This window comes from Panicum virgatum, chromosome 1K (assembly GCF_016808335.1).
Source record: "Panicum virgatum strain AP13 chromosome 1K, P.virgatum_v5, whole genome shotgun sequence".
Lineage (NCBI taxonomy): Eukaryota > Viridiplantae > Streptophyta > Magnoliopsida > Poales > Poaceae > Panicum > Panicum virgatum.
The window spans coordinates 2172764-2316246 of record NC_053136.1 but is presented as its reverse complement, the minus strand read 5'-3'; the positions used below and the strand labels follow the sequence as shown (position 1 = coordinate 2316246).

The window sequence follows — 143483 nt, the reverse complement described above, 5'->3', positions numbered from 1 at the left end:
CGAAGGAGCGGATCTATCATTTGGAGTAGCGGAAGCTTTATTATTAATCTCTGTATAATATTTGTTGAGCGTGAGAGAGGAGACATTATCAAGCTTTCAATTTTCCTTTTAGTTACGGGAACACGGATATGCTACTAGTACTATGTTTGAATGCAGTTTTAAGACAGAAATGTTTAAACACGTAGTGTATCAAGATGAACGCTATGTCTAGATATATAGCAAAAACTATATATAATTAGATTTGCTAAATTGACCTACGATTGGGAACAGAGAGAGTATGCTACTTCTCGCCTTGCTTCTGAGAAAATAAGCAAAGCTAGGGATTGTAGTGTGCAGCGAGCAAGGCTTTGATTAGTTTCTGGTCATTTGTCATGGATATCTGACTGGCCTGCACATAGGAGCAGGCCCGGTCCTGAGACTTTTGTGGCCCGGGGCGAAATTAAAATAAGAGGCCCTGTAACAATAATATTACTAAGTAGCAAATATATCTATGTGTTGCTACGGCTGAAGATTAATACATACATTATTATTTGTTGTTTGTTTTAGAAATAGAAGAGATAACAATTGACGGGCTAATAAATCATTGCTTATCTTAGAAATAGTAGAGATAGAGATTAATAATAGTAGTGCTTATTTCAACTTTTTCCTTTTTGCACGCTCTAACACATACATTCTATCAACATGACAGTTCTAAAATTTTTGAAAATACAATTAGTAATTTACTAAACGTAAATGCCATACATGATCAACTCCACAAAACTAGTAAATTATCAAGTCAAAACCGCTTGGTTAAATTAATGCCCCTGATAGAGATATGGACAATGGATTCTCAAGTCTAAACTCTGAAGATTGTACAGATGGAAAATAGCGCATCAAGCAATAAGACATACTGATGAATTTTGAATTTCACATATCAGACATAGAGGCAATTTCCATTGCCTTTACTTGTTCGGCAGTCGATCGTCGTCGAGCTCTCGGAGACAAGGAGAAAATGGAGTTGCCGTCGTTTGTTTGGATTGGATGTGATGAGTCACGAGGGAGTCAGGAGATTAGATTTGATACGGCAATAAATCTAAGGGATTAAAGGAGTTCACCCAGTCACGCACTTGTGTTGTGGATGAACGTGTAGGCCTGCTGCCCCGTGCTATCCGGATGCTGCTGTGCTAGCCCAAACTCCAAACTACAGCTTGAGCCTATACTACACACCTACAGTCTGCCATTCTCTATACGTGGGGAGGGGCCCTTGGTTTTGGGGGCCCGGGGCGGCTGCACAGCTCGACCCCCCTCAGGGCCGGGCCTGCATAGGAGTACATGGAATTCACGTATGTATGCCAGCGACAGTGGTCTACTCCCTCTGTTCTAAATTGTAGACCATTTTGATAATATTTCTCTAGATGCATATTAAAAATTATGTGTCTAGATTTGTCGAAACGACCTATAATTTAAAATTCTTTCATCTTTATTAAGATATGTCTAAATCTTCCATTTTCATCGAAAAAAATAGAATTTGGACTTTGTTATTATTAGGACATACTCCCTCCGTTCCAAATTATAAGTCATTCCAAGAATTTTGGAGAGTCAAACTATCTCAAAGTTTGACCAAAATTATAGAGAGAAATATAAAGATTTATGACATCAAATATGTGCACTATGAAAATATAGCTAACAAAAAATCTAATGATACTTAATTGGTATCATAAATATTATTATCTTGTCATATAAATTTGGTCTAACTTAAAAATTTTTGACTCTCCGAGATTTTTGAAATGACTTATAATTTAGAATGGAAGGAGTATTATATAGCCGTCTGGTGCGAACACCGAACATCATGTCCAAATCGTGATGCATGCAAATATGCGCCGGCAGAAACTACCAGGAACTTGCTTGCGTCCTGGGAAAAACCTACTAGCGTCTAGCGGAGATGGGCGCGAAAGTTTTCCAGAATTGTGCGCAGGAAAAGATATGCATGCAACGACTTGCATGCATTGGCTTTTTCTCCAAGTGGAAATATTCCGGCAACAAAGAAAGTATGTCGAATTTGCATTGGTGAGTACTGAGTAGTGGTGTCCCGTCCCTGTCTTGTCGTCTCTAGTCTGGACCAGTGACAGCGAGCTCCATTGATACGCGTGTGTGCTAGTCCAAATAAAAAGAGGTGGTTACTTCAATTTCTTCACACACTTATAATTTCAAGTGTTCGATCAGTTTCTTCTCCTTTTTGTACAACCCGTTAATGGACTCCAACGTCGATGTCAGAGACGAAAGGCACCTGCATAGCATAGCAGCTGAAGCAGAAAATCTTCGCACAGACCTAGATAGCTAGGAACTTCTCGGAACATTATCGATCTCTCTTTCTTTATATCGTTCATGGCCATTTGGCCACTACGAAAAATTGTACAATTAATGCCAGGGCGGACCTAGAACAAATGTTTGACCAGCACGCAGGCACGCCACATATTATATCTTTACATGCATGCATGGGAAAGAAAAAAGCTACCAATAAGCTAGCGAGGCATCTGCATGCATGCACATATCTTGATACACATGCATCCGACGCCAATGAAGTGGCAAGGGAATTTGGGCAGATGCTAGATTGCTAGTTGCGTGGCGCTGGTGAGTACGTTGTGTTAGTCAAACATTAACTTAGAACATTCTAACAGCATCATTTAGTCTACACAATAGATCACATTGACTTCACTAATGCGGATTAACATAATGATTCGGTCTTGTACCGGCGGCTGTGGTCGTCGGTGCAGTAGTGATGTCGTTGACGACGAGAGCGGAGTCGGGGACGTAGCGTAGTCGTTCCTTGAGGGATCTCTCGGATAGCAGCGTCCTTCAGGGCGCCACCGGCACTGCCCCGGACGTGGTGCTCGTGCTTCCGAGCCTTCCAGCGTGCTTAGCGATCGGTTAGGGTGGACTATGTGAGAATCACAAGAGTTTGGAATAGGGAAACCCTATGGGGTTGACCCTCTACTTATAGTCACGCTGTAGGCCCGGGGCCGAGCTCAATGGGCTTAGGGTTTTGCCTCCCGATCACGGCAAAACCGGACTCGGGATTTGTTTCCCGAGTCTGAGATCTGGGGAATGGATAACCCCTCTGATTGCGTTGGTTATAGGTTGACCGAGGTCAAATTAACAAATCCAACATTCTCCTTCTTGACCGAAGGTCAACAACTTAAACTTAAACTAACGACTATTCGGTCACTGACTTAATCTAAACTAAACTAACGTCCCTCCTCAGTAAATCAGTAAGTACCAGACCAATGCGTCATCAGCAGCACAACGGCATACTGGGACAACATTACCCAAAGTCTCACTGAGAAACCTTGTCAGAACTCTTATTCTTAATTGGGGAAATTTAGTGGCCCTGAACCAGGACTTGATCCAGGCTACCCGGCCACCAGACCCATGCCTAGGACATGCTTCTGAAAGAGGATTGGTGGTAGGCCTTTTGTGAGAGGATCCGCAATATTTTCTTTAGTACTTATATACTTAATCGTAAGTGTATTGTCCCGATTTCTGTTTTTCACGACACGATATTTAAGATCTATGTGCTTAGAAGCACCACTTAGTTTATCATTTGCGCAAAAGAAAACTGCAGACTGATTGTCGCAGTACATTGTGATAGGTCTCGAGATGCTATCAACAAGTCTTAATGCCGGTATAAAGTTCTTAAGCCACACTGCCTGTCCCGTGGCATTATAACATGACACAAATTTAGCTTGCATTGTAGATGCAGCCATTTCACCTTGCTTACAACTTCTCCATGATATCGCTCCCCCTGCTAGTGTATAAATATAACCGGAAGTAGACTTCCTGTCATCTTCATCACCAGCAAAGTCAGCGTCGGTGTAACATTCAACCTCAAGGTTATCTGATCTCTTATATATTAACATATGATGTTTTGTGCCTTGACAATATCTTAATGCCTTCTTAACGCCTACCTAGTGAGCCCATCCTGGATTAGACTGATATCTGCTAAGTACTCCGGCTGTAAATGCTAAGTCTGGACGTGTACAGACCTGCGCATACATCAAGCTTCCAACAGCTGATGCATATGGAATATTACTCATCTTACTTCTTTCAAAATCATTCTTAGGGCATTGACTTCCATTTAGCTTATCGCCCTTCTGCAACGGAACATGTGACATATTGCACTTATCAAGATTATATCTCTTAAGCATTTTCTCAATATAAGCTTTCTGAAATAATCCTAGTACGCCTTGGGCTCTGTCTCGGTGTATCTCAATGCCAAGTACATACGAGGCTTCACCAAAATCCTTCATATCAAAATGAGATGAGAGGAAATTCTTAGTCTCATGCGACATGTTCTTATCATTGCAGGCTAATAGTATGTCATCCACATACAGTACTAGAATGATTAGTTTTTCACCCTTGGCTTTAATGCAGATGCATCTATCTGCATCATTTTCCACAAATCCGAATTTCTTAATAACTTCATCAAATTTGAGGTTCCACTGTCTGGACGCTTGCTTAAATCCATAAATGGATTTTTTTAATCTGCATCCCATGTGTTCTTTATCTTTAATGGCAAAACCTTCCGGTTGCGCCATATAAATTGTCTCATCTAAGTCTCCATTTAGGAACACAGTCTTAACATCCATCTGATGTAACTCCATATCAAAATGAGCTACAAGTGCCATGACAACTCTGAATGAATCTTTGGTGGACACAGGAGAGAAGGTTTCGTTATAATCGATCCCTTCTTTCTGTGTAAACCCTTTAGCTACGAGCCTTGCCTTGAATCTTTCGATCTTCCCTTTGGAATCACATTTGGTTTTGTAGACCCACTCACAGCCTACTGTTTTGACTCCATCAGGAATTTCTATTAAATCCCAGACCTGATTAGAACTCATAGACTTTAGTTCCTCTTCCATGGCTTCAATCCATTTAGTGGAATTCTCACTTTCAACTGCCTCTCTGAATGTGGCAGGGTCATTAATCTTCCCAACATCATACAAATCTTCGCTTAAGTATGTCTCATAGCAGTCAGGAAGAGCTGGTTTCCTCGGCCGAGTTGACCTTCTTAATGGTTGTTGTTCAACTGGCTGAGGAGCGGGATGAGGCTGCACCACTGGCGCGATTGGCTCCTGCACCTCTGGGGGTGGCGCCTGAGCCTCTGGAGGTGGCGCCTGCTCCCCCGCAGCTGCCATGGTGCTGCTCATCTGAGGAATAACTGGTGGTACAAACTGATATACCATTATAGGCTCTGGAACTACTGGATCGGGAAGCTCAACCCGCAGTCCTTCGAGACTGATATCCCTCTTTGGAAACTCTTCATTAATTCCCAAATCTTCTAAGAATTCAGCCTGTCTGGTCTCAATGAACTTAGTGGAGCGACCAGGACAGTAGAATTGGTACCCTTTAGACTTATCAGGATAACCAATAAAGTGATAGTTCACAGTCTTAGAATCTAATTTCTTGTGATGTGGATCAAATAACTTAGCCTCAGCAGGACAGCCCCATACTTTTAGATAATTCAGAGACGGTTTCCTCCCAGTCCATAATTCAAATGGCGTCTTGGGAACTGACTTAGATGGAACCCGATTAAGTATATGAGCTGCTGTTTTTAATGCTTCCATCCACAACTCCACAGGCAAGCTAGAATAACTGATCATGCTCCGTACCATATCCATTAGCGTACGGTTGCGACATTCAGCAACTCCATTTTCCTGTGGTTCTCCCGGCATGGAGTATTGTGCTTTTATGCCATTTTCTTCTAAGTACTTGGCGAATGGTCCCTTAATCTGACCATATTGTCCAAGTTTACCATAATATTATCCACCCCTATCTGGTCTTACAATTTTAATGGAAGTGCTGTGCTATTTCTCAACTTCTTGTTTATAGACTTTAAAATTTTCTAGCGCATCTGAACGCTTACGAATGGGGTAGATATGTCCATAGCGAGAATAATCATCAGTAAACGTTATAAAAGAATCATAGCCATCTATTGATGTCACTGAGAGCGGACCACAGATATCTGTGTGAATTAATTCTAACACGCCCAAACTTCTAGTAGCACCTTTCTTAATAGTATTAGCGTATTTTCCCTTAATGCAGTCAATGCAGCGGTCTGAATCGGAGAAGTCTAACTTATCAAGTATTTCATCTTTAATGAGACGTTCCATTCCCCCCTCGAAATGTGGCCTAAACGACAATGCCACAATTTCGAAGATGTCTCATTAAATCGCTTACGCTTATTCGAAATATTACTAACATTCATTACAGAATCATCCTCAAGAGAGAGCATATAAAGTTTGCCTTGCCTGACAGCAAGACCCACATTTATTGAATTAAACTTTATCACACACTGATTGTTACCAAACTCACAAATATGACCCGAATCATCTAATGCTGAAACAGAAATTAAGTTTCTCTTTAAACTAGGAGCATAAAGGACATCATCTAAATTAAGCTGGAAGCCGCCCGACAACTCTAAGTGGAAGCTCCCAACGCCTTTAACTTCAATTGAAGTCCCATCAACCACTCTTAGGCTTCGCTCCCACCTTCTTATAGTTCGGATCGTACGAAATACCTGTAATGAATTAGAGATGTGCACAGTGGCACCTGAGTCAATCCACCAAGTATTAGGAGAAAAATCCGCTAAGAATACCTCATCAATGAACGAAACAACATCACACTTACCTTGTTCTTTCAGCCATTCCTTGAAGCCAGGACAGGCTTTCTGAAGATGCTTGGGCGAGTCACAGAAAGAGCACAACATCTTGCTGCCCTTAGTCTGATGGCGCTTGAACTTGTTGTTGTTGTTCTTGGACCCAAAGTTCTTGTTCCCAGTCTTCTTATACTTCTTTTGGCCTTGCTTGCTGCTACCTGACTCATGCTGATTCTTAGGAGTGCCTGAAATGCTGAGGTTGCCAATCATGTTCACAACATCCTTCATCTTTTCAGTCTTACGCCTTTCTTCTTCTTCAACACAGTAGCTGATCAACTCACTGATAGACCAAACAGTCTTGGTGTTGTAATTAATCTTAAAAGCAGCATACTGTGGAGGCAGTGATGTCATGATGAAATGCACAAGAAAAGCCTCAGAGATCTCCATCTGCATTTTCTTAAGCCTGTTAGCCATATCACACATATTGAGGATGTGCTCCCTTATGCCAGACTGACCATTGTACTGAGAACCCACCAACTTCATGATGAGTGTACTAGCATAAGTCTTAGATGAGCTCTTAAAGTTCTCCTCAATCTTGGCCAGATACTCCTTAGCATTCAGATCAACCCCCTGAGCATTCTTAGTGGGGATGGCGCCCTTGATGCCAGCACTGATGGTCTGCATCATAACCATGAGAGCCATGAGATCAGATCTGTCCCACTTCTCATTTGGAGATGTACTAGCTCCAGCAGCAGGCGCAGCAGGCTTATCCTCCCTCAGAGCAATATCAATATCATTCCAAGCCAAGCATGTGATGACCTTGCCCTTCCACTCATGAAAGTTTGCACCATTGAGCGGTTCAATGTTGTTCAGATAGGAGGCCACAACATTGACATTAGTAGCTGAAAATAAGATCAATTAAACTTAACTTAGTAAGCATATACAATGAAATGCAAATTAAAAGCATGATAATAACCCTGCGCTGGTCTGATTAAAAGCATGCAATTAAATTTCAAAGTGCATCACCGTTGGGGAAAGCAATCGAAATTCATCTTAATACTCATGATTAAAACAACATTGGTCAGAAATAATCACAAGTTTACTGAAGTGTCCCCTCATGAGAGAAGACTTAAATGTGATATAATATCAGTCCCAGGAGGCTGATAACACATTTATTACATCAGATGGTACAACATCGTACAACTCTACGCGGTAATGGGTAGTGAAGCGCCACTATCGCGAGGATAACAACTAAAACCCACACAATGACATTAACTACGAAGAGGTCATCAGAGTCTTGCGCCATACGGAGCTTCCTGCGGGTGACCCTATCCACAGGCAAGGTTGGGTGCAGGACAGAACCCCTACTCAACGTCATCGGGAACGAAGTCTGGATCTTCCTCTGTAAAAATTAAGAATGGGGTGAGTACAAACGTACTCAGCAAGTCCAACCACACCCACAGAGGGGGTATAAACAGAATTATAATGCACCGGGTAAATCAAGAATAAGGCCAGGGTTTAATTTGCGGAAAGCTAATTTTTATGCAGGGTTTATTTGAAAGAAAGGGGTTTTCTAAAGCAATTATCTTGCACTGAGTAAACCGTAGGGTTGATCCACACAGGATCCCCATTTTAAGTTTCTACCGGACTTCTCGTCCATTGTAGCACACGGCACATCCGCCAGACACTTTTCCAAAACAACTCACGCCAACCCATCTATTCCCAGAAGAAACACTAGTTGTGTGACCAAACCATAACTCGCCTAGTACCGTGGGCATGGCTATTCGAATAGATTTTAACACTGAAGAGGTGTGTAACTTTACCCACAAGCGGGGTACCACAACACGATCACCTTAGTGTCGGTGCAGATCCCAACAAAGTCATTACCCACCTTAGCTAGACCTGACTAGCCACCACGGGATCCACCAAGGGGCCATTGACCTAACTCCGGGGTTTAACCGGGGCATAAGTCACACAGAGCTTATCCCTTCTCCTTGATCACCCGTTGCTCTCAGCTCTCCTGATGGTTGTCAGACTATCTAGTGGGGTTTATGCTAAGCCGTTGCCACATACAACGGTCGAGTGGTTTGCACGATAGTGGAGTTAGGCAAGATGACACATCAACTCGGTCCTTAATTGTGACAAGATGGATATCTCCCAACCTTGCTCAACCACACAAGTACGAGCACACCTTTTGGCAATTCACACATAAGTGCCATCCATCTCATCTGAACTCATCGTTCTTTTAGTTTCCAAAAATTCCACATTTTTCCCCTCCCCACACACTCACACATTTTCCTTTTATAAAACAAGTCGTACCATGTTCAAGGTCCTAAGCGTTCTAGCAGCGATTAACATCCAAATAGAATAAATCGTATTTAGACATTAATCTAGGTGGTCAATGAATGGTTATCACAAATCAAGGGGTGGCTATTCAACCATATTTTCAGCAAAACATATGCAGTTTTGTAAAACAGGCCAATAGGTTGTGTTTATAAAAACTGGGACAAAACATGCATCAAAGGGCGGGATTGAACTTTACGTCTTCAAAGCCTTCCGGGAAGTCCTGATCGAGGTATTGTCCTTCGGATTCGGGGTCACAGAACTGGTCCTCGTTCACTTGCTCGCGGTACTGCTCGTCGACGGGTTCTCCTTCGTACACACCGCGATCTACGACGCACACAAGCAAGCACACAATCAAGAAAAAGAAGTAAAGATTTTATTGCCGAGCTCAAGTCGGAAACAATTAAGATATGGGAATAGGAGTAATGATGTGGTAAAATTTCAGGTCGATCGGAGGATTTTTGGCGCATGAAATGACGAGCTAAAGAGGGGTTCAGGGGTTAAACCGGGTTCAGGGGACTTCTTTGTAAATAGTTTTGGAAAGGGAAGGACTTGATTGTAATTTCTAGAAATACACGGGTCACTTTGAAAAGGGGCAGGTGTATAATAAGAATTATGTTTATACGGTGGAGGGTTTATTTGTGAATAGGTAAAATAGGAAGGTCTCTTTTGTAAAAGTACTAGAGAGGTGGGAGGGTTCTTAATAGAATAGAGAAAAAGGCAGGGGGTTTTGTGGCAAAAAGCTACCTTCTTCCTCCTCCCTCCACAGGAAACAGAGGAAGGGAGGGGTGGTTGCCGGCGGCGCCTGGCAGGCGGCCCTGGGCCACGGTGGCGGCTGGGAGGAGGGGGAAAAGGGGTAGGGAGGTGTGGGGGTTCGATTTGCCCCTTCGATTTCAGGGAAGGAGGCCCGCAGGGAGGGGAGCCATGGCGGCGGGCGGCGGCCGGCTCTGGCCGGTGCGGCGGCGGCGCTGCAGGGTCTGGCGGTGGCCGGGGCTAGGGGAAAAGGGGCCGCAGGGCAAGAGGATCCTATCCCCCTACTCACCTTGGGTTGGGATGAAGCGAGGCGGCTTGTCCTCAAAGGCCGGCGGCGGCGGACAGAGGCGCTAGCGGCGGCGGTGATGCACGGCTCAGGAGGGAGCGCGTGGGGGCTGGGCGGCTTGTGGAGCTCAAGGGCGACGCGGAGGGCCTCTTTATAGGCGAGGAAAGGCGGTGGAGTGGTCGGCGTGCAGTGGAGGCCGGCGAGCAGCGCGGCGAGCCTTAATGGCGCTCGATGTCGCGGCACGGCGGCGCGGGCGGCGAGGCCGGCATCCGGGTGACGGGACGGCTCGGGGCGGCACGAGTGACGAGACAAGCAGGGAGGGATGGTGGCGCGTAGCAGTGGCGAAGTGATGGCGCGGCCGAGGTAGGGCCCGGCCGGCGAAAGGGGCACGGCGGCATCGAGCTGCTCTGCTCGGGCAGCGCGCGTCCACGAGAACGCGGCAGAGGAGAGGGAGGAAGGAGAGAGAGGAAAAAGAAAAAGAAAAGGGAGAAGGAGAAAAAGGGAAAAATAAAAAAAGAAAAAGGGAGAGAGTGGCGGCAGAAATCGCGGTGGCGACCGCGGCTGGACGCGCACGCGTGCCGGTCGGGCGTGATGCACAGAACGAGGGAGAACAGGGAGATAGGACAGCGATTGGATTCGGATGTCGGAACAGGGATTTGATGGACAAGGTTCCGGGGAATTTGGGGAGCTCAACGACGAACCAAAATTTTGAAATGATTTCGATTAATTTCTTTAGGTGAAATTTTGGGATGCTACAAATCTATCCCACTTAAAATGAATCTCGTCCTCGAGATTCGGCTGGCTCCTAAACTGATGGGGAAATTCTTTCTTCAGAGCATCTTCACGCTCCCATGTAGCTTCTCCTACTCCGTGTCTGCTCCATTGAACTCTGCAAATCCGTACTTCGGAATTTCTTATCCTCCTAGTGACAGTGTCCATGATCTTGATTGGTATTTCCTGGTATCGTAGGTCTGGCTACAGATCTATCGCTTCTACTGGCACGTGTTCTGTCTCGGGTACCCTCAAACACCTTCTTAGTTGCGAGACATGAAACACTGGGTGTATATCTGACAATTCTTCTGGTAGCTCCAAACGGTATGCTACGACTCCAACTTTCTTCAGAACTTGGTACGGTCCAATGTACCGAAGGGCCAACTTTCCTTGTACTTGAAATCTTTGAGTTCCCCGAATAGGTGAAACCTTAAGGTAGACGAACTCTCCCGGGTTGAAGCTTATTTCTCGTCTCTTTTTGTCTGCGTAGCTCTTCTGTCGAGACTGGGCGGCTTTCAGCTTTTCTCTAATCTCGGCCACTCTTTCTTCTGCTTCCTTTATGAGTGCGGGTCCAACTAGGGCATGTTCTCCAACTTCTAACCACATCAGGGGAGTTCTGCATTTTCGTCCATAAAGAGCCTCGAATGGTGACATGCCCAGACTTGCTTGATAACTGTTGGTATATGAAAATTCCGCATATGGCAAACTCTGCTCCCAATCCTTGCCATAGGTAAGTGTAAGCATCTAGGCCCTCTAGGTTTGTTTCGGTGATTAATGACAACCATTATTGTGACTAATGAGTTTGTGCAGCTTAATGAATCATTACCACTCATTTTGTCATATGTCAAAAGAGGCCCCTCAATTTCGTTATTCAAAAAGGCGATCTCGGTATTCAACTCAAATATATGTCAAGACTAAGGATCTTTCTAGTCCTAAGTGTCATAAGGCTGAGAAGGACACTTAGGTTAGTATAGCTTTTATAGTTTTGTAGTGATCGCAGTATTAAGAGGGGTTAAGGTCAAGTAACTTGAGCATGGGCATGGTCATTTGAAAATGGATGCACACTATGGTCACTCAGGTTCCTAGAAGTTCAAATAATTGGTTTTCAACTTATATCTCAAGAATATTTGGATTTCACTCAAGACTCAAATCAGAAAAGGCAAAATCAGAAAAAAGTCTATACACCGGTTTAACCGACGCTTCCATTTTTCTATACGTCGGTTAAACGCAGTCAGCAGAGTCTGGACAGGTTCTATACACCGGTTAAACTGATGATGTTTGAATTAACGTCGGTGCATTAGTCCAGAGTTGGTTTTTTTAGGGTATTTCAAATTCTATACACCGGTTAAACCGACGGTGTTTGAAATGAAATGTCGGTGCAATTTACCAGTGAGATGGTTTTTCTAGGGATTTCAGAAGTTGTACTCACCGGTTAAACCGACGATGGATTTGAGTTAACGTCGGTGCAGTTGTCCAGAGACTTGGTTTTTCAGTTGATCAGTGGACAACTACACTCACCGGTTAAACTGATGATACGTCGGTTAATCTGTCCAAGTTGTAACGGCTAGTTTTAAGAATGGGCAATTTACATTCATCGGTTAAACCGACGCTGACTATTGGAGGTACGTCGGATTAACCGACGCTAAGCAGTTTTCTGTCAGCTTTTCTCCAACGGCTCTATTCGTGTGAGCTGCCTATATATACACCTTCAATGGGTCATTTTGCACCCTCTTGACACCAGGCAACATTTCATACACTCATATATTGTTGAGAGCCACCTTGAGCTTCATCATTCACACATCTGTTCATTCAATCATTTAAGAAGCAAGACTAAGGACTTGAGTAGAGAGAAGCTTGTGTGCATCCGTTCTTGGTGATCGGTTCTTGCTCAAGTGAAGACCCTAGCTTGTTACTCTTGGTGATTGGCAGCACCTAGGCGATCTTGGTGATTGAAGGTGTTTCTTCCGGAGCTTGCCAAGGATTGTGGGAGCCCGAAGAAGGTTGTACGTGGCTTGAGCTCCACCACGCCGGGATGGTGAACGGAGACTCTTAGTGAGTGTCACAACGTGGATTAGGGGTGTGTGCCAACACATCGACACCACGGGAAAAAATCCGGTTGTCTCTTGCCCACTCTTTCATTTCAAGCACTTACTTTCATGTAATTATTCAAGTGCTTGACCTTAGGGATCATAACTTAGCTCTACCTTGCTTAGTTTCTTATCTTGTTGTATCTTTGCTAGCTTGTGTAGTTTGCTTTGTTAGTCGGTTGGTGAATTGAGCCTTTCTAGCATTGCATAGGCTAAGGTTGTTTTAATTGTTTTATAACTTTGAAAAAGGCCCAATTCACCCCCCCTCTTGGTCCATCGATCCTTACAATTGGTATCAGAGCCTCGTTGCTCATTTGGATCATTAGGCTTCACCGCCTAGAGCTATGGCCAAGATGGGAGGTTCGCCGCCTCACTTCGAGGGCAAGAACTTTGCCTATTGGAAAGTTCGTATGGCCGCATACCTTGATGCGATTGCCCCCGAAGTGTGGTTGGCAACACAGACCGGGTTCACCGGAACTCCCACCTCGGAGTAATTAAAATGGAATGCTAAAGCTAGAAATGCAATTTTCGAAGCCATTAGTGAGGAAGTCTTTGCTAGAGTAAATGGCATGGACTTAGCAAGTGATATATGGAAAGAGCTAATTGAAATTCATGAAGGCTCTACAAAAGTCCGTGAAAAAAAAATATCACTTGTTTAGAGCTAAGTATGATTCCTTTAAGATGCTAGCTCATGAAAATTGCAATGATATGTATTCTCGCTTGAATGTCATTGTCAAGGACATTAATGCTCTTGAAGTTTCTAAAATTAACAGTGGCTCCATCAACCGCAAGATTCGCATGCTCCTTCCGAAGCCCAAGTACAACATCATCAATGATATGCTTCAAAAGGAGAATCTTGATACAATGGAAGTGGGAGAGCTTGTGGGCGAAATTCGCGCTCATGAAATGGGTATCCTTGGTATGTCCGAAGAGCCAACTACAAGCAAGTCAATTGCTCTCAAAACCAAGGCAAACAAGCCCTGCAAGCTCAAGATGGTCAAGCAAGAATCAAGCTCAAGCAATGAAGAAGAAGATCATCATGAAAGCTCATCCGATGATGAAGATGGAGAACTTGCTCTCATGATGAGAAAGTTCACACGCTTGAGCGACAAGATAAATAAGAAGGGTTACAACTTTGACCCAAAAAGAAGAATGTTCCGGCCAAGGGAAGATATCAAGCACAAAATATGCTACAATTGCGGAGAAAAAGGTCACATAGCTCCCAAGAATGGTGTTGTAGTAACTCTTGAAGAAGACAAGTCATTGGTGTTCACGGGGTTTAGGCATGGCAATATTCACTTGGTGGATTTCTCTTCAAAGCAAACAAGCACCATGACATGCCTCTTCACCAAGTCGTCTCTTGGGTGGCTTTGGCATAGAAGAATTGATCATATTGGCATGAGCAACCTCAAGAAAGCCCACAAGAGAGGGATGATCACCGGCTTGAAGGACGTCACATTTGACAAGAACAAGCTATATAAAGCATGTCAAGCCGGGAAGCAAGTTGCAACACATCATCCCATCAAGACGATGTTATCTACCTCCAAGCCGCTCGAGCTACTACACATGGATCTCTTTGGTCCAACTACATACAAGAGCATTGGTGGTAACCTCTATTGCCTAGTAATCGTTGATGATTTTTCACGTTATACTTGGGTCATGTTTCTAGGCGATAAGGGTGAAACTCTGGAAGTCTTCAAGACATTTGCAAGGAGAGCTCAAAGGGAGTACAACTCCCCAATTGTGAAGATCCGGAGTGACAACGACATCGAGTTCAAAAATATGAAGATTGAAGAATGGTGCGATGAAGAGGGCATCAAGCATGAGTTCTCCGCCACCTACACGCCTCAACAAAATGGAGTGGTGGAAAGAAAGAACAAGACACTCATCACTCTAGCAAGAGCAATGTTGGATGATTATGGCACGTCCGAAAAGTTTTGGACGGAAGCAATCAATACGGCGTGTCATGCATCCAACCGAGTGTATCCTCACCGACTCCTCAAGAAAACTTCATATGAGCTCATTACCGGGAAGAAACCAAATATATCCTACTTTCAAGTCTTTGGTTGCAAATGCTTCATCTATAAGAAGAAAAGGCTCGGTAAGTTTGAAAGTAGATGTGATAAGGGTTTCTTTCTTGGTTATGCATCAAACTCCAAAGCTTATAGAGTATTCAGTCAAACCTCCGGGTTAGTTGAAGAAACATGTGATGTGGAGTTTGATGAATCTAATGGCTCCCAAGAGGAGGTTGTTGGCTATGACAATGTAGGTGATGAGGAGATTGATGAAGCTTTGAAGAAGATGTCCATTGGGGATATCAAGCCGGATGAGGTGCAAGAAGGCAATGATCAAGGGGGAGGACCTTCCTCATCTACACCAATCACCTCTACGGCACCCCAAGTGGATGAAGATCAAGAAAAAGATGATCCACAACCTCAAGAAAATGTGCCAACGCCAACACCCCAAGTCCAAGAACAAGAAGAGCAAAATGTTCCACCACAAGCACAAGTCACTCATGATCCACCCCAACAAGCATCCACGCATGTACCGCTAGTGAAGCATGGTCGCATCTCCAAGGATCATCCAATTGGTCAAATAATTGGTAGTCCTTCCAAGGGAGTAAGAACTCGCTCTAAGCATGCTTCATTTTGCGAATATTACTCGTTTGTTTCTTGTATTGAACCCACTAGCATAGAGGAAGCACTTGAGGACTCGGATTGGGTGATGGCCATGCAAAAAGAATTGAACAACTTCACCCGCAATGAAGTTTGAGTCCTCGAAGCTCCTCCGAAAGACAAGAACATCATCGGCACTAAGTGGGTCTTTCGAAACAAGAAAGATGAACATGCAGTGGTGATACGCAACAAAGCAAGACTTGTGGCAAAAGGGTTTTCTCAAGTCGAAGGTTTGGATTTTGGTGAAACTTTTGCTCCGGTCGCAAGACTTGAAGCTATCTGCATCCTTCTTGCTTACTCTTCACATCACAATATCAAGTTATATCAAATGGATGTGAAAAGTGCATTCTTAAATGGCGTAATTAACAAACTTATTTATGTTGAGCAACCTCCCGGGTTTGAAGATCCGAGGAATCCTAACCATGTTTATAGGTTGCACAAGGCACTCTATGGGCTTAAACAAGCTCCAAGGGCTTGGTATGAGAGGCTTCGTGACTTCCTAATCATGCAAGGCTTCAAGATCGGGAGGGTGGACACCACTTTGTTCACAAAAGACGTCAACGAGGATCTTTTCATTTGTCAAATTTATGTTGACGATATTATCTTTGGCTCAACTAATGATTCACTAAGCCATGAGTTTGCTACCATGATGTCTAGGGAATTCGAGATGTCCATGATCGGCGAGTTGACCTTCTTCCTTAGTTTTCAAGTCAAACAATTGAAGGAACATTCATCCATCAAGAAAAGTATACTAAAGATATCTTGAAGAAGTTCAAGATGGATGAGTGCAAGCCGATCAAGACACCCATGGCAACCAATGGGCATCTCGACTTGGATGTGGACGGTAAACCGTTTGATCAATCCCTCTATCGTTCTATGATAGGGTCTTTGCTTTACCTTACCGCATCTAGGCCCGATATAATGTTTAGTGTGTGCTTGTGTGCCCGCTTTCAAGCAAACCCAAAGGAATCACACCTCTCGGCTGTGAACAGGATCCTTCGGTATCTCAAGCACACCCCTAGCATAGGCTTGTGGTACCCCAAAGGCGCTAGCTTAGATCTCTTGGGATACTCGGATTCGGATTTTCCCGGAAGCCGTGTGGATCGCAAGAGTAGCTCCGGGGGTTGCCACTTGCTTGGGCGTTCTCTAGTTTCTTGGTCGAGTAAGAAGCAAAATTCCGTGGCTTTGTCCACCGCGGAAGCGGAATATATAGCGGCTGGTGCATGTTGTGCCCAAATCCTATATATGAAGCAAACCCTTTTGGACTTTGGTGTGAAACTAGATAGGATCCCACTCCTTTGTGACAATGAAAGTGCCGTAAAAATTGCCAAAAATCCGGTTCAACACTCTCGCACAAAGCAAATTGATATTCGCCATCACTTCTTGCGTGATCACGAAGCTAAGGGAGACATATCTCTTCAAGGTGTGAGATCCGAGGAGCAATTGGCGGATATTTTCACAAAACCTTTAGACGAGAGTACTTTTGTAAGGCTAAGGAATGAGCTTAATGTGTTAGATGCGGCAAACATCATGTAAGTTGTCATGTCATATAGAAAAATGCATACATATAGGACACTTGTCTAACCATGGTAAGATAGTGATGAGCAAGGGTTTAGCTAGAGGTGGTGGTCTACTTGTTTTCCTCTAGGCTTGTAGAAAGTCTCATCATGAAGAAGCTTCCTGTGGGTTCAAACTTGACAAGTAGATCTTAATTTCTTGTTATGCATTTCTTGTCATATAGATGTGCACTTCATGTTTACTCTTCTTTTCACATGTGGTTGTAGTTTACATTATCATTGCATGCGTAAGGGTCACAAAGGAGATCACTTGATGAAAATGAGACTTGTTTCATATACAAGACCTTAATTCATGAAAAGTGAAAAGAGCAAAGTGTTAGGTACGTTATTGCCTAGTGAGTCATATCATGATGAGTTTGATGCTATCTTCAATATTCCTATGACAAGGCTCATACATTTTATTTGGCGCTTTGTCTCGCTTTGCGGCTTTTCCTTGTATTCGAAAAGAAAAATTATTAAGCAAGTGTGCTATCCTAAATATTTTGAGGGGTAAAGTCGCCTATGCAAGTCCATTAACTTGAGTTTAGTTGAATTTTATAAGTTTATTGGACTTAGTATAGAAGAGTGAGCTGAGTGAGGGGTTTTTGGGTTCACCGGTTAAACCGACGCCTAATGGATCTATACCCATCGGTTTAACCGGCGTTACTAAGTTTATGTCTCAGCTCAGACAAACCAGACGTTCAACCGGCGTATACAATTTTCGGAGCATCAGATCAACCGGTGAACGTAACTCAGATCTGACCCAACAATCCACCGATGTAAGCAGCGTTCAACCGGTGAGTTAAAAATGTGTATCGTCGGTTCAACCGGCGTTCAGATGAGTTCTTGCTGTAGTCTCGGGTGAACTGAACCGATGCAATCGACCGACGTTCTAAACCTAGGCATCGGTTTAACTGGCGTTAAGGAAAATCGTGGGCCCACCTGTCATATATGTGTCTTGCTCGTGCCGCCGCCCTCTCTTCCTTCTCTGTTTCGAGCGATTCCTCCCGACTCGCAACCGCCGCCGAATCGCACCCGAGCCACCACCACCGCGTCCGCACGCCGCCGTCACCGATCCATGCCGCCAGCGCCCGCACTTCCACGCTCCACGTCGGGACCACATCACAGCCGGCCCGCACCGCCGCCCACGCAGCTTGCGCCCGCATCCCTCGACGCCGACATCGCTGCCGCCACGCGCCGCCGTCTAACTCCACGCCACCGCGCGCCACCCACGCACGCCCACGCCGCAGCGCAGCCTACGCCGCCCACCTGCACTCGCCCGCGCTGCCCTCACACCCAGTGCTCACAGGGTGTTCGAGTTTTTGCCCGAGCCGCTTTTTGCACTGCTTTCACGCCGCGTTCGCGTTCCCGCACTCTCGCGCCATGATCTAGCCACCGCCAGTTGAGATGGGTCGCGAGAAGAGGAAGGGGAAGGAGGTTGTTGTCGAGAAGCCTGTCCGCAAGTGGACTCGCGCAGAGAGAGAGGCCGAGAGGGCCGAGATGGTGGCCAAGGCCGCCGAGGAACAGGCGTCAGGCCGTGCTCGTCCGTTCGCGATCAGGGAGCAGCCAGCCAGGGGCAGTGGCAGAGGTCGAGGTATGGGCAGAGTCTGAGGTGCCTGGGCCACCAGAGCCACGATTGAGGCAGCAGCAGGGTCAGATCACTCAGATACAGCTGCAGATTCAGATGCAGATTCAGAGGCAGAGTAGTCTGAGCAGTCTCAGGGGCAGAGCACACAGGGGCACCGACTCTACGACGTTCTGGCCGCACTCGGCAGACGTCCCCAGCAGGAGAGTCTTCGCCTGCGACCGAGCATCGGATTGGACCGAGGACGCGAGGAGGTCACCATCCACAGGAGCCTCGCAGGTCCACAGCAGCAGCAGGAGCTCGTAGAGCCGAGGCCTAGAGGCCGAGCGCGCAGTGTTCCGTATGGACACTGTTGTGCGTCTGGAGCCAGGTGTGCTGCTCCAGAACTTGACCAAGGCCAATGCGGCGAAGGTCAAGAGGCTCAGGTGGAGTGTTGGAGAGGAGGACTGGTTCCCCGTGACCCATGACAGTAGGGTCTACCGTAGATTCTGGACACTTCTTCAGGCCAGCTTCTACGAGACCTACCAGAGGCGAGGGCACAGGATCTTTCCGCACAGGGTGCTAGATTGGGTCTCACTGAGGACAGCTGCAGGGGGAGCAGATGTCAGAGAGCATTTTGCTCACTTCAGAGGCTTGCCCAGGTTACTTCAGATAGAGCAGAACAGGTATATCAAGGATTGGGTCAGAGTGTTTTATGCCACAGCCTGGATCGCTCCCGAGCGCAGAGCCGTACACTTCGTGTTTGGAGGCCAGGTCTTTGGTCTGTCGAGGGCGACGATTGCAGGGATTCTCGGAGTCGATCTGGTCGATGTCTCCCTGCACGAGATGGTATACAGAGACGCAGATCCACCGCGCAGAGCCATGATTGGCGGGATTGCACCTTCTCACGAGGCGATCTCTCAGTGCTTCCGCCAGCCGTTTCCAGCGTCGTATGCCGGAGTCCCCAGCCTGCTAACCCCAGAGGCGTATACAGTTCACATGGCCCTCCGGAGGACTCTGTTACCGAGGAGTGGCTACCCAGAGGGGTTCACTGGCTTGCAGCAGCTGTTACTACTTCACATCCTCACTCACGAGCCGTTTGATATAGTTGACTTCATTTTGGCTGAGATCGAGGATGTGATCACTGATGGGATGGGTGTCGTACGTCAGTTTCCTTATGCTCACTGGATCAGTTATATATGCTCGATGATTGTGCCAGCTGAGTCACCCGTCAGTGCAGTATACCGTCAGGATGAGGCTCCCCGGTTTCCAGTTTACCATTCGACAGCTCCCCAGGAACGGAGGAGGGGCAGACAGGCCGAGAGAGCTTCTATGGCACAGCTATCACCAGAGGCACAGGCCCGAGTAGCACAGGAGGACGAGGCACTTCTGGCAGCAGAGGCACAGCTTCCCGGAGGAGATGATGAGATACACTGGTCTGAGCTTGAGTCAGACTCCTCCGAGGACGTCGAGTACTTTCCTGCAGTCCCAACTAGTCATGACCACGAGGCAGGAGGGTCCCGAGAGCTAGCTCCAGAGTCACCAGCAGCTGCTACTGTTACAGAGTCTCAGGTGACTCAGCCGTCCGAGCTTACCTCTCTCCTACAGCAGCTTGTCACTCAGCAGAGAGAGGATCGGATAGCACAGGAGGAGGCCAGGAGAGCCCATGAGGCTCAGCTTGCAGCGATACAGAGGGAGGCCGCTCGAGAGCATGCTGCAGCAGAGGAGCGTTTTGTCGGGCTCATTGACCAAGTATCATAGAGGATAGACGCTCAGTTCCAGCAGATGCAGCAGGGCATGATGGGGATGTTCGGGATGATTACACAGCTTTACACTCACACCGGACTCACCCCGCAGCAGCCAGGACAGCCAGGCCTTCAGGGTGTTGGAGCACCTCAGCTTGCAGTCACTCCAGCTCCAGCCCCTACTGCAGCTCCAGCTACTACGGCGACACCGGAGACCACGTTCTCGATGTCAGCACTCCTTGGGTCTGCCGGTCGTCCGCTCTTCTCACCACTGCCAGCGACTACACTCTTCCAGGACTCTCTGTCGGCAGTTCAGTCAGTCGCCCTCCCCGTTATACCTCAGACACTACCTTCAGGGGGAGGAGAAAAGGAGTCTATAGTTCCACAGTCGACACAGCCGGCAGCTTCAGCACTCACTACTTCATATGCGGACACTTCTTCTGCTGAGCCAGTTACCACATCTACAGACCCTCTTCCAGGCAGTGCTAGCACGAGAGCCTCCACGACAGTTACACCCCCAGTCAGCTCCGACCAGCAGCTCCCGTCCGTCACCGAGGGTTCGCCGTCCGACGACGACGACGACGACCCGGACCGCTTCCTCGCCGTACCGCCACCAGGGTTTAATTATCCGACCGGTGACCAGTAACCGCCGGCCTCCGGTTCCGGTATACCGGTCCGGTTTGGCCGGTTACCGGTCGGAACCGGTCAAATCCAAATTTGAATTCAAACTTCCCAGTTCAACCGGTTCGTACCGGTATACCGGCCGGTTTGACTGGTAACCGGTCAAATTTAATTTTTTTTCTTTTTTGGTTTAAATTCAAATGCCCGCAAAGTATACTAAATAAATGTTTGTATAATATATTTTAGTCTAAATGAACCCTCCAACCCTCTTTTGTACTACTTTTATATTGTATTTGTATACTTTTGTATGCACGTTTTTTTTTTGTTTAACTTCAAATCCCCGCAAACTATACTAAATAAACGAATTTTTGAGAAAATTTGACACCATTAGATTCATCGCACCTTGAAATATTTTTAGGAATTTTTTGGGAATTTTTCATTTTTTTGAATTCAAATTTAAATTTTGAATATGGACCGGTTTCATACCGGACCAAACCGGAACCGGTCCGGACCGGTTTGACCGGTAACCGGTCAAACCGGACCGGTTACCGACGGTTTGGTTAACCCTGACCGCGACAGCCGGACCAGTAGCTCGCCTTTTTGGTGCTTTGTTGCCAAAGGGGGAGAGAGTCAGGGGGAGTTGGAGTCAGGGGGAGGGTAGAGTTAGAGAGAGCTCGTATCTACAGGACTTTGATATTTTATCTCATTTGATGTTAGTTCATGGATATGTACATTTGACGCTTGAGTATGCTGTGTTTTGAGACATATCTATGGATTTCGTTTGAGAGAGTCAGGGGGAGTTGGAGTTAGGCCCTCTAAGTTTGTTTCGGTGATTAATGACAACAATTATTGTGACTAATGAGTTTGTGCAGCTTAATGAATCATTACCGCTCATTTGGTCATATGTCAAAAGAGGCCCCTCAATTTCGTTATTCAAAAAGGTCATCTCGGTATTCAACTCAAATATATGTCAAGACTAAGGATCTTTCTAGTCATAAGTGTCATAAGGCTGAGAAGGACACTTAGGTTAGTATAGGTTTTATAATTTTGTAGTGATCGCACTATTAAGAGGGGTTAAGGTCAAGTAACTTGAGCATGGACATGGTCATTTGAAAATGGATGCACACTATGGTCACTCAGGTTCCTAGAAGTTCAAATAAGTGGTTTTCAACTTATATCTCAAGAATATTTGGATTTCACTCAAGACTCAAATCAGAAAAGGCAAAATCAGAAAAAGTCTATACACCGGTCTAACCGACGCTTCCATTTTTCTATACGTCGGTTAAACGCAGTCAGCAGAGTCTGGACAGGTTCTACACACCGGTTAAACTGATGATGTTTGAATTAACGTCGGTGCATTAGTCCAGAGTTGGTTTTTCCAGGGTATTTCAAGTTCTATACACCGGTTAAACCGACGGTGTTTGAAATGAAACGTCGGTGCAATTTACCAGTGAGATGGTTTTTCCAGGGATTTCAGAAGTTGTACTCACCGGTTAAACCGATGATACGTCGGTTAATCTGCCCAAGTTGTAACGGCTAGTTTTCAGAATGGGCAGTTTACATTCATCGGTTAAACCGACGCTGACTATTGGAGGTATGTTGGATTAACCGACGCTAAGCAGTTTTCTGGCAGCTTTTCTGCAACGGCTCTATTCGTGTGAGCTGCCTATATATACCCCTGCAATGGGTCATTTTGCACCCTCTTGACACCAGGCAACATTTCATACACTCATATATTGTTGAGAGCCACCTTGAGCTTCATCATTCACACATCTGTTCATTCAATCATTCAAGAAGCAAGACTAAGGACTTGAGTAGAGAGAAGCTTGTTTGCATCCGTTCTTGGTGATCGGTTCTTGCTCAAGTGAAGACCCTAGCTTGTTACTCTTGGTGATTGGCAGCACCTAGGCGATCTTGGTGATTGAAGGTGTTTCTTCCGGAGCTTGCCAAGGATTGTGGGAGCCCGAAGAAGGTTGTACGTGGCTTGAGCTCCACCACGCCGGGATGGTGAACGGAGACTCTTAGTGAGCGCCCAAGTCTCGGTGACATGGGAGGTGACAAGACTCTTAGTGAGTGTCACAACGTGGATTAGGGGTGTGTGCCAACACATCGACACCACGGGAAAAAATCCGGTTGTCTCTTGCCCACTCTTTCATTTCAAGCACTTACTTTCATGCAATTATTCATGTGCTTGACCTTAGAGATCATAACTTAGCTTTACCTTGCTTAGTTTCTTATCTTGTTGTATCTTTGCTAGCTTGTGTAGTTTGCTTTGTTAGCCGGTTGGTGAATTGAGCCTTTCTAGCATTGCATAGGCTAAGGTTGTTTTAATTATTTTAGAACTTTGAAAAAGGCCCAATTCACCCCCCCTCTTGGTCCATCGATCCTTACAGTAAGAACTCATGCTCCCAACATATCCTCCATAATCTGATTCACCCTTTCTGTTTGGCCATCCGTTTGTGGGTGATAGGCGGAGCTGAAATCCAATTTGGTGCCCATGGCTTTATGCAAACTTTTCCAAAACCTAGAGGTGAACTGGGTCCCTCTTTCTGAAACAATTATGATAGGCACACCAGGCAACTTTACTATCTTTTTCACACAAAGCTTGGCTAGCTTTTCTCCACCGTAATTTGTCCGCACGGGTATGAAATGAGCCGCTTTAGTGAGTCGGTCCACTATTACCCATATGGAGTCATGTCCTTTCTGTGTTCCGGGCAATCCCACTACAAAGTTCATTCCTATATCATCCCATTTCCAAATCGGGATGGGTAGGGGTTGCAGCAATTCTGCTGGTTTCTGATGTTCGGCCTTGATCCTTTGACACGTACCACAATGGGCGACAAACCGTGCAATATCCGTCTTCATTCCCTTCCACCATTTTTTTTGTTTTAAATCCATATACATCTTGGTGGATCCTGGGTGGATGGAGTAGGCCGAGTTATGGGCTTCATCCATGATTTTTTGCCGGAAGTCTCCCTCCTGGGGCACACAAATTCTATTTTTATACCATAAAGTTCCCTAATTATCCACTCTAAAATCCGGTGCCTTATTTTCTCCAGTCTGCATTCGGATTTCCATCAAGTCCTTGTCTGAACTTTGGGCTTTTCTGATTTTATCCTCCAGAGTGGGTTGGATGCTCATCTTGCGATTGGAACCTTGAGGGACAATGTGCACATTCAATAGTGCCATTTCTTCCTGCAGATGGGCATCCTTGGGTCCATAAGATTTCCGGCTTAAGGCATCGGCTGCCACATTAGCTTTGCCAGGGTGGTAATGAATTTCTACATTATAATCCTTAACCAGTTCTAACCACCTCCTTTGCCTTAAGTTCAAATCTGACTGGGTGAAAATATACTTCAAACTCTTATGGTCGGTGTAGATCTCACACTTATTTTCAATTAGATAATATCTCCAAATCTTAAGGGCATGCACAATGGCTGCAAACTCCAGATCATGTGTTGGGTAATTCTGCTCGTGAGGCCTGAGCTGTCGGGAAGCATAAGCTACTACCTTCCCGTCTTGCATGAGGACAGATCCTAATCCTTGTCGGGATGCATCACAATAGATGACAAAATCCCGATGAATATTCGGTAGGGTCAGCACTGGGGCGGTTGTCAACTTATTCTTCAATTCTCAAAAACTTTTTTCGCCTGACTCTGTCCAGGTGAATTTCTTATCCTTCTTGAGCAGCTCTGTCATGGGCCGGGCTATCTTGGAAAATCCTCCAATGAACCTATGATAATACCCAGCTAATCCAAGAAAGCTTCTGATTTCACTAACATTGGTCGGTTGCTGCTAGTTGGAGACTGCTTCGACCATCTCAGGGTCCACTGCTACTCCTTCTACGGTCAGTATATGACCAAGGAAAGCTACTTTCTCAAGCCAGAATTCACACTTGCTGAATTTGGCATAGAGTTTATGTACTCTCAGCTTTTCCAATACTACCCGCAGATGTTGCTCGTGTTCCTGGACACTCTTGGAGTAAATAAGTATGTCATCGATAAAGACTACGACAAACTTATCTAACTCGTCCATAAACATCTTATTCACGAGATTCATGAAATAAGCAGGTGCATTGGTGAGTCCAAAAGACATCACCGTAAACTCAAACTGCCCGTAACGGGTGACAAAAGCTGTCTTTGGGATGTCGCTTTCTCTAATCTTGAGCTGAAAATACCCTGACCTCAGATCAATCTTGGAGAAGTACTTGACTCCTTTTAGTTGATCGAAAAGGTCATCAATCCTGGGGAGGGGGGTACTTATTCTTGATGGTAACTTCGTTCAGTGCCCGGTAATCTACACACAACCTCATACTCCCATCCTTCTTTTTGACAAATAGGACTGGGGCTCCCCAAGGCGACGAGCTTGGTCTGATGAAGCCAATTCGTTGTAGTTCTTCCAGTTGCTTCTTTAATTCTGCCAATTCAGAGGCTGCCATCCTATAGGGTCTCTTGGCTATAGGAGAGGTTCCAGGGACAAGGTCGATGACAAACTCTATATCCCTGTCTGGTGGCATTCCGGGAAGTTCTTCAGGGAAAACATCTGGGTATTCGTTTACTACCGAGACTTCTTCCAAGGATTTGGCTTCCATTCTAAACACCATTGGGTCTGGTCCACTTCTCCGGGTATGGCAGGTCACTCGTACTCCTTCTGGGTTCGTTAGGTGTACCATCTTGTCGGTACAACCTATGAGAGCATTGTGCAGGCTTAACCAGTCCATTTCAAGGATCACGTCTATTCCCTTAGACTTAAGTACTACTAGGTCTGCTAGAAATTCTACGCCACTTAAATTGATCCTTACCCGTAGATAATCTAGTTGACACTTGATGTCACCTCCAGGCGTCCGGGTTAATATTAGTGTTTTTAGTAGTACTGTAGGTATTTTATACTTATCCACAAAGCTTGACGATATGAATGAGTGTGATGCTCCAGAATCAAATAATACTATTGCCAGAGTTGAGCTGACTAGAAACTCACCTAGTACCACTCCTTGTGCACCTTGAGCCTCTTGCGCGTTGATGTGGTTGACGCGGGCTCGTCCATAAGTCTGCTGGCTGCTGTTGTTGTTACCCTTGTTGTTGCTGCCGATGGGGACACGGTTGGCTCCGGATACAGGTGGCCTAGGCCCATTCACCGAGTTGGAGAAGACCGATGCAGCATGCTTGTTTTTGGCATACGGGCAGTTGGCAATGTAATGCCCTGTCTCACGATAGTTGAAACAGACCCTAGCATTGTTGTTGTTGGTGGTGACTTGGCTTTCATTGCTCTGCGGGGCCTTCATGGTGTTCTAGCTTCTGAACTGTGTGTTAGGGGCCTGTGGGACTGTCACCTGAGACTGGGTCCTATACTGCATTGGGGCCTGAGATCATGGTGCAGTGTAGCTGAAGCTTCTTGGTTTCTGAAAGCGGTCCTACTGGCGGGCCTTGCTTTCCAGAAACTTGCGCTTGTTATCCTCCCTTTCTTCAGTTTTGGCCCTTTCTGTGAGAATGGCCTTGTTCATCAGAGTGTTGAAGTCCGGGTAGATCTGAGGGGTAAGTAAGGTCCGGAGTTCTAGGTTCAATCCCTTCTTGAACATGTCCTGCTTCTTTACATCATCGTCCACTTCCTCTGGTGCATATCGGGCCAGCTCCATGAACCGGTAGGTGTACTCTTCTACTGACATGCTTCATTGCTGCAGTGCGTGGAACTCATCCGCCTTGCGCTTCATGGTGGCCAAGGGAATATGATAGCGGCGGAACTCCTTCACAAATTCCTTCCAAGTGATGGTGGAGGCATCTTCGGCAGCGGCGCAGTAATTCTCCCACCAGGCAAAGGCAGTCCCGATGAGTTGGTGGGCTGCCAGTAGAACTTTGTCTCGATCTTGGCATTCGAACGGCTCGAGCTTCCTCTGGATCACACGCAGCCAGTCGTCTGTATCCAAGGGGTTGCTGGATGCGGCAAAGGTGGGTGGCTTGGTCCTCAGAAAAGCTGTCAGCTTGTCATTCATGGTATGCTCTCGTGGCCGCTTGTTGACGAGAGCATTGGCCAGGGTTTCCAGTATGAGTGTCTGATTATGTATTATCTGTGCCAAGTCCTCGAGGGGTGGTGGTGGTGGCAGTGGCACTTCTTCTTGATTTCCTCCTCCATTCTGGCTCACTTCCTGTTATTCCTGAAGAGGGTTCTGTCCATTAGGCTGTCCTCCCGCGCCAGCGGCTGCAGGGGTCCGGTTGCGGGAGGCCCTCGTTCCACTTCGGGTTGCCATCTGTAGATTGGGTAGAGTTTTTGTGAGATCGGGATTAAGATTAAGTGATGTTTAAGTTGTTTAATTTGTATTTTTGAAAAGGCAGAATCTACCTTCCGCCGAAAAGCACACAGACTAACAACAAGCACACAAACTAGCAAACAACAAGCACACACAACTTTATTACAGCAAGAGGGGGTACACACTGGGACAAGGCCAAATGCGTGGTACACGCCGGGTACAGGGTCACACTTAAGGGTACAACTTAAGCCGAAGGGGCTGGGGTGGCTTCGGGGCATGCTACTCGCGGGGCGAGCCTTCTTCGGAGTGTGCTTCCAGGGGAACGAGTAGTCCTTGCTCGCTGTTCTCTAGGTTTCCGTTTTCTCGGGGTTACACAGCAGCTTCTCTTTCAATGGCGCCAGTAGACCCTTCAGGGTTCTCGGGTGGGGCTTGTGGGGTTCTCAAGAGTGGTCCCCATCCTATGACAGGCGTTCCAAGCAGAACATGATCTTCTCTAATTGCCAGGACTGGCATTCCACTTCTGGTCCATTCTTGCATATGCCGCTCCCGGGCCTGCTTGAGGCTCTCCTGGGCAACTGCTTCACTGCTGACCGCGGCTGTGGCTCTTGCCTCGGCTTGGGCTGCCCGGATCTGCTGCAGTCTTACCGCAAGCTTTGCTTGCTCGGCTCGATGGGTCTGCTCCCTCAGGATGCTGACTTGCTCGTCAAAGAGCTGATCCAAGGAGGCTAGGTAGGTAGCCACTGGTACAGGGGGTCTTTTTCATGGCGGTGCCATTCCAGGCTTCTCATACGAGCTTCCCAAATTGGGGTCTGATGGCTGGAGGAAAGAACCTGATTGGTGTGGGGGCGAGGTGTCCTTCAAAAATCCGGCATAGATAATGGAGCGCCTTCCTGACGGCCAAGGGATAGGTGTCTTGATGCCTAAACCCTGTGGCGGTCACTCGCCATGGCTGGATGTCGGGGTAGCGGTCACTTCTGGCGATGACCAGGATCACCCTACAGCGGAGGGTACCATGGTGCTCGTACTCTCTGTTGTAGTACGTTGGGCATTTCGTAACGCCAAGGCTTTCCAGGGCATTGATCAAGAGGCTGGGGAAGCCAGGTGCATCTTGGCAATTGCCCTGGGTCCATCCTTCCTCAGCCATCTGAAAACAAAGATCGGGTGAACAAGTTTGCACAAATATTTAGGTACAAAGGGGATACATGGTACTTATTATTACGGCATGGTGGGGTACAGTTTCTATGGATACACGATTATTAGGATAGGGGTTCTAGCTTGGAGTGTTACTCCTATCATGGTGACTCTTCCTCGATCTGGATAGGGCGCTTCTTTGGTGGAAGACACTGCTCCATCACATCATCTTCGGTCTGAGTACCCCTATCCCAATGGGTTTCTTCGGGTTCTTCTTCTATCCACCCACCTACTCCTCTGTGAGCCTCGTGTTCTTGCCATTGGGCTTGGAGAGTGGCTAGGGAATACTCGGCTCGTACGGCTCTGGTCCGTTGTTCCTCCATTTCTTGGATTGCCTTTTCTGCTCTGCGGATTTGGTGCTTCAGTTGTTCCGCCTGTTCGCGGTAGAGTTCATCCAGGCCGGTGAGGTAGATGGATAGGTGGGAGACTGTATCTTATAGGTCTTCTTCTTCTCTCCCGAGTCCTCTCATTCGGGCAATCCATGAGCGTCCTCTTTCTCCAGTAGGCGGGAAAAATCCCATAGGAGTCCGCTGAAGATGATGCTTGTAGACCACACGCAGACGTCGCAGGGCTTTTCGGTAGATGTCAGGGAAGCGAAAGCCAGTGGTGGAGAAGAACCAGGGGTCCAAGTCAGGGTAGCGGGTGCTTTTTCCCACAAAGATCATCATGTCGCATCGAAGAGTGCCCCTGGAGTCGTACTCCCGGTAGACATACTCTGGTGGGTCCACAACTCCGACGCATTCCAGGCTGAGTAGCAATAACTTAGGAAGGTCGGGCTCTGCGTGGTAGATTCTGCCACTCCATCCATTGTCAACCATCTGGAACATGGCAAGAGTCAATGGTGAGTGTATGAGTGGAAAAAGGATTAAGCAAGGAAAGTTCTAATGTGGGAAGACTTGAAAAAGGGGTCTCGATCTTAGGGTCACGTCCTACGGCCAACCTACGGCTCTGATACCACCTGAAGCGTCACCTCATGAGAGAAAACTTAAATGTGATACAATATCAGTCCCAGGAGGCTGACAACACATTTATTACATCAGATGATACATCACCGTACCACTCTACGCGGTAATGGCCAGTGAAGCGCCACTATCGCGAGGATAACAACTAAAACCCACACAACGACATTAACTATGAAGAGGTCATCAGAGTCTTGCGCCATACGGAGCTTCCTGCGGGTGACCCTATCCACAGGCAAGGTTGGGTGCAGGATGGAACCCCTACTCAACGTCGTTGGGAACGAAGTCTGGATCTTCCTCTGTAAAAATTAAGAATGGGGTGAGTACAAACGTACTCAGCAAGTCCAACCACACCCACGGAGGGGGTATAAACAGAATTATAATGCACCGGGTAAATCAAGGATAAGGTTAGGGTTTAATTTGCGGAAAGCTAATTTTTATGCAGGGGTTTATTTGAAAGAAATGGCTTTTCAAAAGCAATTATCTTGCACTGAGTAAACCGTAGGGTTGATCTACATAGGATCCCCATTTTATGTTGCTACCGGACTCCTCGTCCGCCGTAGCACACAGCACATCCGCCGGACACTTTTCCAAAACAACTAACGCCAACCCATCCATTCCCAGAAGAAACACTAGTTGTGTGACCAAACCATAACTCGCCCAGTACCGTGGGCACAGCTATTCGAATAGATTTTAACTCTGCAGAGGTGTGAAACTTTACCCACAAGGGGGGTACCACAGCACGATCACCTTAGTGTCGGTGCAGATCCCAACAAAGCCATTACCCACCTTAGCTAGACCTGACTATCCACCACGGGATCCACCAAGAGGCCATTGACCTAACTCCGAGGTTTAACCGGGGCATAAGTCACACAGAGCTTATCCCTTCTCCTTGATCACCCGTTGCTCTCAGCTCTCCTGATGGCTATCAGACTATCTAGTGGGGTTTATGCTAAGTCATTGCCACATACAACGGTCGAGTGGTTTGCACGATAGTGGAGTTAGGCAAGATGACACATCAACTCGGTCCTTAATTGTGACAAGATGGATATCTCCCAACCTTGCTCACACACAGAAGTGTCATCCATATCATCTGAACTCATCTTTCTTTTAGTTTCCACACATTCCACATTTTTCCCCTCCCCACACACTCACACATTTTCCTTTTATAAAACAAGTCGTACCATGTTCAAGGTCCTAAGCGTTCTAGCAGCGATTAACATCCAAATAGAATAAATCATATTTAGACATTAATCTAGGCGGTCAAGGAATGGTTATCACAAATCAAGGGGTGCCTATCCAACCATATTTTCAGCAAAACATATGCAGTTTTTTAAAACAGGCCAATAGGTTGTGTTTATAAAAACTGGGACAAAACATGCATCAAAGGGCGGGATTGAACTTGCCGTCTTCGAAGCCTTCCGGGAAGTCCTGATCGAGGTACTGTCCTTCGGGTTCGGGGTCGCGGAACTGGTCCTCGTTCACTTGCTCGTGGTACTGCTCATCGACAGGTTCTCCTTCGTTCACACTGTGATCTACGACGCACACAAGCAAGCACACAATCAAGAAAAAGAAGTAAAGGTTTTATCGCTGAGCTCGAATCGAAAACAATTAATATATGGGAATAGGAGCAATATTTTTGAGCAGTTTTCTAATGGTACATCTTAAATTATGTTAGAAATGGTGTGGTAAAATTTCAGGTCGATCGGAGGATTTTTGGCGCATCAAATGACGAGTTAAAGAGGGGTTCAGGGGTTAAACCAGGTTCAGGGGACTTCTTCATAAATAGTTTTGGAAAGGGAAGGACTTGATTGTAATTTCTAGAAATACACGAGTTACTCTGAAAAGGGGCAGGGGTATAATAAGAATTATGTTTATACGATGGAGGGTTTATTATGAATAGGGAAAATAGGAAGGTTTCTTTTGTAAAAGTACTAGAGAGATGGGAGGGTTCTTACTAGAATAGAGAAAAAGGCAGCGGGTTTTGTGGCAAAAAGCCACCTTCTTCCTCCTCCCTCCACGGGAAATAGAGGAAGGGAGGGGCGGTCATTGGCGGCGCCTGGCCGGCGGCCCTGGGCCACGGTGGCGGCTGGGAGGAGGGGGAAAAGGGGAAGGAGGTGCGGGGGTTCGATTCCCCCCTTCGATTTCAGGGAAGGAGGCCCGCAGGGAGGGGAGCCATGGCAGCGGGCGGCTCAGGTCGGTGCGGCGGCGGCGCTGCAGGGTCTGGCGGCGGCTGGGGCTAGGGGAAAAGGGGCCGCAGGGCGAGAGGATACTATCCCCCTACTCACCTTGGGTTGGCATGAAGCGAGGCGGCTTGGCCACGAAGGCCGGCGGTGGCAGGCGGAGGCGCTAGCGGCGGCGGCGATGCACGGCTCAGGAGGGGGCGCGTGGGGGCTGGGCAGCTTGTGGAGCTCGAGGGCGACGTGGAAGGCCTCTTTATAGGCGAGGAAAGGCGGTGGAGTGGTCGGCGTGCGGTGGAGGCCGGCGAGAGGCGCAGCGAGCCTTAATGGCGCTCGGTGTCGCGACACGGTGGCGCGGGCGGCGAAGCCGGCATCCGGGTGATGGGACGGCTCGGGCAGGCGCGAGCGGCGCGGCGGGCATCCGGGGCGTGTAGAGCGTTTGGAGCAGTGCCGCGCGTGCTGCGCGTGGGCGTGCACACGAGCGGCCGGCGACAATGGCGGGCGTTGTACGCGGCTCTACGGGCGGGCGGCTCACCGGGGCGTCACGAGCGACGAGACGACCAGGGAGAGAGGGTGGCGCGTAGCAGTGGAGAAGTGATGGCGCGGCCGAGGTAGGGCCCGGCCGGCGCAAGGGGTTCGGCGGCGTCGAGCTGCTCTGCTCGGGCAGCACTCGTGTGCGAGAGCGCGGCAGAGGAGAGGGAGGAAGGGGGAGAGAGAGAGTGAGAGGAAAAAGAAAAATGAAAGGGAAAAGGAGAAAATGGGAAAAAAGAAAAAAAATAGAGAGAGGCGCGACAGAAATCGCGGCGGCGACCGCGGCTGGACGCGCATGCGCGCCGGTCGGGCGTGACACGCGGAACGAGAGAGAACAGGGAGACGGGACAGCGATTGGATTCAGATGTCAGAAGAGGGATTTGATGGACAATGTTCCGGGGAATTAGGGGAGCTCAACGAAGAACCAAAATTTTGAAATGATTTCGAGTAATTTCTTTAGGTGAATTTTTGGGATGTCACATTTACTCTAAACAAACTTCTCATTGGTTCCATTTATTTAGAGAAATCTCAAAGTATAGTGGTGGATTTAAATACAACACCATCATCTGAAAATAAATGTACTGAAAATACTAATAAACTTACTTAAAACAGGAACCTACAACTTAATCGTAAAACTTAATTAAAACTGTGCATAAAATAGAGCAAAGCTAAACTGGAAACTTAAATGAAAATTTAATTCGCGTGCTGGACTAAAACTTAAAACGTGAAGCCCAGAACACTTGCGCCAGCCCAACTCAGCACGGCCCGCAGCGCGCGCGGCAGCGAAACAGCGGTGGCGGCTCAGCCCAGCAGTGTCAGCTCAGCCCAGTAGCGGCAGCGGCCCAGCGCGCGCGCACGCAGCGACGCAGAGGCGGCGGCCCAGTCGAAAGTCGGCCCAGGGGCCAATGAACGGGCCGCCAAAATGGCCCAAGCGGACGCGCACGCGGGGCGAAGTGCTGCTAGCCGTTGACCTTGATCGACGGCTGAAATTCGTCGCTGCGACTCTTAAATACCGAAAACGGCGGGGGGGGGGGGGGGTTCCGAAACCCTAATAATTCTCTCCCCTTCCCGCAGCCGATGCGCTCTCACCCGGCCGCGGACAGCAACCGGCGATGGCGGCCAGTGTCGTGCACGCCCGCATGCGCCGCCGTGCTTCACAGCTCCGGCCGGCCATCCCCCCGTGCTTATCTGAGTGAGGGAGAGAGACGAGCCGAGCGCACGGCACGGCCGCGGCTCGAGCTCGCTCGCCGACGCGCAAGGCGACACGGCGGCCCAGGCGACGGGACTGTCGCGGAGGCTATCGCCGGCGCGCGCGCTCCCCTCGCGGTGAGCGCGCGGCCGTCGAGGACCTCCACGGCGGTCCCCTGATGCTCATGACGGACGACGACCAGATCTGATGGGTCGCGCGCGAGGCCGGCCAAACTAATGGCCAGATCTGCGCGTGCGGCCCGTGCCAGCCCACTGACGGCTGACTCTCAGGTACGGTTTTGATCTTAGGGTTAGGGTTTGGATGATTTGCGTGTGTGTGTGAGAGAGAGAGAGAGAGAGTGATTCGGGGTTTCTTGCAATCCTTTCTCTTTTCTGAACTTACTCGTAACCCTAGCTTAGTGGATCGAATTGTAAAACATGATGAATACTTAGAAAAACTTAATGAACTCGTAGATCTAAGCATTCCAGACTTACTAACTGACTTAAAATTGATAGATCTAGCGTGCTTAACCGTACCGACTTAATGAAAATCAACTATAACATGAAACACTAGATCTAGACATCACCTTTGCATAACTGACCGAACCATGAAATGGATGTAAGTAGACTAGATCTAGGCTAACTGATACCAAATGTTAGTCAAACATTAACTTAGAAAATTCTAATAGGATCATTTAGTCTACACAGTAGATCACATTGACTTCACTAATGCGGATTAACATAAAGATTCGGTCTTGTACCGGTGGCCGTGGCGTCCATGGTCGTCGGTGCAGTAGTGATGTCGTTGACGACAAGAGCGGAGTCGGGGACGTAGCATAGTCGTTCCTTGAGGGACCTCTCAGGGTAGCGGCATCCTTCAGGGCGCCACCGGCACTGCCCCGGACGTGGTGCTCGTGCTTCCGAGCCTTCCAGCGTGCTTAGCGATCGGTTAGGGTGGACTACGTGAGAATCACAAGAGTTTGGAATAGGGAAACCCTATGGGGTTGACCCTCTACTTATAGTCACGCTGTAGACCCGGGGCCGAGCCCAATGGACTTAGGGTTTTGCCTCCCGATCACGATAAAACCGGACTCGGGATTTGTTTCCCGAGTCCGAGATCTGGGGAATGGATAACCCCTCTGATTGCATTGGTTATAGATTGACCGAGGTCAAATTAACAAATCCAACATGTTGACCATGCAGTGCATTCCTGTAGCTATCGTATCCTCCGGGATCGTCTCCGGCTAGTCCAGCCAGCTTTATATCGTCGCAGCATGCAGCCGGCCAGCTGAGGGCAGCCGCACCCTTTTTATATATTTTTTTATACTCAAAGAATCTTGGAGAGTCAAACCAATCTCAAGTTTGACCAAAATTATAGAGAAAAATATAAAAAATTATAATATCAAATTGATGTACTATAAAAATATAACTAATAAAAAATCTAATGATACTTAGTTTATATAATAAATATTATTGTTCTATTATTTAAATTTGGTCAGACATAAAAAAATTTGACTCTCCAAGATTATTGGAATGTCTTATAATTTGGAACGAATGGAGTATATACATGCAAATACAAATATAATAAATAATCCGGCAGGCGGCGCCGCATGCACCTGAGATGAGCCGTCGGAGATTTGGCATCACTCCAGTTGTCAAATTATTTGTCGCTGCTCTCTCGAGTCTCGACTATCTTGCATGCAGGAAGTTTCGTCGTTCATTATCACCACCAGGTTTTACAGGTATAGGTAGTAGCTAGTCTGGTAAATTAAACCCGGCAGAAATTACTACGCATTGTTACTGCGTGCCAAGTGACTGATCGATCGATGTCCCCTCGATGGATCGGAGGAAACAAATCTGAAAGAGGAATATATATAAACGCGGCAGTATAGTAGTAGTGGTGGCTAGCTAATAGTATCTGATAATAATCGGACAGGTCGGACGTCGATAGCACGGTAGAAAAATGCAGGACGACAAGTCATGGACGATGCCGGCCGTGCAATTGGATTTCATTTTCAGGCTAGCTAGCTACTAGCCGCTGCTGCAGCCTGCAGGTGAAGTCCAGGAAGCCTCCATGGATTTCGATCCTACTTTCACCGCGGACGCAGAGCATCGATCGATATCATGCATATCATCGTCATCGGCGGTACGGTCTAATCTCTGATGTGCATGTTACCGTCTAGCTTGCGTACTGATGGAGTGATCGATGGTCATTATTTCAGCCCATACGTTTAGTCCCAGCCTAGTTTCGGGCAGGCACCACGGCTCTAGAGCTCTATTATTTTTACTCTTGAGCTAGCTGTTCTAGAGCTCTATTATTTTTTGTTTTTTTTAAGAAATCTATTATTTTTTTTGTTTACACGTCAACTTCCAGACCAGAAATCACCATGCGTGCATGGGTATGCACATGTAGCCAGGGATGGCAATTTTACCTGTGGGTGCGGGTACCCGCGTATGGGTATGGATATAAAATTTCACCCGCGGGTAGAGCGTGGGTAAAAAATTTTACCCGCGGGTACCCGACGGGTACCAAAATATAAAAAATAGAACTCATATCATTCACACATTTTATGTCTCATTTTCTTGTGATTGCATGAACTAAATAGACAGATAGTGAGATTGTGTGAACTAATAGATGTGAAAATGATATTGATATTTTGCTTATTATTTGTAGTGAAGCGTATGACCATTGTTACATTTTTTAGATGAAATACATAACTAGAATTGAACGCATGTACTTACATACAACTACAAAATAGATGTTGAAAATAAAAAAAAATGACGCAAGATGATCCGTTTAGTTCTACTAATGCTTTGCATTCGCTTATATGAATGATAGATTCAAAATATGCTAGTCAATATGACCAAATGATATGTTTTTTATGCTATTATTAAAATACCCGATGGGTATCCGAAACCCGACCCGTACCCGGTGGGTATGGGTACGGGTATAAAATTTTACCCGCTAGACTTCGCGGATACAGGTATGTCTTATAGTTTCGGGTATTGTCGCGGGCGGATATTTGCTCTACCCGCACCTTACCCGACCCGTTGCCATCCCTACATGTAGCTATCTGGCGATATAATCGAATATGCAGCTTATCCACATCACTGTTAGTTATTGCTTTCTTCTTTCTTGATCTTATTCTGTCGCTTTGTTTTTTTTTTTTTGTCGTGTATACGCATGTCATGTTCTTCTACCTTTTTTTTACAGCTTTTACGCTGGCTGGCTCGCCTTTGCAATCGGAACGAACTGCATATATGGTACCTAGAGAGAGACTCTCATCTACCTTGCCTTTTCTTAATTAAAAGGAACAAGCTCGCCACTTCATCCTCTGCACAGGAAATTTTCAGGAACTTGCGTGCTTGGAGATCGATGCCCCTAGCTGCTAGCAGACTTGTTCGCTCAGCTCGCGCGGAAGTTTTCCACGGGTGGGGTTGCTCCTCATCAGCAGAAAGTTGAAAGATGGAGTGTCGTTCGTGGATGTCTCATCCGTGCTATACCTGCATCTCTGGTCTATTCAATAATTCTTCAGTTAATTCGATGCTAGCTACCAGCAGTTCAGTTTCTCCTCTTTTTCCACAAGTGATGGCCTCGACTTGTTAAGCCCTAACTAGCTAGCAGCAGCTATAGGTACCCTCGAACGAAAGTTACATGCATGCATCATAATCGCAACAAGTGGCTTCAGTGAGAAAAATCGCTGCATATATATAGTATCTACCGATGGTCGATGCAGCAGCAGTCGATCGTCTGCAATTAATTAATAAATAGTATTGATACATTCAGAGGCTTTTTCTGGCCTAGCTAGCTGCTGGGAACTTCTCCGAACATCATCGTATAGTCAAGTCTATTGATCGATCGCGATGTATATGTAGAGGTGACGATGAGTTGACCATGCGCATGTAAACTCCTCGCCTGCTCCGGCAGTAGGAACAAGGTGGAGTGGTGGGCGTATGTCTAGCGATGGGAGGACGGATGGTGCAAAAATATTTGAACTGAGCCGCAGAAACAGCATTGCCACTAGGCCAAAGGCCCATCCCATATAGGGGCCCAGTTTCAACCACATCCCCTATTTTTAAAAGAAAAGGAGTTGGTGTGCATTCTCCAAAAGCCCATCCGCATATAGGGGCCCATGGGTTCCTGGGCTTCAAGTGTAGTCAGAGTAGGGTTGGTGTCAATGGACTTGGTGTCTTGGTTCCTGTTAGGTATAACTTGTGAAGCAGTTCATGTGGCCTTTAGCACGTGATAGCAGTCTACCACTTTTGTATGAGCATAAGAAGAAGGGGGGTGGAGATTGATACCATTTGTCCAGTCTGTCACTGACGAGATGATTATGGGGGATATTGTTTCCTGAAATGCAAACATGTTCGACGATGCTGGTAGTAGGCTATAATGCTTGAAGAATCTCGCTTAAGACGTACTGTTATCTATGAGATCGGCGAGAGAAGTAGTCAATCATATTTTGCAGATAAAAGAAGATAATAAGCTGACTGTGATCAGTTTTCTATGGATATGGTGGGATGTCAGAAACAAAATGAATGTAGCAGAAGTGATGCTTGCCACAGAGCAGGTGGTACACCGAACAAGATGCCTGGTGACCATTTTGCTGGATCCTTCTCTGAATCCGAGAGAACCCACTCGCTCAGGCTTACAAAGGGACCCGGATCATCCATGCATTTAGGATGATCCCCTCCCAAGCTTTGTATCTGGTCTTGGGGGTCGTGATTTTACTAACCTGGTACGTGAATAAAGCTACGAGCTAGTGGAGAGTGCTGTCAAGAAAAAAACTCGTGAAGCCTTCCGTCTATTGAACGAGCGTTGCATTTCTAACTCTGACACTCAACTCACTAGGCCAGAAACGATTTCTGCTGACAGGGCCTATTTAACATGCTGGCGGGCGTAGTTGGAACCCGCCAGCATAAAACCATCATGGCCCATTTGGCTAGGGCCCGCCAGCACATAGGGTATCTGTGCTGACGGGCCTCTTAATCGCCCGCCAGTAAAGACGGGCACATTTGTGCTGACGGGCTGTTATGTTGCCCGCCAGCACAAATACCATCTGTGCTGGCGGCCGCTTTTGTGGCCGCCAGCACAAAGCCTCACTAAAATATCGCACACTATGCCTTCTCCGGACCGCCCTCTCTTTGTACTGTGCCCGAGAGGAGCTCGGGTACAGCTCCAAAATCACCAAATACAAGGGGGAAGGTTTTGTTCTTGAATTTCTTGGAGGAGGTGACTCTAAAAGGTAAGTTTGTGCCATATCTAGCTTTTTTTCAAGTTTAATCCATAGTTTAGAGCTTAAATTGTGTTGTCTTTGGAGGAGGGCATCCATGGTGTTCTTCCTTATTCTAGAGGCAATTGAGCTAGAAGTTAATTTGTTTCCATTCTTTCTTGAATGATTAGGCATGATTGAACCATTGCTTATAAGTTTTAATATGTTTTTCCTCCATTATGAGCTTGGAAATCATTTAGATCTAGATCTAGGTCTAGGTCTAGGAAAAATAGGAGAGAGAAAGGGTATGAGCTTGGTTTTTGTAATAATACTTTGCTTGTCTTTTACTCTTAATAAAATTTAGATAATATTTTTCTACTTTAAATGTTATCAAAATAAATTAATTGAGTTTTTTAATATTACATTTATTACCGTAGGATTTAGAACTACGAGCTTCAAGAGTCAATTGATCTAGCACTAAGAGCTTGATTTTCATTGTTAATAATAAGATTTATAAAATTTTACATACTATAATATAATTGAGTTTTAGAAATTTTTACATATTATAATATAATTGTTTTCAAAATAAATTACATTAGCGATTAATTGAGTTTTGTTTAATATTACATTTATTGTCATAAAGAGCTTCAAGATGGATAGTGCATGGATGTATGGCATAAAGAGACATTCAGATTCTTTCATGTCGGGAGTATCAAAGTTTGTTGAGGCCGCGAAAGAGCATGCTCACAGTAAGAGGACAAAGCAAATCCGTTGTCCGTTGTAGCGAAAATGGCCTCATGCCATATTTCAATATAATGTTTTGGCGATTGATGACACACGCAACACTTGAACTAATGTGTTTGCTTAGATGATATACTCAGGCTTTTAGGTTCAAGTGATGACAAAGAGAAGAGAGGCGAAGCTAGGCCCGAAGGGCCGCCCCTACGGGGGTTCCGCTACCCGGTTAGCGGACGGGGGTCGAGGGGGAGCCGCCCCTCGCGGGTCTCAGGGCAGCGCCCTGAAACCTAAAAGAAATCAAGTCACCGGTTGAACCGACGCCAAGCAAATTACACACGTCGGTGCATTGACTTGAGCACGTCTGGGAGTTTTAGTATCACCGGTTAAACCGACGTAAGGCAAAATGTACTCATCGGTGCAATGACAGAGATGGCCTGCGGGCTAGGGTTTGGCACCGGATGAACCGACGATAGGAAGTTTGAATACGTCGGTGCAATGGCAGAAGCAGACCAAGGAAAATGCATACATCGGATGAACCGATGATGCACCGGTTAATAACGTCGGTGCAGTTGTCCAGAGAGTTTGTTTTTCAAGGATCAGAGGACAGTTGCACTCACCGGTTAAACCGACGCTAACATTACATACACCGGTCGATTGCGTCGGTTGATTGCCCGTACACGTAACGGCTAGTTTTCAGTGGGCAGTTTAGTATCACCGGTTAAACCGACGATGGCGATTTGGGGAGCATCGGATTAACCGGCGTTAAGCGTTTTTCTGGCAGCTTTTCTCCAACGGCTATATTTGCTTGTGCTGCCTATATATACCCCCAAGACCGGGTCATTTGAATGTGCTGGAGTTCAAAGAAGTATACTAGAGCTAAAGATCATCTCCAACCACCATAGAGCTTCATTGTACATCATATAGGCTTAAGCACACTTGTGAGAGTGCTTAGTGCTTGTTTAGGCTTAGTTCTTGAGAGAACTAGCTTGAGAGAAAGTCTTGCTGCGGCAAGCAACTTGTGTACTCGTCGTGTGACCCTCCGACTTGGTGTGGAGTGGCAACGACACTTTGTGCGGGGAAGGAGGCCCCTACTTGGTGTTAAAGCTCCAAGATAGTGAAGACGGTGCCGTGGTGACGCTTCGAGATAGACGGTGGCGGTGACCTCGTCTTTGTGACTTGGCGTCACTTAGCCTTTGCTTGTCGGGAGCCTTGGAGGCGTGGCAAGACGGTGATCAAGCGAAGAGACTCGGCATCCCACTTGTTCTTTGTGAGCAAGTGGCCGTGGACGTAGGGAGGGACTTTGGTGTCCTAACCGAACCACGTTAAATCGTGTGTCTTGGTGTCTTCACGGGAGTTTGCATATCCTCTCCCTTACCGCTTTACTTACCGCATTACGTTTCCGCATTTACTCTTTCTTGCTTACCTTTACTTTCCTAGTTAGTTTGATTAGGATTGGCTAGGTTGCAAGTCTTTTGGGGTAAGTAGAGGGTAGCATAGATAAACCTTAGTCATAACTAGCATGTGTAGGACGTGTTAGGTTTATCTTATGCAATTAGATTGAGCCCTAGGATAGAAAAGCGATTAGCGACCCTATTCACCCCCTCCCCCTCTAGGGTCGGACACCCCGGTGATCCTTACATCCGTGCTTTGACTGCAAGAATAATATAGTATGAGAGAATACTGATGTAATCAAGACACATTTGATCCAACGCGGTTTTATAGTTGATTATAAGGTTTGGATACACCATGGTGAGGCACAATTAACTGGCAACACATGCATCAACAATGTCGATGATGAAGTGCATGATGCTGATGAAGATGATGATGAGGATCCCAGTGATCATGGTATGATGCATGATGGTGATCTTGAAAATAATAATGGTGACCACACAAGTGTCAATGATGATTTGCGTGCTCAAGAAGATGAGGAACATGATATTGATATGGAGAAAATGTTGCGCCATATTGAACCGGAAGTGTTGCTAGGCAGTGCTAAAGGGTTAGAGTGCTTCGAGACATTGAAGAAGGCCGCAAAGGACCGTATGTATGATGGTTGTGGGAAGGAGTGGATAGTCTTGCATTTTGTGCTTCATCTTCCAATTCTTAAGGCTATGTTCGGCTGGTCAGATAATAGTTTCAATGATCTGCTTATTCTTCTTGGTCGATTGCTTCCAAAGCCAAACTTTGTTCCCAAAAACACATATGAAGCGAAGAAGCTTATCAATCCTATGAAAATGCATGTGCAAAGAATACACGCATGTCCAAACCACTACATACAATATCGTGGTGACTATGCGGCATTGGCTAAGTGCCCAAATTGTGAAGCTAGTCGTTACAAAAGTAATGCCAATTTTAGTGAGGATGGTGTGGATCCACTGTCGGGAAGAGGAAGAGGGCATCAAAGAAAAGTGCAGTTTGTGAAGCAGAGGATGATACTTGTATCGGTATTGAAACGGGTCAACGCAAAATTCCTGCCTTGGTGATGTGGTACCTACCAGTGATCGACCGCCTGAAGCGTTTGTTCTCAAATCCGAACAACGCTAAACTGATGATGTGGAACGAGGGGGTTAGGATGTGGGATGAGTACCGGCAAGAGCACTTCACACTAAGGGCAATTATTTTTGTTACCATCATTGATTATCCCACCCTATTTGCCTTACTTGGACAAATAAAAGGAATGACAACATGTGTTGTTTGTGTGGATAAAACAACATCTGTGTATCTTACGGGATCCATAAAGACAGTGTACATGCGCCACAGCCACTTCTTAATGAGTACGCACAAATACCAAAAGATGAAGGAACATTTTGATGGCACCAATGAGAAAGATGAGGCACCTCATCCGATTACTGGACAAGAAGTGTGTGAAATGTGCCAGAAAGTCATGTTCAAGCCTGGAAAGAAGTCAGCCCCTGGTGCCGAAAAGAAAAAGAGAAAGAGGCATACGCAGGATGATACTACAGAAGTCGTCGAAGATGTGCCATTCAAGAAGATGTCTATCTTCTTTAAGTATTTGCCATACTGGAAGGAGTTGGCCGTACGCCATGCCATTGATGGTATTCATCTACAGAAGAATGTGTTTGACAGCCCCGCCGATTTTTTGGGGATATCAGGGAAGGTAAAGAATGGATTGAAATCACGGAAGGATATGGTTGCACTCGGCATCAGAAAAGATCTCCACCCCGTACCACATCCTAATGGAAAACAATACCTTCCCCGGCTAGCTACAACCTAACACAAGATGAGAGAACCGCAGTGTGCAAGTGCTTGCGCGGGTTGAAAGTGCCGACTAGTTTCTCATCAAACATCAGGTCACTAGTGTCGATGAAAGACCTCACAATTACCGGCTATAACTCCCATGACTGTCATGTGATGATCACAGTTTTTCTTACTATTGCGATCCGGGCTATCAAATCAGTATTCGTCAAGATGGTTATCACACGGATGTGTTACTTCTTCAATACGATTTCAAAGAAAGTGATCAATTGCGTAGAATTGGCTAGACTCTAGCTATTTGTGGCCGAAACTCAGGCCCAACTTGAGATGTGCTTCCCTCCATCCTTTTTTGATATCATGGAACATCTCATGATCCACATGGACAACCAGATAACTGAACTAGGGCCTATGTACTTCCATCAGATGTGGACATATGAACAGTTCATGTCAACTCTCAATGGATATATGAGAAACAGCGCATTCCCAGTGGGTTCGATGATGGAGAGCTGCCATATAGAAAAGAGTATTGATTGCTGCATAGATTACATAAAAGATAGGAGAGTTGTTGGTTTGCCGGTATCTCGACATGAGGGGAGGTTGTTCGGAAGAGGAACCATTGGAAAGAAAAGATTTGTCGATAGTGACAACAAACAGTTGGAGAAAGCTCATTCCAGTGTTCTACAACAACTCACATTAGTGGAGCCCTACATCCAGCAACACTTAATTGAGATTGAGTCAGAAAGTAATGGTCGCTCGCAGGATTGGATCATCAAAGAGCACAAGCGTCATTTCTCATCATGGTTTAGGGACCATGAACACCAATTTCAAGGAGATTCCACAAATGAAGTAACATTAACAAGGTTGGCTTCTGGACCGTCAAGCAATGTCACATCATGGCAAGCATATGAAATAAATGGGTACACATTTTATACCATTGAAAAGGACAACAAGAGCATGGCGTACCAAAATAGTAGTGTTCGCATAGAGCTATTGACACATTTAGACAAACCGTAACTTACTACGGTTTCATAGAGTAAATATGGGAACTTGACTATGGAGCGAATATTCAGATTCCCGTCTTTCGGTGCCAATGGATCAAATGCCCGCAAGGCATTGCAATGGACAACTATGGATTGACACTTGTGGATCTAGCCAACGTCGGTTATAAAGATGACCCTTGGGTGCTCGCCGATCGTGTCGCACAAGTATTCTATATATCCGACCCCGCAAATGCAAAGAAACACATTTCTATCTCTGGAAAACAAAGGATTCTTGGAGTTGATGGTGTAGAGGACATTGAGGAATACAATCAGTACGAAGAATTGGAAGTTTTCAAAGAGCTAGAAAAAAGAATTAAGAAGGTAGAAGGAAGCATAGATAAATCCGAGAATCCCTGGGTGTGCAAAGACTGTGAAGGAAGATTTGTTAAAGGATAAATTATGTGTGATGTGTGAATTTAGTGTACTATTATTAATTGTCTTGTAAGACTATTACTTAATTGTGTGTGATGTGTGAATTTAGTGTACTATTATTAATTGTCTTGTAAGACTATTACTTAATTGTGTGTGATGTGTGAATTTAGTATACTATTATTAATTATCTTGTAAGACTATTACTTAATTGCATTCGATGTGTGAATTTAGTGTACTATTATTAATTATCTTGTAAGACTATTACTTAATTGCGTTTGATGTGTGAATTTAGTGTACTATTATTAATTATCTTGTAAGACTATTACTTAATTGTGTTTGATGTGTTAAGACTAAGTGTAACTAAGAGCTAAGAAAAATTAAATGATTTTCTTTAATACTAAGAGCTAAGAAAAAAATAAGTGTGAAGGAGAAAGAAATAGAAAAAAATAAGTATGTAACTAAGAGCTAAGAAAAATTAAATGATTTTCTTTAATACTAAGAAAAAAATAAGTGTGGTCATTGTCATTATATTTATATATATGGAGGGAATCCATCTATTGCATTATTGTCATTGCTATATAGCTGGTGGGCCACTTAAAAAAGCCGCTGGGAGAGATTTATGCTGGTGAGCGTCATTAGTCAACCGCCAGCAGAGATCTGTGGTGGCGGTTGGATTAAGTCAACCACCAGTAAAGACGCCCGCCAGCACACATCCTCCCTTTGTATATAACGCTGGGCCGGCCCAGAAATTTTTCAAAGTCCTGGCGCGAAACCAAAACGACGCTGCCATTCTGCCAAATTTTCCCGCCACAAGCGTCGCCGTCGTCGGACCTCGCCCCAATGGTGAGCGCCACCGCCCTACGACCCCGAGCCCGACCCCGAGCGCCGCCGCCGCCCTTGGCCAATGGCCACACGCCGGCGCGGCTACGCCCCCGGCCCCGAGCGTCGCACCAGGATCCGCCTCCGCCTCCAGCCTCAAGCGCCGCCCCGCCCTAGGGCCCCGACCGCAAGCGCTGCCGGTGCCCACGCCCATGCCCTCGGCCCCGAGCGCCGTCGCCTGGTCACGCCGCAATGTTGACGCCGCCGGAACCTGCCCCGACAACCACGCCGGCCCCTGCCCCGATGACGCGGCAGCACCTACCCCGACGACCACGCCGGCCCCTGCCTCGACGTCCCCTCCCCTTCCCATGGTAATAGTTTGCTCTTTTTTTTATTTGAGTGAAAACAAAAATTTGTGCAGTTGTTCATTTAGTGAAAGTCAGGGATTTGTTGTAATAAGGTGACTCTAAAATTTGCACAGTTGGTCCAATTTGTTGTGATAAGGTGAAAATTTACGAGTGCATTTGAATTGAGGCTATATTTTGGGGATTGATGCTGTTTCTTAGTCATTTGAAATGTAAGAATGGGATGTCCAGGAAAAGAAAAATGAATTGCAACTTGAATTATTTAGAGGTACAGATGGCACAAGCTATTCTACTGCTCTGTAACCAAGCTTTGCTTGCTATGGTTATGTTCTTCCTACGATGAATGATTTGGTAACAAAATGGAGCATAGTATTTATCATCTACTAATGGAAAAATTACTAGGGTTAGGATGCAATTTTAGCTGTAGTATGGTGTCCCATTACCATATCTAATGGTATGCTCTTTGGTAAAATCATGCAAGATTAAAAGGCTAAGTTGACATTAAAATCTGCAGTGCAGGTTTGAACTCCATGATCAGTTATCATTCCCTGCCAATAATATCTTTTAGTTCCTGGAAGTAATCTTGGCCAAGACATTGTTAGGCTCCGTTATCCCCACCTAGGAATAAGTTGCCATTCAGCTTAGCGATTCCCATCAGCTTCTAGTCCAATTGCCAAAGGAATACCATGGCTTGTAGGGCCTATGAACTGCAATATGTTTTCTTGATAGTAAATAGCCCTTATAACATTTCGTTTTCACTTGTCTCCAATTTTCTCCGGAGCTAAAACAATCAAAACTGAGATAAGTTTTTTTCCTAATTGTTTTGCTATCACATTCTCATAAATGCAAATATATCGGTTTACAATTGAAGCCTACAAATGAAGCCCTGATGCAAGAGGCCGAGGAATCATTGGACGATGATGGATACTCATCTGGTGGTTGTAAGCATCTAGGCCCTCAAGGTATGTTTCGGTGATTAATGACAACCATTATTGTGACTAATGAGTTTGTGCAGCTTAATAGATCATTATCGCTCATTTGGTCATATGTCAAAAGAGGCCCCTCAATTTCATTATTCAAAAAGGCGATCTCGGTATTCAACTCTTATATATGTCAAGACTAAGGATCTTTCTAGTCCTAAGTGTCATAAGGTTGAGAAGGACACTTAGGTTAGTATAGGTTTTATAGTTTTGTAGTGATCGCACTATTAAGAGGGGTTAAGACTAAGTAACTTGAGCATGGACATGGTCATTTGAAAATGGATGCACACAATGGTCACTCAGGTTTCTAGAAGTTCAAATAAGTGGTTCTCAAACTATATCTCAAGAATATTTGGATTTCATTCAAGACTCAAATCAGAAAAGACAAAATCAGAAAAAGTCTATACACCGGTTTAACCGACGATCTCAATTTTCTATACGTCGGTTAAACAAAGTCAGCAGAGTCTGGACAAATTCAATACACCGGTTAAACCGACGTGTTTGAAATTAACGTCGGTGCATTAGTCCAGAGTTGGTTTTTCCAGGGTATTTCAATCTATACACCGGTTAAACCGACGATGTTTAAAATGGGACGTCGGTGCAATTGACCAGTGAGATGGTTTTTTCAAAGGAATTCAGAAGTTGTACTCACCGGTTAAACCGACGATAGGTTTGAGTTAACGTCGGTGCAGTTGTCCAGAGACTTGGTTTTTCAGTTGATCAGTGGACAACTGCACTCACCGGTTAAACCGATGATACGTCGGTTAATCTGCCCAAGTTGTAACGGCTAGTTTTCAGAAGGGGCAGTTTACATTCATCGGTTAAACCGACGATGACTATTGTAGGTACGTCGGATTAACCGGCGCTACGCAGTTTTCTGGCAGCTTTTCTCCAACGGCTCTATTCGTGTGAGCTGCCTATATATACCCCTCCAATGGGTCATTTTGCCACTCTTGACACCAGGCAACATCCATACACTCAATACTATAGTCAAGAGCCACCTTGAGCTTCATCTTTCACATACTTGTTCATTCAATCAATCAAGAAGCAAGATTAAGGACTTGAGTAGAGAGAAGCTTGTATGCATCCGTTCTTGGTGATCGGTTCTTGCTCAAGTGAAGGCCTTACCTTGTTACTCTTGGTGATTGGCATCACCTAGGCGATCTTGGTGATCGAGGTGTTTCTCGCGGAGCTTGCCAAGGATTGTGGGAGCCCGGAGAAGAAGATTGTACGTGGCTTGATCTCCACCACGCCGGGATGGTGAACGGAGACTCTTAGTGAGCGCCCTCGTCTTGGTGACTTGGGAGGTGACAAGACTCTTTGTGAGTGTCACAACGTGGATTAGGGGTGTGTGCCAACACATCGATACCACGGGAAAAAATCCGGTTGTCTCTTGTCCACTCTCTATATTCAAGCATTTTCTTTCATGCAAATTTATTCATGAGCTTGACTTAGAGATCATAACTTAGCTCTACCTTGCTAGGCTTTACTTCTCTTTTTATCTCTCTTAGCTTGTGTAGGTAGCTTAGTTATCCGGTTGGTGAATTGGTGCCTTACTAGCATTGCATAGGTTAAGGTTGCTTTACTTTGTTTTAGAAATTGAAAAAGGCCCAATTCACCCCCCTCTTGGTCCATCGATCCTTACAGTGGTTTTTTAACCCCAGATGAATATCAACCAAGCCCACCAAGGCATCGTCGACGCTTAGAGCAAGAAGACCTTGAATACGATCCTTCCGCGGAAGTATTACTAGTTTCATAATGTTTTTGTTATATGCATCATTTGATCATATATGAAGATAACAAATGCATCTATTATTTGCTCTATAGCACGACGTCGAATCCCCAGCGCAATCCCAAGGGCGACAACGCAGAGTTATCCTCCAAGTTGTACAGGACGTCGTTATCTTTGCCCCACAACCTTCGAGTACTACAACTTCGACTAGTAAGACGAAACGTAAACGTGGGCAGCGAAGCGAGAATCAAATCCCTCTACAGTGTGTCTTGTAGTGGAAGAGGTTAGTCCCAGAGGCAAGCCAATATTACCAGAAGGGATATGGGCTAGATTTCGGAATGTGTGTGGAGCCATTTCAAGGGACCAACTACACACTTGAATCACCGCTAATGATTGGAAGATGGTGCCTGATTCGATTAAGGAGTCTACGTGGGTTGCACTGCAAGCATGCTTTAGGTTCCTAGAAGGTAAACCGAAGGAAGATGCAAAGAAATTTGTGATGATCACCCTAGGGACAGCTTTCAGGAACTTCCGGCATACTCTCCATAAAGATTATGCCAAGAAAGGGTCGAGTCCTAAAATCAAATTCGGGAAGATTCCTGATGCAATGTGGGAAGAGTTCAAACTGATGAAGGAGACGCTAGAGGCAAAAGCTTTGAGTGAAAAGATGACCGAGAAGGCTCAAAAGGCCACCGAGAATCCCCATCACTTGGGTGCTAGTGGCTACGATGGCAAGATCCCTCACTGGAGGAGAGAGGAAGAAGAACGAAGGAAATCAGGTTTACCAGATTTGTTTGAAGGCATTCCTAAATGTGGTAAGTATTGGTGCCCAGCTCGACGACCAAGGTACAGAGAGGGCAAGGTTGTATTCGAGAACCCGACCACTGCGGAAATTTATGAAAGATTGGCACAGATCGTTGATGCGGAAAAACAAGGTCTTTTCCATCCTAACAGGGAGAAAGATCAACTAACCGCTGCGATTGGCACTCCAGAGCACTCTAGACGTGTTCGAGGGGTTTCATCATTGTTGTCCTGGAAACAAGTATTTCCCAATGACCCCGGCTATAGGAAGCGTGACTGTTACAAGAAAGACCTTGAAGAAAAGATGAGAGCAATCGCAAAAGAAGAATTCTCTCAATTATTGGCCAGCCAGCAGGGGTCCTTAGTGCCAAATACGGCACAAGCTAACCAAGACGTGATGGTTGCCCAATCTGGATTGATTGCTCCGAGCAGTGTCGGGTCCATGACACAACATAAGTATCCGGTTGATGACATACAAGTGGATACACCTTGCACACTGGTTGTGCCATACGGAAGGAAACTAAATAAGTTCCGAGAAGTCGCAACTGCCATGGCGGTAATGGGTCACGTGTTTCCAAGTCCACCTGCTCCAGAATACGCCTGGGTACAAGTCGTTAAGGTGATGGACTCTACATGTGAGTTAGACATCGCTACTAATGACGGGATTGTGGTTCTTGGAGATGCGATCAATCAACCCCGACCAGAGGGGAACATGGAGCACGCAGCACTATCCCCTGTCTCGGAAGAAAACAATCACGAGCAGGATCAAACAACACTTGCAGGCAATGACAGAGTAGATGATTTTCCACCTCATGATCTGACACCACCAGAAGCTAACATTGAGACCGAGCACCCCGTCTTGCCATCATCGAAGTCACCAGCCAAGATCACAAAAATCCCATCACCGCAAGTCCCACCAAAGATGCCGGAAATACCTCGTATGATCACTACATATGGAAAGGAACCATTTGCAAATGTTGATAAGTTTCTAAGAACAATGAATAAGATGCCTTCATCTTCCAAAAATAAGGAAAAGGAGCCTCTACACCAAGAACTTGATATTAGGGATCTTTTTTCACATGAAGTTGAAATATGCCTGGAAAATTATCAGCATGGCAAGCCATTCTTGCCTCACGTGGATTTACATTTGAGCCCATGGGAATTGGTAAAGTTTCATGCCTGGATCATGAAGGCGATGACACATGGGATCAAGGAAATCACCGCGATTATCCCACCTTTTGTTTTCAACAATCCAATCTCGCATCAAATAGTCATTGATTTTGAGGACTTACATAGACTTTACCGTCGGGGACATATGGACGTCAATCTCATTACTGTGTTTTGCCTGTAAGTCTGACATCTATCTGTGTGTGTGTGTGTGTGTGTGTGTGTGTGTGTGTGAATTTAGATTAATGCATACTGCCTGACATGTACATCCGACGTCTATCTTTGTAGGATGCAATGGCAGGAGGAAGAGAAGACACAAAGGCACAAGGTCGCGTACCTTGACCCGGCGCGAATTCACAAGACCGAGCACAGCTTCAAATTGACAGAAAAGATAAAAGAACAACTAAAAGATGTGAAGACCAAGAAGGCAAAAGATGAGCTCAAAGAAGAGGCGCACAAAAAAGAAAGGCACAAGGTACCCGTCTACATTGCAAAAGTGATGCTGAAGAGGGTTGATAAGGATTGGCTCATGGCTCCATATGGATTTGAGTAAGTTTGCTTTAATTGCCATATATTATGTGGTAATTAATGTTAATGTGGCATATAATAAATGATGTTATTATGCAGCAACCATTGCATTGCTATAATGACTAAGCCCAAGATCGGAAGAGCAGTGGTCCTAGACTCTGCCGACTATGACCAAAAACGATACAGGGAGTTCATAGGCATTTTACAAAAGTAAGATATTTCTTGATATTCCAATTCCATGCATATTTATTTTGACAATAATTTATGTGTTCCTAAATTACCTTATTAATTATTACTATATGTCATTCTAACCTTACAGCGCGTACCGCCTCTACGTCATGAAAGGCAGGCCACATCCATCGGACAGGAAGGAAATTATGAACATACGATATCATTTCCATGTAAGAACATAACACTTCATCTTTATTGGTTATGTAATTACGCACTCCTAATATATAATTTTTTTATGAAGTGCCACAAGCAACCTCCTGACTCGGTGCTATGTGGTTACTACGTGTTCCTTATTAGAAACAGTGGGAGGTACCGAACAAACCCTGAAGACGTAAGTCATATATATTCTACTATATACTAATAACATGATTTAACATGACACATGAACATACGACATCTTACTTTTTTTCAGATGCCTACCATCCCTACGACCAGCAGTAGATTGGACGACAGAGACATCGACAACATTTGCGCTGACTTGGCAAGGTTCATCCAATGTGAGATTTGTCATGTGGCGGGCGAATACTTTGACCACGGTGGGATGCTGGCTTTAGATGAGAACAACAACCTTAGCAATTGGACAAAGGACAATTAATGGTTGTTTATCTTTGAATAATTTGTGTAAATATTATTGTAAACATGATGGATGCTCTTGTTAGTAAATATTAGTTGCTTGGAAACATTAGTCATTTTAATTGAAGAACCACGTTAAACTATTGATGCAACGTACAGTGATATCTTGCAAGAAATATTAACTTTAAATTAATGGGAAATAAGTTTAAATTCAAATTGACAGAAAATAAAATTATAGCAATGCACAAAATCTTTGTGCTGACGGATTAGTTAAGATACGCGCCAGCACAGATTCAGTTTGTTCTGGCGGGTACTTATGTCAGCCGCCAGCACAGATGGCAATCTGTGCTGGCGGGTGTGTTAAGGAGCCCGCCAGTACATATGCTACCTGTGCTGGCGGGTGTGCTGCCCACCGGCACAAATTGCCATTTGTGCTGGCACACGAGTGCTGGCGGGCGTCCCACTCGCCAGCAGATACGATTTGGCCGCCACGCCAAATCGTTCTGGCCTAGTGACTACTGTTGTAAGCCATTCTTTGGTCCTCAAGTAATGCAAGCAACTCCTAGGGTGCAATTGGTTGTCTGGTTTTCTGCTGAGCCTGGGCTCCCCGCTTGCGAGTGTCGCTTGATTTTGTTAGCTGCAACAATGATCGGGCTTGTCTAGCGGGATGCAAGATTCCCTCAGCCTGGCTCCACGGATACACAAATTTTGCTCGTTTCTACCGGGCCTGGTGGCTGGGGTGAGCTCATGAGCTACATGAATGAGAAAGGGATGGTGCAGGATAGACATGTTAAAACAGGCAACCAATCACTTTCTCTCAATATCCTAACTAAACCAATCAACATATCTTTGCATCTCACGAGCCTGGCCGAGGTGGGACTGGTTGAGTGGTACGAGTCAGGATGTCGCTCGGCCAAGAAACCAATCCGACCCCTAATTTTTGCGCTGCAGCTAGCACCAGGAGGCAGTTGCAAGCTGCAGCTTCTTCGTCGGCTTTGGAAACATGAGTGAGCTCCTTTCTTATTACAGTAAAAGGAAAAAGGTGTGTTCTTGTTACTAAACACTCTGTTGGCCACAATGTAACATCGACAGCACAACAAGTTAGAGAGAGAGAGATTTATGAATGTTTTGTATTAGCAAAAAATAGCAATACAGGCAAAAGTAGCAGGCAGAAGCAGAGACAGTTATCTAGTACAAGTTTCCATGCGGCACTAGTAGTTTACACTCCTTGGAGGCGACGGGGCATCCGCCGAAAGGGACAGCCGCAGACCCCCGTGGCACCGTGCGGTGCGGGTGAAGTTTCACCCGAGCGAGCACTCGGCAGATGAGAGCGATCTCCCCGACTCCTCCTCTGTAGCATTTGACGGTCAAGAGCTTCAGAGACTAGGTGATGCGGGGCGGTAGGAACTGGAGCGACCAAGCATTAGCTTCATCATCACCCCGGCGTAGGGGTCATCCCCGCACTAGAAGCACACCAATGGGACATAGATCTTATCAGAGAGAAGGTTCAGATGGATGGACCGATCAATGGATAAAATCATCATCAGGAAGGGTTATTTCTAGGTCAATAGAAATCTACCAAGGGTCTATGGAATGCTTCACTGCAAGCCTGTCTCTACTCCATATCACTGGCGGAGCTAAGTGTAGACAAAAGTGGGCCATGGCCCCCTCTTGCCATGCAAAAACTCCATTAGATGAATAGTAATTTTGATACTTTTTATTAGCTTAGCACCTCAATTACCAAGGTTGGACCCCCCCTAATTCTCAGGTCTAGCTCCGCCACTGTTCCATATCCTAATATGATGCCACAAGGAGATGAAAGAAATGATTGGAGGACATGACTATGCACCGATTGGTTGGGAGTCTAATCTATCATACTCTAACCTGACTAGTTATTTCTTATCCAGTTGGAGTAGTCAATACAAGAGTAATCTAAAGAAGCCTCATCTTGATACAGTCAGGCGAATCCTCGGGTATGTCAAGGGCACAATCAATTTTTGTATTGTATACAAGAAAACAAAAAACTACAAGTGATGAGATATTGTGATGCATGCTAACTATGCTAGAGATAGTGGCATACGATGATCAATCACAGGATACTTCTTTAGTCTAGGATTAGGAGCCATATCATGGTGCAACAAGATACAACCAACTATGGCATTATCTACTACTGATCCAGAGTATCGATTGACAGCGATGGCAGCACAAGACAACACCTAGCTCAAGCAGTTAATGGAGGATCTCCACCAGCCGACAGAATACCAAGTAAGAATTTTTTTTATCATAATCTATCTTCTATTCTTTTGGCTGAAAATTCAGTCTTCCATGCAATGACCAAGCACATAAGGTACTTGATAGAGAGATTGAGATGGTGTCTACTAAGATAGAAGAGCAGATTGCTGGTATCCTCACCAAGGGTCTTCATAAGGTAAAGTTTGAGAAGTTTTGAAAGGCGCTCGGTATGGTTTGCAAGACATCTCTAGAAAGAAATTTGCCTCAAGGGGGAGTGTTAAGAAGAAGGCAAGGCAATCTTCTAGAATAATCTCCACCATGCAAGAAGAAGATATTTCTTATGGAGCACTCTAGAATTAGTAATAGATAAAATTATAAAATATTAAAATAACTAGGAATTCTGTAAAAATGGGACACTTGTCTTAATAACATAGTCTCCATTGGCCTATAAATAGAGACCCCCCTCCCTTGTCATGATATTCATCCACGAGCATGGTAGTAGATGAGAGGTGGTAGTGTTAGATAGGAAAGAGTAAGAGAGAAGACTGAGTGCTATGCTAGCCACCAAACAAGATAGTGTTGTGTTCTTGTATTTTGTGTTGCGATAAAATCTTGTTCTTATATGTGTTAGTCCCCCGTTTAAGCCATATAGTTTCTAATACTTAGTGTATAAGTTGTGATCCATCGTAGGTTGTCTCTGCCGTCTAGGGTCATAAAAGTTCTATATTTCATTGAAGGTTAGCTCTGTCAGTCGGCTGGTAGGCTCTGCCACCCGAAAGTGAGAAGGCGACTCTCGTCAAAATGGCCTAATACACTAAGTAACTAGAGATTAAAAATGAGAGCTCTTGTTGCTTCTTTTGAAATAACCAAGAGAGCCTTGGCTAGCTCGTTTATAATCTTTAATTCGTTTAAAGCCTGAAATTCATGATCGTGGAAAATCATATTCTCTTTGTCAACACAGTGAAAATCATATTCTCTTTCCCTCGCTGGCTTTGGGCAACAAGTTTAAAATGCCAATTCCTATTATGTTCCCAGTCATCCATGTTTCTCCTAATAAAAATGTATCATTTTCATCGCCATGGTCCATAAACTGAGCTATGACCTCATGACCCTTGTTCATTGCAAACTGTTGTATTATCAAGACTATAGTGATCTGCAATTTCTTGCGACAAAAAGTTCTGAAGTCTAGGGTCGCTTGCCAGGTTGCCAGCGTGCGGAGGAAAATCGCATCCAACAGCGATTTGGGGGGCATGCCGTCGTCGTCGTGGCGAGGTGGCGATGCCATGGGGCTGCCGGCGCTGACGAAGACGATGCTGTCAGGACCCAGGTACGATTGGGCTTGCATGTCTTCCATCAATTCTCCTCTCGTCGGAGTAGAGATAGATGAAGCAAGGGAGTAGACAGAGATAAAGGATCGCTGGAGGGGAAGGAGATGGCGGATCGCCGCACCGGAGGGGGAGCAGCCAAGCAATTACTCCCTTTAATCTGTGCACCGACTATATATATACAGGGCAATTTGAGACTGCCTGATCAGAGTCGTCGGCAGTTGGAATCCGATCGATCTGTATATAGGTAGAGTCAGACCCAATCCAGGCAGCGATCAGACTCGATCGGATCGGACCCCGTGTACATGTACATGCAGTTATAAAGTACGTTGTGCCCTTGTAAGGAACATGGCCCCATTTAGGCCATTGTTTGTGATTTTGGTGATTGAGTGACAACATAATCAATGGTACTAACGAGTTTGTGAGATCACACTTGTAGGAGTTTTTAGGTTCAATGGATCGGATATAATTCAACATGTCCAATTCACTGTCGAGACGCAATGTCCAATCCATTGTCGAGACACCATGTCAAATCCAACGTCAAGATGATAATTCCAATTCACCGTCAAGTATCCAAATGATCGCCGCGATGAATTGGACGAAAGGTTACAGATAGTTGGTTGTACCGGTTAAACCAAAGCCACACCATCGGTGCATCCCATGGTCCCCGGATAAACTGACGCTCAAGCATCGGTGCAAGTTTTGGGGCTAGAAGGGATCAAGTGAAGACAACACTTAGGCACCGGTTTAACCGACGGGTCAAAGACAAGCATCGGTGCAATCAACGTACTATTGTCCAGAGACGATGTCAAGTGCGCAGTAGCCAAGCTTTCAGCACCGGTTTAACCGCTGCCCATCGGAGCAAGTGTCGGTGCAATGACGTCTACAAGAAATGATCAAGTGCAATGGCTACATGAAGATCAAGTATCACCGGTTTAACCGACGCCCTAGCATCGGTTTAACTGATGGTCCTAGGGGTTGTTGCGATCGTGCCAGAGAAGCCAACGACTAGAATCAGCCTGTGTGTGACCGGTTGAACCGACGCTCTATCACCAGATGAACCGACACCTACGCAGAAAAGTGGCCAACGGCTCTAAACGGCTAGTTCAAGTTTGAGGGCTATATATATGAGTTCCCCCCGGCCATTTGATGCTCACTGGAGTTCTATAAGTCTCGTACACATCCAAGAACACATCCAAGCCATCCATATGCAAATAGATCAAATCCTTAGGCTTAGCACAAGCTTTGTGAGTGTTAGTGATAGGATTAGCTCTTTAGAGAGTGTGAGAGCAAAGTGTTGTGCCTTGTGGCTGGTTCTAGACTGAACAAGTATTTCGGTGCGCCGGCCCCTTGGAGCATTTGGTGGCTGCCGGCACGTCATCGACCCTCCGGCTTGGTGTGGAGCGGTGACGACAACCTTGTACGGGGGGGCGTGGAGACTCCCTCTCCTTTGTGGGCAAGCTCCTTAGTGGAAAACGGGATCAAGATGACCGTGATTGTGTTCACGAATAAGACTTGGTTGCCGGAAGCAATACTCTTCGTGAGTGCTTCAACAACATGGATGTAGGGGCGCCTTTATGGCAATCCGAACCACGGAATAAATCTTTATGTCGAGAGTTTGCTTCCTCTCATCCCTCCTTTAAGCTTCCGCATTTCATATTGCAATTTTTGTGTCATAGAGTAATATCTTGATAGGATTGGCTATAGATTGCTAAACTCTTTTAAGATGAGAGTTTCACACTAGAAGAACCGTAGTTGCACATCTAGATAGCTTTTTAGATTAAGTTTTTGTGCAAACTAGTTGAAGCCATAAGTTAAAGTTTTTAAATTGTCTAATTCATCCCCTCTCTTTCTTAGGCTAGAGCATCCGATCACTTTAAGCCCTTGAACTTCTCGGAAATCGCAGATGGGATGGAAGTACAAGTCTGCTATGTATGTGAGGTGACGACCGCCCTGGAACCGGCAGCAGTAGGAAAAAAGGTGAAGAAGCTTTGACACACAAACTTGATACTAGGATGGATGTATAATGATTAATGAAGCGTCATGCAAATAAATGGGCCGAAAATGTCAACATCTAATTAACACTAAGAGCTATATATAGCATCTTCACGCGTGCAAGTAAATCAATCCATTTTGTACTAAATTGGCATCATCCAGGGTTGCTAAATTACTGAATTATACTGTATTCCTTATAAACTGCAGCGACTGATTTTATCATCAGAGAGAGAGCTAGCTGGCCCTAACGGGCTGCATGGTGCAAGTGATCCGATCCAACCGGCCAGCATTCATGCGATGGGGACTGATGAGCAGCCAAGCCGATCGACGAGCGGCACGATCGATCTGCAAGCCTCACCCACCGGGGACGGGAACTTTGGCCTCTGACGCCGGCGGCGGCGGCGTCTTCTTCCTCGCCTGCTCAGGCGCCGGCGGCTGCTGCTGCTGCGCAGGCGCCGTCCAGTTCTCCACCTTGAACACCGCCGCCGCCGAGCTCCCTTTCGCCGTCCCGGACCGCGGATGCTGGCTGCCGCTGTACGAGTCCTCCATCATGTCGCCGCTGGAGATCGTGAACCCAATCGTCTCCGGCGCCGGCGGCACTGTCGTGATTTCGATGACCGGCTTCTTGTTGGCGTTCTGGTCCAGCTGGTAACTCGGGAGGAAACTTCCTACCACGACCTGGCACGCACAACGCCATCAGGTTGCAAATTAACAAACATGCATCGATTAGTCGTCATGGACCAGTGACTATATCGTTAATCATGTAATTAACCATAATATAATTCATTCACGTGCATTTATAGTTCGATGCATTCACGTACCTGGACAGGGCTAGCGGCCACGAGCAGGCCGGCAACTCCGCCTCCAATTACACGGCCGTCGGCGGCCGCTAAGGAGACGCTCATCCCACCGGAGCGGCTTCTGGTGCCACCGCTATCGGTGGGAGTGAAAGATCCAGACAAGGAGAGGAGCTCAAACCGGCCCTGATTTAACATGGTGCAGTGTCAGCTAAATATCATTAGAGAATATAGAATAATTGTTTTTTCAGAGACTGGTTTCTGTCTAAATAGCACCCATTTTCTAGTAGAAAAGAGTAAGGTCACATGATGAGTCCAACTCCAACATGTTACCACTATTCGAATAGCATGTAACACACATATATACAAGCACTATCAAACAATGGGCCAGCTAGGCACATTATTTTCCCACGACTATTTAATACTCTAACAAGTAACGACTCATGACTAAAGCATATGTATAATTCAACATGGGTATAGTTTCTCTGCAGTTTCTTCGTGCTGGATGTGCTACTAGTTTCCATCAACTTTATTTAATTTCCATGCATTTACAAAGAGTGGAAAGGTCCTGATCATGATTTAGCCCTATTCACTCAAAGTCAAACCATATGAATATTCTACAACAACACATATGTGGTGTGACTTTTTGACCACCTTGGTTTTCAATTTGTACCTTCTCTCAATTCGCAGTAGCATTTCTACTGGGCTGCTATAGTCACTGATACAAGGACTAATTGCTTGCTAAATTTAGTTTTACGATATGCAATTTGAGATTTAGTGGGGTACAACACATTGTAACCCAGTACCTTGTAGAATTCTTCTTCCATCAGCATTTCGCCTACTTTTTTTTTTAGATAATGGAAACAAGTTCCGGCCTCTACAGCATTTCTCCTACTAGCAAAGCTATTACTAAACTTTTGAACTGATACTACAGATGACCAATTAAATAATTTAAATCTGCAAATACGCTTCAGCACATATTAGCTGCAGAGGACTATATGGCATTATTTTAAAAGGGAAAGCCATAAAAGTTTGCTTATTCATTTACGCAGGCCATGCACAATTTATATGTTGAATACTTGAATACCTATCAGTGTTTTTTCTAACCATTTTCATGGAGGCACAGGCAAACAACAAAATCACCATATAAGGCTGTGAAGAATATTGATTTACTTCTGGATGCCAATTGATGGAAATAGCTCCCTCCCCTTTAAATGAAATAAACTACAAGAACTCTCTTCAAGGAACAAATGCAAAATTAAAATAAAACAATGACCCATCAATATGATAGCTAACATGGAAGTAACATTGCAAGTAAGAACTAAACTTCATCTATTAGCTTCAACTACTGACATGTATATAACTTCAGAAGGCAATATGGACAGACCTCATAAGTAACTGTACCACCTAAGGAATCCTGTTGACGCAGTGTAACATTTGCAATCACACCATTGGCAGATAGAATGCAAATTGCCCTTGGACCTTGTTGGGAGAAAGATATGACCTTCATATTGACATCCTGGTAAATAAATAAACAAGGTTATGAACTCTCTGGGGAAAAAAAGATGTCTGAATTCCACAGAATGCTAATTCAAGACCAATGGGTGCCAATATAGAATCAAATATACAGTATAGTTCATCATGCTACTAAGTAGGAATATTTTATCAAGTAGATGAAATACATGATACTTACCTCACCAGCAGCAACATTAATAATATGAGGCGTAAAATTTGCACCAGAAGCACAAGCTACCAATTCACCTGCCAGCCAACCAAAGAATATGATGTTTCTGAAATGGAGACAGAATTATCAGGAAAATATTCACTTTGAATTATTCCGTGCCTTCATTTTATCAATCATGGAGGGGGTACAAGAAGTACACCTGGCTGCCCTATTATAGAAGCAACAATGCTATTCAACTAATGCATCATAAGTTCCTGCCAATCTGTATACGTAGTGTTCTAACACCAAAGGAAAAACAAGAAGGGACAGCAACAAACAGTGACTGTAGCAGAACCGACAATGTGGTGTAGCAGAACCCTATTACAGTAATCTCCCTGGTCTTTGTAGAGAAATCTATGAGTTATCCTATCAATTATCTGTCTGCCCATGCCAAACAGTTAATAACCTAAGAGTTTCATCAAAAAGACAACATTGCAAATAATTTCCAAAACACGGATATATATTTCACACGGAACCCATGCCCATCCACCCAAGCAACCAAATGATATATCTGTTTTCCACCAAAAGAATATGCTTCCAAGAGACATCAACTTATTTAACATCGCTATCAGCCATATTTTCTGTCCATCTACAAGTAGATAAATAGGCTTCCGAGCCACTCAATTGCATCATCTATGACAACACATCAATCACATATATAATATGAGCGTTTACGCTAGTGAGGTTACAAACTTCCAACTGCATTTGCCAATCTGCATCAATCAGGCAGGATCCCTGAACAGGCATGGCAGTTCCACTTTCATTTGTGTTTCTGTCTTTCTGGAATAAGGTGTTAGAACAGCTGCACAAGAACAAGTCTTGAAAATTGTAATAATCCCTTGATCAATTCGATAGATGTTGCAGAAGTAGGTTGCCAGCGTGCCACAGCATGAAGGATGAGAAAGCGTGCAAGTCCGAAGCCACTAGCAAACCACAAGTAAAAAACGACATGGATACCCAACCAGCGCCACGTCTTCAGAGAACATGAGCACTACTGAAATATATCTGGTACTGGTACCTGAGCTGAAACTAGGATGCATGTTTCTTTCAGAGGCCATGTTTGGTTACCCATCACATCACAATTTCACAAAAAGACGAATGTCCGCATGGAGTACTAAATGAAGTCTATTTGCAAAACATTTTCAGAGATGAGTATAACTTTTCAAGACGAATCTAATGACTCAAGTTCCGTCTTGATTAGCTACAGTGATGATACAGTGACCACGCTCAATTATTCACTAATCCTACGGTCAAAGGTCTCATTAGTTAGAGTAACTGCTACAGTACCATAGTTGTGAAAGTAATTTTGTAATTAGACTTTATTTAATACCCTTAATTGGTGGTCAAAGTACCAAAAAGTTTTCATCACAACTTTTTCACGGGGCAACCAAACACGGCCAGAGTTTCAGTTCACCTACCTGGAATAGCAGAGCTCTCAGCCTCTCAGCAACTATGCTCCGACAAAGCAGAGTTTCTTTGACTAAAATAAGTTGCGACCTTTCAGATTTGACCCCAAATTCCAATTCGAAATTGAACGAAACTATGTGAAAATTTCTCAAAATCAAACGAGTAATAAGGCGTCCTAGAGATGCGAGGAAGCCGAGGAGGGCGACGACGTACCGAGTGGCCCGAGCTGTGGCTGCGGCGCCGGCGCTGACACGACCACCGCAGCCGTGGGCGCGGCGGCCGTCACTGCCACGGATATTGGCGTCGCGCGGCTGACGAACCCCACCGGGCGGCCCCTGCCCCTCTTCATGATGGACCCGACGGCAGAAGCCGGCGTGTACTGCGCCCCGCCCGCGTCGTCCGGCACCGACGCCGAGATCGGCGTCGCATTCAGCGGCCGCAGCAGGCTCCCGTCCGGCCCGTATTTCCGCGGCCTCCCCCGCTTCCTCTTCCCCTCTCCTCTCCCAGCAACACCCGCCGGCACCGCAACTGACGCGGCCGTAGGAGCAGCCGGCGCAGGCTGAGAGCTCGCCGGTGTCGGTGTCGTCGCCGTCTCCGGCGCCGGCGCCGGCTGCTCGGCATCAGCCGCGGCCGGCGAAGCCTCCGTTGTCGCCATCGTGGGCTCTTCTATGAACACTACCTCGCGCCTGGTCGGGTCGTGACCATCAGAGTCCTCCGCTCTGTTCCTCTTCTTCTCGCAAGCGCCGATCACGAAGCTGAAGGCCTGAACTCACCTGGAATTCAGACTCCCGACCCTGAATTCAGAGCCCAGACTCGGAGGACGGACTCTACAAGCTAGCCGCCGAACAACCGGTGCGGTTCTCCGGCGAGCTTCGCGTCGCCGGCCGTGTTCCGGCGAGAAATTCAAGAACAGAGGCGACAAGGGGAGGGAGGTTCGGAAGGAGACGAAGAGATGGGAAATGCAGCGAGGAAATAAAAGGGATCGATTGGTTTTAATTTAAACAAGGACAGAAAGTATTTAAAAATATTTTGCAAATGGACGGAGTTTTTAAAAAATTTAAGTTTGTTCGGTTTGGTGATTGGGGTTAAATTAGTGGGGGTTTTTTATTGGGAAAAATATTGGTGGGGTTTATTGTTTAATTGTTTCCTTGTTTTGTATCGTCTAGAGGGCCAATTTTTAATCCCCGTGGTGCCAATTTCGAAATATGCGGTGTGACGCTGAATTAATTTATGTTTTTGGTGTGTCTTTCTGTCTGGGTCCTTAATGATGTAATAAATTGCAGATCAGAGAAGGAGTTGGTGGTGTTTGAACCCTTTCGGATTTCACATTCATAGGCTTCGGGTTAAAATTTCACAGCAAATTTGTTTACTCCATGGTGTTTTGAAGAGTATTAATTAATTTATATGTATTAGTCACTACTTCTTTCGACCATATTGACCCTATCAGATACATGGCTCCCAATTCAGTGATTCACAGATCAGTTGCAATTAATTCCAGTCTTCGAAAGAAAGACGAAAGTTAAGCTATTGCTTCATGGCCTAAACTTGCACAAAGACAAGTCTGTTTCCGCAAAACAGCAAAACAGCCTTTATATTGACGTTTCCCTAAAATTGCACAAACACAGGTGTGTTTCCACAAAATAGCCTTTTATATTGATGTTTCTTTTGTTAAAGCTCTAATTTATAGCCTAGCTTGCGATGGAAACATTAAAATATTTATGCAAAGGGCATATATGTGGAAAGCAAAAGTATGACTTTATTAACCAAATAAATTTATACGAATAATTTATGTGAAGTTTCTTTGGTGGAAAAGAGCCTCTTGCCCACCACTTATCTGACTTGATAGCTATTAAATTAATTATCTAAACAAAAATAATACAGGTAATAGGTAACTTTTTGCTGGCACCACACATGCTTATGTATGTAAAATGATGGCAATCAAGAAGGCTAGACGTAATTAATTATCATAAACCCTCATGTATCTTGGCTCACCGTGCTCGCTTACCCTTCTTAAATTTTTGAGAGGTTCACACTCTAGATGATCTATGTAAAAGATAACATCGATGTAATTTGCAAAAGAAAACATCCATAAAAAGATTATTCCTAGTCACAAATCATCATTGCTTTGCATGACAATAATCATATGGTAAAATATCATCTTGTTTCCCTATCCAATATCGATGTATTATTGACCAAATGGACTTAATAATTACTTGGTTATGACTACAAGATATATATATCATTGAGGCAGTTGGATATGACGATATTATTGTTATGTTACACTTGAATCGATGATAACACCTTCCGATAAATATAGAAATCATCTTTGCACAAAGGAAAGTCAGTTCATGCCAATCTAGCTTTAGCGCAAGTGGCAACGATTAGATTATCCTATTCGATGGCCATATTTCAATAGCACATCGATTTCAAGTGTTTTACAATAGTTAACTACTAGTTTGGTTCATTCCCACAAAGAAAAGTTGAATCTTTTGGTTAAAGAAAAATTAAAGGAGAGACCAGTTAATAAGTGTTCTAATCTTTTAATTAAAACTGCACACTAACTAGCTAGTTAACTTCCACAAGTATGTCAAGTGCTTTCCTAGACAAAACATTTTGACCTGCACACTAAATAGCTAAATTCATTGCAGTGGGAAAACATAGTACGTACATCTGTACAAGCCAGAGGGCATCTCAACTCTCGGCTATAAGAAAAAGTAATTCAGCAAGAACAGTGAACAATCAGGGCAAAACGTAAGCACTTTATTTCCAACCACAACACACGCATCGTCTTCCTTATCATGTTGTGATTTTTAATATTTTTGAATAAATATTAAAATGCATATGTTTATTGTATATTGTTTAGTTCTTTATGTATATTCGGGAAGGGTGTAGAAGCGCTTAGTTAATTACGATTTCCAAAGTATTCACATGCATCTGGGCCCAATTTCTCGCAGCCAACTTATATGTACCAGCACATCATAAAAAATTGCTAAGATATGCAGGCTTAATTTGACTGAATTATATTATAGTGGGGGACAAATTTTGACCGATTTGATATGATGCATAGGACAAGATTACAGTATATTATTTTACGCGAATTATGGATTTGGATGATCTAGGTGGTGCAAATTGTATTGTTTTTTTCGATATAACTTTAGTTAGTGTGACGTGGTAATAGTATATTACATTATTTTCCAAAGGAAATGATGTCGATTGGCGTGTTATTGTCCCCCCTCTCACTGCCAAAAGGGTTTTTAAATCACAACCACATGACGTGTTCCTGTTTGTCCATTAGTTTACACCCCATGCATGTACCAGATAAGTCCTACCGAACGGCCTTATCTTTTTGCAATTCTTTTCTCCATATAAAATAGCTGTTTTTTTAATGTATTGGGAGAATAGATATTTTATTTCATTTGGTTATCCCTATGGAATGATAAAATTTCAAATATTTCTTTTTTTTTGTTCTGGTTTTGACGGTTTTGTCTCTAGAGCTCACAAATGTGATTCGTAGGATAAGATAAGATAATCGCCGGTGGCGGTGAAAAGTCCAAAGTTCATAGTAAATAAGAATATAATTTATAATAGTATGGTTTAGAATCTTTTTAGAACACGGAAAATCCACAACTTCGAAATGAAATCGCATTGTTTTCTTGTTATTATATATTCTCGTGGAATTCCAGCGGAATTCTTGCTTTCGGTACAAGGAGGAGGAGGCCCTTGGAAGCAACACAAGTCCTGGCTTCATTTTGGGCTTGTGTTCTAAAGCGGCCATCGAAACCGTCATTGCACTTTATTTGGGCCGGTCGTCCGTGGGCTGGCAAGTTGGTATGCGTACGGAGAACGCAAGCAAAGATGGATGGATGGATGGGGATGGACGATGATGGATCACGTGAGCGTATTCACGGGCTGACAAATGAGAAAACGTAGGGGCCAAGTTGTGTTTGTGTTGGAAAAAGGTTCTATCTAGAGCTGGCCAAGTGGCATTCACGCTTGTCTCGTTCTTCCAGGCCTAAGAAAACCCAAGAAAAATCAACATGCTTTTGCTTGGGCACATAAACAATCAGAGGCTCGACTACTCGAGAGTAGCGCCCAAGCAACCATGCGCTCCAAAAATGATTCAGGTCGTTACCAAGGAGTAGCATTCTTACCATCTACCAATATAGCTGAGTAAAGTTTGTTTGCATAGTGTTTTTGGTGAAATTTTAAACCAAAGCCATCTAAAACAAATTGCGGCAAACCATAACACCCGGCATTGATTCAAACGTCTAGTTCTAAGAATTTAAATAGCATTTAACAATGAGCTACTACTTGTGTAGTGGCGTTCATTGTTGTAAAAAGTACTGCTGATTAAAATGATGAAAAAAATGTTGCAATGTTTTACCAACAATGATCAAATTATACACAAATTTATTTAGTGAATAAAATTGATAGATTTGCATGTAGAGCTCCTCTAGCTATGGACAAAAGAAATACAAGAACAAATTATCACTCTGTTCTGCTGGCTGCGGCTGGTGGCTGGTGCTGGTTTATTGTGAGAGAAAATTATTGCTGACTAGCTGGTGGCTGGTGCTGGTTTCATGTGAGAGAAAAATACTCTTGGTTGGCTGGAGAAGCAGCTACTTATAAAGACTTTCTTATAAAGGTTCACTTTTAGATGCCAGAAAATCCTTAGTAAATGTGTCATTTTCCCCCCTCAGTCAAAGTATAAGCTTAAACAGTTTTTTTCTGCAAGAAAGCTTAAACTTCCAGTAGATCGTACCGACCCATCCATCGCCGCCCGATCTCAATCCAAGGCTCCACGTCACACTCCTCACCTCTCTGTCTCCCAGTATAAATGGGTCCCCACTAGCCGCTGCCGCCGCGCCCCGCCTTTGCCTTTGTGTGCTCGACCACCTCCTCCCTACCTCACCCGGGCCCACACGCCACGGCGGCCACACACGCCCGACACACGCGCCGCACCACCCCCAATCCCCGATCCCCCTTGACCCGACTGCCCGCAGGCTGTTCGACGCTTCGCCCCGCCCGCGCGCAGCCACGCCATGGCCGCCTCCGTCTCCGCTGCCGCCAAGGCCTCCGCCGCCTTCGCCCACAAGGTCTGTCCCCTTCTCCTCCCTCTTCCGCCCCCTCCCTCTACCTCCCAGCTCGCGTCCCGTCACTGACCGGCTCCCCTCCCCTGCCGTAGAAGGAGCTCGCCGCGGCGGCGCCGGCGCCGGCGCAGCACCGCGCGGGCTCGGGCCGCCGGAGCAATCCATGCCGCGTGCGCGCCGTCGCTTCGCCCGCGCGCGCGCCCCGCGCCCCGGCGTCCACCGGCTCGGTACGCCCCCGCTGAATCCCCTCCCCCCTACTGTTAACGCGCCTCTTCTGAATGTTGCTGCTCCCGATCTCGCGCTTGATGCACCTACGCGCCGCCTCTGCTTAATCTCGCCTCAGGTGAAGTCCGCGATGACGATGACGGAGAAGATCCTGGCGCGGGCGTCGGAGCGCGCGGGCCTGGAGCCCGGGGAGAACGTCTGGGTGGACGTCGACGTGCTCATGACGCACGACGTCTGCGGCCCCGGCACCATCGGCATCTTCAAGAAGGAGTTCGGGGAGGACGCCAAGGTCTGGGACCGCGAGAAGGTCGTCATCATCCCGGACCACTACATCTTCACCAGCGACGAGCGGGCCAACCGCAATGTTGATATCCTCAGGGACTTCTGTATGGAGCAGAACATCAATTACTTCTATGACATCAAGGACCTCAGCAATTTCAAGGTATGGCTGCCCATTTGCTTGTCGTTTCATTCGATTCATAGCTTAGCTTGCCTCAGCCTCGTATCAAATTAAAGTTCCTGTTGAAGTTTTTCTTCCTGCACAAGTTAAATTTTCGAGTTGTTTGCAGGCTAATCCAGACTACAAAGGCGTCTGCCACGTTGCACTTGCTCAAGAAGGCCACTGCCGACCGGGCGAGGTACCTTGCTGGCTGTACCAAGTTCGGCTAATCTGTGATTTTGCCATACAGGAAGGATTGACTCCAATTGCTGTCTAGGTTCTCCTTGGTACTGATTCTCATACATGCAATGCTGGAGCCTTCGGTCAATTTGCAACGGGAATTGGAAACACTGATGCAGGTTTTGTATTGGGCACTGGAAAGGCTCTTCTCAAGGTATGCCCAATGTTTTCAGTACCTCCAGATAAATTTGAGAACCAGTCTTACAGAACAAATAAAATAAAAATAAAGACATTTATTCGTGTGGTATAGCCATATAGGTCCAGTTGCTTGCTGAAACGTCGTTCTATTCTATAGTTCATTGATGCGTCCGGACATTGCATAAATTTATCTTCAGGAAAATGAGACTTCATCAGCCAAAAAACTTTGTTTCACATAAATCAAAATTAAAGATAAATTCCTTGAATCATTAAAATGTTATTATCATTTGCACTGACTTGCATTTCCTCAAAACACAACAGTAATAGAAAAATCGAGTGCAGTATCCAGTTAGCCCTATTTATGTAGCAGTTATGCGTCATTTTTGTATTGTACGCCCTCGTATCAGTTTTTCATATATTGTCGATATGCTTGAGCCACTTCCAGAAACACACACACACACACACACACACAATGTTTTGATATTTTAATCTTATTTTTCAGGTGCCACCAACTATAAGGTTTGTACTAGATGGAGAAATGCCACCTTATTTACTCGCAAAGGATCTGATTTTGCAAGTAAGCCTACAAGCTATGTTAATTTTGTTCATCTCTTCGGATCTACTTAGCTGCGACTTCTTATTCTTGTTAATTACTACTTACAGATTATTGGTGAGATTTCTGTATCTGGTGCAACCTACAAGTCCATGGAGTTTGTTGGATCAACTGTGGAAAGTCTAAATGTGCATTACCTGCTCAAAATTAGCTTAATTAATACCCACACTAATACACTATGTAACATTGAACTAATTCTTTTCACACACGTGCTAGATGGAAGAGCGAATGACATTGTGCAACATGGTTATTGAAGCTGGTGGAAAGAATGGTGTTGTGCCTGCTGATGAAACTACATTTAAGTACCTTGAGGTACAGAACTAACCTCCGAAATACTATTGATGAAACTGAGGCAATGTGCTTTTCTTCCATAACATTACAATAACATATGAGATAGAGAGTGCTCAAAACATTCTGCAAAAGATTTTTCGTGATAGTTCTGACATCATAGCTTGATTACTGTTATACTGCAGGGCAAGACATCCGTTGATTATGAACCTGTCTACAGTGATGCTCAGGCCAGGTGATTATAAACCGCCCTTGCTTTTCTTGTTCTTTAGTTCATGCTATGCATTGATTTGCATATTAGAGTTTCAAAAAATATTTTCTCGTACATAGACATGACTGCTTGTCAGACAGCATTGAAATTCAAGATTAAATGGATGAATGGTACTTATTCAACAAGTTTGTCCTTTCGTTCAGATGGTGTTCTGAAAAGTTGATTATGTTATGCATATATACAAGAAATAGATTGTTGCCTAGTGTTTTCCTTCATAACATTTTTGCTGGGGACATCAGCTTACGATAGCACCACCAAACATTCAGCCAAGGCACTGCCTAACTTTAAAAAACATTGATTTTCCTATCTCACATTCAGCTAAACCACTGCCCACCAGTCGCAGCACCAAACATTCAGCTAGACAGTTTTCCTGTTGCAACTTTTGAGTTTCTATTCTCTGTGTGTGTGTGTTTTTTTTTTGATATGGCATGTGCATAAGCTATTGATCTCTTGGTTCTTTAATTTGATCGACTTTTTTTTTCTTCCTCAGATTTTTTAGTGACTATCGGTTTGATGTATCCAAACTGGAGCCAGTAGTTGCCAAGGTTTGTAATGTAGTCTATTGGAAATCGTTATCTTGGATTTGTTGGTTTTCCTATAAAAAAGTGATAATCTTCATGAACTGCAGCCACATTCACCTGACAACCGTGTTCTAGCAAGAGAATGCAAAGATGTCAAGATTGACCGAGTTTATATTGGTTCTTGCACTGGTGGTAAGACGGAGGACTTCCTTGCTGCTGCAAAGGTGTTCTTAGCTTCGGTAAGAATCTTGAACCCTACCATGGTGTATTCTGATGACACCCGTTGTGTACTTGAAACTTGTACTTACTATCTTTTAAAATCATTTTATCCCATGATGACTTGACTAACTGCAAACTTTTGTCCTAATCTAGGGCAAGAAGGTTAAAGTCCCCACATTCCTTGTCCCTGCGACACAAAAGGTAAATTTACTTATCTAGAGTAAAAAAAAATTTGGAAGTAACACTGTAACATCCTATAGACTTGTTCATATTTATTGACAAAAAAGTGAAATCTCCGCAGGTGTGGATGGACTTATATAGCCTCCCTGTACCAGGATCTGGTGGGAAAACTTGCTCCCAGATATTTGAGGAGGCTGGATGCGACACACCAGCTAGCCCTAGTTGTGGTGCTTGTTTAGGTGGCCCTCGCGATACATATGCACGCATGAATGAACCGATGGTAAGAATCCTATGCACATCTTGAAGAATTTGTGTAAAATAGGCTTGGTACTTAATGTATACTTGGGGCAAGGCTACTATGGTTTTATGTCCATAAATTAGTATGATACCTTAATTCTTTAAAGATAAAATAATCTATCTTCTGCCCATACGAATCTCACACCATTGACTAGCTACCTGATGTTCCACTTATGCTTACGTGGATACAGAATTGCTACCAGTCTCAGTTACGTGTTAAGTTGCTGTTCTAATGTTGTTACCCAATAATTATAGCTGGAAACACTAAACAAAAATGTTCCCTTGGTCCTTAGTCTGTGAAGGCACACATCAAGCTCAAAATTCTATTTTGTCCACATTGACAGTTATGATGAATTAGATTTTAACAACTTATATGATCTGGATGCTGGTCTGTGTGTCCACGACTAACAGGAACTTCCCGGGCAGGATGGGACACAAGGAGGGGCAGATCTATCTGGCATCCCCGTACACGGCGGCTGCCTCGGCCCTGACGGGCTACGTCACAGACCCCAGGGACTTCCTCATGTAACGACCTTGAAACCACAGAGTTCATGATGTAATAGAATGCCTGTGTTACTGTTTTTTTTTCCGTGTTGAACCTTAGTTTAGACGTGTCTCTGGATGAGAAATAAGCAGTTTTTCCTTGATAACGACTGCAAATCGTGAGGTTGGGATACATGGTTTTGCATTATTACAGAGTGTACTATCAAGAACAAACATGATTGTTCACAAGGAAAATGCATTCATCTACATACCTGCAGCAGCTTTTTCTCCCCTATGTGCAGTGCTACCCTCTAGAAACAAGTTCAAAAACACTACTTATGTGCTAAAGTGGAAGGACAACAATCACCGTCACGAGAATTCTCTCGATTGTTTAGTTCAAAAATTATTATGCACTGCATGGTTCATACTGTCCACATTAGCAATTGTTAGGCTCAAATCAGTATGCATGATTGTCATTGTCCACATCAGCACTCATGATCAAGTAGAGTCTGCGCAGAGCTTATTTGTTAGCAGCTTATTATTATAAACTTACTATCTATAGAAAGAGTCCTGAATCCTGATTGGCTCGAGTAGGCAGATCGAGACGGCCTCTCCCTTAGCAATTAGTAAAGTTGTAACATGCATTGTACTTTGCACATATCTGAACTCGATCCGTTCCATATTGAACTCTGACGGTCGCTATCTCCTCCGATCTCCATCCATAAACCCTAATACAATAATAACTAGGTAGCATCATGACCGGCCATCCTCCGTAACATGACTGAACTCGGGATTCTCCCTCTCTCTCTCCCGTCACGACTTCCCCGATGCCGCGGAGTACTTCGACGGCTCGTGCGGCGGCGGCCCGTGCCTCCTCCACGCCGGGCTCTGCTGCCCCAACGACCCGCTGGACACCATCATGACCAACCCCGACTTGTTCAACGCCGACCTGCTGGAGGACCTTTTCGCAGCCGCCGCCGCACCGGGGAGTGCTGCCCACCGGGGGGCGGCAAAGACGTCTTCGACGTGGACGCTGCCGACAAAGACGCTTGTTGCCAGGACGGGGGCGGCGCTTGCTCCGACGGCGCGCCACGGTTGCCGCCGGCGGTGCGCGCTGCGCTGTCGGACAGCTCATGGACGACAACGTCCAGTTTGGAGACCGCCTCGCCGCCATCGCCGCCGCCGCCTGTCTCGGCGCCGCTCGTTGTGCCGAGGAAGAAACGGGACATGTCCGTCAAGCGCGGCAAGCGGATGTGGTCGCTGGATATGCCGAGCGTCCCCGCGTCTCGCGACAGCGCTAGCGGCGGTGACGGGGACCACGACGGCCGCCGCGTCGGCGTCAGCGGCGGCGGCGTCCGCCAGCGCCTGCTCGGGGCGGCGCGGCCGAGGAATAGGCAGACCCAGAGGGCGTGCAGGCACTGCGACAGCACGGAGACGCCGCAATGGCGCGCGGGGCCGGACGGGCCGGGCACCCTGTGCAACGCCTGCGGCATCCGCTACACGATGAACAAGCTGCTGCCCGAGTAGCGGCCGTCGACGAGCCCGAGCTTCCGGAGTGACAAGCACTCGAACCGCCACAGGAAGGTGGTCGAGCTGAGGGAGACGAAGGTACTAAAAGAGAAGGCTGTCAATATGCTGCTGCCGCCAGACTATGCTAATTTCATGGATGTTTGTAAATATATATCCACTGGTCAATGACATCCAAAAACAATTTAATTTAATTGTATTGTATTGTATTGTAGGCTATTTATTACTTCTTGGTTTGGATTCTAAAGATTCGTGGATGTTGAATTATTGTAAATACTACTCTACATATCAACATTTCCCTGACGACATGTGACATCTGTCCCATGCACAGAGCCCATGCACATTGATTTCATTGTAAGCTACTTATATACTTTTGGTTGGGGATTTTGTATCCATCCTCTTGTGTAAAGATCAAACTAAATTCGGAGACGTAGCGTCCTATGTGCTATCAAAATATTTTACACACTGATGGAGATGCCTCTCTTCAATGTTGGTTGATTAGGGTTTAGGTTCATTCCTTATGGCTACGGATAGTTTATGCCAGGGTTTCAGAAACCGTCCGGGAACCGCCGGTTTCCGGGATTTTTTCCCGTTACCGGTCCGGTCCGAGACAGTAAACCGGGTCCGGTTTTTTATATTTTAGGCTTCTAAATCCAAAAATACAAAAGTAAATTTTTTGTGCTACTGTTCCGGTTCTGAACAGTACCACCGGTTTTTTAAACCCTGGTTTATGCAAAGATTTGTACTGTACTTTAATATTATTATTTAGCATGAACAGTGCCCCCCGGGCCCACATGAACAGTACCCCCGGCCCGCATGAACAGTGCCGCCGGCCCACGTGGGGCCGCGACTCACGGCAGCGCTCCAAATCTTGGAGCTTTAGTATATGTACTCAATTATAAACCTCAGAACCTCCTTTTGCTTAAAGAAGTTAGCTCCTAGTGTACCATCCAGAAACTAACTCTAAAGGACTTTAGTGTGCGATGGTACTCGTTTATCGCTTCTTTATTTCAGTCTTCATCAAGTGCAGGATTTATAATTGCTTGATACCTCAACATCCTATCTAATTTAGAAAATTTATGTATTCCATGCATGAAACAAGTTATAGGGCAAAATAGCTTTTTTGCGGCAAGGAAGTACATAGCATATCACAAAATGTAGATTAAAGCATGAAGAAAATTAGGATAAGTAAATCACAGAAATTCACAAGATGATTATGTCTAGTTCCCACCTTTGTGTTGTTACCTAGCTTTTGCTTTTCTCACTTTCAAAGTATTTGAGGACACCATATCCAACCGTACCCACCAAAAATAGAACAACTGTTGGAGTGAACGATGGATAAAGGTACTTGACAAAAAAGTTGTCATACTCCTCCGGCAGAAAGCCTGCATATAACATATACAAGTTTAAGACATGACTAACTTGGCTCAACAGTTCTGCAGTATCAAAATCCTTGGCATATAATTACTGGCTGAGTCAAACCCACAACTCAACTAGTAGTTACTAGTTAGGTGACCTGAACGTAACTAAATTATTGCTTCTGTCACTGGACATTCTCTCATTTAGATGAGCAAAGCTAAATGGTTTCTTTGGTACCTTTGTTCTTCACACTACACTTCCTCATATTGTGATTTCACTTAGGTGTTTCCCCATTTGAACGCGTGTCATCTACTCTAAGATGGGTTAGAAAGTTTGGCCACGTGACAGCGCACAGAATGATGGCGTGGAAAGCAACCAAAATGCCACCATTATGGAAGTTTTTCTTCAATTCATCAACAATTGCCACAATGAAATCTTTAATCATCTATTAATATAGTTATGTACTCACAAAGCCCAACACTACAGTTCCTTATTTGGGGATGTTCAATACTACATTCAGGTTATACGCCCTGGCAGCAGGTGCAAGCAGAGTGCTAAACTGAATTACCATCACCATCCACCAATAAGCAAAGCTATTGCAGCATTGCAAGTTTGAGACCAAACTGCTGCTGTATATCTTACCGGATGCGGCGAGCGCGATGCCCTCGACGAGGATGATGATGCCGAGCCCCAGCCATGCGAGGAGGAAGGCGTTCTCGTTGGCCTGCCGCTGCCGCAGCTCCTCCTCCGTGGGCCCCTTCCCGCCGGCGCCCCCGGCCTTGGACGCCGCCTCCTGCTGCTGCTGGAAGATCGACGCGCTGCCCGCCGGGGCGCGGCGGACCACGGGGGCCGGAGGCTCCAGCGCCTTGCTATCCTTGTCCTGGCTGGCTCTCTTGCTGCCGCTCTTGGTGGGCTTCTTGCCCTTCTTCTTGCTCCCGGCGCCCGAGGTAGAGGCGATGACGCGGAATAGCGGCGTTGCGCGGAGAAGGGGAAGGCCGGCGCGGGGGAAGAACGCGGTGGAGGGAGACGCCATGGCGACGGCGACGGCGACGGCGTTCTGCTTCTGCGGCGGCGACGGCGCGGCCGCGCGCGGCTTATCCGACAACTTCGGGGGCTGGGCCGGAGAGAAGAGTCGGGCTAGCCCATGTGAGGTGGTGTGGGCCCGAGGCTTTGATGCATGCGTATTTGCGCCGGTAAAATTGAGCCCAATTGCTTCATGTGGCATTAGCGTAGCTCCACCACTGCTTTCCTGAAGCATGCATTATCTCATGCTGAAATTTTAAAAGGTCATGCATCATCTGTCCGGAGCACTTTTTTTTAAGGAAGAGTCTGTCTGAATAACTTATTCTCTATGAACAAGGGGTAAATTATTTCAGGACGGAGGGAGTATCTATGAACAAGGGTAAATAATGCATTAGATTCATGATAGGTGATTAAAATTAACATGCATAATCACAGGTGTGAAAAAATTGTTTCCTATTTCCACCCAAAGTGATGGGCATGTTCTAGATTTCAACATTTTCTTAAGGCAAATAGTGGGACTCGACCTGTCGTTGATGTTAGTTAGTTGTTGATGAAAATAGTTATAAAGTTGTTTGAATTAAACAATGTTGCGTTATTATTGTATTATGGAATAGTATAAATTAAGCTTGCAAATCTGAGTTCTTTGCTCTAATGATAATGGGTGGCCGTAGAGGATAAGATCGATTGGTGTATGCATGCTTTCAGATCGATCGGCAGGACGACGGACTACTGGTTGATCTTTTATTTTGTTGTGTTTTTTTTTTGGGAAGCAGATAGAAGACGACACCTCCAATGTACACATTTGTGTAGTTAATCATAAGTGGTTACGATTGAAAGGTGTACGTGTGCTTTATAGGTACGGTATAAGATATAGTGTGTGATTTCCTTTCGAGAAAGAAAGTACATGTATTAGTTGTCACCACTGAACTTATGCATAGAGATTATTAGCTTCACTTGTTTGTTTATAGGCCTGTCTCCCAACAAATCATGTTGTTCCCCTCAAGAGAGAAAAGGAAAAAGGGAACCAATGAAGTGAGGTTAGCTGTGTGCTCGCAACAAATTTCTGTCTAAAGTATAAACAAGTATTTTGTTTTATTAGGATATAAACCTTTACAACTATTACATAAATTTTATGACATACAAATTTAATATTATTATATTCATATTAAATAAAAGGTTAATATGTTCATAGTGTTTAGTTAAAAATTATCATAATGAAGAAACGAATAAGCTTTATACCTTTAAATTGAGAGACCAGGGGCCGGATTTGGCGAGCAGGGACCGGATCAGGCCGAGCTCGGCGGCGGCGACCAGGGCCGGACCGGCCTCCCCCAGCGACGGCTGGGGCCGGATTCGGCCTCCCCCGGCGGTGGCCTCCCCGTGGATGGGCTCAGCAGGCCTCTGGATGGGCTTGGCGGGCCTGTCCACGGGCTTCCTATTTTTTTCAATTTTTTATTCGATTAATTGAGGCAGTTGCATTATAAAAAACGGCATCGGTTAAAACCGAGGAGGTTTTAACAACCGTTTCGGTTAATGCCACGATTAACCGTGGCCTTGGCTCCAAGGCGGTTGCAAAAACCGCCTCGGTTAATGCTTTTTGACCGTCTAGGTTAACTGGTTAAGATTTCTGTTGTAGTGAGTATGTCTCGAAGTATTGGTTCTTGGATCGGAGGAAGATGGTAAGAGGTATACATGCATGATCGACAATGTTTTGATAAAAAAGGTAGCTTTGGTGTAATAACATGTAATTATACTTGGGTAGCACTAGTTAAAAAAGGAGGAGAAGCAAAAACAAGCGACTCAAATTGATGTTAACCTTACATTAGTGTGAGAGCAGCTATCTAGCACATGTGGTTTGATTTTTTTGAGCGGAGGAAACGGAGAGAAGCACATGGTCGCTTTGGTTGACTGCTAGTGCTAGCTAGATCATGTCATATTATATGCTTTCGGTGAAAAGGCAGCAAGCACTGTCATTACATTAGTGGATGGCGTGGTCCTGCTAGCTTAGCATTAGTGGCCGTCGGTCTCGTGTGTGTCAAAGCAAGCGTTTAACACACGGGCTGACGAGCAAGCAATGCAAGTACACGAGGACGAAGCTCTCACGGCCAGCCAGCTAGCGAAGCTCAGCAGCTGTCCCCTTCACCTCAGACATGCATCCATCCATCGAGCTGATATGCGCGTCTCACCAACTAACTTTGGTTACAATAACCTTAAAAAAACTCTGATTACAATGATTTTGTTTCTTTTTTCTTCGTTAAGCATGCAACAACTTTGCTGACAACAATTTTGTTTAACAGACGTTTTTCTTTCGATGCCTAAAAAATAAAAATGGTCCCTCGTACATCAACGCTAAACATTATTTTTTGTTTTAACATACGTTTAACAGACGGGTGTACATTGGCAAAAAAGTAAAAAAAAAAAGAAGAGAGGGAAAGAAAATATGGGCACCCGTCTGCTTGTCCTTTGGCAGATGCAGAGGCCGCGACCATCCAATGTTCAATGTGTCGCGGTATGCTCGTCGTCGTTCGAGTGGAGAGGAAGGCAAGCAGCTTAGCTACAGAATATCCCCAAGCCAAACGTGCGGTCAAGATAATATTTCTTTATTTTGTATTATTTGTGCGTAAATAAATGAATAAATGGTAAATATTTTTGCTAACCCAGCAGTGACAAGTGTTTAAAGTGTGTGCCTGGTTAACTGTTACTGACAGGTACAGCTAAGCTGCGCAGAAATGGGGTCCGGTCAAACACCACCCTGTTTGACATTACAAGTGACCCATGGCCATTGGCCAAGCAAGATTATGCTAGGATTAGTTCCGGCCAAGTGTCAACTCGTGCAGCAGCTTAGCTTATCCCAACCGAAAAAAAAATTTGCATGTTAGGAGGAGTATCATCAACGGGGGCAAGCACACAAAAGGAGATCAGAGAAATTCGAAAAAAAAGACCCCCTTTTTTCAAAAAAAAAAAAGAAATTCGAAAAGAGCCCCACAAGCACGCAAAAAAAAAAAACCACGGCTGCCGACCTGCCTGCCGTTCCGGCGAGCTGACCTGACCAGATGCCGACCTGAACCGGCAGCTAGTGGTTCTGGTTCGTGGTGGTGATGTGACGCCGCCGGAGAGGAGCCAGCCGAGCCCACGAGCGGCGAGCCAATAGGGGCGGCCAAGCGGTCGCCGGTGGGTTTCGGCCGGGGCGTGGGCCGACGTGGCTCGCCGCCGGCGTCTTTTTTATTTGTATATTTTTCAAAAAAAATTACAGAAATATATTTTTCATTTCACATTTTACAGTTCTACCGTCCGGCAGAGGGGCGGTAGGGACCTCTATGTAAATAAATATAAATTTTATTTGCCCAGAGGTCCTTGGCGGGGGCCTGCCGCCCCGCTGCCGGGCGGCAGGCCCCCTGCCGCCAAGTAGTGGGGCGGCAGGCTCCCGCCAAGGATATAAAAGCTCCGCCTCTTCCCTTGCGTCCTCATTTTCTGCCCACGAGATCCAGAAAGGGGAGAGGGAGAGAGGAGGGGTGAGGGAGGTAATTCCACCGGCGAAGCCCTGCCGGATTTTGGATCCGAAACGCAGGTAACTAATATTTCTCAACTTTTTCATTCCAAAATTTTTGTATGTTTAATTTTATGATTAGTATTTTTTATTATTGTAAGCACTTAGGGTTCGGATTAGTGGTTATAATTGAAGTCATAGCATATTTCTAGATATTAGATTAATTAAAATGAAGTCTTTAGATGGCCAGATATGTCGAGCAAAGTGGCGTTTCAAGTTCATTACGGTGACTTCTATAGAATTACTCATGATTCCTATGGAGTAAATCTATCAGCATTGGAAAGAAGACAGTGCAGTCTAGATAAACCCCTAGAGAGGAGTTTTGAGTCCATTCGGAAATATATTCACAGTATGTTCAATGTGAATCCAAAGACACATTTGGTTACGGTTCATACCTTGACTTCCTGGCAAACTAATGGGGATTTCTGGGAGTTGACGCATATAAGTATTACGGAAGAATGGCAACATTACATGCACATAGCTCTTGAAAGTGGGTGGCCTCTCGCAATGGTAATTCAGATTCACCAGAAGACCGGTGATTTAGGTGAAGTGCTTTTGATACATACAGTGTACCGAGCTTGTCCGGGGGGCCAACCATTCTGCTGCGAGCTTTCTTCTGCATTGGAGCATGTGTCAGGGCATTCATTTACTGCCTTCCTGTTCTGTGTATTGACGGCACTTTCCTGACAGGGAAATATAAGGGAACAATATTGACGGCAATCGGAATTAATTGCAACAAGCAAATAGTTTCAATCGCCTTTGCCTTTGTTGAGAATGAGAATACAGAAAGCTGGTACTGGTTTTTTGAACGTCTGAAGAATCACGTTGTTGCTGGAAGGCCTAATGTTTGTCTTATCAGTGATAGACATACATTTCTCCTTGCAGCTATAAGACAGCTACAAGAAGGTAGTACATTTTCACCTCCTATATGGCCAGATGTTGTCAGTAGGTGGTGTGTCAGACATATGGCTGCTAATTTTTATGAGCGGTTCAAGAACAAGGATCTCATGAATTTGTTCAAGCGATTGTGCACTCAGAATCAGCAGAGGAAGTTCGATGCTTTGTGGGGTATAATTGATGATATGAGCGCCGAATTGCTTAGGAGCCATGCCTCATCATCCAGCAGGAGACGTTCTAAAGATTCATTAGTGGGACATGCTAAGCCATTTTCACAGTGGATTGATGGTGCGCCTAAAGAGAAGTGGTCACTTCTGTATGACACAGATGGGAGACGTTATGGGATCGAGACGACCAGCCATGCTGAGTGTTACAATATGGTAATGCGTCGTGTTCGTGGATTTCCTCTTGTTGGCATTGTTGAGTTCATCATGTATGGATGTATAAGGTATTTTAGGGAGCGATACGCATCAGCCGCTCCCTTACTTAATGATCCAGGAGTGCATTTTTGCAGAAGGGTAAATGAGTACATGGAGAAAAAAATTGAAAAGTCTCGATTTCACTCAGTCATATTGATGGGCACAAAGGAGCAAAGATTTGAGGTATCATGCAGGGATAGGACCGACCAGGGTGTCCGCAGGCAAAGGGTAATTCAAGAAGTCTTGATAACCATTGACGGGAGGGTGTTCTGCCGATGTCAGAAGCCAAAGGTGCATCACTTACCATGCTCCCATGTCATCGCGGTTTGTTCTGTATCTGGGTTAAATGCTGCGTCATATGTTTCTCAATATTTCACAAAAAAAGCCGCAGCACAGACTTGGTGTCATGAGATATACGGCATCGGTATTCTAGGCCCATTCACTCAAAAAAAATCCCCATCCAATTCTCATCCCTGATGCAGCTGCGAAGCGGGGCATAGGCCAACGGCAGACACGTCGTATCCGGAACGGAATGGACGAGTCCGAGGCTGAAAAGAAAAAAAATATTGCAACTTGTGTGGAGCGGACGATCACACTTACAAGAAGTGCCCACAACTTTCAGTACCCAATGCTGCTGCCGAGGCTGGATCTTCCGGAAATCCGACGGATGAATCGGCTCCACCTACAAGAATTCTCTGCATCTAGTTGTGCATTTATTTGTGTGTAGAAAATTAAGTATATTGTGTATGTACTATGCCTAAATGTCTTGTTTAATTAGTTGGAAGTGCGTATTTTTATAGAATTTGGTTGTAATGAACGTAACCTTCAATGTAATATCTTATGTGGTATCTTGTTTAACGTTCTATTTATATTTCATTCATTGTATCAAATTGGTTAGCACTAAATGCTTGGACACATGGTTTGTGGCCACCTATAGCACAAGCCACCACATAATGTGACACATAGAAGAAAGCTAAATGAGTACACATCCATGATACTGAAGAATCTAAATTATTTCAGTACAATTTACTTCACAATCTAGACCGATGAACACCATATGTTACACATTATTTCATGAAATCATCTAGGTAGTCACGCACAGGGGGAGGAACATCATCTCTTGGAGGCCATGGTTTGGGGGGCATGAAGTCATCTAAGTCGTCATCCAAGTTAACAGAACTTAGTGCTGGAGGTGGCGCAGTTTGACTTGACGAACCTCTTGACTTTTCCTTTCTCTCTTTTATGGTTCTACTTTCATGTACAGGGGGAGGAACATCAGGTCTTGGAGGCAATGGTTTTGGGGGCATGAAGTCATCTAAGTCGTCATCCGAGTTAACAGAACTTGGTGCTGGAGGTGGTGCAGTTTGACTTGACGAACCTCCGGTTCTATGTGATTGCCAAGTACTATCACCCAAAGATCTTCCACGCCTCCTTCGTCTTATTTGCGGCATGAGTTCACCGAAGATATATACCAATTTACGAAAATTTGGTATTGATTTGTTAATCAACTCCGTGTCCTCGGGGTAATCCTTGCATATAATTACACAACAACTTTAAAATTTACAGAATATGGATTAACAATGACTATATATATTAGATCCGAATGATAGTTACCTTAATGTGCATTTCATACACCTCTGACCGCATCCATATCGTAGAAGTACTTTGTACGAAACCAATAACATTAGGATGATTAGCTAGTTCACATAGCCTCATATACATCTTACGGCATTCTAGCAGGTGTCCCTTTACATCTTGCGTTGTAATACCTCGAAACAATGTGAAATCTTTAAACTATACTAATTTGGACAACACCATCTCTATCGTACCATCCGCTAATGGATCCAATTTCTTACTGATTACAAGATGTGTCATGATCTCAAGAAATATACTAGATTTTTTTTCGGTCCATGAAAATCCAATAGAATTAGAAGCAACCATTGCCTTATGCTGCAATAACAATAAAGTATTGTCATTCCAAATTTACTATTTTATATTTCACTAGCAAAAAACTCAATCTATTCTAATTCGTAATTATTTTAGAAACAATTCTATAATACGTCAGAAATATTGGTTACCTGCGGTTCGGATCCAAAATCCGATAGGGTTTCGCCGGTGGAATTACCTTCCTTACCCCTCCTCTCTCCCTCTCCCCTCTCTGGATCTCGTGGGCAGAAAATGAGGACGCGAGGGAAAGGGCGAAACTTTTATATCTTTGGCGGGAGCCTGCCGCCCCCTGCGGGGCGGCAGGCCCCCGCCAAAGACCTCTGCGCAAATAAAATTTATATTTATTTACATAGAGATCTCTATCGCCCCCTGCCGGGCGTTAGGCCCCCTGCCGCCCCCTGCCGGACGGTAGGGGTATAGAACTGTAAAATGTTAAATAAAAAAGACGCTCTCCGCCGTTCGGCCGGAGAGGAGATTTGGGCCCCCACCGGAATCGATACGCGCCACCGGCAGCCTCAGTCCCCAAATCCCCTTATCGCTTGGGGCGCGGCCACCCACGTCGCTGCGCCCGGTCCACAGGCACATACTCAGAGCCGCCCTCACATGGGCCCCATGGCCAACTGTGTTTTTCTTTGATTGTTTTTTTTCTGTTTTGTGAACAATACTGACTACTATTGGGGATAGAAGGAAAATAAGAAAGCCGCGCTCCACGCCTCCACTAGCTAGAAGAGTTCATTGATATGTGAATTAACAGTCAACTAGCGATGTCCTCGCGAAAAAAAAAACTAGCGATGCTTTACTTTAACCAAGTTGACCAGTCAACAGTTCTAGCATGCTTGTATAACACTCTCCAAGTCCAACGAGCTTGATGCATTAATTGCTTCAATGTGTGTGGACTTGGTAGGATTTGATGTAAACCTTAATTTTCTTACTCTACAAAGGAATGGGCTTACATTCATGATTCATGTGCCGCTCCTTTTTTGATAATTTACACATGGATTGTAGTTAGGCAGGCCTAGAGTGCAAGCCTTTAGTTCTATTCACGTTTAGATTCCTTCAGAGCACCTTTTGTACCTTTAAGGAAACTCTTTGAGAAAACAACTTCCCAGCCAACAACTAATCAGATGATGTGATATGCACACAACAACAGTACCAAAGACCCAAGTTAGAACAACCGACACCTTTACTTAAATGCTATCACTCCTAACCAATGAACAAATCGCTCTCCTTGCTTATTTTTACCACATCAGTACATCACCTCACTTTCTCACAGAAGAACAAAAACTCATCCCAAAAACTCTCCAAAGTCCAAATAAACAAGAGAGAGAGGGGACTGCTCAGCTTCCAAAACTCTTCAAAATCCAAAATAAACTCTTGTTTAGTTGCAAAATTCAACATTCCAAAACTATCACATCGAATGAGAATCTTACATGTATGGAGTATTAAATCTAGACGAAATAAAAAAACTAATTGCATAGTTTGTTTATAAATTATGAGACGAATCTAATGAGCTTAATTAGACACTAAATTGCTACAGTAACCATGTGCTAATGATGGATTAATTAGTCTTAATAAATTCATCTCGTAGTTTACAGACGAGTTATGTAATTATTTTTTTGATTAGTTTATATTTAATACTTTAAATGTGAAAATATTCCATTTCAAAAGATTTACAAATGCAATTAAACAAGGTCTAAGGCCAGTCTCAGTGGGAGTTTCATGGAGAATTTCTTGACATTAAATATCATCAATTTTGCTGACGTGGCAAGGAGAGAGAAGAATGTAGTTTCATGGGATGTGAAAAGAGTTTCATCATCATAAAACTCATCTGACACGGTTAACTAGATCTCAGTCTAGATATCTGTGTCCATGAAACTCCCGCTGAGACCGGTTTACTCGAATCCCCCAAAACCTCCAAAGCCCAAAATCGAACAAAAATATGCAGGGAGTGAGATAATGCATGCACCATGTCCACACTCCAATGACCCCATCTCTACTCGTGCACCACGCCTTTTCCCTCACCCAAAGACAGAGAAAAATCCAAAAAAAAAATCGAACCTTTAATCCTCTCCATAGATAGGCCGCAAAGCCCCATTCCTTCCTTCTCTTCTTCTCCACCCCCCACCTCACCCGCACCGCCGCGTCCGCCCCCCCACGCCGTCGCCGCCCGCCCGGTCGGCTCCGATGGGGTACGTGCTGTCGGCGGTGGCGAGGGTGCTGGAGCAGCCCACAGCGTGGGGGGCGGTCTGGGAAATGGCGCGCCTCGCGGCGCCCCTCTGGGCGGCGGCCCTCCTCGGCCTCCTGCTCGGCTGGGCCTGGCGCCCGCGCTGGGCCGCCGGCCTGGTCGCCACTGCTGACGGCAACGCCGCTGCAGCGGCGCCGGCGCAACCGCCCTTCGCCACGCTCGACTTCTGGAAGGCCCAGCTCCCCGCCCGCCTCCGGGCGCCGCTTGGCTACTCCGAGACCGCCGTGCAGCAGCAGGAGGACGTGGGCGCCGCGCATGGGTATGTATGCTCGCGAACTGTTTGGAGAAATGCGTTATGGTTCTTGGTCTGGGTTGTGGTCAAAGCCATGTTCTTTGGCGGATTTGGCGTGTGAAAGGGAGCCCGCCTTTGACGGAATGGTGATGCTTGGCAGGTCGTCGGAGATGGCGAACGAGGAGCTGGCTGTGGGGAAGGACGACCTGGTGAACCTCTGGAGGTTGGTGGAGGGCAGGGACGGCGGGCCGGCCTGGATCAAGATGATGGAGAAGTCGCTGCCCACCATGACCTATCAGGCGTGGAGGAGGGATGCCCAGGTGAACGAATCTTCACGAGCTTTTCTTTTGCAGAATTTGAAGTTGATGTGCTTATTTGCTTACTTAATTTCATGTTCGTGTAATGATTGAATTTTGTGTTTGGATGAAATTAGACTGGACCTCCACAATATCAGAGTAGTACTATCTTTGAGAATGCAACTCCAGAGGAAGTGAGGGACTTTTTTGGGGACGATGAGTTCCGGATGTCCAACAAGTGGGATGATATGCTTATCTATCATAAGACGCTGGAGGAGTGCCACACAGCCGGGACAATGAAGGTGCATTGGGTCCGGAAGGTAAGTGGGGTCTTCAGATGGTATATTTGCTATAATTTTTCCTGATTTTATGGTTATCAGCTTATGCTTTGATCTTGTGTTGTTGCAGTTCCCCTTCTTCTGCAGTGACAGAGAGTACATAATTGCTCGTCGGATATGGAAATTGGGGGGCGCCTACTATTGTGTCACAAAGGTAAAGCAGCCTTGAAGAACTAATACATGTTGTTCTTTGATAATACTTCATTATTTTGGGGTTGATTCCAGGAGGTATGGGGACTTACGCTTGATCCCAAAAATATTTTTTTCTTGGATGAATTTGGTTCATATAGCTTTGGCAACGTCTAGACTGTAATGTTGACAGAATTTGTGTTGTTGCCTTTCAACTAATTCAGGGATAGGCACAGACATACAGCTGTACAGATTTATTTCTTGGCTAGGCAATCACAGTTTTGCATGTTACCTGCTGGTCAGCGGTCACTTAAGTTCAGCGGTTATTTCTCAGTCTTGATATTTCATGATGGCTACATGTATCTAATGATACTGACCTGAGGCCACTTGTCCACCATTGGAGCGCACTTTGACAGGCTTTTAAAATCATTAAAGTTTTGATGTTAATATTGAGGCTTTGACAGGGAAGTCTCCAACTCTTCCTTTTCATCATTATCCCTTCGAAAGCAAACTATGGAAGGAATCTTCATTTAATAGTAGCTGTCCGTTACAGTAACAAGAGGTTAGGAAGTAACAGATATATCAATGTCAAACTTAGAAATATGTCAGTTCTGGCTATAGTCAGTCCTAGCTAGCTAATCTTCGACGTCAACCAATTTCTTCAAAAGCTTTCTTTAGCTTGCCCTTGTGCTTACGCCAGCCTTTGTTCAGTTGTCTCTGGCTTCTAGAGTTGGATGGACTCTTAACTTTCTTTCATGGGTGTGTTCTCCCATTCTTTGTAGTCTCGATAAAGAAGCCATTACTATTTTTTCTTGACTGCCTGTATACTTCTCTGTTGCCTTATTTTGCTCCTTGCGAACCTATCATTCTTCACTCAGTTCATATCAATGATTTTGCTATTTTTCTTCATCAAATTTCTGTTAATTGATATGAACGAGACACTATTATTTTCTTCTATCAGTCAATATGGGTGATGGTTGCCCCTCAGGTTCTTGTTAGATGCTCAATAGAGAAAATCGTTTAGGTCTAAATTGTAGTGGAAGCTCCGTGAGTATGTATCAACATTTCTGTTTTGAGCATTTACCTTGTACGCAGTGGTTAATAGGATGCTTCTCTAAACCTAGATTTTTTTTTTTTACATCGGTGCCAGGTAAAAAGTTTGTTTATAATCTTGTTAGTGATTGGTAGTCTTGAGGCTAGTTCCGCTTGCATTGGTCAGATCACTAAAATGTGAATGTGACCAAAGAGATTAGTGGATTTACTCGCATCACGTCATGCTTTCATGCCCAGCCATTGATGTTCTGGTAACTTGATGCAGGGTATACCATGCTCATCCATCCCACGGCGTAACAAACCTAGAAGAGTTGACTTGTATTATTCAAGCTGGTGCATCCGTGCAGGTAGTCATTTTCCTTGCTTATTATGCTTGAGACTGGGAAACAATAGAAGTTGCATAACAGAAAAATACGAATTCCCTTTTCTTTCTGTTTCTGTGGGCTCTTATCTAATTCAGAATTTTCTTTTGACTTGTATTGGAACAGTGGAATCAAAGAGAGGGAATGGAGGGTTGACAGCCTGTGAGATTATCCTGTTTCACCATGAGGACATGGGTATACCATACGAGATTGCAAAGCTTGGGATTCGGCAGGGAATGTGGGGATGTGTAAAGAAAATTGAGCCTGGACTCCGGGCCTATCAGGAGGCCAGGGCTGCTGGGGAGCCAGCATCAAAGAGTGCCTTGATGGCCCGGATCAATACTAAGTTTGGCGACAACTTTGTTCGGTCACTGGAGACCAACAGCGACGAATCAGAAATTGTGGAAGCAGAAGAAAAACCTGCGAGAAGCAATGTGTCGAGGTTCCTTGTGCTTGGCGGGGCAGTCGCTCTGGCGTGCACCCTCGATCAAGGGCTCCTGACGAAGGCTGTCATCTTTGGCATTGCGCGGAAATTTGTGGGGCAGAGGAAGACATTGTAGAGTTGCTGTTTATTTTTTTCTCGGTGTCCTCCGCCTTGGCCAATGTGGTTATTGGGCTCGCCCTGATTCACTGTCGTGGATTGGAGGGAAGAGGTGATTCAATGCCTGGTTAATTGGGGCAAATGCCATCGAGACTGAAGAGAGCAGATGCAGAGCATTTTGATGTATATATCTGCTGCCGGCTGTCAGATAACGAATATAAGAGGGAGTAGGGTAAAAAATCATTGCACTTTACATTTGGGGAAGGAATTCCAACTATATATGTATAAATTCGTTTCATGTAACCTTCTATCTCAAGACCAAACTAGAGATGACTACGCAGGTCTAATTAAAAGTGTTTTGTGCCTTATTCTGTTGAGCATATATATGCTTGTAAATCGTGAAACAAATTATGCTCTGGTTGAACTTTGATGCCCTGTGGACACTGGTCTTGACACTTACCTCAGCGACTGCTGCTCCCTTGCGGCGGACGCCGAGAACTAAGCCGAGCGCCGCGCCACGCCATTGCCGACGCTGACATTGGAGGGTGCGACGCTCTGGGCAAAGAGCAGCATCCTGCTGAGTGCTGGCACAACCTAGGCTCGCCGGCTTGCGCCGTCATGGAGATGCCCGGTGTCGAGCTGCTGCCAGCGAGAGCGAGGCCTGCCGGGCACTAGCGTGCAAGACCATGTTCTGGAGTTCTAGACGGCGTTCATCCGCACCAAAGCCTCACTGCCGGCGCCAGTCGGCTCGCCGGAGCTCCGCGCCGCGGATCGTGGCGGGGAGCCGCGGCGGCGCGGTAGAGCGTCCGACGACCCCGTGAGCTCGAGCTGCCTGACCATGCCGTCGTGACCTCAACAGCGAGCTCTCACACCCGTCCAGCGCCCTCGGCGGCGTCCTTCAGTCCTGCGAGCTTCCACAGCCGGAGAACCGCCCGCTTGCCTGGCGTGCGGCGCCGTCGATCATCTTCCCCGACGAGGTTGGCCAGCGCTGCAGCGGCCCAGCGCGCCGCGAGCCAGCGGGAGGGGCTCGCTTCCTTGAAGCCGTTCCCGACCGTACGATACCGATCCCACGGTTCCGGTAGGCTTAGGGGGTGGACGGTATTTCGTTTACCGTCCACCCCCGGACGGTAGATGGAATGACGTCCACCCCAGGAGTCGGACGTCCACACCGGGGATCGTCGGAGAGAACCATCCATGGCCTTCCGGCCGCGAAACTGCGGGAGCCCTTGCCGGAAGGGCGCGCAGCACGGCGTTCTGCGCGCTCAGCGACCGGCCGGCGTGCCAGGCGTGAGCAGCAGCATCGATCGCAGGCTTCTTTCTCCTCCTGAAGCATAAGCAATCCTGACCTCCGCCGCAACTGCTGCCCGGCCGTGAGCCCGCGAAGCTTCCCATGGGCGCTTGACGGGCGCGCGACAGAAGCAGCTTGTGCTCCAGGCTTGCACGGTGGCCAGGGATGAGCTAGGCTGCGTTCTGGACAGCGGCGGCGGCCTGCATCCTTGCTCCTTCCCTCAACTGCTCTCCGAGCTCCCGCACCTCGCCGGCCGCCGCGGTGCTAGCACGGACGAACTGCAGGCGTGGAATCCTCTTCTTCCTGGGCGGCGCCGGGGCTCACCGCCGGCCGATGCCGGCGCAGTGCATCGCGCCGGGTAGGGAGCGGCCGGCAGCCCAGCGGACAGCGCGTGAGGCCAACCAGGCCACCGGAGACGAGGAAGAACGGAGGTCTCGCCGGCTGGAGCACAAGTTCCTCTCGCCGCCTCCGTAGTCGCCGAGAGAAAGAGAGAGGCTTCGAGAGGGTCCTGGGGATGAGGTCGTTGGGTTGACGGGCCTGGACTTGTCGCTGCAGCTTTGAGCCAAGCCTGTGTGCGGAGCCTGTGCAGACGCCCTTCTCGTTAGAAGCGTTGATTCTATCGGATCGCCACGCGTCAGTCATCAGGGACGGGCTGCACAGCACTCGGTTTGCAGCCCTCCACCTGGTTGATTTTTTTCCGTTCACGGGGCACCTGGGACTGGAGCTCCGACTACGCCGTCCGGGCATGATCGGACACGAACTCGATCTCGGTTCGAACTCGGACGCGCCCCACCATAAATATTGGCCACCCGATACCGCGGCAACCAGCAACACACGAGCAGCTCCCCCCCTCTCCGCGCCGCGATCCCGACGCGATGGCCGCCGCCGTAGCTTGCCGGAAGCGCTCCGCGACCCCGTTCCTCGACGAGGTGCTCCCGGCGCCGCCCCACCTCGCCAAGCGCGGCCGCTTCTCGCCGTTCCCGGGCGCCGCGGCGGCGCAGCGGCCGCCGTGCCTGGCCTTCGACCCGCTCGACGCCCTCCGCCGCGTCTTCCCGGACGCCGGCCCGGGCGAGCTCGAGGCCTGCTTCGCCGCGTCCGGCCACGACTTGCACGCGACCGTGGAGGCCTGCCGCGCCCGGCAGCGTCAGGCGAGGGAGCGGGAGGCGGCGGCCGCCCGGGTCGCGAGCGCCGCGGCGCGGGACGACGGCGGCGGCATGGAGGAGTGCGCGGGCGTCCTGGTGGAGCAGATGTCCGCGGCAGCCGACGTCGCGGACGCCAGGGGCCGCGCGTCGCTGATCCTGAAGCTGATCGAGGGCGCCGTGGCCAACCGCGCGGCGGCGGCGGCGGAGGCGCGAGTGGCGGCGCTGCGGGAGGAGAACGCGGCGCTCAAGGCGCGGGCGGAGGAGCTGGAGCGCGACAACGGCGTGCTGCGGCGCGGCGTGGCGGCGCAGCACAGGCGGCAGGAGGAGCTGGAGCGCGACAACGGGGTGCTCAAGCGCGGCGTGGCGACGCTGCACCAGCGGCACGAGGAGGTGGAGCGCGCGGCGGAGGAGCTCAAGAAGAAGGTGGCGGAGCTGGCGGCGGCCAACTACGCGCTCGGCGTCCAGGCGCGCGGCGTCGACAGCTGCCGCTTTCAGGTTTTCCGCGGCCCCGACGTGTTCTGAGGGCCGGCGGGCAGCTCGACGAGATCGACCATTGCTCGCTGATCTTGGTGGTGTCATCATCTACGGCGTAGGGCTAGTGATCGTGATTAGCAGAGTAGCAGCATGTTGCTGGCTGAACAGACCTATGCAATGTAAACCCTAACACCAAAGGCTTTGTTCGCTTTGGATTACTACCAAACTCGAAGCTTGTTTTCAGGATCTTGAGTCTGTAGCAGATCCGAAGTTGAGACTTCAGAGTTCTGGTTTCAGTTTGCTCGCACTCGCAGATGTATAGTCACAAGATGCAACAGAGATTCAGTTCTGTATCCCCTTGTAAGAAAGAAGAAAAGGGCAATTATGTGCATTGGTATTTTTTTAAAAAAATAATTATGTGACTTCACATCAGAAAAGCAGCTCAGATCTACGGCTTAGGGTTAGTGATCGTGATTAGCAGAGCAGCATCATGTTGCTGGCTGAGCTGAACAGACCGATGTAATGCAAACATAACACCGAAGGCTTTGTTCGCTTGGGATTACTACCAAATTCGAAGCTGGTTTTCAGGTTTTTGAGTCTCTAGCAGATCCGATAGTCGGTTCAGACTTCAGGCACTTCTTCTGGTTTCATATTAGATGTATAATCACAAGATGCAACAGAGATTCAGATATGTATCCCCTTGTAAGAAAGAAGAAAAAGGCAATTGTGTGCATTGATATTTTTTTAAAAAAATAATTATGTGACTTTACATCAGAACCGATAGTATAGCAGCTCAGCTGGTTGGAGGCCACGTCGGCGTACAAGCATTTATCCCCGTGCTGTATACACATGCCAGCGCTCCTGTATTACTTTAGAGTCTAAACTATTTTACAGACTATACAAGGATCATGTCAACTTCACCTTTCAAAAAAAAAAATCTACTTCCAAGTTACAGCCTCAAGGGATCACTTTAGGATCTAAATTCTATGCTCTCGTCGGTGTTAAGGATCCCTCCCTAGCTCAAAGCAACCAAACTCCAAATTCTGCAAAACCTGAAATAACCGAAAGACGAGACACTTTTAGGCAACAAAGATAAGAGTCCCAGACTGAAAGAATCAAACTTGGTACCTTCGATCAAGGTATAGGGTGGGAGAATCACGACTCAGAAAGGACAAGATGCATCCCAAAGATGAAAATTATGTACTGATGAGCAGCACGCAAATTAAGTCTTTGAAGATTCAATTGCGGTGATGTCATGAAGCAAATTAACAATCAGTTTGAATTGGTTCCTGCGCCAAACAAGAAGAAATGTTGGTAGCCTTACTATTAATGAGCAAGCATACCAGGCAGGCAACTAGCCAGCAAAGGAGAAAAATCATTCAAGTTAGTTTCATTATCAATAGAGAATGCAAACAAAACTAGATGCTAAATTTGAAGCACTATCCACCAATCAATCATAGAAAAAAAATTCAGTAAAAGTTCTAAAGTTTATTCGAGTATACATGCTTCCCTTTTCATCCTACCAGATTTTATCTTGATCATGAGCATATGCAAATCCTTTGGTCCCAGCAAGTTATCAAAAGCATCTCAAAAGTTCAGTTGAAACAGGACTCCCTCTTTCCCAAAATATAAGGTGTACATGCATTTCGAGATTCAAATCTTGTGATCTTTACCAAAAATTAGCCTCACGTTATTTTTAAGTCCACTTTGCAAAAATAATATCATTGGAATAAGATTGAAAAAGTACTTCCCTACAGGTATGATTTTGTTGCTACAAATACTGTAGTATAAAAGAAATCATAAGTCAAAGGATAGTTTTGGAAATGGATACAATGCCAAGTCAGGAGACAAGGAATAACTGTGCAATGACGTCAGGTGTTCTGCTAAGATTCAAATGGCAGAGGTTTGGTGCCACTTCTGAACAGCTACTGGAGTGATAAGTTCAGTCTCATCGTGCATTCAATCATATTTAGGCTAGAGGATTAATAGACAAAATTCCAATGAGTGTCAGACATTGTTTAGTATCTCTGTCCCTGCCATACACCTGTTCCGTGCATTAAATAAATGATCTTATGCTATGGATCTGTGTTTTTTTATTCAACTGTTGGAAAAACTAGATTTAACATTTACATAGATTCAACATTTTGAAAAGTATTAAATTCATTCATTGTTAATCAAAATCTACAACAACATTTTGAAAGAGTAGATTCAACATTTTTCAAAACCTAATGTAGTACAGATCTTACAGAACATTCTCAGTAGATGTCACAGATGTTAAAACAAGGAAAACACTATACAGACAGGATTACTGAAGGTGTATAGCTTGAACTACATACCATACAAACAGTAGAGCACTTGATGCTTATATTAACCTGCAGAGGATCAATGAAAGTAAGCAGGCAAACAAAATTCCATAATTGAATCAGCACAATGAAATTGATGCCTATGATGTCAGTGACAGGAGTAACTCACGGAATACGCTTGACTTTTGCTCCTTCATTTGCCATATTTTCCGGGGTTTTTGACTTCTAACTAAATGTTTACTAGGTTCCCCCACCGAAGTGGTGCTCTTCTGTATCTTTTCATGATATATAGCTGGTGGTGCAAGTTTCAATGGAGGTACAGTTTCTATATGAAAGGACTTCTGCCCTTTCTGAAGATTACTCAGTATTTCATACTGCAAAAAGAAATATTATCCCCATATTACATATTGATAAGAAGAGACACAATAGAAGGTTATAACTAGGTACAGTTTCACTTCTCAATTGCCAGAAAGGCGTTCAGGTTTTAAGTTTAAGTCGAGAGATTTATTGATGCAGCCAAAAAAAAAGAGATTATCTGAGATAGTTATACCCGTGACATATGTTGAAGCCCACGAGATCTCTCAGCATGATCGACTTCATGAGTCTGATGGATGCCATGTGACACTTCATGTTCAGCGCCAGAAAACTTGACTAGCCCATTATCAACCATAGGCGATCTATTTTGGGCTTGTGTATTACTCGTTGAGAGACAGACAGGGCATCCATCTTTAGATTCCCGACTGGATGACCTGCTCTGCTCAGACTCACACTGAAGATGTGTTGCATGCCCACAACTGAACAACCGTATGGCTGAAATAGCACCTTCTTTAGAAAGTGAGCAGTTGCATATGCAGCACACAAAAGTCTGTGGAGCAAATCCATGGCAAACTCCTCTCTTCAATAAGCTCAAGGTATAAAATGAGTCATCCTCAATTACTGACTTAGCTGTTTCCTGTAGACAGGTACATAAGGTATCAGCGCAGCGAGCTAAGCCTTCTTTCTTATCAAGACAAATTATGGAAGATCACCAGATAAAAGCAGTGATGTGTTGCATTAGGCCTTCAAGTTGTTTGATATTTCACATGTAATAAGGAATATAGTAGGTAGAGAGCTCAACACTTAAGGAACAACTTTAGATTTACTGGAGCAAAACAAACAATTGGTTCAAGATGTCAGCGTGGGAACATTAATCAGATCATGAATGAATATATCTAATTTAAGACATCATGAGGCAGCAGCATTAAGAAATGACAATTCATCAAGGCCAGTTACTAACAGAGTAACAATATACCATTTAGAATGAGAATACAAGTCAACACAACCAGCATACAGTGCAATTTTTTCAAACCTTTCTCCATTGCAATATGTAATCATGCCATTCAAAAATTACAAATGATCATCTACAATGTTCCACAATATTGGAGAGAATAATTGTGTCTATTCCTCCAAACCCTAGAAGGGTGGGATATATAATTCCTATACATGGGCCTCTAAATGGGCCTCTATACATGGGCTCACATATAAACCAACACCCATTGGAGAGAATAATTGTGTCTGTTCCTCCAAACCCTAGAAGGGTGGGATATATAATTCCTATACATGGGCTCACATATACACCAACACCCCCCGGCAGTCTGAACTACCGGCGCAGCGGTGTTCAAGACTGGACAACAAGAAAGCCAACAACACCCCCCCACCCCCCGGCAGTCTGAACTACCGTCGCAGCGGTATTCAAGACTGGACAAGAAGAAAGTACAAAGGGCAAATACCCCCCGCAGCCACAACTAGCCACCGGCTACGTTAAGGCTGGAGCGAAACTCCGAGAAGGACGAGGAGGGTAGTCCCTTGGTGAAAATGTCGGCAAACTGGGAGGTGGTCGGGACATAGAGTACCCGAACATCGCCGACGGCGACCCTGTCACGCACGAAGTGTAAGTCGATCTCCACGTGCTTCGTCCGCTGATGCTGCACGGGGTTGGTGGAGAGATACACGGCGCTGACGTTGTCGCAGTAGACGAGCGTGCTCTTGGCGAGCGGGTTGTGGAGCTCCGCTAAGAGCTGTCGGAGCCAAGACGCCTCCGCTACGCCGTTAGCGACAGCCCGGTACTCCGCCCAGGAAGACGGCGTAGCCGGAAGTGGAGCGGCGAGTGTCCGGGCAGCCAGCCCAGTCAGCGTCGGTGTAGACCACCAGCTCAGAGGTGGGAGAGCGGTGAAGGACCAAGCCGAAGCTAACAGTGCCACGGACGTAGCAGAGGAGACGCTTCAGTGCAGCAAGGTGAGACTCCCGGGGATCATGCATGTGAAGACAGATCTGCTGAACGGCATAGGTGAGATCCGACCGAGTGAAGGTCAGGTACTGCAAGGCACCGGCAAGGCTCCGGTAGGCAGTAGGATCAGCCACGGGATCACCCAGATCAACAGACAGCTTCGCCTGAGTATCGACAGGAGTGGAGCATGGCTTGCAATCAGTCATCCCAGCCCGCTCCAGAATGTCGAGTGCATACTGCCGCTGGTGAAGGAACATGCCAGACGAGCGAGTATCAACAGTAACGCCCAAGAAGTGGTAGAGCTGACCAAGATCCTTCATAGCAAACTCCTGCTACAGAGAGGAGATGACGCGCTCAAGCAACTGCTGACCGGAGGCGGTGAGCACAATGTCATTGACATAGAACAGCAGGTAGGTAGTCTCATCCCCACGGCGGTAGATGAACAGAGAAGTGTCAGCCTTGGCCTCGGTGAATCCCAAAGTCAGAGTCAGCAAGAACGTGGCGAATCGAGAGTACCAAGCCCGTGGAGCCTGCTTCAGACCATAGAGAGACTTGTTGAGCCGGCAGACCATATCTGGACGACTCGAGTCCACAAATCCCGCTGGCTGAGAACAGTAGATAGTCTATGACAGAGTGCCGTGAAGAAACACATTCTTCACATCCAGCAGGTGCACAGACCAAGAGCGAGAGAGCGCAAGCGATAGGACCGTGCGCACAATAGCAGGTTTCACCACTGGACTGAAGGTCTCATCATAGTCCACACCAGGCCACTGAGTGAATCCCCGGAGAACCCAGCGAGCCTTGTAGCGTTCCAGTGTACCATCAGCCCGACGCTTATGCGTCCAGATCCACTTGCCGGTGACCACATTGCAACCAGATGGACGCGGCACAAGGTCCCACGTCTGGTTGTCAAGAAGAGCCGCGTACTCCTCCATCGCGCGACGCCAGTGAGGATCCGCCAAGGCGTCGCGGACAGAGGAGGGTATCGGAGAGACCCGCGGCTCTCCCTCGGTGGCAGAGAGAGTCGCGGCCTGAGACGCCATCCGCCGAGTCACCATGGGATGGATATGCCGAGGATCCCGATGGATGACTGGCGGGTGGTACACCGCCGGCTCAGTTCGAGATGGAGCCGGAGGAGGCGGCCGCGGCGACGGCGGCGGTTTAGGCGTCACAGGAGCCTCCGGACACGGAGGCGTCGCCGGTGTCGGCGCCGAATGACGTCAGTACACCTGTACTGGCTAAGCGTACCGCGGCGGCGCCGGTATCGGCGCCGAACGACGCTGATACACCTGCACCAGCTGAGCGTACCGCACAGGTGCAGGGGAAAGCACCGGGGCCGCACGTGGCGCCGCAGGAGACACCAAGTCCGCGCGCGGCACGACCGGAGGTCCGGGGGCCTCGCGTGGCGCGACCGCGGGCACCGGGGCCGCGCGTGGCGCAGCAGGGATCACCGGAAGCGGCGCCGGTGTGCCGGAAAAATCTGCAGGGAAAGGACAGACAGGAAAAAGTGGCTGAACCACCGGGTCAGACGGAAATAGAGACTCCAGCTCGGGATCAGGAGCTGTGGAGGAGGTGGAGTAGGGGAAATCCGACTCGTCAAAGACGACGTGTCGGGAGATCAGGACGCGGCGAGAGGTGTGGTCAAAGCATCGGTACCCCTTGTGGTCAAGGGAGTAATCAAGAAACACACAACGAGTCGAACGGGGCGCCAGCTTGTGAGAAGCGGTGGCGGAGGTGTTAGAGTAACACGCACACACGAAGGTGGTCGTAGCGAGGAGGGGTACCGAAAAGAGCGTGGTGTGGAGTGGGAGCAGGAGAAGCAGTGGACGGAAGACGATTATGCAAGTAGGTGGCGGTGTGGAGGCTCTCAGCCCAGAAACGCGGGGGCAGAGAGGCCTAGATCAGAAGGGTGCGCATGACGTCGTTCGTCGTGCGAATCATCCGCTCAGCCTTGCCGTTCTGAGGAGAGGTATACGGACAAGACATACGCAGCTGAACACCCCGAGAGAGGAAGAAGGAACGGGAGGTGGAGTTATCGAACTCACACCCGTTGTCGCACTGGACGGCCTTAGTGGTGAGGCCGAACTGAGTGGACACCCAGTCAAAGAAGTGAAGGAGGGTGGGGAAGGTCTCAGACTTGGCGCGCAAAGGAAAAGTCCAAGAGTAATGAGAGAAATCATCCACCACGACCAGATAATGTTTATAGCTAGACATGCTGGATACAGGAGATGTCCACAGGTAACAGTGAACAAGATCAAAAGCATGCGCAGCATGCGAAGAGGAAGAAGAAAAAAGAAGTCTAACATGACGACCAAACTGGCACGCATGACAGAGGTGCTCAGCAAGAGCCCTAGTACATGGAACATCGGTACTATGACTGAGCTCAGCCAAAACGTCGCGGCCGGGGTGTCCAAGCCGGCGGTGCCAGGTGGTGGAAGAAGGTGTCACGGCAAAAGCAGCAGACGAAGAAGAAGAAGCCGAAGACGGAGCAGCAGAAGCAGGAAGCTGAAGGGTGTAAAGGGGCCCCGGGCTGTCACATCGGAGGAGCGGACGCCGGAAAGCCGAATAATTCACAGTAAGAACAGAAGAGTCAAATTCAATGGAACAAGAGTTATCAGCAGTAAACTGGCGAATGGAAAGAAGGTTGTGAACTATCTGAAGGACATTAGGAAGTCGAAAAGAACCTGGAGCAGAACCCACGGCGATGACAGGAAGGCAAGGCCCATCACCAACCATGATGGAAGGACAAGAGGGGTGTGGGGGTCGGACAGAAGAGAGCATACCGGCATCAGAGGTGGTGTGGAAGGAGGCACCCGAGTCGGCGATCCACTCGGTGCTGACCGCGGCGTCAGTCCCAAGATGCTGAAGGACTGCGCCAGAGCGGCCTGGTCCCACCCCCAGGCCAGATCAGCTGCTGGCTGGGCTGAGCGGGCGGGGTCCAGGACGACGCGACGAGGGGAGCAACACCGGTGAACATGGCCGCCGGCTGGAGCTGAGGACGAGCCCCCCCCCCCCCGGACCCTGGAACGGCCACATCGAGATGCGCCCTGACCATGGGTTGCTGAAGGATGGCCAGAGCGTACCTCCAGGGGCAGGGGCAGGGGCCGGAGCCGGAGTCGGCGCGCCCCGTCGGCCCCCACCGGCACCGGAAACCCCAGAAGCAGGGCCACCAGTGCCACCACCACCCCGTCCCCCCCCACTTCCGGTCTGCCCGGCGGGAGCAGCACCAAGGAGCGAGGTGGCAGGAGCGGCGGAGGAGGCCGGTGGAGCAGCGACGAGCACGGTGGGGGTGGGCGAGGACGATCCGGGCGCGAGACCCCTGGTGATCCCCTCGAGGGCGAGGTCGTCCCGGACCTGCAGAAAGAAGGGGAAGGGCCTCTGGCGGGTGATCTAGGTCTTCAGGTGGTCATAGGTGCTGCTCAGACCCCGCAGGGCATTGAGCACCAAGACCCGATCAGACACCGGACACCCGAGGTCGTGAAGAGTATCGGCCCTGCCCTTCATCCTCCGGCAGAACTCACCCACGGAGAGGTCCCCCTGCTCAAATGTGCGGAAGGTGGCGTCGAGCTGAAGGGCGCGGAACTCGGCAGCTACGTTGCCGAGGAACTGCCCCTCGAGCGCCACCCAGGCCTGTCGCGCGGTGCCGCCGTGGGTCCTGACAAGGTCCTGAAGATCTAGGGAGATGGTCCCGAAGATCCAGGACATGGCGACACTGTTGAGGCGCAGCCACACCACGTCCCGCGCCTCGATCGGCGTGTCGAGGAGGACGTGGTCGTCGAGGGCGTATCGGCGGAGGGCGAGCAGAACCTGGTCCCGCCAGCGTCCGTAGGAGGACGTGGGGTCGAGAAGGACGGTGACCAGGGCCCTGATGTTTTGGACGCCGACGGCCTGGAGGTGGAGCTAGGCGACCATGGGGTCGGTCGGGTCGTGCCGGGGTCCAGATCCAGCAGACGGGGCCTGGTGGGAGGAAGAGGCGCCGTGCTCGGGGTCGACGGGCAGCAGGCCGGAGGAGACACGAAGGTAGTGCTCTGCCTCGGCGACCAGGAGGGCGAGGGCATCGGCCGTGGCGCGCTCGCGCTCCCAAGCGAGGGCAGTTACGCGGACCCACTCCTAGTCCGCCGAAGCCTCCGATTTGGCGGCGAGGAGGGCCGCGGCGAGACCGGCATCGGCCTGCTGCCCACGGCGGGCGGCGGCGGTGCATGGTGCGTCCGCGGGGGACATCCTGAGTCCGGCGGCGGTCTCGGCGTCGGCAGCGGCGGCGGCGAGGGCCCCTGGGGCTGCGTCCCCTGCTCCGGCGGCGGCCCCTTGGGCTGCGTCCCCTGCCCCGGCGGGGGCCCTACGGCGTCCCCCTCTGTAGCAGCGCCGGCGGCGGCGGCGGCGGCCCCTGCGGGGCGGGAGGCGCGCCAGAGGGTTGGCCGCCCGGGGCGGCGACCATCACGGCGGCGTAGGGAGGCGGCGGCGGCGGTGTGAAGCCACGTGCCCAGCCAGGTCGGGGCGGCGGCGGCAGCAGGGGCGCGCCAGCCTTGGGCGGCCGAAGAGCCAGCAGCAGGGGAGAGAGGAAGGGAAGGGAAGGAGGAAGGGGAGAGGGAGGGCGGCACCGGGGAGGGTGGGGCCGGCGGCCGGCCATCTCGCCGGCGGCGGCGGCTGCAGCAGAGGGTGGAGGGAGGAAGAAAGGAAAACCTAGGCTAATGATACCATATTGGAGAGAATAATTGTGTCTATTCCTCCAAACCCTAGAAGGGTGGGATATATAATTCCTATACATGGGCCTCTAAATGAGCCTCTATACATGGGTTCACATATACACCAACACACAAAGCATTAAATGGAGCCAGTAATTGCAGCCTACAAGTAAAAGACAAATGAGAGCCATACCAGTATTCTTTTTTCGTAAAGATACATAGATAACATTCTGTGTATCACAAGTTTGAAATCACCAAACTCTTGATTCCCATTATCGGATAAAAGTTTTGCCATGATTGCTGGTAGGGGTATATACCCAGCCATTGCCTCTATTATTTCTCCAACAAATTGTGAAAATATTTTCCGCAGAACATTTAGGCACCTTTGTTTAGCTGAAATCCTCATTCGTTGTGGTAGTGCTTTTCCCTTTAGATGTTCACTTGGTGCTTCACTCCCCTTGGACCTGGCACTTTTCTCATTTACATCGTTGCTTCCATACAATTTTTTCAATGGCTCTGAAAAGCTGAATCAATAACAATCCAATGTTGGAAGAAGTAAATGGTATTATCAGTACACAGGATTAATTAAAAAATATGACTTCACCAAACTAAGAGCACGACAAAGTTGAGAAGTGCTTGGAAAAAACTTTCACAAATTATCATACAGCAAGAGGTTCATATTGTCTTTCCAAATATGCTATTGAATCTAACAGATAATTTCCTGGAAAATATTTCTGCCATTTCTTGCTTCTTAATTACAAGTTTCAGCCATAATTAAGGATTAACTATAGGTATTATACGTGAGCACTCTGCTTTTTCATAAATACTATCATTTTTTAGAACAGGGCCATTGATGTTTTCTAACTATGATCATAAGTAGCAAGACTGAATGTGACTAACCAGATGACAATGTCAATAGATTCATCATACAAAATACTTTTGTAACACTATAATGCTAACTTAAGACTTAAGAGTCAAGTATTATGTATTAGCATAACTTACGAGTCAAGCAGTTGGAACCAAAGAGACTGAGATTCCTCTGGGTCCAAGCGTTGTGAATTTCTTTGGCACAACCCAATGGAGGCATGTAATGCATCAAGCACTGGATGAGCCTTAAAAAAAATGTTGGAAATGTTAATACCCATACAGCAGAGGTTACAAACCTAGAGAATTCAAATGGGTATGGGAAGTATACCTCATTCATTTCTAGAGCAATGTCTGGTTGCTTAGTCTCAGAGGTACTTTTTGATGCAACACCAGAGGAAGTATTTTCCACAGAAGAGATGAATACACTGATTTTCTCATCAAGTCCAGCCAGGATAAGTGCAAGGGCACTCCCAACATCACCAACCCTCTCTTGCAAAAATGCAGCAGCATCTGTAACTCCGTAATCTAGGCAAAGATGCAAGCACCGTTCTAATCTGTAACTGTCAAAAGTCTCCAGAAACTTCAGAACCGACCTTCTCTCATACTGACACAAAAGCTGTGAAAGAAGATGTGTTGGATTAACAAAGAGGGGGGAGATCATGAGAAATATGCTGTGATAATTTTTATTTCCTATTTATGTATTTTTCAGAAAGGCAACAGTTACAAAAAACTGTAGATAGCCCATAATTTTACACTATGCAAAAGGAGTACCTTACTATTTCTGGCAATTTAAGCTGCCTGATTTTCTTATAACATTCAATGTACAGTATAGCAGCTAGCACTTAAATGTACAGTCATTATCAAATGCCCATACCGTTTAAAAGGAATCAGAGTTAAATAATCTGTCACCACACTTACCTCCAGATATAGTTCAACTAACTCGTCGTCAATAGAAACAGGATTGTGGTCTAACTTGACATTTGATAACCTCTGCTGATAATCTTCAAGGTCAGTGGAAGAGTACTGAAGTTCAACAGTTTGATTGTTTCTTACACTAAGCTCACTGAAGTCGAGTTTTCCTGACAAGTGCACTTCAATAGCAGTTTTCAAGAAAAGAAAGAGGCTGTGTCGATCAGACCGAAGCTCTGCTAATATTTGCTGGACCTTATCACAGAAATGATCAAAGACTAAGACAAATGCATATTCCCTGATAAAGTTGAAAGATAGACATGAAGATTATCAGCATTCAGGCGTAAGAGATAATGATTCAGTTGAAAGATAAACATGATAGGAAGAACGAAAGAGAAGAATATGATCTGGTTAATAAATAATTAATATGGTACAAGATAAAAGAACTTTACCTGCTTAGCTTGACTAACTCAGGAAAACGAGATATTACCGTGGTACGAAATGACAAAGCTTCATCATCAGCTAATTTGAATAACCTTTTATCAATGAAGATAAAAGCATGGAATGGTTCCTCTTTATCCTTCATGTAACTATCTAGAGCAGCTAAATTCTGATTCCTAGTCGTAAATATCAAGCCACAGGCCTACACAGTAACAAGAATGTTACTACACAAATTTCAGATGGTATTTAAAAGCAGCAGTGCTACAAAAATTTCACAGGAATGACTCTAACAGGACAGTGGTAGAAGACCTGATGGAAATGAGCATCTGAACAGAGGTTCAAGACAAAATCAGAATTCCAGTCATTTCGGGGGACTGCATTGAAGAGTTGAAGAACTTCTTTTTCCTTCTGAGTCCTTGCTCTTGTGTCATCATAAGACGAAGTGAGATAAGTGAGAATGTGCATAACAACTCTTTTAGATGCAATAGCCCTTTTGTGGGAAACAAAAAAGGACACAAACTCGATTAAATAGCCAAATTCCTTCTCTGAAGGCCAAAATTCTGAGTCAGCTGTACCCATAACAACGGACTGAATCATCTCATTTTCCAAACCAACAATGTCAATGATAGCATCCAATACATTTTGTACCATATTATTTTGACTCCCTGGGTTTCCAGCAATAATGCCATCTTCATCCTCTGAGGAAGGTGCATTGACAGTACCAGAAAGTTCATCTCTAGGTTCAAAACTGTCCTGTGCAAAAGCACATTTGAGAACTTCCAAGGTAGCTTCAGTATCCATCCATAGAAGATAGCATATGTTTGGGCACTTCCCACAAGAAGCACTAAAACTCTTAAATACTTCAGAAGTAAGTGACTTAGATTCTTCAAGCAGAAATTGCAGAAGTTCTTCCCTCACTGAATGAAGGCGGGATCGGGGAATTATCCCATGCCCTGAAAAAGAAATCATGTCAGAACATCTCTGAGTTTAAATATATACTGTTTCTGGTTATACAAAAGAACCTGCCGATAGTCATATTTGTTGGACCAAGGATAAAGGCCCCCACCCCTCCCACTATAACACCTGGGTTTTATGGTCGGGTTGGCTAGGTGGGGCGCTCTAACTTGGTACCAGAGCCGAGGTCCTGGGTTCGATCCCTCCCGGCCACGCATTTCCGCTGCGCGATTTCCCCTGCGTCTCTCGTGTGCTGAGACCTGCTGCGGGCTACGCCGGGCACTAGAACCTGCTGCGGGCTACGCCGGGCTCGCACGCCGTAGGGGGAATGTTGGACCAAGGATAAAGGCCCCCACCCCTCCCACTATAACACCTGGGTTTTATGGTCGGGTTGGCTAGGTGGGGCGCTCTAACTATATTGACTGACAATGCATCAATCATGTGGTAAATTCAATGTCTCCAATTTTATGAAATAAAGTATGCTTCCACTACAGTGTTTTCTAACAAAGCCATACCACATGGAAAACAAGGTTTGGGGTCCAACTACATACTTAACTGCCATTGATTTAATGGAAAATGGTAAACAAAGTCTGCCACAAATGGCGAAAGCACTAACCTGGGGGAAATGCCAGACCCTGAAAGCAATATTTCAGATAAACAAGCATCCTGTATCTGTTTCACACAAAGCGCTAGAGGGTAAGATATCTATATGATGCTAGTATTAGACTAAAACCTAGCAAAAATATCTTAAGCATCCTCCATGTGTGGACACTCAAGAATGAGGGGAAATTCAAGATTCATTTGGTCTATTTTTCAAATAAAAATGATAGTCAGGCAAGGAATAACAATGGTGTTTGCTAAGAATTAATTAAAGTCTGTTTAACAATTTTTTTATGGGAACTACGGCAGGCAAGGAGCCGGCCTGAACATTTTATTGATGCCAAGTTGTTGCATACATGAATTTTGGAAAGGAGGGTGGAAGGGAGAGAAAGGCGTCACATTAAGGGACTACATTTCCTATGTAATTCTCCCACAGTTGAAGATCGGCCAGCGTTTAATGAAAAATTACCAAAACACATACTTCGATCCAGAATTTCAAAACAACGAAATCATAACCAAATCACAGCCCACAGCTTATGGACAAAATATTGTATCATCTTATATATGGGGATGGTGTTTGCTAAATCAGAGGATTCAGATTAGTTCGTTTGCCAGAAGAAATATTTTGTCAGGAACTTTAGAATACTGAAACCACGATCTGGTTATATATAAGCAGCTTAGGGGGTGTTTAGCTTATTATCTGGAAAAGTTTCATAGAACTGTTATGAGCCAGAATCATACCCAGTAGAAGCAGCATCTTTTCTGTTGCTATTCTGAATGACTGTTAAAAGTTCCTCTAGAGGTGTACGGAAATCATTCAGACCTTGGTTAAATAAATAAATTAGTGCACCATATAGCCCGTGTTCACGACACAGTCTGACTACCTGCATACAACACAAGCATAACAAAATGTGTTGGCAACCTCAAACAGTACTGTAATTCAAGCTACAGAAATGGGACCGGAAGAAATTCAATAACAAATTAAAAAGTTATGGTCTCGGTCAATCTAGGCAACAGAATATAACCGACAAGACGATACAGAAGATTACAGGAACAAATATTGCCTATACCTGATTAAAATCCAATGAAGAAATATCCATGTGTAGAATGCATTGTTCAACTCGTTGCAACCATCCTTTGCCGCTATAGTGCTCCACTAGTGATTGCATAATCTGCAAATAAAATATATACATATTCATGTATAGATTGGTGTGCTAATACTGGTAGATCCTGATGCTGCTCACCTCAGGGGGGAGAGAACCAAGCATATCCTTCAATATATAGGGCTCTAGTACCTCCAGAAACATGCCTTTTATCATGTCATTTCAAACTTTTCAAGTTAGCAAATAGCAACAGTTTAACAACAGATACAATGATATGATATGTGTACATGCAACATCCCATAGCCAGCATGGCATATGCAATCTGTATCGAAAATAGATTCCACAGCCACAGTTACACATAAGCCTATGGAATCTCAACACACAGGCCAAAATATTACAAAGACCAAAAAAAGGAAGATTATTGGACCACAAAAACATAAGAGCACAGGATAGGCTATTGAAAAGCTTTTGTGGAAGGTTAAAAAAATCAAAAAGGGATCCAAATGAAGTCGATAGCTTAGATCAGAGGCATGAAAGATCTTTGCATGGCTCTCTAGTTTTATTGATAAAATTCAAGGAAAATAATATGATACACTAAAGAATGATCTAATAGGATCTAACCAATGCAGAATGGTGGGGCTTGCATCAACCAAAATAAAGTTCATAATTAAGACAAAAAAAATGCTGTTTATTATGAAAGAATTATAAGCCTACCTCCACTTTGTGCAGCAACAAACTTAGAGAAGACTGTATCAAAAAGGATGTCGTTACGCCCAATGTGGACACAATACTCAACTGCAACCCCTCCTACACGAGCATATTGTTCCTCTCTTTGTGTCAGCAGGGATCTATCAGCCTCAATTAGAACATCTGTCTCTCCCCCTTTTCCAGTATGACTTGACAATGCAATCGAGATATATTCAAAGACATAGCTTATATATGATAGAAGCAACTCTACTAAGTAAGGCATTATGGCTTCTCTAATTGAATCAACTGTTCTCGGGAGATCAACAACACCCTGTGTCTGGCCATCATAAAGCCTCATTGCCATGTCCAGTGCACCCATCCAATCTCCAGCTCTCTTTAGTGCTTCAATTCGTTCTTTCCATGGAAGAAGTCGTGAAACTGTGAGAAAGGTTGGGCCAAGAATATACACTGTAGCACCTCTTACTGCTACTGAACTGTTAAAATGCCTCTCTGGGTTACCAAACTTGTTAGAAAAATGTGCATGGTGCAATATAGTGTCATCAAAAAGAAGGCCATCCGGAACAAAGGTAGTTCTGCGAAGCTCACTGCCATCTTTAGAGAACAAACAGAGCTGTCCTCTCAAATTAAGGACAACTAACATCTGAAGAGGAAAAAATGTAATTTAATTTTATAAACAGATACTAAATGAACTACAGAAATGAAACCTATTGCATACCTGGTCATCTAACCAGGCAACACCAATAGATGCACTATCAAGCTTCCATTCCTTGTGTTTAACTATCTTTGATTTAACAAACTTTGCCACTTGCACTTGACGGTCCCATGCAAGTGCAAGCCATGATACTCGTTCTTCATCTGTAGTATCATCCGTTTAGTCCATGAAAATTCAAAAGGCACGAAAAAGAAAGCACCAATAAGAGCTCGCGAAAGAGGCCTAGTTTTACCTAATGATGATGAATCACTGAAGGATGATGTGTACTTCCATGCAGCATACGCGATGGAGCCCTCTCGTGCTCCATCTGGTCTAGAGAAGGTCTCAATATGGTCAACATGGTCGATATTGGTGCGGAGTCTAACCTAACAGGCAAACGGTAGAACATTATGCTCAGTCCAAGAATTCATAACATATCTGATTGCTACCAAAATCGAAGAAAACGTTTCCAGAATATAACTGGTGCGTACCACAAGAGCATGATGATGCATAATAAACATGACCACAACACCATCCTCCACTGTAGAGGAGCTTTCGTTGAAAAACTTCCATCCAGAATCTACTCCAACTACACCTCCAACAACACCACCCATCATGCTGCCAAGACCACTACCACTGGAGGAAGTTGTTTGGTTTGCCTGGGAAGATGAGTTGCTAAAACCAAATGATTCATCCACTAGAAGAGGACAGGCTGAGAGAACAATTCCAGTATTTCCATCAAAAAGTCGCTGGCAAATTGTAGCTAGCTTTTGTCAGACCACATGTTCAGCATAAAAGCTAGTGAGATAATACGTGCAACATAGAGGGGAAAATGGTGTTTCTCCATACCTGGGTTCCCTTTACAGTCAAACGGTTAATTACTGGGATAATGGAAAATGTGTGCAATAGAACTACCCCTTTTGAATCCCCAGTGATGGCCTTAGATTGGCGGATAAAACAAACATGCACTACTGGTGCCATATGCTCACCATATATGACTTTTGCTGCTGTAGCTTTTTGTACGTCCCAAATTGTCATATGACCATCACCATGTCCTACTAGTAGAAGATCCCCTTGCTGGTTAAAGCACATGGCAGTCACTGGTGATTGAGTCTTCTCACCTTGGTTCCAAAAGAACAGCATCTGATTTTTTGAAGGAAAAAAAACAATGGTTAGAGCCTGAAAGGCCAATACACATAATTAATAGAACTTCAAAACGACCAAACTAGAATGTTGTCCAGGTTCATCCAAGTATCCAACAACATTTTGCATACTGGTTCCTAAGATATATATGTGCAGCCATTGGCCCAATTATGAAATAGCAATTGAAGTACTGCAAGCAAACATATTATGACTAAGAACATGGCAGGAGCAACACGTGCGAATATAGCAGCTAATCAAGCAACGTGATTCTTTTTCTTTTCTTTTTTTTCTTTTTTTTTTGGGGTTGGGAGGGGGGGGTACAATAGCATTTCAATCAGCTAGAACGAAAGAGAAAACAATGATCAATGTTCCAATGATTCACCGATGCATGGCATGAGTTAACAATCCTTTGATGTTAAAAAGGGTACATCAAACAAGGGAGTTTCCTCACAAGGACTTGCTGCATTTTCTGATCCAGATCTAGAATCTGAGGTACTTCTACAACATCTACCTAAATGTTGTCTTTGTACTAGATTTTCATGTAATGACTGACTCCATATGTTTGCCAGCAAACTAAATTCAGATCCAGCTAGATTTCAAGTGCTATTCTGATCACAAGATGATGCACGTATACAACATAGAGTAGTTATAGAAACAAAAATATACCATACTTCTCTGTGCCTTCCTGTTATCCTTAAGACAAGAAAGCTAAAATTGCCGATAAATTAACACGGACTGATATAGTGATATATAGAGCACAATGTTTTGAAATAATCATCTCAAAGTTCATTACAAATACCACATAATATTACATCATCTTTTAAGTCAAAATATGCAACTATACCATAGTATTAACGACACATGCCTTATTCACACCAGCACCAGTGACTAACCTTTGCATCTGTATCATCAGCTTGATGAATGGAGTATTTGCTTGGAATGACAATGACAGCACCTTTAGACGTACCCATCGCTATATAGTTCCTATGAACTGCCAGCACCTGGGGAGAACCATGGTCCAGCCTAAACGATGGTGAGGACATGGCACGAGTTACTGGGTTGTCCATCTCAATTTGCATGTAACCAATAGCTGGTGGGCCCTTTCCAATCCCCTCTAGTTGCATGGGTTGCGCAGCTGCTCCTTCTTCCCAATGTTGACCAAACGATGCCTGCCTCTTCTCAAGCTCCTCTGCCCACTCCAACGGTTTCATTGACACCTTCTGTTTCTTCTCTGCATTCTTCTCAGCCTTCCTGCTGATCTCCAGCTGCTCCGTCCTCTCCTCGATCACCTTATCAATTAAACTCTCAGATTCCACTTGGTCTTCGATAATGCTGCCGGACTTGTCAGCTTCCTGGTCATCATCAAAACTTTCCTCAGAAACAGATCCATCTGGATCCATACCCTGAGCTGATTGCATACAATCATCATCTCCAGTTTGGTCATTTGCATTTTCCTCATAGACAATCGCATTTTGATCCTCAATTTTGTCAGTTTCCACCAAATCACCATTTTCAGCTGTTTGCTCATGCTCACTGAAATCGTCAGCGACTACAGAATCAAGGATACTCGCCTCCACCAGCTTCATAAACTCAGAGCTCTCTTCAATTTCCACTTCTCCATGTTTCTCCTCTTCAAATTCATCAGTCCCATTCCCACTGACAGTTTGCTCTGTGGGTTGAGGAACCACTTCCGTGTTCCCCTTTTCTTCCACCTCTGCTTCCAAGCTTCCGGTGGAAGGGAGGTCCTCGGAGGCCTCGGAGCCACTGCCCTCCTCCAGGAGCTTCTCGACGGGCGCTGAGACTGATCGGCGGGACTTGATTGCGGCCGCGTGCGGGGTAAGGACCGCGCGGGATGCCGCGGCAGCGGCGGCTAGCGCGGCGCCAGGCTTGGGGCTGGGTCGGACGCCGCGGAAGAGCGAGGGCAGCGGCTTCGAGGAGGAAGAGAAGGCGCCGTTGCTGGAGAAGGTTCTCGCGACGAGGGAGGAGAGGGTCTCCGACGGCGAGGCGGATGTGGATCTCCTCGGGGACGAGGACGCGGACGGGGAACGCAGCGGCGAGGGCTCAGCGGGCGGCGCCGGGGCTTCTACGCGGGCTAGGGCTCGGCTGCTGGTGCTGGGGCTGGGGGTGGGGGTGGACTCCTCGGAGTCGGAGTCCGACGAGGAGAGGAGCAGCAGGAGGTCGTCGACGGCGCGGCGGTGGTCGGCGTCGGCGTCGGAGGCCGCGGACGAGGTCGGAGAGGAGGGGAGGAACGCGTCGAGGTCGAGCTCCTGCCCTAAACCCTCCTGCCGCGGCGGCGGATGCTGCGACGCCATCGCCGGCGACGACGCCGACGGCATGGGGGAGACCGCCTTCTCGTCGAAGGTTTTTCTGCGCTGCAAAATTTCGCCAACTCTGCCAGTTAGTTTGCTGACGGACTGTGTCACAGTAAGTACAAATTGGGCTGAGGCCCATTCTATAGTTGACGTCGGTCTGATGGGCCTTATCAGTCTCTAGTTTGCAAGTCCATTTCCCTCTCCCACACTCAAAAAAAAAAAATCCCCCTCTCTTTTTTTCGAGGAGTCTACCTCCATTTCCTTGTGTTACATAGAGCTGTAAAGAAGTGAAATAGTGATAGTGTGTACAGATACCTTGAAACCCGTCCTTAAAATTAGTCGTTCTAAACAGATTATGTTCATACATAGCCGATCTTAATTAATCATTTTTATTCGGTTACATTGGCATGCGGACATGCGTGTTTTTTTAAAAAAACTTGGGACTCTGCCAGTTAGTTTGCTGACGGACTGTGTCACAGTAAGTACAAATTGGGCTGAGGCCCATTCTATAGTTGACGTCGGTCTGATGGCCTTATCAGTCTCTAGTTTGCAAGTCCATTTCCCTCTCCCACACTCAAAAAAAAAATCCCCCTCTCTTTTTTCGAGGAGTCTACCTCCATTTCCTTGTGTTACATAGAGCTGTAAAGAAGTGAAATAGTGATAGTGTGTACAGATACCTTGAAACCCGTCCTTAAAAATTAGTCGTTCTAAACAGATTATGTTCATACATAGCCGATCTTAATTAATCATTTTTATTCGGTTACATTGGCATGCGGACCATGCGTGTTTTTTTTAAAAAACTTGGGATCATATCATGGATTGCAGCTCATTACAACGTCATAAGCAGAAACAAACAAGTAGCTTCTCGTCTCAAATTGTTGCAATCCGATCGATGTAATACTGTACTCACACAACTTGCGTACAAAAAAACACAAGCAGAGGCGTATATATATATATATATATATATATATAGTCACGCGCAACCATATATAACCAATTTTAGGTATTCCATGGCGTATGAATGCAAGTGTACACACAGGCTAGGCATATTTCCTGACGCAAGCAAACGTTTCAGAAATAGCTAGGCCGGCCTACCAGCAGCACGGACGCCGACAAAACTAGACGCTGCACCCGTGATCGGCTAATCATTCGCGCACCGAAAGTTTATTGTATACCAATACCTCCTTCAAAAAAAATCATTGTATAATAACTACCCATCAAATTAAAAGGCGGGATGGACGACACACGCAGCACCATTTCCCTCCCATATATATTCCAATAGAAGTTTCTCAAAAAAAAATCCAATAGATGCAAAAAGACAGTCGCATAAAAGTAGGTGACGCCATTATGCTGCCCAACGCACACAGAGAGAAAACCACACCGGACAACGTACTACACTAACTCGACCTGCCCTTGTAGCTTATCATGTCATCACTTTAACTATATATTATATATTCCGCACAATCAATGCAAGCACGGGCCAATGCATCATTGCATTGCAGTTTGTATACGTAGCGCAAAGTCATTTAGGTTAGCGCAATTTCGTGGAGTAATTGCATAGCACTTGTAGTACTGCAAACTCATTTAGGTGCGATTCGGGTCGGATCAGCCGAGATGTAGCTGTGTGGAACCACGCACGACCGAATGCTGCAGGTTTTCCTTCTCCTTCCCCTAACATACGGGCATTTAACTCCTAAATCAAGATGTTAATCCATTTGCGAGAATTAACTTTGGATGGGTAAACACGCCGCAAAATGGGGGGGAAAATTGCAACTAAAGAGGAGGAACAAGCATGTTGCCTGCCCAGTACAATAATCCAGCAGCAACAACCTTTTCCCACCTTCTCCCTCGGCACGTTCCCCAGCGTACGATGCGGGGCAGGATGTGCAAGATGCCGCGTCCGTCGGCGCCCAACCAACCAAGGGAACAAGGCCTTTCCAGTTTCCACCCCGCAGCAGCTCATCGTACCGAACCGAACCACCACACACGGTCACTGTGCTGCTCGTGAGTCGTGGCGCGCCATCACCACATGCATGCATGCCCATGAAATCAACGGGGAAAATATTAATATTTTACTCGATTATTCCAATCAACGGCGGTTCAACGGTCAACGGACGCGGTGCCTGCATGCACGGCAGTAAAAGCCAGTGCCAGGCCACACACCCCGGCCAACAGTAGCTAACACCTCTCGATCACTTGGAACATTCCTGCTAGGTAGTCAAGCACACGCCGCGCGGCCAGCAGAGAGGCGCCGGCGGCGATGGCGGCCATGCTCCTCCACGGCCTCCTCCGGGCCGTCGTCGCCTGCATGTGCCTCGCGCGGCTCGCCGGGGCCAGCGCGCCGCCGCCGGTGGTCCGGTGCGGCGGCGCGGCGGGCTGCACCGTGACCAACGCGTACGGCGTGTTCCCGGATCGCTCGGCGTGCCGCGCCGCGGCGGCGGCGTTCCCGGCGTCGGAGCGGGAGCTGCTGGCCGTGGTGGCCAACGCAACGGCGGCCAGGACCAGGATGAAGGTGGCCACGCGCTACTCCCACAGCGTGCCCAAGCTGGCCTGCCCCGCGGGGGACCGGGGCCTCATCATCGGCACCAACGCGCTCACCCACGTCGTCGCCGTCGACGCCGCCCGGGGGCAGCTCACCGTGGAGAGCGGCGTCACGCTGGGGCAGCTCATCGACGCCGCGGCGAACGCCGGGCTCGCGGTGCCGCACACGCCCTACTGGCTGGGGCTCACCGTCGGCGGGCTGCTCTCCACGGGCGCGCACGGGAGCTCCTTGTGGGGGAAGGGCTCCGCCGTGCACGAGTACGTCGTCGGGATGAGGATCGTCACGCCGGCGCCGGCGGCCGAGGGGTACGCAAGGGTGCGGGCGCTGCGCGCTGGCGACCCGGAGCTGGACGCGGCCAAGGTGTCGCTCGGGGTGCTGGGGGTCATCTCCCAGGTCACCCTGGCGCTGCAGCCCATGTTCAAGCGGTCGGTGCGGTTCGAGAGGTGCGACGACGACGACCTGGCCAACCGCGTCGTGGCCTTCGCCCGCGAGCACGAGTTCGCCGACATCCTCTGGTACCCCGCCCACCGCAAGGCCGTCTACCGCGTCGACGACCGCGTGCCCCTCAACACCTCCGGCGACGGCGTCTACGACTTCATCGGCTTCCGTCCGACGCCCACGCTCGCCATCAAGGCCGACAGGCTCGCCGGTACGCAGCAATTATTATTCACCATGCAACTCATCAATGCATGAACTCTCTCGCCGGTGCAGAGGAGGGTTTTGAAGCCATGAAGAACTCCGGCGGCAGGTGCGTCGCCGCGCTGGCGACGAGGGCCGTCCTCTCCGCCGGCAACTACGGCCTGATGAAGAGCGGCGGACTGCTGCTGCCGCCGCTGCCGGGGCGGCCGGTGGTGGGGTTCCAGAACCGCATCCAGTCCTCGGGGCGCTGCCTGGCGGGCCCCGACGACGCCCTGCTCACGGCGTGCCCCTGGGACCCGCGCGTGTCCCACGGCACCTTCTACTTCCAGTCCGGCATCAGCGTGCCGCTGGCCCGCGCCGCGGCCTTCATCCGCGACGTGCAGCGGCTCCGCGACCTCGATCCGGACGCGCTCTGCGGCGTCGAGGTGTACAACGGCATCCTGCTGCGCTACGTCCGGGCCTCGTCGGCGCTCCTCGGCAAGGCGGAGGACAGCGTGGACTTCGACCTGACCTACTACCGGAGCCGCGACCCGGCGGCGCCGCGGCTGCACGGGGGCGCCGTGGCGGAGGTGGAGCAGATGGCGCTGCGCAGGTACGGCGGCCTCCCGCACTGGGGCAAGAACCAGAACGCGGCGTTCGAAGGCGGCGCCGCCGGGAGGTACGGCGCGGCGCGGGTGGCGGCGTTCGTGGCGGTGAAGCGCGCGTTCGACCCCGACGGGCTCTTCTCCAGCGAGTGGAGCGACGCGGTGCTCGGGATCGGCGGCGGCGTGAGCGTGGTGAGGGACGGGTGCGCGTTGGAGGGGCTGTGCGTGTGCGCGCAGGACTCGCACTGCGCGCCAAGCGAGGGGTACTTCTGCCGGCCGGGGAGGGTGTACAAGGAGGCCAGGGTGTGCCGCCGTGACGACGACGACGACTAGCGAGCGACGAGGCACGGGCGCACGGCCGGCAGAGGCTGCTGACGCGGCAAATTTGGCACCTGGCAGAGTGTTCGTTAACGGTTAAGTGTGCATGCAAGCGAGATTTCAGATTTCTCAAGTGTATCTACTCTGTCCTACACTGTTTGGTTTACAGGCAACCCCTCCTGTTTTCTTTTTTTTAAAAAAAGATTATTAGTCTATCAATTTTTATTTTGCTGACATGAAAATGGAGTTGATATGTATAGATAATGCGTTTTCTTATAGCTAGTGATGAATTGGCATTGTGTCGTTGTATGCTGGTGCATATAGGAAGGTGCACGCGCTCCTGCTGCCCCTTGGGTGTGTTTAGTTCGCGAAAAGTTCGCGAAAAAGTTGTTGTAGCACATTTCAGTTTTATTTGACAATTATTGTTCAATCATGGAGTAATTAGTTTCAAAAGATTCGTCTCGTCATTTACAACCAAATTGTGTAATTAGTTATATTTTTAACTACATTTAATACTTCATATATGTATCGTAAGATTCGATGTGATGTGCGTCAATGAAAAATTTTAGAAATTTTTCGCGGAACTAAACACAGCACAAAGGAAGTGACAGTATTGAAAACCTGAATGAAGCAGACGCGGACGCGACCCGTCACCCCTGCCTGCCTGTACTTGACAAAGAACACGACACCTCGACGGCGACGTCCGGCCGGTCGCGGCTGAACTTCGTCACGCCGATCGCGGGATCGTTGGAGCCAGGATAGGAGGATAGGTCCGCTCTTTTTTTTTTGTTTTGTTTAAGAAGATAGGATAGGTCCGCTCTTGCATTGTACGTACACCGAACATAACGCGCGCGAAAGCGCCCTATGAAAATCTAAAAATGATTCGAATGACAAATTTGTAACAACATCTGAACTAAAAATTTTAACAATATTTGTATTGCTGACTGTGGCATGTGCAGCAAAATAATATTGATACAAATAAGAGTGGAGTATCAAAGATACAAAGAGGGGGTAAGAGATAACATAATTTGCAGTCACAAGGTATCCAAAGGAGAGTTCATAGAAGCTGAGAGCATCAGGTTATAAAAGGGCTGAATAAATAGCACCAAGCTAAAATATCTGTAGTTGTAGATCGACCTGTAGAGTCGATCCGCTTCTTCCTCATAAACACCGGCATTGGAACTATAAATATAGTTATTGAGAAGAACTATTAGCTGTTATAGAGCTTGTTATATACCAACTTAAGATGTCTACAATCAGGGAAGGCTCATGGTTTTCAAGGACCCCAATGCAAGGCAAACTTCTATAGTACTCTTCACAAGGAAAAAGTATAAATGACTCCCCTAAAATATAGCCAAGGTCTGGGTAACACCTTAAACTATTGTTTGGTTCACATTTTACCCCTCAAACTATGCACTTTGGTTCAAATTACCCCCTAATATAATTTGTCCTTTTCATTTCTCCATGTATAGATGGAGTCTTAAGCTAAAATTTTAGAAGATATATAATAATTTATTATTATCACATCTTAGAAAAATATATAATAATTTATTATTATTATTTTGATAGGTTGGGATATTTAATAATAAATTAATCATTGAAGTTGAAAATTATATGAAAAATAACAATGAAAAATTATATTTCTTTAATATACATTGTGATGTCTACTACTACTCTGCAAAATTTAAAATTAAAATTCAACTTGTGTATGGAGAAACAAAAAAGACAAATTATATTATGGGGTAAAATAGACTAAATTGTATAGTTTAGGGGGGTAAATTGAACCAAGTTATAATTTAGGGGGTTAGGCAGACTTTGGCTATAGTTCAGGGAGTAATTTAGATTTTTCCCTCTTCACAATGCAAGAATGAAATATTTTCTATGGAGCACTCTAGAAGGGGACATTTGTTCAGAAATTTTCTAGAAGGGGACACTTGTCTAAATAGCATCTCCCCATTGGCCAATAAATGGAGACCCCTTTGTTGCTATGGCATCCATTCATGAGCACGGTAGATGAGAGATGGTAGTGCTAGGAGAGAGGAGTACTAGGCTAGCCACTAAAGAAGAGGATGTTATATGCTCGTGTAGTATTGTGTTGCAATAAAGTCTTGTTCTTATAAGTGACAGTCTCTAAGTTAAGCCGTATAGTTTCTATAAGATAAGCCATATAGTTTCTATATACTTCGTATATAAGTTGTGATCTGTTAAAGATTGACTCTGTCATCCGGGATCACAAAAAACCCAAAACAACCCGACCCACTAGCAGGGCTAACCGCCGCCGTCGCCGGCCACCCCACCACCTGCGGCCACGACGTCTTCGGAGTGCTCATTATGTATTCTTCTTCGATGATCGCGAATCGAGATCAATCTCATTTTCGTAGTGCTTCTGCACTGTTGCTACTGGATTGGATTTTGGATATAGTAGTGATGCTTGCATGCTTCTTCTCGACTGGATGATGTGGCAGATTTATAAGGGTCGCCGCGTGAACAATTAGGCATGCATGTTCATTGGTCGTGACGCCCTTGCCGGATCGAAATGAACTCATAATAATCAAGTAAGCTTTGGTCGTAACTCCTTGTGATACTATACTCCATTTCTTTGTTTACCGGCGGAAGCACTAAGCATGCATGCAGCTGTATTCAACTGTCTGATGAGCCGCCACCAAAACAGGGATCTTCAGGAAAAAGGAGGAGAAAAAAAAAAACTTACTAGCATTTAAGTTTCCACACCCTCTCCTATGTATATAGTTGGGACGCTTAGCTTGAAATTGGTGAAATTTCAGGTGATCTAAATTACAAAATAAAGTGCGAAGAACACGATGAATTAATTTCCATGTCACATCATCAGCCAAAGGTTAAGTTAGGGATGGCCGAATGGGGGAATATTGGGCCCTTGCAAGACTTAATTAGCGTGCATGTTATTGGGAGGAAGTGGAAGCCTGCAGGAACTGAAGGTGGGGGAGAGGGGGACGACGTAGGATAGCGTCATCAGCAATGACCGTACCGGCGACGGTGGAATGGGCTTTGGGAGTGCCTACTGCAGAGTGCAGCCTACATGCATACTGCTCAAGGAAACTGTACTTCATGGAGCAAAGGACGAATTGAAGACGAACGGGATGCATATTCCTGTAATAATACAGCATCTCCCTTCACTTTCCTCTTTGGGTTAGTTGGCGGTTTGACACTAAGGCCTTTCAATGCAAGTCATAAGTCCCATCACGTCGCATGTTTACACACCAATTAGAAGTAGAGTCTAATTATTTTATAATTTGACCACTAATTGCTGCATTAATTATTTGCTAATTGTGCATTAATTATTCGCTAATTATGCATTAATTATATTTAATAGATTCGTCTAGAGCCATAATTGCAACTTATGCAATTAGTGTTATATTAAGTTGGCATCTGAACATTCCAATTAAAATATAAATATTCGATGTGACAACAACTTAAAAAACCAAATGAGGCCTAATATAACGATAGGGGCATAAACAGTTAGAAACATAAAATATGATGATGGAAATCAAAATTTCCCCATTGCAATTTGCATTGTTCCAATAGTAAAAATGACAAGTATGAGAAAGATAAAATGGAAAATGATATTTACCGTTCGATTTTTGACGTGGGCTTCATCCCTAAAAGTCTAAGATTTTTGCATTGGTACTGTTTTCTTACAGGACGTCGTCTTGACTAGTTGACTGTCAAGGCGCGCCGCGCATACGCATGGAGCGTTCGTTGAGCTTTCTTTCGTCACCCAATTTCCGAACAACTTTATGGGCTGAAGCTGACTATATAAAGAATATGTTTGGATGGTCTAAATAAATAAAGTTGGATGTTAAATTTTACCACATATATATTAGCACTCATATCTTTACTAAAGTTTTTGGATCTTAACTAAATTAAAGTTTAGTCCACCTAATGAGCACGCTTGTTTGGATAGACTAAACCATAGCACTTTTAATTTGGATACCATTAGCAGCCTTAATTACAGTACTAGTAGTATATCATTTTCAGGGAAAGTTACCATATATATGTGGTATATTTATTGATCACTCGCACGTGTAAATATTAGAGAGTCAAGCATGATGCATGCATGCATGGCAGCCAGCAGCCAGAGACACACTAGCTTGCATACATGCATGCATGCTCGATGCCACGCCTGAGGGAGGACATGCATGGCGATCGATCACACACATCACACACACTAGCTCGCATTATTCAGTAGCCGCTCGCTTAGCTAGCTAGATCACACACGCGGCAGCTTAAACATGTATAGAGCGAGCTGATGCGAGAGCCGGCCTGCGCGGCTGCAGGTCGTCCGTCTAGCCGACGAAGGGCGTGAGGGCGACGGTGTAGGTGGCGTCGATGTTGACGAAGATGCGGACGCGGTGGTCGTCGTGGCCGGGCTCGACGGCGGTGCCGACCCTGTAGACCTCCAGCCGCACGTCCGCCCGGTCGCCGCGGATCTTCCGCGCCGCCAGCAGGAGCCCCATGCCCACCACCTCTGGCCACGACGTCTTGAGGCTCTCGCCGCCGCTCATCATCGCCATCCTGCTCGTCGGTATGATCATGTCGATCGATCTCAGCTCGCTCGCTCTCTTCTCCGGCCGGTACGTACTAGATCCGACGACGACGATCCTGCTTGCTCAAATAATGTCAGACAGTTGCAGGTAATTAATAATATCGTGCATGTCGATCGATCATTGCATGCGATCTATATATACAGAACGAAAGCGCACATCAGATGCATTGTGTCGACCATGCATTGTGCAAATCGCCCCTCACTGGTATTAACGGACCTCGTCGTCTCTGCCTTGTCGATTCTGCTGCTTCTTGTTCGCCGACAAAACAATAAACGAGCCCAATGCAATGCAGCCGTGCCCGCCGGAGGTCTATCTACCATGCATATGCATATGTACCTGCGTGCGTATACTACCGCTACCATCCTGCAAGCTAAGTCCAACGAAATTTCTTGCTCCGACGACTTCGGTTTCGCCATGTCTACAAGATCGATCGAGCTTTGCACGAAGATATAATTTGTAGCTAGCAAGCTAGCTATAGCTAATTAATAAGCTAACTAAGTGCAGTGTTTTTTAGGGGAAAAATGATGCAAGGAGAGCTCTGTTCGTTATTCACTTTATTAATTACCTTCAACATGTAAATCAAAGGTACCTGCTATAAATTCAGCTACGATTCAATTACTAGTTTGCTAGGGGATGCTGACCGAATTTATATATATAGGTTCGTGCAGTGCCTAACATGTTGCAGTTTATTTGTGTAACTTTTCGCGTCAGTTTTAAACTTGTATAAATTAAAGCTAGAGTTGATTGTACGTGCATGTTTGGTTTCCCTGACGGATGCTTTAATTTCTTCCGCACAGATAAGCACACCCTTGGCCGCAACCGAGCTTACTTGTGCAGGCCGGATCCGACCCACCACGCCATGCCCACGGCCTCTGCCCATGACGTACGTCGTCAGGTTTTCGTCTCGGCATTATTGGTGATCAGAATTCAGAACCTTGCTCGTCGGCGGCATCGTTGATCAGCACGCTGTCCGTCGGTACGTCTGGCTCGTATATATATGAGCATGCGTTCGAGAAACGGAGCACTGAGTGTGATGCTTGTTCGATTGACGTAGGACTCTTTTTTATGTACACGTGGACAAGCTGTATCAACGATTGCAGGAAAGAAAAAAAAAGAACTATGAGCCCGTTTGGCAGGGATCAGACTTTGGCTGAAATGGCTCTGGCTGTTGCTTCTTTGGTAGAGCGGCGTTCTCTGGCTCTTGGACTTGTTCCTCTCTTTTTTTCTGAATAAATTCCCTCAGTGCCATAAAAATTTTGATGGCTTTCTTCAGTGCCATCAAAATTTTAGAATTTCTCTTAGTGCATCGAATTTAGAAATTATCCTCTCAGTGCCACATCCGTTAGAGTGCAGTTAAATAGCCATGGAAAAGTCTCATTTGCCCCTATAAAAGAACTGAGTATATATAACTTCACTCTTTTCCCTCCTATGCCACGTGACGGAACACATCGGGCGCATTAGCTTAATTGTTTAATTTGACAGTGCTTTCTTAACCCACGGCCCGATCGAAACAACACCGGTAGTCCCACGCGAAGCCGGGCGCAGATGGTACAAGCACGACAAATACTTAAAAAATATAAAGGGGTGACAAACTGATATACAAGAGTTTTTACAAACCGAGTTCAAACACAATAGTTTTACAACCAAGTTCAAATGTGTACACATAACTGACATAACCTTAAATTTTACATAAGAGACAGCCCAGAGAGAACCTACAACTACACTACCTCAACTGGCTCAGCCTCTACTCCACCGGTCAGACCGGTTCATCCAACCAGTCAGACCGGTCTGCATGGGGCACCCCACATGGCCACCGCTCAGACCGGTCCAACAAAAACAGACAGCGTGCACCTCAGCCCATACACACGAAACCCCGCGGCCTCCTAGACTAACTATCTGGTCCCATGACCTCCCATCCCTCTGCGTCCCGGTGGATGAACTTGACGCAACAGGGACAGAAGTCAACGTCCGGGTGTCCTGAAATAAAAATGTGGTGGCAACAAACCCTGAGCAACTAATACTCAGTAAGACTTACCCGCCGGTGGGTATACTTAGCCCACGTATCTAAATATGCACGACATTTGGCTGGTGGTTAATTTTGCAGAAAAAGCGACTAAGTAACTCCTTATTTCCATTATTTTAGATCCAAGTTCTATGTAGATTAACCATAATCTAATATTTGCATTATCTAATTCTAACCAAACATGGTGAAGCAATCAACAATAATTTAATGTAATCACCATCATATTTAATTCTCGTTCCATCATCTTACTACGATGCAGCAAAGAGATCAAGGCTCTCATAACCGCGAGACACGGCGAATCGATTCGATTTAACCTTGCAAGGTGAACCTAACCAACACGGCACGCATAAGCCCCGTCGGACCACACGCACCAACCCTTCCCCTCCCCGCCTCGAACTACGGGACCGCCCCACCATCATATGGTCAGCCGAGCTCAACGTGAGACTGCCAAAAATAATACATGCAACCCCATTTCTCCGCGACTACTCGACTACTCGACTACCCCAGGAGGTGAGATGGAGTCTTGTACTTTCGAAGTAAGGTAGTACTAGGCTTACCGGTTTCGACTAACTCCTACTCCCGGCATGCGGTTAGTACAATTCAATCCCCGATCAGCACTGCCAACAACGACCGGTCCTTAATCGACACAGACGGGGCTAAGGCACCCAGGAACCCTGTCCTGCTACCATACCTATACATCCTCATCATTCCCCGTCCGGTCTCCAATTTCTATTCATTCCATCTTGAATATAGTAAACCATATAATGTAATATAAAGACATCCTATATCTCGCGAGTGACAAAAATTCACTCGATTTCTATCGAGCCCTATTAAGCATAGCAGCGCTACCGACCTATCCATACTAGTGTAAGGCCCGGGAAAACCTAGGGATCATGCAACTAAGGTTTCAAACAACTCCTAAACGTAATGCACAAGTAATAAATACATATAGTGATTCATAAATTTGAAATAGTAGGACATCCACCAGGGCTTGCCTTGAGTCTGCTGCTCAGTACTAGGATCAGCTGGGCATTGGGCCAACTCCCCACGAACCTCCTGCTGCGGGGCTTGCCCCTGCGGCTCCTGTGGCTCTGCAACCACCTCGTATACAACCTCCTCCGCCGCGGCTGCTACACGTATGCATATGCATATGACATGAGAATGCATGTATGATTTATAAAAATTACAAGTAACCAACAACCAAAATAATTTCTATCTATTTGCACTAACTACCCCTTATAATCCCCTCTCAGTCATTGCCATACCGGTCAGACCAGTCCCAATTAACCCAACACGCTACCGGTCAGACCGGTCCCTCCGACCGGTCAGACCGGTCCTACCCAAACCAAAAACTGGAATCTTTGTCGCGGCTAAACTAGCCCACCAAATCCAAATCCCTTCTAGGCACTAGTTCAGGGGTGCATATAGATGATCCTTGACCCGAGGAATCCGACCAAAACATCCTATAAAGAGAGATCGAGCCATCCCAAGCTAGAGTACCTTGGATGAGTCCTTTCCCCGCGAAGAACTTGGATCCACTGCACCCTGGGGGAGGAATCGTGGAGAAGATGATCCCCGACCCCGATTTGAAGCTCCCCAAGCCTTGAAATGCAGTTTGGAGTAGAGATTTGTGGGGGGGGGGGTGAGGGTTTGAGGAGGGGCAGCTCGGGGTGGGAGAGAGCTGGCGCTGAGGAGTAAGTTGGTGAAGGAGAGAGAGGGAGTGGTTTAAATGCCGTGGGGCCCCTCAAAATGGTTGAAACCAGTTCAAGTCCAGGCTGACCAGCAAGGTTTTAGTTTGGTGATTTGTCGTGTGAGTTGGAACTAATGACCATGATTAACTTAATTACCGAGGATTAACACTTGGGTGTTACATGACATTCCAGGTTTATTTCACAATAAAATTGATGATCGTAACTCATATAAAATTGATAGACAAGATGAAAGAAGTCACATATTTTTAAGAGGCTCACATATATTAATCGTGAGACATAAGCCATTATTTTGTCATTACATAATTAAAGACCAGATTTTCTTCACCACCAGCATGCCATATTAATCATGAAACATAAGCCATAGCATTATCATTACAAATGGAGTAATCTTACAAATGAGTTCATATTTTCCAACACGCCATACAGACCACTTGAATTCACAACTTGAGAATATATCTTGATATATATATATATATATATATATATATATATATATATATATATATATATATATATATATATATATATATAACAATGATATGAGAGTGCACGATTTATTATTTTAATTCAACATGTGTTGATACGACAAGACGGGATATCCATATTTACATCATATCTCTAAATAAATGTTTATTGATATATTTGGGGCTAGCAAGTAACCGAATAATGCGAGAGAGTGTGATATCGACCGCCATGCATGCATCATCGGATTGCATGCATGCATACATGCTGGTCGGTATCACAACCTCTCGCACTGTTCGGTCGGTTGCTATCCTCAAAGATATCAATATTGCAAACAATCAGATACAGTCCAGCCAGGCAGCCAGGCCGACGACGGCCATCTTCTAGGCGACGGCGCGTGGTTATCGTCCTGCAGGTTGATGAAGATGCGGTCAGGCGCGCTCTCGCCGATCGACCCGGTGGACGTTGATCGTCGTCGTCCACAGCTCCGGCCGATCGGTTTTGCCGGATCCTGAGCATCGCCGGGTAGACACACCAGCCCGGTCACCGCCTCCGGCCACACCATCTTCCGGGCCGGGGTCGTCCGCCATTGCCGTCGTCCCTCCAATTAAGGTCTAGCTGGTTGCGCTCGTTGTGGGTTATATATGGCTCTGATGATATATAGAGACGTGTGGGGACTGTGGCCTGCACATACATACATGCGTGCTAGCTTGCGTGACATAGCTCGCCTCGTGGCGATGAGAACAATGCATGCGTTTTTGTTCAAAATTGATCATTGGTTCGCAGATGATGTGGCGGCTTGCGTCTGCCCTTTCGCTTGAGCTTCGGTCTTGCCGCATTCATCCTCAGATGATGTGTGTGTGTGTGTGCGCTTCATCGGGTGCTCCGGAAACAGGCAAGAAAATAATGAAAAAAAAATAGCTAGTAGCTTGCTGGATGAATGAATGAAAGATATCAGTCTTGATTGGCAAAGCCTTCGTTTGCTTGGTCCCATCCTCGATCTCGGAGCGTCGCCTCGCTCACCATGGATCTTTTTTTGTATACAATCGAGGTGAATCTTCGTTTCGGATCATGTGCTTTGGTAGTTTCATTTGGAAGTTTTTGTGTGACGACAATCGAGGCCGCGACACAATGTGGCTTGTGCGCCGGGGGGGGGGGGTGTTCGAGGTACATTCATCTCTCTTATTATAAGAAACACAATTATTGTACAGACGTTAATTAGATGCGAGATTTACAATCATTCAAAAATCGCAAACAAGCAGATTGTTACATAAGCCCACTAACATTAGTCCATGAGTTTCACTAGACGGGCCGAAAACGGCATGCATGGGCCTCTTACAGTGGCGGCGGAGCAGCCTGTCAAGGTATGGTATGGTAATACTTTTTTTTCTTTCCACACCAGTCTAATCTCCGTATACAAATACCCTAAAAAAAATCTCCGTATACGAAAGCTGCACCAAAAGAAGACATCCCAAGTCCCAACATGGCCAGGTCGTCTCTATATACGAAAGCTGCACCAAAAAAAACCTCCCAACATGGCCACATCACTGGACGATTTCTGGTTGTCGGATCGGCCGAGCGGACTATCCAGATCGTGCCTTTTCCAATCATTTTGCATAAAATTCCTTGGACTTCAGAGAAATCAACATGTGGTCTGGTGAAGCGTTCCCTCATAAGAGAAGACTTAAATGTGATACAAAATATCAGTCCCAGGAGGCTGATGCCACATTTATTACATCAGATGGTTCAAAACCGTACAAACCTTGCAGGACACTCGATACAGATAATGATAATAAGTAACCAGGCTACAACATAACACCAGACCGCAAACCACATGGGGTCTAGCACGGGCTCAGAGTATTGCGACAGCGGAGGCATCTCGAACAGGGCCGGTTCCACAGGCAAGGTTGGGTGCAGAACGATAACCCTACTCGGCGTCGTCTGGTATGAAGTCTGGGTCTTATCCTGTAAAAAGTAAGAATGGGGTGAGTACAAACGTACTCAGCAAGTCCAACCACACCCACGGAGGGGAATTATATCAGAATAACATGCATGGGTAAATCAAGGATAAGGTTGCGGCTTAATTTGCAGAAAAACGATATTTTATGCAGGGGTCTATTTAACAGAAAACCTTTTTGAAATCAATTTTTGTAGTAACACGGAGTTCAAGTTTTAAACTGCTACCGGACTCCCCGTCCGCCGTAGCACACGGCACAATTGCCGGACATAATTCCAAAACAACTCACACCAGCCCATCCCAATGAAACACTAGTTATGTGACCACACCGTAACTCGCCCAATACTGTGGGCACGGACTATTCGAATAGATTCTTAACTCTGCAGAGGTGTGCAACTTTACCCACAAGTAGGATACCACATCTCGAACACCGTCGTGTCGGTGTAGATCCCAACATAGCCATTACCCACCTTAGCTAAGCCTGACTAGCCATCACGGGATTCACCAAGGGGTCATCGATCTAACTCTGAGGTATAACCGGGGTATAAGTCACACTGAGCATATCCCTTCTCCTTGGTCACCCGTTGCTCTCAGCCCTCCTGATGGCTATCACACCAACTAGTGGGATTTATGCTACGCCGTTGCCCATACAACGGTCGAGTGGTTTGCACGATAGTGGAGTTAGGTGAGATGACACACCAACTCGGTCCTTAGACACGACAAGATGGATATCTCCCTTCTTTGCCCTGCCACATCGGCACGAGCACACCAAATGGCAAATCCGTAGAAATGCCATCCATCCCGTCTAAACTTTCTTTACAAAAACACCACATTTATCACATCCCACACGCACACATTTTCGGGGATTGAACTTGCCGTCTTCGTAGCCTTCGGGGAAGTCCTGTCCTTCGGGCTCGGGGTCGTGGAACTGATCCTCGTTCCCTTGCTCGCAGTACTGCTCGTTAGCGGGCTCTCCTTCGTTCACACCGTGGTCTACGACGCAAACAAACAAGCACACAATCAAGACATAGAAATAAAAGTTTTATCGTTGAGCTCGAATCGGGAACACATAAAATATGGAGTATGGAGTAATATTTTCGAGTGGTTTTCTAATGGCATGGCCGAAACTAAGTTATAAGAGGCGTGGTAAAGTTTCGGGTCGGTCAGAGTTCGTTTGGTGCATGAAATAATAGGTTTAGTAAAGGTTCAGGGATCGGATAAGGGGTCAGGGCCTAGTTGTAACTATTTCCCGAGAAGGCAGGGGCCTACTTGTAATTTCTAGAAACATTTGGACTAAACTGGAAGGGTCAAGGGTATACTTAGAATTATGTTTTTATGTGGAAGGGTTCACTTGAAATTAGAACAAAGGGCAGGGTTCTTTTTGTAATATGGCAAAAAGGGGAAAGGGTTTCTTTACTAAAATGGGCGGAGAGGGGGGGCCTAACGGTAAAACGGCCACTCATCCCCTTCCTCCCATCGCAGAACAGGGGAGGGGCGCCGGTTCGCCGGCGGCGGCCAATCCGGCCGCTCCGGGCTCCGGGGGTGGCCGTGGACCGGGGGAAAAGGGAGAGGGGGGTACGGGGGACCGATCCCCGGCCTCACCTTGAGCTAGGGTGGCGCGCAGAGGCGGCTCGGCGAGAGAGGGCGGCGACGGTTGAGGGACAGTGGTGGCGGCGGCGCTAGGGGAGCAAGGAAGGGCGCTGGTGGTGGAGGACGGTGTTGTGGGGCGATGGCGGCGCCGGGGGGGGGATTTTATAGCTCGCGTAGGTCAGTGGAGCGGTGGAGGTGGGTGGCCGGCTCAGCGAGGTCCGCGGGCGGCCATTAATGGCGTCCCGGCCGCTAGCGGCCGTTGCGGGGCGGCTCTCGCGCCGAGGCGGCGTTCCGGGGCGGGGTGCTGTTCGGGACGACGGGCGGCGCGGCGTTGGCTGGGGCCGCGCACAGGGCCGCGCGTGCGGTGCGCTAGCAGGGCACAGGTGGGGGCGGAATGCGTGCGCGCGGGCGGGCCTGGAATCAGGGCGAGCGGGGTCAGCGCGCGTCGCGGCCACGCGGTGCTCGTGTGCGCGCGCGTCAATGCGGCGTGAGCTGCGGCATCGGCGAGTGGTGTCGCGGCGGGCGGCGCACGTGGCTCGGCGGTGCTCGCGTCGCTGCGGCTCGGCGCGCAGCGTGGCCACGCGGAGGTGGCAGCGGCGGGGGGTGCGGGCACGCGGTGCACGCGCAGCGGGTTTAGGCGGTGGACGGCGCGCGCGGACCGGCGTCGTGGTGGCACGGTTCGGTGTGCCGCGGTGCGGGGCACGCGTGCGTGCGCGTGCGTGAGGAGCGGCGCGCGCGCGGTGGCGAGCTGCTGCGGGTGCACAGCGGAGCAGGGCGCGGGGAGCGGCCGAGCGCGGAGGGGCGGCGTGGCGTGCAGGACAGGAGGCGCGTGCGGGAGCAGTGGGCCGGCCGAGCCGTGCGCGCTCGGGGAGGAAGAAGAGAGAGGGAAAAGAGAAGGAAGGAGAAAAAGAAAAGAGAAAAGAGGAAAAAGAAATAGAGGAAAAGAAAAGAAAAATGGGAGGGAAGAGAAAAAGGAGGGGGGGCGGTGCGCGCCAGCGGCGACTGCGGCCGCGGTCGGCCACGCGTGGCGTCGTCACGCGCGCGGGCCACGGGAGGTGGGGCACGCGGCCAGGAGGAGATGGAGGAAAAAGGAGAGAGGGAAAAAGAGGGGGCGAGATTCGCGGCGGCCGGTCGCGACGCGTCGCGTTGGATGGAGAAAGATGGGACACGGATTGAATTCGGGTGTCGGGTTGGTCAGAAGAAATTCTGGGACTAGGGTTCAGGGTTTTAGGAGGGGTCGAGCTCAACGACGAAAAACAATTTTAGCGCACGATTTACTTTGGTGAGTTTTCGGGATGTTACAAACCTACCCCACTTAAAATGAATCTCGTCCTCGAGATTCGGCTGGTTCCTAAACAGGTGGGGGAATTCCTTCTTCAGAGCGTCTTCGCGTTCCCACGTTGCTTCTTCTACTCCGTGTCTGCTCCACTGAACTCTGCATATCCGTACTTCGGAGTTTCTGGTTCTCCTAGTGACAGTGTCTAGAATCTTGACCGGTACTTCCTGATATCGCAGGTCTGGCTGTAGATCTATCGTTTCTACTGGCACATGTTCCACTTCGGGTACCCTCAAACATCTTCTTAGCTGCGAGACGTGGAATACTAGATGTATATCTGACATTTCTTCTGGTAGCTCCAGACGGTATGCTACTGCTCCAACTTTCTTCAGAACTTGGTATGGTCCAATGTACCGAGGGGCCAATTTTCCTTGTACCTGAAATCTTCGGGTTCCTCGAATGGGTGATACCTTGAGATACGCGAAATCTCCTGGGCTGAAACTTATTTCCCGTCTTTTCTTGTCGGCGTAGCTCTTCTGTCGGGACTGGGCCGCTTTCAGCTTTTCTCTAATCTCGGCAACTCTTTCTTCTGCTTCCTTTATGAGGGCGGGCCCTACTAGCGCACGTTCTCCAACTTCTGACCACATCATAGGGGTCCTGCATTTTCTTCCATAAAGGGCTTCGAACGGCGACATGCCCAAGCTTGCTTGATACCTATTATTGTATGAGAACTCGGCATAGGGTAAACTCTGTTCCCAATCTTTGCCGTAGGTGAGAACACATGCTCTCAACATATCTTCCATAATCTGATTCACCCTTTCTGTCTGACCATCTGTCTGGGGGTGATAAGCGGAGCTAAAGTCTAGCTTGGTGCCCATGGCTTTATGCAAACTTTTCCAAAATCTAGAGGTGAACTGGGTCCCTCTATCTGAAACAATTCGACTGGGCACACCATGCAACTTCACTATATTTTCCACATAGAGCTTGGCTAGCTTTTCTCCGCCATAGTTGGTCCGTACGGGTATGAAGTGAGCTGCTTTAGTGAGTCGGTCCACTATTACCCATATGGAATCATGTCCTTTCTGGGTTCTGGACAAACCTACCACAAAATCCATTCCTATTTCATCCCATTTCCAAACCGGAATGGGTAGGGGTTGCAACAATCCTGCCGGCTTCTGGTGCTTAGCTTTGATTCTTTGGCAAGTATCACAACGGGCGACAAATCGTGCAATGTCTTTCTTCATCCCATTCCACCAATATTTCTATCTTAAATCCATATACATCTTGGTGGATCCTGGGTGAATGGAGTAGGCTGAGTTGTGGGCTTCATCCATGATGATTTGCTTGAAGTCTCCTTTCTGGGGCACACAAATTCTATCTTTATACCATAATGTTCCCCTATTATCCACTCTAAAGTCTGGTGCCTTATTTTCTCCGGTCTGCCTCCGGATTTCCATCAGTCCTTTGTCCGATCTTTGGGCTTTTCCGATTCTTTCTTCCAGAGTGGATTGGACGTTCAGCACTTGACTGGAGCCTAGAGGGACAATGTGCACATTTAATCATGCCATTTCCTCTCGTAAATGGTCATTCTTGGGCCCATAGGATTTCCGACTAAGGGCGTCGGCCACTACGTTTGCCTTTCCCGGGTGGTAATGGATTTCCAAATTATAATCTTTGACTAATTCCAGCCATCTTCTCTGTCTCATGTTCAAGTGTGGCTGGGTGAAGATATACTTCAGACTTTTATGGTCGGTAAAAATTTCGCACTTATTTCCGATCAAATAATGCCTCCAAATCTTAAGTGCGTGCACTACGGCTGCAAGCTCCAAATCATGAGTCGGGTAGTTTTGCTCATGGGTCCTGAGCTGACGGGAAGCATATGCAATGAATTTCCCATCTTGCATTAGTACACAACCCAATCCTTGTCGGGACGCATCACAATAGATGACAAAATCCCGATGAATATCCGGCAGGGTTAGCACTGGGGCTGTCGTCAATTTTCGCTTCAACTCCTGGAAGCTCCTTTCACACGACTCCGTCCAGGTGAACTTCTTTTCTTTCTTGAGCAGCTCTGTCATGGGCCGGGCTATCTTAGAAAATCCCTCAATGAATCTTCGATAGTACCCAGCTAATCCGAGGAAACTCCTGATCTCACTGACATTGGTTGGTTGCTGCCAGTTGGATACTGCCTCGACCTTTTCGGGGTCCACGGCTACTCCTTCGGCGGTCAAAATATGACCAAGGAAGGCTACTTTCTACAGCCAGAACTCACACTTGCTGAACTTGGCGTATAGCCTATGCATTCTTAGCTTTTCCAAAACTACCCTCAGGTGCTGCTCGTGCTCCTGAATACTCTTCGAGTAAATAAGTATGTCGTCAATGAAGACTACGACAAACTTATCTAACTCGTCCATAAACACTTTGTTCATGAGGTTCATGAAATAGGCAGATGCATTTGTCAGTCCAAAAGACATCACCGTAAACTCAAACTGCCCATACCGGGTGACAAAAGCTGTCTTCGGAATGTCGCTCTCCCTGATCTTGAGCTGAAAATAGCCAGACCTCAGGTCAATCTTGGAAAAGTACTTGGCTCCTTTTAACTGGTCAAAAAGATCATCGATCCTGGGGAGGGGGGTACTTGTTCTTGATAGTGACTTCGTTCAGTGCCCGGTAATCAACGCACAACCTCATACTTCCATCCTTCTTTTTGACAAATAGAACCGGGGCTCCCCAAGGCGACGAACTTGGCCTGATGAAGCCAATCCGTTGTAACTCCTCTAGTTGTTTCTTTAACTCCGCCAACTCAGAGGCTGCCATCCTATAAAGTCTCTTGGCTATGGGGGCAGTTCCAGGAACAAGATCAATGACAAATTCTACGTCCCGATCTGGTGGCATACCGGGAAGTTCTTCGGGAAAGACATCGGGGTACTCATTCACTACTGGGACTTCTTCCAAGGTCTTGGTTTCCATGCTGAATACCATCGGGTTTGCTCCACTTTCCCGGGTGTGACAGGTCACTCGGACTCCCTCTGGGTTTGTTAGATGAACTACCTTGTCCGTACAACCTATGAGGCCATTGTGTTTGCTCAGCCAATCCATTCCAAGGATCACATCTATCCCTTCTGACTTAAGTACTACTAGATCCGCTAGAAACTCTACCCCACTTAAATTAATCCTCACCCGTAGACAACCCAGTTGACACCTGATGTCTCCTCCGGGCGTCCGGGTTAATAGGGGTGTTTTTAGTAGTACTGTAGGTATTTTATGTTTCTCCACAAAGCTCGAGGATATGAATGAGTGTGATGCTCCAGAATCAAACAGTACTGTTGCAAGGGTTGAGCTGACTAGGTACTCACCGAGTACTACGCCCTGAGCTCCTTGAGCTTCCTGCGCGTCGATGTGGTTGACGCGGGCTCGTCTAAAAGATTGCTGGGGTTGCCTCTGCTGGTTGTTGTTGTTGTTGCTGTTACCACGGAGGGGCACTCGGTTGGCACCGGTCAGCACTGGCTTGGGTCCGTTCACTGTGTTGGAGAAAGCTGAAGTAGCCGGCTTGTTCTTGGCATAGGGGCAGTCGGCGATGAAATGACCCGTCTCACGACAGTTGAAGCAGGCCCTCACATTGCTGTTGTTGTTGGTGGTGACCTGGCTTGCATTACTCTGAGGGGCCCTCATGGTGTTCTGGCTTCTGAGCTGGGTGTTAGGGGCCCGTGGTCCTGTCACTTGAGACTGAGTTCTGTACTGCATTGGGGCTTGGGACCTTTGTGCGTTGTAGCTGAAGCTTCTGGGCTTCTGGAAACGATCCTGCTCGCGTGACTTGCTCTCCAGGAACGTGCGCTTGTTATCCTTTCTTTCATCAATCTTGGCCTTCTCTGTAAGGATTGCCTTATTCATCAAGGCGTCGAAGTCAGGATAGATCTGAGGGGTGAGCAGGGTCCTGAGTTCTGGGTTTAGTCCCTTTTTGAACATATCCTGCTTTTTCTCGTCGTTGTTCACTTCTTCGGGTGCATAGCGAGCCAGCTCCATAAACTGGTGGGTATACTCTTCCACCGACATACTCCCCTGCTGAAGTGCGCGGAATTCATCTGCCTTGCGCTTCATGGTGGCCGAGGGGATGTGATAACGGCGGAACTCCCTCACGAATTCATTCCAGGTGATGGTGGTGGCATCTCTGGCAGCAGCGCAGTAATTTTCCCACCAGGCTAAGGCAGTCCCGGTGAGTTGATGTGCTGCCAGGAGGACTTTATCTCGATCCTGGCACCCAAACGGCTTGAGCTTCCTCTGGATCACGCGGAGCCAATCATCTGCATCCAAGGGGTTGCTGGATCCGGCAAAAGTAGGTGGCTTGGCCCTCAGAAAAGCTGTCAGCTTGTCATTGAAGGTCTGCTCTCGTGGCTGCCTGTTCACTAGAGCATTGGCTAGTGTCTCTAGTATGAGAGTTTGGTTATGGATTATTTGTGCCATGTCCACGAAGGGTGGTGGTGGTGGTGGCAGCTGTGCATCATGATTTTCTCCTCTGCCCTGACTCACTTCTTGTTCTTCTTGAGGATGGTTTTGCCCGTTAGGTCGCACTCCTGCATCAGCAGCTGCAGGGTCCCTGACACGGGAGGCCCTCGTGACGCTTCGAGAAACCATCTGCAGATTGGGTTGGGTTTTTGTGAGATTGGGATTAGGTGATGTTTAAGTTGTTTAATTCGTATTTTTGAAAAGGCAGAATTAACTTCTGCCGAAAGGCACACACACAACAAGCACACAACAAAGCAAACAAGCAATTTTTACTAAAGCGAGGCAGGGTACAACACGGGGACACGATTAGAACGCGTACTACACGTCCGGGTACAGGTTCAAACTAGGGATACAACTTAACCCGAAAGGGCTAGAAGGGTACAACAACAGGGTAGGGTTGGACATTCTACTCGCGGGGTGAGTCTTCTTCTGGGGCGGTACGTGCTTCCGGGGAAACAAACGGCTCGCCGTCCTCCGGGTCCCCGTTCTCCAGAGGCTGCGTAGTGGCTTCTCTTGTGGTGGCGGTGTTAGACCTTCCAGGGTTCTCGGTTGGGGCTTGAGGGCTTTCAAAGAGCGTTCCCCATCCTATGACGGGCGTCCCGAATAGAACACGGTCTTCTCCGATGGCCGGAACTGGTGTCCCACTTCTGGTCCATTCTTGCATGCGCCGGTCTCGGGCTTGTCTGAGACTCTCCTGTGCAACTGCTTCACTACTGATCGCGGCTGCGGCTCTTGCCTCGGCTTGGGCTGATCGGACCTGTTGGAGCCTCACCGCGAGTTCGGCTTGCTCAGCACGATGGGTCTGCTCCCTCAGCAGGTGGGCTTGTTCATCGAAGAGCTGATCCAAAGCAGCTAGGTAGTTAGCCACTTGGTACAGAGGGTCCTCTTCATGGCGGCGTCGTTCCAGACTCCTCATGCGAGCTTCCCAAACAGGGGTTCTGATGGCCGGCGGGAAAAACCTCATCGGTGTGGGTGCTAGGCGTTCTTCGAAAATCCGGCACAGGTAGCGGAGTGTCTTTCTGATGGCCAAGGGATAGGTGTCTTGGTGCCTAAATCCCGTAGCGGTCACTCGCCATGACTGGATGTCGGGGTAGCGATCACTTCTGGCGATGACTAGGATCACCCTGCAGCGGAGGGTACCATGGTGCTCGTACTCTCTGCTGTAGTACCTTGGGCGTTCCGTGACGCCAAGGCTCTCCAGGGCGTTGATCAACAGGCTGGGGAAGCCAGGCGTAGCTTGGCAGTCGCCCTGGGTCCATCCTTCCTCAGCCATCTGAAAACAAAGATAGGGTGAAGATCTTGCACGATTATTTGAAGTACACAAAATGGGTAGATGATTTTTATTTATGGCATCATGGTGGGGTACAAACTTCATGGGTACATGATTATTAGAGCAAAGGTTCTAGCTTAGAGACTACTCCTATCATGGGGATTCTTCCTCAATCCTAAGGGAGCGCTTCTTTAGTGGAAGATACTGATCCGTCATGTCATCCTCGGTCTGAGTTCCTTTATCCCAGTGAGTTTCTTCGGGTTCTTCTTCTTAAGTTTGAGTACCAACATCCCAATGGGTCTCCATGGGCTCTTCCTCCTCAGTCTGGATGCCTACATCCCATTGAGCCTCTTCGGGTTCTTCTTCTTCGTCTTCCTCTATCCATCCACCTATTCCCAAACAAGCCTCGTACCTCCGCATCCGAGCTTGGAGAGCGGCTAGGGAATTCTCGGCGCGTGTGGCTCTTGCCTGTTGCTCTTTCAGTTCTGCCTCTTTTTCTTCCATTTGGACTTGGAGGGCGGCTAGGGAATACTCGGCATGTGCGGTCCTTGTCCGTTGTTCATCCAGCTCATGGGTTGCCTTCTCTGCTCTGTGGACTTGTTGCTTTAGTTGTGCTGCTTGCTCGCGGTAGAGCTCATCCAGGCTGGTGAGATAGATGGATAGGTGGGATACTGTGTCTTCCAGATCTTCTTCTTCCCTTCCGAGTCCTCTCATCCGGGCGATCCAGGTGCGTCCTCTTCCTTCAGTTGGCGGAAAGAACCCCATAGGAGTCCGCTGAAGGTGATGCTTGTAGATCATTCGGAGTCGTCGCAGAGCTTTATGGGCGGCTTTCCGATAGGTATCCGGGAAACGGAATCCAGTGGTGGAGATGAACCAAGGGTCCACATCAGGGTAGCGGGTGCTTCTTGCCATGAAGATCATCAGGTCACACCGAAGAGTGCCATTGGAGTCATACTCTCGATAGAGAAACTCTGGTGGGTCCACAACTCCGATGCGTTCCAGGCTGAGTATCAACAACTTAGAAAGGCCGGGCTCTGCAAAACAGATTCCGCCGATCCATCCATTGTCAGCCATCTGGAACGGGGCAAGAACCAAGGGTAAGTGTTTGTGTCAAGAAAAGGGTTATAGATAGCAAAGTCCTAAGGTAAAGGGGCTGAAAACGGGTTTCGCTCCTTGGGTCACGTCCTGCGGCCAACCTACGGCTCTGATACCACCTGAAGCGTCCCCTCATAAGAGAAGACTTAAATGTGATACAAAACATCAGTCCCAGGAGGCTGATGCCACATTTATTACATCAGATGGTTCAAAACCGTACAAACCTTGGAGGACACTCGATACAGATAATGATAATAAGTAACCAGTCTACAACATAACACCAGACCGCAAACCACATGGGGTCTAGCATGGGCTCAGAGTATTGCGACAGCGGAGGCATCTCGAACAGGGCCGGTTCCACAGGCAAGGTTGGGTGCAGAACGATAACCCTACTCGGCGTCGTCTGGTATGAAGTCTGGGTCTTCTTCTGTAAAAAGTAAGAATGGGGTGAGTACAAACATACTCAGCAAGTCCAACCACACCCACGGAGGGGATTATATCAGAATAACATGCATGGGTAAATCAAGGATAAGGTTGCGGCTTAATTTGCAGAAAAACGATATTTTATGCAGGGGTCTATTTAACAGAAAACCTTTTTGAAATCAATTTTTGTAGTAACACGGAGTTCAAGTTTTAAACTGCTACCGGACTCCCCGTCCGCCGTAGCACACGGCACAATTGCCGGACATAATTCCAAAACAACTCACACCAGCCCATCCCAATGAAACACTAGTTATGTGACCACACCGTAACTCGCCCAATACTGTGGGCACGGACTATTCGAATAGATTCTTAACTCTGCAGAGGTGTGCAACTTTACCCACAAGTAGGATACCACATCTCGAACACCGTCGTGTCGGTGTAGATCCCAACATAGCCATTACCCACCTTAGCTAAGCCTGACTAGCCATCACGGGATTCACCAAGGGGTCATCGATCTAACTCTGAGGTATAACCGGGGTATAAGTCACACTGAGCATATCCCTTCTCCTTGGTCACCCGTTGCTCTCAGCCCTCCTGATGGCTATCACACCAACTAGTGGGATTTATGCTACGCCGTTGCCCATACAACGGTCGAGTGGTTTGCACGATAGTGGAGTTAGGTGAGATGACACACCAACTCGGTCCTTAGACACGACAAGATGGATATCTCCCTTCTTTGCCCTGCCACATCGGCACGAGCACACCAAATGGCAAATCCGTAGAAATGCCATCCATCCCGTCTAAACTTTCTTTACAAAAACACCACATTTATCACATCCCACACGCACACATTTTCTTTATAAAATAAATTGTATTATGAGTAAAGTCCTAAGCGTTCTAATATCGATTAACGTCCAAGCAAAATCAGACATTAATCTAGGTGGTCAAGGAATGGTCATCACAAATCAAGGGGTGGCTATCCAACCGTGTTTTCATGCAAGCAAAACATATGTAATTTTACAAAACAGGTCATTGGGTTGTGTTTATAAAAACTAGGACAGAAACATGCATCAAAGGATGGGATTGAACTTGCCGTCTTCGTAGCCTTCGGGGAAGTCCTGTCCTTCGGGCTCGGGGTCGTGGAACTGATCCTCGTTCCCTTGCTCGCAGTACTGCTCGTTAGCGGGCTCTCCTTCGTTCACACCGTGGTCTACGACGCAAACAAACAAGCACACAATCAAGACATAGAAATAAAAGTTTTATCGTTGAGCTCGAATCGGGAACACATAAAATATGGAGTATGGAGTAATATTTTCAAGTGGTTTTCTAATGGCATGGCCGAAACTAAGTTATAAGAGGCGTGGTAAAGTTTCGGGTCGGTCAGAGTTCGTTTGGTGCATGAAATAATAGGTTTAGTAAAGGTTCAGGGATCGGATAAGGGGTCAGGGGCCTAGTTGTAACTATTTCTCGAGAAGGCAGGGGCCTACTTGTAATTTCTAGAAACATTTGGACTAAACTGGAAGGGTCAAGGGTATACTTTATAGCTCGCGTAGGTCGGTGGAGCGGTGGAGGTGGGTGGCCGGCTCAGCGAGGTCCGCGGGCGGCCATTAATGGCGTCCTGGCCGCTAGCAGCCGTCGCGGGGCGGCTCTCGCGCCGAGGCGGCGTTCCGGGGCGGGGTGCTGTTCGGGACGACGGGCGGCGCGGCGTTGGCTGGGGCCGCGCACAGGGCCGCGCGTGCGGTGCGCTGGCAGGGCACAGGCGGGGGCGGAATGCGTGCGCGCGGGCGGGCCTGGAATCAGGGCGAGCGGGGTCAGCGCGCGTCGCGGCCACGCGGTGCTCGTGCGCGCGCGCGTCAATGCGGCGTGAGCTGCGGCAGCGGCGAGCGGTGTCGCGGCGGGCGGCGCACGTGGCTCGGCGGTGCTCGCGTCGCTGCGGCTCGGCGCGCAGCGGGGCCACGCGGAGGTGGCAGCGGCGGGGGGTGCGGACACGCGGTGCACGCGCAAGCGGGTTTAGGTGGTGGACGGCGCGCGCGGACCGGCGTCGTGGTGGCACGGTTCGGTGTGCCGCGGTGCGGGGCACGCGTGCGTGCGCGTGCAGGAGGAGCGGCGCGCGCGCGGTGGCGAGCTGCTGCGGGTGCGCAGCGGAGCAGGGCGTGGGGAGCGGCCGAGCGCGGAGGGGCGGCGTGGCGTGCAGGACAGGAGGCGCGCGCGGGAGCAGTGGGCCGGCCGAGCCGTGCGCACTCGGGGAGGAAGAAGAGAGAGGGAAAAGAGAAGGAAGGAGAAAAAGAAAAGAGAATAGAGGAAAAAGAAATAGAGGAAAAGAAAAGAAAAATGGGAGGGAAGAGAAAAAGGAGGGGGGCGGTGCGTGCCAGCGGCGACTGCGGCCGCGGTCGGCCACGCGTGGCGCCGTCACGCGCGCGGGCCACAGGAGGTGGGGCACGCGGCCAGGAGGGGATGGAGGAAAAAGGAGAGAGGGAAAAAGAGGGGGCGAGATTCGCGGCGGCCGGTCGCGACACGTCGCGTTGGATAGGGAAAGATGGGACGCGGATTGAATTCGGGTGTCGGGTTGGTCCGAAGAAATTCTGGGACTAGGGTTCAGGGTTTTAGGAGGGGTCGAGCTCAACGATGAAAAACAATTTTAGCGCACGATTTACTTTGGTGAGTTTTCGGGATGTTACAAACCTACCCCACTTAAAATGAATCTCGTCCTCGAGATTCGGCTGGTTCCTAAACAGGTGGGGGAATTCCTTCTTCAGAGCGTCTTCGCGTTCCCACGTTGCTTCTTCTACTCCGTGTCTGCTCCACTGAACTCTGCATATCCGTACTTCGGAGTTTCTGGTTCTCCTAGTGACAGTGTCTAGAATCTTGACCGGTACTTCCTGATATCGCAGGTCTGGCTGTAGATCTATCGTTTCTACTAGCACATGTTCTGCTTCGGGTACCCTCAAACATCTTCTTAGCTGCGAGACGTGGAATACTGGATGTATATCTGACATTTCTTCTGGTAGCTCCAGACGGTATGCTACTGCTCCAACTTTCTTCAGAACTCGGTATGGTCCAATGTACCGAGGGGCCAATTTTCCTTGTACCTGAAATCTTCGGGTTCCTCGAATGGGTGATACCTTGAGATACGCGAAATCTCCTGGGCTGAAACTTATTTCCCGTCTTTTCTTGTCGGCATAGCTCTTCTGTCGGGACTGGGCCGCTTTCAGCTTTTCTCTAATCTCGGCAACTCTTTCTTCTGCTTCCTTTATGAGGGCGGGCCCTACTAGCTCACGTTCTCCAACTTCTGACCACATCAGAGGGGTCCTGCATTTTCTTCCATAAAGGGCTTCGAACGGCGACATGCCCAAGCTTGCTTGATACCCATTATTGTACGAGAACTCGGCATAGGGTAAACTCTGTTCCCAATCTTTGCCGTAGGTGAGAACACATGCTCTCAACATATCTTCCATAATCTGATTCACCCTTTCTGTCTGACCATCTGTCTGTGGGTGATAAGCGGAGCTAAAGTCTAGCTTGGTGCCCATGGCTTTATGCAAACTTTTCCAAAATCTAGAGGTGAACTGGGTCCCTCTATCTGAAACAATTCGACTGGGCACACCATGCAACTTTACTATATTTTCCACATAGAGCTTGGCTAGCTTTTCTCCGCCATAGTTGGTCCGTACGGGTATGAAGTGAGCTGCTTTAGTGAGTCGGTCCACTATTACCCATATGGAATCATGTCCTTTCTGGGTTCTGGGCAAACCTACCACAAAATCCATTCCTATTTCATCCCATTTCCAAACCGGAATGGGTAGGGGTTGCAACAATCCTGCCGGCTTCTGGTGCTCAGCTTTGATTCTTTGGCAAGTATCACAACGGGCGACAAATCGTGCAATGTCTGCCTTCATCCCATTCCACCAATATTTCTGTCTTAAATCCATATACATCTTGGTGGATCCTGGGTGAATGGAGTAGGCTGAGTTGTGGGCTTCATCCATGATTATTTGCTTGAAGTCTCCTTTCTGGGGCACACAAATTCTATCTTTATACCATAATGTTCTCCTATTATCCACTCTAAAGTCTGGTGCCTTATTTTCTCCGGTCTGCCTCCGGATTTCCATCAGTCCTTTGTCCGATCTTTGGGCTTTTCTGATTCTTTCTTCCAGAGTGGATTGGACGTTCAGCACTTGACTGGAGCCTCGAGGGACAATGTGCGGCCGGTCGCGACACGTCGCGTTGGATGGGGAAAGATGGGATGCGGATTGAATTCGGGTGTCGGGTTGTTCAGAAGAAATTCTGGGACTAGGGTTCAGGGTTTTAGGAGGGGTCGAGCTCAACGACGAAAAACAATTTTAGCGCACGATTTACTTTGGTGAGTTTTCGGGATGTTACATCTGGCCTCCTCTCTTACAAAATTTTGCGAAAAAACTCTCAGCTTTTCTCAAAAACTACCCATAGTCCAACTGTCCAGGTTCAGAAAAAATTGCAAAAAAAATCTTAAGTTTTCATAAAATCAACCTGCTGTTTCTGGTCCTCTCTCAGATTTTTCTAGAAAAACCCTTGAACTTTTCAAACCATAACCTGTTCCATCCATTACTTCAACACGAGCATCATACGTATAATTTGAACACCAAAACATGATAGAATGTTGCAATTCGTTTGTACAAATGCTTACATGCGACCAGTCTACCTACAACTTGGACACTAAAACGTCTTAAAATCAAAAAATGGTCAACACAAAAGTCGGCTTGAATTTAAAAATTTATGACTTTACTATATATCAAAGTTTTTTGAAATTCAAATCAATTTCATAATTTGTTCAACATAACATATTATTTTATTTAAAATATAATATTATACTACTATTTTTCTATGACTTCTCATGCGACCTCCACAATAACACCACATATTTTAACATATCCGCTACTTTAACAAAAACATTGAGAACACACGCGATTAATTAGCGCATATATTGATTTTAGGTACTGTAATCGAAGTAAACAATTGAGTAGTCACCCACACACGACAACTACCATCCGTACATACATGACGCAACACAAGCATGCAACAAGCATAAACTCTAGTTCCGCTTCCACTAGATAGATTGCTCGAATGCATGCATGGCTACCGATACCGAACGATCGATGTTACACCCATTCGACGACCCCATTATTCATCGGTACAGTACACACGATGATGAAGAGAGATAATAATAAAGTAGTAGCTAGTAGGCTAGCTAGAGCCAGCAGCGACGGCCGGCGGGGCCGGGCATGCGAAGCAAGGCGGCTAGCCGACGACGGGCGTGAGGGCGACCTTGAGGTTGTAGTCCTGGTGCACGAAGAGGCGGACGCGCTTGTCGTCGAAGCCCGGCGGCACCTTGGTGCCGACCACCAGCACCGGGATCTGCACGTCCGGCCGGTCCTTGTGGATCATGTCGTGCGCGTAGTGCCCGGGCGACCCCACCAGCTCCGGCCACGACGTCTTCTGCTGCTCGCCGTAACCACCGCCGCCGGACATTATCGATATCGATCCGAATCTCTCCTAGCTGCAGCTGGCTGCTAGTGTGTATGTACTAGCTCCTCCGAAGAGGTGGAGTATATATACGCGCGCGCGCGCTGACGTGTCCAGCATAGCCTGGTGCCACGCACGTGCCGACGGGATTAACAGCTAGCGTTACAGCGCCGCACATACACGCATCGCGGGAATCGCCATCGCTGGGGTTAACACTAAGTTACCCTTCGTCTCCGCACTGCTAACTCTCAACGCAAGAGCATAGTGTTCTCAAGAAACTCCAACTCCTATCCGTGCGTCCACCGACCGTCGTCCACCGTTTAGCCGCAGGTGTTCCCAAAAAGGTCATGAAGACTACTAGGTCCTGTTGTCCTCCAGTACAGTTTGACGAGCTAGTATTATTGGTCATATAATAAAGTTATGGAGAATACATTTGCTTGTTTGGAGCAATAACAATGCTCATCTCCATATGTATATATACGCCAACAAATATATGCACCACGTACGACCTCGATCTGTCCATCAACTTCACTTGCCGCCGGGACTCAACTGCATGCAGTACTCTTCGAGAATATGCAAAAAAAAAAACCCTCGGTCAATCGTCGTTTTGCCGAATCAGCAGTGGCGCTGAATCTATCGCTGTTGTCATCGATGTTGTTCTTCCCCGCTCTGGCATTGCAGTTCAGAACTGGTGGTGCCAGGGGTGGTTCAAGAACCTCAGAACCTGAACCCCAAGGTCCAAGGATGCCTAGGGGATCGCCAGAATCTGGGCGCTGTTCGGGAGCGCCGCTCCTGGGTCCCAGCAGACGCCCTCCTACTCCAGATTTTATATTTTGGGCATAAACTAACCCAACAAACCGGCTCACATATGTAATCCAGTTAAATTTATTTCAGAACAAAAAAATTTGAAATAATTTTTTAATTGTTCTAGTAATACAAAAAATTTGTTTGGGAATAAAAAAAATTGTTCCTGAACAAAAAAATAGTTATGAAACCTTGTGTGATAGTTTGACTGTCAGTCGCCCGAGCGACTCCTAATATTTGCGTTGTTCAGAGGTCATGCATGTGACTCCAAGCAGCGGAGCCCAGGAAGGACCGCCTTCGGAATTCTGTATTTTGGGTTTCAAACCGGCCCACATGTGTGATCTTGTTGGATTTGTAGCCAGAATAATTTTTTTTATTGTTAGAACAATTATTATTGTTCTAGCAACAAAAAAATTATAATAATTTAACTATCAATCATATGTGGCTCCTAATAACATTTGTCAAGTATCTGGCGCCGAATGTGCGCGAAGAGCAACGCATGCAGGCGGCAGGCCCTCTGACCTCATGTCGATCGTTGGGCTTTGACAAGCACAAGACCTTTGGTCCACGGTCCACCCCATAATGACCGAAAGGTTTTTCGAGCTTTGATGAGGTGGGCTTTCAGCCCATGAAAGGCCACACAGGCCACCAAATGGGCCCAGTCAACTGATCCAAAGCCGATAGCCCATTATTCAAAAGCCTTTTTTGAGAGAGAAAAAGGCTATTCATAAAAAACTGGCAATATATTCACTAGAATTTGCCAACATTTTTTTTAACTAAAGTAGTATTGTTTGAAAAGGAAATTTGTTCTCGCCTCTTTGTTACTTAGAAGTAACTACTATACATCTTGACATTCTGAGCAACATTGATCCTTGAATGGGTTCTATATACATCTCAGAGTCAATAATGCCGGTCCTATACATTGGAGATGCCCTTAATTAGTGCAGCGATCTACCATGGCAAAGGCAATGCATGTGCCTGTGGTCGCATGCAATGCATCCTTCTCGTCATTATCGTTCGGCCCAACCCAATGGATGTGCTTGATGATCAGCTGGTCGTCCTTATTATACTTATCTCAAGTGAAAGCCTTAACACAAGATCATTTATATGTGGACCGATGAACAGCAATATTCTTCTTCCATAATAAGTGGTAGATCGGATGGAAGTGTATAAAATACAAAAACTACCGGCACATAACAATAAGTACTTGTTCTTTTTGAGAACTAAGTACTTGCTCTTGGTGGGGAAACAAACATGATGCAAACAGATCGGGGCATAATGATAACAAGCAAAGGCAAAAGCATTATTGGCCGCCGGCTAGCCGATGACCGGGGTCCTGACGACGACGCGGCGATCGTCGCCGACGAGGACGACGCGGTTGGGGTTGTAGTCGGTGGGCAGCGGGGTGGGGATCATGTAGAAGGCGACGGACACGTCGGGCCTGTCGATGTTGATCCTGTCCGCCGCGTTCAGCATCTCGAACCCCACCAGCTCCGGCCACGACGTCTTCAGCTCGTCGGTCGCTGCCGCCGGCGCCGCCCTGCCCATGATTATCTTCTTCTTCTTCTCTAGCTTGCCTGTGCTCTGCTTGTGGCTGCAAGAGCTGGCTAGCTTAGCTTTAATAATTCCCTGCTGAAAGCTGATCGATCGATCTGGTCCGTCCTATTTATACACTGCAGGGATTGGTGGCAACTAACTAACCTGCTACTAGCTACTACTCTACTAGTGTACTCGGTCAGACTGGAGCAAGATGATGATCGAGATGAGCCTCTATCGTACGTGTTACAAACGTGAGCAGCATGCATGCTGCATCGCGTACACCGCCGGGGCTTGGTCGCATGCATGCATTGTATTCAGCTGGACACGATGCTCTTGGCCATTGGCTCCGCCGGCCTTGCTTGATATGACGACCATGTTTTTAGTTAGTATTTATTTATTTGAAAGGAATTTTTATTTATTTTCAGCCAGGTGCCGAACGAATGAGACCACTTGCTTCTTGTTGTTAGTTTTTTTAGTTAGTTAGTAATATAATTAAGGAGGGAGAGTTCTGGATTGGACGCCGAGTGGCTTACTCACTAGCCCGGCCTGCGTTGTGGTGGATGCAATGCAATGCAACTAGACGTTGAACCATTTACATTGGATTCATGGATCGATCAATTGTATATATAGCTCCAGCAGGTGATAAAAAGTGTGCTATCACTGGACCTAGTCAGCACGGTGCTAGCTAGCAAACGAGAATCAATGCATGATTATATCGCTGCTGGCCGGCGGTTAATTATTAAGACATCATGGCGGTACAACCAATAAACGATCAAAAAATAGTTGTGTTTTTCTTTTATAAATCCTGGCAAAGTTTTATTTGTTTTCACTCACGAGTGTTTGTGTCATATATCGTAGAGAGAGAGAGAGAGAGAGAGAGAGAGAGAGAGAGAGAGAGAGAGAGAGAGAGAGAGAGAGAGATTCCTGCAGCACCAGCGCGGAGGTCTTGCAGCAGATCAAAGCCGAGGTGTAGTGCAGGAACATGATGGCCTGCGGAAGACCTGAGTTATCTATATTTAGTCTAGTTTTTCTAGAGGTCAAGAAGACTTTTATTTATGTAACTAGCATGGTGCTCGTGCATTCCTTCGGGTAATATAGTAGAGACCTACGTAGTACTATCTTAACTTTGTATCGGTTCACTTCATGTACAGTCTGTGTCGTAATTATGTGAGACATTGATTGTTTGTTTTTCGATTGGGATTCCGATTGATTTGTCCTGATTTCGATTAGGGTTCCGATTGACAGATCAAGAAAACATTACTTGCTATAGAAATAGTAGTTCCATCTTAATTGACAAAGTGGAGCTCCCGCAAACTTTTCAAAAAAATACTATTAATTTATTTTTAAAAATAATACTACTTTTAATTAATTAGGAGTGCTTCCTAAATTGGAGGAGTAAACAGGAAAACTTGGTTCATGGCTGTGATTCCCCTCTATTTTTTTTAGGAAGGAAGGACGACTCTCCGTCTGCTGATGCGGAGCTCGTTCCATTTCACGGAATTTTTTATTTTTTATTATTTTTTTTCAATTTATCAAAAATATATACTGAATTTTTTTTTGCAAATTTGTCATCCTGCCGCCAGTTCGTTTGGCGGTAAGGAGCTACCGGCAGTAGGAGCTACCGCCGGATGAACCGGTGGTAGCACGGCCCAGCAGACATACTGCCGGTAGCTCCTTACCGCCGAATGAACTGGCGGTAGGAGGTACCGCCGGGTTTAGCACAGCGATAGCCGTCCTGTACCGCTGTGCAGGCCGAGTAACCTTCCGCCAATTGAATTGGCGATAGGTTTTAGTGCCCTTTGAGTCTATATTATTTTTGTGTTTGGTGGATCTATTATTTTTGTGTTTTTTCTAGTTTAATTACATCTTTTTTCTTTTTTCTTAGCGCTCTTCCGAAAATAATAGCCGTTCGAACGTTCAAAAATATTGAAAGAAGGTGACCGATTTTGCTAGTAGTTGCCCGATTTTCTATTTGTACAGAGTAGTAGTACGATGTTTTTCCAATATCGGATGATACACGATTTTATTAGAAAGGAGAACAAACTCCATAACACCACGAGTACATATGAAAAGCACGGTAGGGAAAACAATACATAGGAAGCGAAAAGAGGCATCCAAAATAAACACTCAACATATTGGCCGGACAGTTACATTACTTATTCAGACAGCACGATTCATCCTAATGAGACGGAGCACTACAACATCCATCATTCACGGCCAGTACCCTTATCGCGTCCCGCCCTGTTTGCTTTCGCGCGCTCGCGGTTGCGCATATCTTCATCCATCTTTTTCAACCACTCCATATATTGCTGATCACGATGAGTGATCCAGGTGTCAATCCACTCATGGAAATGACACCAATGAGTATGCGTGTCATCACCAGCGTACTTTCGTAAACAAGAAACGATTCAAAATTATTAAAAATAACAAAACCACTAGACAAACAAATGTACAAATTAATTTATACCTGTATTGTTGTACCTTTTTTTTTGGACTTCCTCGGTATTCTTGCAACACCAATACCTCTAGCCAAAAGTCTTGTAATCACAAGATATGTTCGGAACACAACGCGTCTGCTAATAGCAATCGGGTGGCTCTACACCTTTCGGCCATACCTTGCAATATGTAATACATCTATTGGGATCGTTAGGAGAGGGTCCTAAATTAGCCTCCATTTCTCGACGGAAAGCTGCCCTGGAGAATGAGGAGCTCATAGCAGTTTGTTTGGGCTAACTGAAAATATATGGAAGCAAATTTGCAAACATGTGCTCTCGTGCACCACATGCTCGCCTTTTATACACGCTAGACTGCCTGCATCGTCCTTTCCAACAGCGAGGGAGTCACGGAGTGTATCATTTTGCATTCACAGTGACCTTTCATGTCAACAGTTGAAGCTCTTTAAGCACAGACATTACCTCTCACTGCTCCACAGTGCTCCACAATTCTGCACTCGCACGCTCCACACCGCTCACTGATCGCACTTTAAACACGGACACGACCTCTCACTGCTCCTGACTTTTGCAATCGCATGGCAGTAAAAACGATCGCCATTAACTGTGGCACACTATTGCACTCTCACGCCATGACAGGCAAAGCAATCAATTAGCGTCGTTTCAACGTCAAGTTATGTCAGTTCACTGTGTAGTCGAATCCAATGCACGATTAAATGAGACTACTGCTCTTTGCACTTTAAAGACTGACGTGACCACTCACAGCTCAACACTGCTGCCCTGTCATTAAACACGGAAATGACCAGTCCCTGCTGCACCCTGCTGACCTCACA

General features: G+C 46.8%; 6 protein-coding genes across 9 annotated transcripts; 3 read left to right on the top strand and 3 right to left on the bottom strand.

Annotated features, from left to right (window-relative positions):
* Positions 1-56665: 56665 nt before the first annotated feature.
* On the bottom strand, positions 56666-61552 carry LOC120707878 (AT-hook motif nuclear-localized protein 2-like). The gene is made up of 5 exons (XM_039992963.1): positions 60793-61552; positions 59143-59210; positions 58837-58968; positions 57474-57635; positions 56666-57330 (listed from the first exon to the last, which is right to left on the bottom strand). The coding sequence occupies exons 1-5, from the start codon at positions 61232-61234 to the stop codon at positions 57007-57009; spliced, it is 1128 nt and encodes a 375-aa protein (XP_039848897.1). The 5' UTR covers positions 61235-61552; the 3' UTR covers positions 56666-57006.
* A 3892-nt stretch (positions 61553-65444) lies between these two features.
* On the top strand, positions 65445-69863 carry LOC120707684 (3-isopropylmalate dehydratase large subunit, chloroplastic-like). Of its 2 annotated transcripts, none has more exons than XM_039992759.1 (14): positions 65445-65675; positions 65765-65896; positions 66013-66336; positions 66464-66532; positions 66611-66727; positions 67214-67288; positions 67375-67452; positions 67541-67636; positions 67798-67847; positions 68374-68428; positions 68512-68643; positions 68777-68824; positions 68925-69083; positions 69489-69863. In XM_039992759.1, exons 1-14 carry the CDS (start codon positions 65622-65624, stop codon positions 69627-69629), a joined length of 1530 nt encoding a protein of 509 aa, XP_039848693.1. In that variant the 5' UTR covers positions 65445-65621; the 3' UTR covers positions 69630-69863. The 2 variants fall into 2 exon arrangements, with proteins under 2 accessions (XP_039848693.1, XP_039848624.1); XM_039992690.1 differs by having other exon boundaries at positions 65450-65675; positions 69512-69863.
* A 2294-nt stretch (positions 69864-72157) lies between these two features.
* On the bottom strand, positions 72158-73726 carry LOC120707812 (protein LOW PSII ACCUMULATION 2, chloroplastic-like). The gene is made up of 2 exons (XM_039992866.1): positions 73112-73726; positions 72158-72495 (listed from the first exon to the last, which is right to left on the bottom strand). Exons 1-2 carry the CDS (start codon positions 73692-73694, stop codon positions 72356-72358), a joined length of 723 nt encoding a protein of 240 aa, XP_039848800.1. The 5' UTR covers positions 73695-73726; the 3' UTR covers positions 72158-72355.
* Positions 73727-82329: 8603 nt separating this feature from the next.
* LOC120707607 lies at positions 82330-85925 on the top strand. Its single transcript, XM_039992575.1, has 6 exons — positions 82330-82806; positions 82940-83099; positions 83213-83395; positions 83484-83567; positions 84861-84942; positions 85084-85925. Exons 1-6 carry the CDS (start codon positions 82487-82489, stop codon positions 85515-85517), a joined length of 1263 nt encoding a protein of 420 aa, XP_039848509.1. The 5' UTR covers positions 82330-82486; the 3' UTR covers positions 85518-85925.
* A 3180-nt stretch (positions 85926-89105) lies between these two features.
* Positions 89106-107457, bottom strand: LOC120707318 (vacuolar protein sorting-associated protein 8 homolog). 3 transcript variants are annotated; one of them, XM_039992233.1, is made up of 21 exons: positions 105963-107457; positions 104776-105069; positions 104418-104675; positions 104180-104312; positions 103951-104090; positions 103242-103875; positions 102669-102733; positions 102495-102596; positions 102166-102308; positions 101441-101496; positions 100180-100823; positions 99882-100072; positions 99439-99727; positions 98849-99136; positions 98656-98765; positions 97847-98177; positions 91256-91657; positions 90875-91079; positions 90739-90774; positions 89531-89691; positions 89106-89454 (listed from the first exon to the last, which is right to left on the bottom strand). In XM_039992233.1, exons 1-19 carry the CDS (start codon positions 107403-107405, stop codon positions 90770-90772), a joined length of 5733 nt encoding a protein of 1910 aa, XP_039848167.1. In that variant the 5' UTR covers positions 107406-107457; the 3' UTR covers positions 89106-89454; positions 89531-89691; positions 90739-90769. The 3 variants fall into 3 exon arrangements, with proteins under 3 accessions (XP_039848167.1, XP_039848297.1, XP_039848232.1); XM_039992363.1 differs by having other exon boundaries at positions 98037-98177; positions 105963-107456; XM_039992298.1 differs by having other exon boundaries at positions 89110-89478; positions 105963-107456.
* A 2099-nt stretch (positions 107458-109556) lies between these two features.
* Positions 109557-111677, top strand: LOC120707520 (probable L-gulonolactone oxidase 6). Its single transcript, XM_039992469.1, has 2 exons — positions 109557-110572; positions 110635-111677. Exons 1-2 carry the CDS (start codon positions 109642-109644, stop codon positions 111477-111479), a joined length of 1776 nt encoding a protein of 591 aa, XP_039848403.1. The 5' UTR covers positions 109557-109641; the 3' UTR covers positions 111480-111677.
* Positions 111678-143483: the final 31806 nt, after the last annotated feature.

Bases quoted from the DNA above. Each gene is read 5' to 3' on its own strand.
- LOC120707684 (XM_039992690.1), top strand. From the start codon at position 65,622: ATGGCCGCCTCCGTCTCCGCTGCCGCCAAGGCCTCCGCCGCCTTCGCC. The intron at 68,644-68,776 runs GTAAGAATCTTG...GTCCTAATCTAG, and splicing joins CAAAGGTGTTCTTAGCTTCG to GGCAAGAAGGTTAAAGTCCC. The intron at 69,084-69,511 runs GTAAGAATCCTA...CACGACTAACAG, and splicing joins CACGCATGAATGAACCGATG to GAACTTCCCGGGCAGGATGG.
- LOC120707318 (XM_039992233.1), bottom strand. From the start codon at position 107,405: ATGCCGTCGGCGTCGTCGCCGGCGATGGCGTCGCAGCATCCGCCGCCG. The intron at 98,766-98,848 runs GTATACTTCCCA...ATTTTTTTTAAG, and splicing joins TTGCTCTAGAAATGAATGAG to GCTCATCCAGTGCTTGATGC. The intron at 91,658-97,846 runs GTATGGCTCTCA...ACCTGTCTACAG, and splicing joins TTTACGAAAAAAGAATACTG to GAAACAGCTAAGTCAGTAAT.
- LOC120707878 (XM_039992963.1), bottom strand. From the start codon at position 61,234: ATGGCGACAACGGAGGCTTCGCCGGCCGCGGCTGATGCCGAGCAGCCG. The intron at 59,211-60,792 runs GTACGTCGTCGC...GTTGGCTGGCAG, and splicing joins GCCACAGCTCGGGCCACTCG to GTGAATTGGTAGCTTGTGCT. The intron at 58,969-59,142 runs GTAAGTATCATG...TTTATTTACCAG, and splicing joins TTAATGTTGCTGCTGGTGAG to GATGTCAATATGAAGGTCAT.
- LOC120707607 (XM_039992575.1), top strand. From the start codon at position 82,487: ATGGGGTACGTGCTGTCGGCGGTGGCGAGGGTGCTGGAGCAGCCCACA. The intron at 83,568-84,860 runs GTAAAGCAGCCT...AACTTGATGCAG, and splicing joins CCTACTATTGTGTCACAAAG to GGTATACCATGCTCATCCAT. The intron at 84,943-85,083 runs GTAGTCATTTTC...GTATTGGAACAG, and splicing joins AAGCTGGTGCATCCGTGCAG to TGGAATCAAAGAGAGGGAAT.
- LOC120707812 (XM_039992866.1), bottom strand. From the start codon at position 73,694: ATGCCACATGAAGCAATTGGGCTCAATTTTACCGGCGCAAATACGCAT. The intron at 72,496-73,111 runs GTAAGATATACA...TGTTATATGCAG, and splicing joins CATCGCGCTCGCCGCATCCG to GCTTTCTGCCGGAGGAGTAT.
- LOC120707520 (XM_039992469.1), top strand. From the start codon at position 109,642: ATGGCGGCCATGCTCCTCCACGGCCTCCTCCGGGCCGTCGTCGCCTGC. The intron at 110,573-110,634 runs GTACGCAGCAAT...TCGCCGGTGCAG, and splicing joins CAAGGCCGACAGGCTCGCCG to AGGAGGGTTTTGAAGCCATG.